General features: G+C 41.6%; 1 long non-coding RNA gene across 5 annotated transcripts; it reads left to right on the top strand.

The window, feature by feature from the left end:
* The first annotated feature begins 49,652 nt into the window (after positions 1-49,652).
* On the top strand, positions 49,653-119,598 carry LOC120888013 (uncharacterized). Of its 5 annotated transcripts, XR_013430944.1 has the most exons (6): positions 76,948-77,139; positions 85,218-87,038; positions 100,427-100,526; positions 110,832-110,925; positions 116,514-116,736; positions 118,263-119,598. It is a non-coding gene; the product is annotated as an uncharacterized LOC120888013 (long non-coding RNA). The 5 variants fall into 5 exon arrangements; XR_013430941.1 differs by lacking the exon at positions 110,832-110,925 and having other exon boundaries at positions 76,951-77,139; XR_013430945.1 differs by lacking the exons at positions 76,948-77,139; positions 85,218-87,038; positions 110,832-110,925 and adding an exon at positions 49,653-49,852.
* The last annotated feature ends 24,581 nt before the right edge of the window (positions 119,599-144,179 follow it).

The following is a 144,179-nucleotide window of genomic DNA, read 5'->3' as shown; positions in this document are numbered from 1 at the left end:
AAGCATCTCAACGTCAGATTGCCCATCCCACAATGAACTGAGATAGTGCATAGGAGTGTTCAGTGCATTCCTAACAGGTAATCAACCCCCCCAGTAATTAGAAGATTCTCTGAGCCTTACCTGCATGCTACAGCCCTCCACCTATCCCACCCTCTTGGTTTGCTGATCCCCCAGAACCTGACAGAAGTCACTGACTGCACGGGGAGGAAAGAGTTAAGCCTGACTCTATTCACCACAGATCCACAGGCACTAAATAAGGCTCCAGCTTTCAGGCTTTAAATATGGGCTGAAGCTAACTATAAACAGCTGTTGGAAGATAATAGCCTTCCACTGGTAAAATAAGGCCAGCCCCCCCTCCCTCACAATAAAACCTTTCTTGCAAAGAGCTTTCAGAACTGATAGATAGATCTCAGTCTGGCCACAATCAGGATTCACAGATGGGGGCAGGGGGAAGAATTGGCATGCTTCTCAGATCAGACTGACATGGAGATAGCAATTCTATTTCCATTTCCCAAAGCCCAAACACTTGGGTGCCTCTTATCTGCAGCTCATTCCCCTGGCTTTCTTAGGGAGGGGAAACAATGCTGGCCCCTGATGCTCCCTTCCTGTGCTGGCATTGACTCTAATAACTGGAAAAAAAAAAAAAAAAGAGAGAGAGAGGCCCTTTAGCCAAGATCTATGTGTCACCCTTGATACTGTAGCTCTTCATTCAACTTGTCCTCTCTTCCCATTTTAGGAAATTAAGTATGAATCAAAGCTCAGCAATGTGATTCCATGTGGGATTCAGGCACCTTTAGGTTAATTTCAGAATTTAAAAAAGGTGATATTCATGTTAGTTACTTCCACTAGGCTAGAGACAGATGCGTGTGCTTGATTTGGGGAATTGATTATGAAAAACTTTCCTTCTTCCAGAAAGTACTCAGAATTTATTAAAAATACATCTGGTGTCAGGCACATAGTAGGTGGTGGGTAATTTTGTTTTCTTTCAAGCATGTTGAACATGTATTCATGTAAGCGAGGAAGTCAAGTTGGCTGCAAATGAATTTGCTTTCAAAGAATGGTTAAAACATTTAGAGTGTTCAGGATGACAGTGTTCTGCCTCCCTCTCTTTTCTTATTCCTCTCTCTCTCCCTTTCTCCCTCCCTTCCTCCTCCCCTTCCTTCCTTCTCTCCCCTTCCTTCCTTCCTCCCTCCCTTCCTCCTCCACTTTTCTTCCTTCCCTCCCCTTCCCTCCCTCCCTTCCTTCCTTCCTTCCTTCCTTCCTTCCTTCCTTTTTTCCTTCTTTCTTTCCTTCCTTCTTTCCTTCCTTCCTTCCTTCCTTCCTTCCTTCCTTCCTTCCTTCCTTCCTTCCTTCCTTCCTTCCTTCCTTCCTTCCTTCCTCCTTTCCCTCCCTATTTCCCTCCCTTCCTATCTCAGGGAAGTTTGAAGAAACACAGACAAATTAAGTAACTCACAGAGTCAATCAGCAAGTTAGTGGCAGAATTGGAGGATGTTCCAACTCTGTGATTCCTGGACCAGTAATTTTAATCAGCCCACGTTAAAAAAAAAAAATCACAAGACTAAAGTAAAGGTCTCTGAATTTTGGGCAAACAACATTCATAAGGGATGTTTGGAGGGAGACGTGCTTGGGAGTTTAATATTGTTTACATCTATGGTCTCAGGAGAAGCAGGAATGCCTGTTGATATCTGTCTCCAGATAATTCATAAATCTTAGAGCCTGATAAGATAAGTGCTTAATGTAAGTGGATGGATAACTTTATGGACTTGTCCTTGTCCACTGCTTGGAAGGCATTCATTACACCCATGAAAGTGCAATAATAATAATAATACAAACCCATGGTTAACCTTATTAAATATCCCGAAACAGAAACAGCCTCTGAGGGAGGTGCTTTGGCGATTCCCATTTTATAGATGAGAAAACTGAATTCAGAAAGATTGTAATATTTGCTCATTGTTACTCAGCTAGGAAGTTCCAGAGTCCAGTTTCCAAACCTTGTTTCTAAACCAGTGCTTGACCTCTTGATCTCTGTGATGCCTTATCAGAAAATAATAACTAAGCAAAAAAAAAAAAAAAACAAAAAAAACATTGCTCTCTTGTGAATCATGCAACACAGTATCAAATTTTTTTCTTTTTACCTTTATCCAGTCAAAATTACCATCCTGAGAAAGAAATTTACCATTACCATTTCACATGGATGACATCGGAGCCTCTGGTAAGCATATGATTTATGTAAGATGCAATTCATAAGATATGGAGATTTCTTAAAACCACGCTGTTATGGTTGGATATGAGGTGTTTCCCCCAAGCTTCTCAGTTAACACAGAAATATTCAGACATGCAATTATTAGATTACGGATGCTATAGCCTAATGAGTCCATCCTAGTTTGAATAGATTAACTAGGTGGTAACCATAGGCAGGAGGAGGTACATCACGAGAATGTGCCCTGGAAGAGTTTATTTTCCTTGTGGTCCCTTTCCCTCTCTCTCTGCTCCCTGACTGCCTTGAGCGGAGCAGCGACTGTCCACCATGCCCTTCTGCCACGATGCTCTGCCTCATCCTCTGGCCCGGAGCAGTGGTGTTGGCTGACCATGGACTGACCCTCTGAAATCATGAGCCAAAATAAACTTTTCCTCCTCTAAGTCAGTCTTGTCAGATATTTTGGTCACAGCCATAAAAAGCTGACTAACACAGAAATTGGCACCAGAGTGGGGGCTATAGCTGTGACTAACCTGACCACGTGTTTCAGAAGCTTCTGGAACTGATTTGCAGGAGGAGTTTGGAGAAGTTTGGAAATGCAGGCAAGAGAAGCTGTGGACTTCTGTCAGCAGAGCTTACTGAGTGAATCCAGGGGGAGCTCAGAAGTCCAAAAGCTACACCGATTCAGAGGGAAATGAGAACTCTGTCGGGAATCGCAGTAGAGGACACCGTGGCACATTCTGGCAAAGAAATTATCTACATTTTGCCCATGTCCTGGGTTTTGTATGAGGCTGAATTTTTAAAATGATGAAATAATGAATCTGGTAGAGGAAATCTCAAGGCAGCACAGCATTCAGACAGTGACGTGGGTTTTGCTGGCAAACCTTAACCAAGTTCACTGTGAGAATCAGGAGCAGAAAGCAGAAATAAAGGATCCAAAAGCTTGTAGTGTGGCCAGAAGAGTGCCTGTAAAATAGGGGCCAAGAAAGTTGTGGGATTTAAAGAGATTTCCACCAGAAAGGAGAAATCAAGTACTTTGCACAGAGACAATAGGAAAGATGGCTTGATGGCATTTCAGGAATTTGCATGACTGCACCCCTTGCAGACTCCAGGGTTTAGAGCAGAAAACTGAGAGGAGATCATGAGGGCACCCTACTTGCACAGGGGGCCCCAGGGAGTTGTTTCACTGGGTCCTGCTGCTTGTACTTCAAAGGCCACTCAGCCATGACCCCAGAAGTCCCATGTACTGCTTGAGCTGGAAGTAGACCTTGACCCCATCCATGTGGTACTGGTTCTTGAGGAATGCAGGATGTTGGAGTTAGGGGGTCATAGAGGATTCTACAGAGATTTCATAAGAAGGCCTAAAGACCAGGCAAAGTGTAGCCAGGTCAGAACCATCATAGATGTCCCCAAGAGGGTGATATATGAAGCTGTGAAGGTAAAGCCAAAGAGGGAAAGGAGACACCAGTAATTAAGAGATGCCAGTGGCATAGATTGTCTGCGAAGGTAAGCTGCTAACTGCAGAAAGAACTAGGCTAAGATAGTGGTCATGAATACTGCAACTGGGAAGACCAAGGGGGCAGGACTTCCCAAGCCCTTTGGAGACCACAACTCTCCACCATGTGCCCCAGATGCCAGACATGGAGCCACAAGACTTGTTTGTTCAACTGGGATTCTCTCCTGTTTTGGTCCCATTCTGTGCCTCTATTCCTCTGTTTTGGAAAGGGGATATCTATTCTGTGCCATTGTACATTGGATACATGTAACTTGCTTTTGAGTTTTACAGGGGCTCACATTCAAAATATCCCTTGAGTCTTTGAGGGGACTTTGAAGTTGTACTTTGGGGCAGTGTTGGAACTGTTAAGACCATGGTAATTTCTAGAGATGAGCTAAGTGCATTTTGCACTGTGACATGGATATGAGGTTTGGGGGGGTCAGCGGTGGAATGCTACCGTTTGGATATGATGTATTCCTAAAAGCTCCCATATGAATGCAGGAACATTCAGAGGTGCAGCAATTAGCTTAGGAGTACCCTAATCATTCCATTCTAGTTTGAATGGACTATCTGGGTGGAAGGTAGGCAGGTAGGACATGGTTGGAGGAGGTGGGTCCCTGGGAGAATGACCTGAAAGAATGTGGTTCCTTGTCCCTCACTCTCTGCTCCCTGGCTGCCACGAGCAGAGCAGTTCTTCTCTGCCTGGTTGGTGTACCCCACCTTAGGCCCAAATCAATAGAGTTGGTTGGCCACAGACTGAAACTAAACTTTTCCTCTAAGTTGTTATTTTAAGGTATTTTGGTGACAGGTGACACAAAACTGACAAACACAAAAATCCATTGCTTCTTACAATACTGTCTCTGGATATTTCAAACCCACAAAGCCATATTTATACGATGGTTCTAGCCAACTAAAGGTTCATGAAGGTCAAGGTCACCTTTCAAAAACTAATGCAATATAACACTGACATTGAAATGAACAAAGAGTCCAAAGAACAGGGAACCAAATCCAGGCTTGGATTGAGCCAAGGACAGCAAATGTGTCTCAATATGCAGGACAGGTCAAGTTAATTAATTTAAGTTTCCCTGAGGGCTATGCTGAGAAGAGTCATGAATCGCTTCCTTCCTGGTCTTTCCGCAGTCCGCTAAGTTGGTTCCATGTTGGAATGATTGATGATGACTGAGATTGGATTCATAGGTTCGGTTTATCTCTCCAGATACGCTCTTCCATGTTCACTCTTCTCTGTTCCTGACCCCACAAAAGGGTCTACACAAGGAGTTTTCTTACCTTCTTGCTTCTAGTTGGGCTTAGCCAATGGGGAAACCATCACGGTATTGAAGGGAGAAAGGAAATTGAGGTTGTCCTGCTTCTCTCTCTGTGGGTGGTCATGGGATGACTTCAGTCCCTGGAAGGAAGTTCCCAGCTCCATCAGGAGACCCTCCACTCTCAGCTCTTTCTCTCTGCTTCCCAACTGCTGTTTCCCCTCTTGCTAACCCTGATTGCTACACTGTGCCTCTTGGGTTTCCTCCATGGGGCTATATCATTATTAAATATCCATTTTATTAAACTCTCCTCAAGTTGCCGATTGGAAAGATGCATAACTCTGACTTACAGAGTGACCATGTAACATGGGGACGTATTAGAAACATGGTCAAGGAAGAATGAAATCGGTCACATGTCTCCCCTGGAAAGGGAATCCCAAGGATGCTCCCCCTTCCCTTCCATTCCCTTCCATTATCTTCTCCTCTCTTCCTTTTCCTTTATTTTCCGTCTCTCCCTACTGTTCCTTCCCTTTCTCTCCCCTTGCTACCTCTTTTACTTTCTGCTTCTATTCATCCATCCATCCCTTCCTTCCTTCCTTCCTTTACTTTTTTTTATGTTTGTTTTTATAGACCCTTCTCTGATCAGTCTGACCTCCTGAAATTGAGCACAACGTAGTATAGTGGAGGGGGCCTAGAAGTTTGTATGAATAGCCAAATGAGACAAGCCTGTACTCACACCCCCCACCCCCTCTTACTTCTCTCCAGGCTTCAGGCTTGGCTGGGGTGATGAGACTCTTGAGGCTTCACGTTTCTACTCCATGAAACTGGAAACAAACACTACCTGTGTCACCATGTTATTGCTACAGTTTGGGTCTTAGCTCTCCCTTGTCCATGTGTTAAAGGCTTGGTCTGAGAGGTGGTGCCTTTGGGAGGTGTTAAACCCTTTAGGAGGTGGGGCCTTAGGTCTTTAGGGGTATGACCTCAAATGAATTCTGAGACCCTCGCTTCTTCCTGTCTTTTCCTTCTCTTTGTGAGCAGTTTGCTCTGCTCTGTTTTCCCCACGGTGGCCAGTCAGCATGCCTACTGCAAACTCAGTGCAATGGATCCACCTGACCTTTCACTGGAACCCCCCAAAAACTTCGAGTCACAATTTTCTCTTTATAAGTTAATTATCTCAAGTTTTTCATTATGGTGATGGAAAGCTGAGAAACATGATTATTGATCATGGAAAAGATAGCATCTATAAAATTGCCCTCTTTATCACCTTTGTCTAGTTTTCATGAATCCACAGAGTGTAAGTTTTTGAATAAGATGTTTTTTTTTTTTATCTGCCCAAATTCAGCAGGGTATCAGGAACTTCCTCCTTCCTTCCTTCCTTAATATGTGAATCCTGTTGCTTCTTCTCAAACTTTAAGGCTTTGATTCAATGACTCTTATCTCTAGGAGTCCTGAAAGACTCATAGAACTGGAAGGATTTAACCAGTAGCCTTTTATGCCATAAAAACCTCAGCAATCCAGATCCCTGGAGACAGATTCTTAAATTAGATGTTGAGCTTCCTGAAGACAGGGATCGATATTATTTATTTCTCTATTCCCAGTTCCTGATGTACAGTTTTTACACAGTAAGTGCTGAGAGAGTTAATGAGTTATACTGGGCTAATGTTTCCAGAGATCTAATTTTCCCACAATAAACACCAAAGCATCTTCTTATTTTTGTCATTTGGAATGAAAAATATTATGAAAGTAAGCAAACAGGAAAAATACAATGCCATCATTTCAAGTAGAATATACAGAACATTATTTTGATTAAAAAAAAATCTGAAAACATCTTTAGGAGCACAGGCTATGCCACTCTACTTAAATGAATTAATGTGTCAGGTTCAGTGTCATTTTGATCTGAACTGTCCCTGGATAGTTTTCTGTTTTAAATCCTCAACTTGTAGTTCTTTCATTGCCCACTTTCATATTCTCTCTGTTGCTGATTCTAATGTGCTGTGCACCTGGATATCAAGTCATTATAGACATTTGAATTCCATGTCATATGGGAGTGAAAAAAATTGGGTAAGGAAATGCAAAGATATAGGGGTCAGGTGAACACCACCTGCTATGACTGGTCAGAAGCTTTTGTTCTTTTCTTTTTAGTTTCTAGATATTTTAAAGACAATGTCGGCTTACTTTGCCACTGAAGGCCAAAGACTACTTTGCCACTTTTGAAAGAATGTCTGGACTTTTGACACTTTTGGAAAATTATCATATCTATATTGAAATCTCAAATCCTTGAATATGGATCCTCATAGTATTTAGAAATGAGGAAGTTCCTATGAATAGCTTCAGGTTGACTCCTGAGACCAGCCATCGTGGGGCACTGTCCTCCAGATACTCAAGGGATGGAAGTGGCAAGGGTCACTCTGAGAGAGGGAGGAAGGAAGCGTGTCAGAGAGTGAGTCCCTCATCCTCACTGTGTGTCACCAGCAACTAAAGTCCTTTTTGACCTTTTATTTGCTTAGGGTGCATGCTTAGAGATGACCAGCCACCTGGTAAAAGACTTCCCAAGCCGACCTGAGAATGAGAACAGGCAGGAGTATATTGTAAACATAAATGTCATGTAAATATTCCAGTGTTCCTCAGGGTGGTGTTGAAGATAAAGGTCCATGCCCAATGCTGGCAGTGAGTGTCAAAGGCTCAAGTCTCCACATGAATGTCATGTCTCCACATGAGATCTGGGGGAAGTATTTCTAGGACAACGAGAAGGAATTTAAACTACAATTTCCTCTGGACCTCAGGGTCAAACCTGAACACCTTCCATTAGGAAGTCTATGTACAGAATCAAAGGCAGTGAGCCTTGGTCCCCTCAAATCCTTCTACAGGGTTCTTATAACTGTCCCTGGACATTTAGCTGCAGAAAAGCATAATCTGCCCTATGATGATACTATGCTTCTTTTCATCAGAGTGGTTGCCAGGGGTCTTGGAACTACCTTCAGTTCTTAATTAATGATTGTCTGATGATTTGCTCTGATTGGATTTTCTTTTCCTTTCCTCTTTGCATATTCTGATCTTTCTGCTTGACTTTGGTATGTGAGAGTCATTTTCTAAATGTTAGTTCATTCAACTTATTTCTGGATGTGTGAAGCAGGAGTGTTGTAAACAACGAATGAGTGGGAAATAAATAGATAATGAAAAATGAATGAATCGTAGAACTGTACTGCACAAAGAATGAACCTTAATGTATGCAATGTATGCACATAAGAACTCATTTTGGAAATCAAGGGAATTCCAGGAAGGAAGACAGACTATGACAAGTAAGTGCAACTGTGCAGCAAATGTATAAAGCAGCTTCAGGAAGGGGACAGAAGGGAAAGGAATTGACCTAAGTAACTTTGGAAAGGAGTTGTCTGTAAGACTTAGGGTGAAATGAGCCAAAACGCATCAACACTGCACTCAAGTTGATACCTCATACAGGGGTTTGGTTTAACAATTCTGATACCCTTATGCATTCATACTGGAGTTAAGCACATGGATGGCAGATGGTAGAAGTCAGGTTTCATACTGTTGGAATGGAAATTTACAGATAAGAATATGAGGAGGCTATTAGAGACATCAGTATAAACTCATGGTTATCTTGATATAGTTATAGATGGAAACATTTGTAGATATGTGTTTGGGCATGGTTTTATATATATACACACACACACACACACACACACACACACACGTACGCGCGCGCGTGCGCGCGTACACATGCACACTCATACATGTATTTTTGTTTATTTGTTTGTTTTGCTCAGTCAACTGAGAATGACTCAAAGAAATGGTACTCCAGAACAATAATAATAGTAAGCACATCTGGTGCCAGATGCTGGTTGCTAATACTATTCTCCAATAAAAGAAACCAGGACTTCTTGAAGAAATAAAACCCTTAGGCTAGGGGCAGGAAATGTGCAAGATATGTCTTGGGCAGAAAGTAAAAGTGCCCAAACATAGAATAATTATTTGATCATATTAATAATGGGATTTTGCCAAAGGACTACAGGAGTCCATTGAAAGGGCTCCCAATGGCCAAAACTGGTTTGACTAATACATTTCACTAGTATTGGATAAAAACTCAAAGGATACATAAGTTCATTCTTATGTAAATTAATGATTGACTGAATTAATAAAAGGAGGAGAAGACACAAATCTCCATGTAAGAGAATTCCATATATAGTAACTTATCTGGATACTCTGTCCTCAAGGAGGAGAAACATAATTTGGGACTCCTTAAATTTGAAGTATGCATGGTGATTTCCTTCCAAGGACTACAGTATGAAAAGGGGAGGGGGAGAGTAATTTTTCAGTAGAAAATTACTATCTGAGCCAGATGTACAAGGTCAATAAACACAGTCATAAATTATATTAATAGTAGGTACCCTTGATGCCCTCTGATGGAATGATACATTACCTTTCTGGTTCTTCCTCTCTAACACATGACTCTCATCCAATCATGAGAAACACATCAAATTCCAATAGTGGGTCACCCAAAACACCTGACTGACTTCTCATACTTGTCAAGTTTTCAAAAACAAGGAAAACATGACAAATTTTCAAGAGGAACCTGAGGACCCAATCTAACTGAATGCTATGTGGTATCCTGAGTGGGATCCTGGAGCAGAAAAAGGTTAAAACCTAAGAAAATCCGAGCAAGCTCTGGACTTTAGTACATACTTATGTATGAATGATGGTTCATTATTTGTTACCACCATAGGATACTAAAGCAGGATTTTAATAATAGGAAGAATTATGGTGTCTACAGAAATACTGTGCTAGCTTCTTGACTTCTTAGTAAATTTAAAACTGCTCTGAAAGAAAGCCTCTTTCAAAAAATGAATGAACAAATTATTATCAATTTAGCTTTATAAATTATTGAGCTACAAATTATTGCTGGGGTTATTATCTAGGTATTGTTAAATTGGGGAACATGTTTTCTTTTGTTTGTTTTTGTTGTTTAGTGAATTTACTTAATCTCACAGAGGTTTCATGGCTGTGAAAAGTAATAATATATATAAAATGATGAGCATAGTGGCTAGAACCTAGCAGGTCCTCAATGATTATTTGGAATGATGGTGGGGATGATGATAATGATAATGAGTATTGGGTTTTGCTTTAAAAAACTTACATGTTGTTGCATATTATGATAGAAGTGTCTTTCCTGCAGTACTTTGAGGATGGCCTAGAAGGATATTGGGTGAAGAAGGCAGAGAAAGCCTTCTTTTGAGGAACCAGCATAATCAAAGCCTAGAAGCATTGAGAGGTCTCCTAGAGGGACTTCAGTTACCTGGGATCTGCTTTTGCCAAAGCACACCATGGAATCCTAATGGAGGGAGGAAAGCAGGGCTGGAGTGGTCAACCAACAGTGGTCAAGTCACAGGAGGCAATGGATTCTGCACAGCCAAGGGACCTGAGCTCTCTTCTACAGATGATGGCAGAGATGGGGGAAGCTTTGAAGATTTTCTTCAGTACAGAAAGGTAATCACGTTTGCATTTTGAAGTAGACTCACTCTGGCTACAGTGTGAAGTGGGATTGGAGTGTGACCAGATGGGATGCTGCAAGACCAGTGGTGACATTGAAGCTGTCTGAAAAGCATGACATTTTCTTGGGGGAAATTATAATCCTCTGACTTCCAAAGTCAACCATACTTGTGTGAAGTACCTGTCTAAATATTCTCTTTTTACGTGAATTAGCTATAAAAGTAAAAGCTAACGTTGGCACAGAAATGCATCTGTGAGGCAGAGGAAAACATTTCCTTTATAACCATTTTTTGTTCCAGTCTTCTTGCCGGGAGAGAAGAATGCAAGATAGAACTGAGAAATTGGTGAAATTTCAGGAGTTGCCATTTTGAAGCTCTCTCTCCCATAGATATGAAGCCATAGGGTTTTGTGGGTCCTGAGTTTTTAGTGTATCTTTTTACACATTTACCATGGCCCATCCCAAACTAAACTTTAGAAACTGGCAAAGATTCTGGTTGCTTAGCATGAGGGAAGGAACAGGAAGTCAAAGTTGGAGAATGAGCATCTGAGTTCTTGCCTCAGCAAGGCAAGAACTTGCCAGGGTGGGACTTTTTGTAGTCTCTTGACATTTTAGAACCTACTGTAAAATATTCTTAAATTAAAAATATGTCCCCACACTACCACTGTCTCCATCATCACCACCACTACTGTCATATCACCTAGACCAACATCACATCCTAACTCCCATTCCACAGCTGATGGCGAGTATAAATTGTAACCTTGTATACAAAACGCTTTGAACTTGTCATCAGTAGATCATAGCACATACATAAATGTCTCCAAAATTGCAATGTGGAAACATTGATTAAATTCAATATCTGGCACATTTGGTACCAATGAAACATTTGCTGAATGAAAATATGGCCTTTGACTAAGGTCTTTCACCCTGTATTATGTAGATGCATACTTTGTGATACAAAAGCCAGGCATCATATCCATGGATCCTTGCTTTCTGATATAGAATATAGCTTAAGGAGATGTAAGCAGACTTACACCATAAACATTGAAAGAGCTTTGGTTCTGATGTTATTAGGTAATTCCATCCATATCCCAAAACAGGTCCATAATCTCTTAGAATAGGGTTTGGCTCATTAATCATTAAATCCACTGTAAAACAAAGAGTTTTTCATGTGTATGTCTTTCCACCCATCCATCCATCCATCCATCCATTCATCTATTTTCTAGCCATCATGTATTCTATCACCTATCTCTCCATCATCTGTGTATCTATTTGTCATTATAAAGATGTTCCCTTTTTCCCAGTTATAGGTTCTATGTTGTCCTTTGTGCTTAAAGCTGAACTGTTCTTCCCATCACAGATTTCATGTGTTTTGCACATAATACCCTAAATTGCTAGGTGTTGATGCCTCTGTTCTTTCATTGCCAAACTGCCTGAGCCTCAGCCTTGAGCCAACTTTTCTTCTGTCAGGAAAGCCAGCTGCTTTTTCAGTAAGAATGTTTTCTTAAAAACAGAAACAAAACAAAACAAACAAAAATCCCAGATAAACAGACTTCCAAACAACTTAGAAAAAATAGTGTACACAGAGTACTTTGTCCAACTTCTCTCTTTCAGGCCCTGTGGACCACATGTTAACCCTCTCTGGCAGAAATTTATTAACCTCTGTGTCTTGGCATTTAGTACAAGGTCTGATATAAAAAACAAATATTCATGGAGTAAAATATTCCTCTTCATTACATCTTAGAACTAGTCTAGGACTCGGATGACTTGGTGCTTTGCTGGTTAGAGTGTAACCTCTAGATCAGTAGCATTGGCACCTATGAGTTTGTGAGCACTGAGAATCCCACGCCCAACCTTGAACCTATTAAATCACAATCTTTATTTTAAACAAACCTGGGAGATTCATTTGAGAATCACTGATCTTGTCCAAAGATAATGAAATTTAGTTGAAGATTGGAATAATCTAAAGAACTTTAAAAAATATTGATAACAGGATCCCATAGCTTCAGATTTATTTGATCTGGAGGTGTTGACTGGATATTGAGCGTTTTGAAAGCTTCCCATGTCAATCAAATAAGAGGCCAAGGTTGCAAACCATTGAGTCCAACTTTCTCATATAAAATAGATAAAATTTTTAACTTCTCCGAAGTTAGATGGATACCTCTGAGTCTTCAAGGGTGCTCTGTAGAGAGTGGGATCTGAGCAATTTTATTCCACTGCTTCTTCCTAAACCTCTTTTATTTTCCTCCTTCCCCAAAATGATCAATCTTCCTTTATAACATAGTCTCCTCCCACCTGACAGCCATGATGCAGGAGAGCACCCGTAGCGATGTTTAAGCTCTATGATTCTTCCCACCATGCAGTACTGATTACAGATAAAGTGTGGACTCGTGCTGAAGAATCACATTCTAACTATCGAAAGTCTTGGCTTCTAACAGTTGTTGTGGGGGCTACCTATTCTACCATGGGAATGGAGAGCAGAGAAATGCTGCAAGGAGATAGAAGAAACAATGTATCAAGCACATGGGAGGAAGCAGGGACAGAAAGTGGAGTCAGTCAATTGTCAGGCTTAGTTATGAGTTCAGTCCTGGTTTCCAAACCCTTCCTTGGCTCCATTGCAATTCCCATCCCATCCTTTCAAAAGCATCAATATTCCTGACATACCACCTGCATTTTCCCTTAAGCCTGCTCATGTTAGGTGTAGCCTAAAATTAGTAAAAGAAAAAAAAATATCTTAACTAATTCAGTTGCTTTATTTTCCCTGCCTACCTCTCATTAACACACCTGTCAGATCATCAATGAAACTCATAGTTAAGCAACGGACTTCTACGCCAGCCATCCAAAAATAAAGGGGGATCAGGAAGATGCACATGTGAAGGTCATTATTTTTTCAGTGTCATTGAGGGTACTGGGAAAATGCTCATGCTTAAGGCTCTGAGCTGGATCTCTCCGTAAGTGGTTATTGCTGAGTTCTCTCAACATTGTCACCATGCTATGGAACCTGGTGCTTGGAGTGGTTAACTAGTTATCCTTAGACTGTAACTAGAAAGTGGCAGGGTTTGGACTCAAGCCACCTTAGTTCCACTTGAATGTGTGCTTGGGAACTTGCAAGGGTGGCTGAAGGGAAGGTGTGGCATGAAGTAGAGCTAGCAAGGTGAGCCGTGACCAGCAAGGAACGACATTCTTTGTCACAAGTGGACTGGTTATGGATTGCATTAATCAAAGGATACCTTAAAGAACATCCTCCTTGCTTTCTTTGGAGGACATGTTGGCTTGTAAATATTTTGGAGGTCAACTGGAAGATTGTATCTGTGGCTTTTATTCCCTGACAGTGGACCATGTTGTCTTCCTAATTGCAATCTCAATATGGTCCTTGTCTGGAGCCATCTGCAATCTGTATCAATGAAACAGCACCCTTGTGATGGGTGCTCTCCAATGCATTTGTGGAAATATTTGAGCAAAAAGCTTGCAAAATGTGAGAGTTATAACTAAATGGCTTTGTGTGGTTATATTGCTTCAGCTGCCTGGGTTTCGGCAGACTTTCTGGACAGACATTGGGAGCTAAAGGAATGTCCACTCGCCATCCAATAGCCCACAGAATCTTTGTAGAAGGAAGTGGCTATGACTTTTCTGCTTTTGTAAACCTGGGCCTTGCACTCAGTATGTAGGTGTTACAGGTAAGGTCAGGATCCATGAAAAGTTATTTTAGTATTTATATCCTAATCTAGTATTTGTAGGCAAGAGGGCAAATTGTGTGTTGGTTTTGTGAATTCACCAGGAATTCACTAAGCGACTGACTCATGAATCTGAAATCTCACATTCAGGAATAGGCAGACCTGTCTTCATTTGGATCAAAGAGAGCCTCAGGCACGAGCTTTCTCTTGTATTGCATATTCCTTGTGGACCAAAACTGGTCAACTAACACTCCTTGAGTCCCACTTCATATCAGGTTATGTGTTATGTGCTTTCAAGCCTTCAGAAGTCTTGCACATACTGAATTTCCTCTCCATAATACCTTCCATTCCCTTCTACCCTGTAAATACAGTTCATCTGCAAAACACATCCACTTCTTTGTCCTGAAGCCCTTCCCACACCTCCCTTACTTATGCACTACTGGTTTCTACATTAATCTTGAAGGACAGCCGTGTTTCTGCAGGGGATCCCTCTCTGGATCTGGACTGGGCTCCTTGAACAGAGAGCCTGTTTTGCTTCCTAGATGCTCAGCTTCTTGCTCTGTGCTCTGAACAGGCAGTTTCACACTCAATGAAGTCATATGATTTTGCCTGTGAAGATTGTTCGCTTGCTTTCCCAGCCTCAGTTTGAAAGCATAGATGGCAAGGTCCATGGAGAAAAACCTCTCTTACCTTCAGGTCCCATCAAGAGTTTGGGCAGATGTAGACTTAGAAATGAATATCGCCTTGCCAAGATGTATATCTATATTTTCATTTTCTAACTGTGAATGTACTCACAAAATTTCGGGTCAGACATATGTAAGGATACCCCTCATGGTACTGCTTAGATTAGCTAGTACCTGGAGACGATCATTCCTTCCAGAGGTCTGGGTGTGTAGCCTCCAGAATGTGCATCTACACTGTGATCTCTAGCCAAGCACAATTCACCAGGGTTGCATATATCTTTATGTAAATATATGAAAAATTATTCTTGCAGTTAAGCATAGTACTGAAGTGTATGTAAAATTATTCCTTTTACGAGCATCGAAAAGCATAGATGGTAGTTGGATACATATTTTCAGGCTGGAATATTCATGATCGCAAAATTGCATACTTCTCAGTCTGCAGTTTCTTTTAAAGGTTTTAATTCATTTAATCCTCACAATACCTCTAATGATTAGTTCTCCTTTACAGAAGAGGGAAAAGGAGGCCAAGAAAGGCTGACTGGATCAGATTCACACAGCTGGAAAGCGGTGGAGCTGGGATTTAGTGTCATGTGAGAAATTGTTAAATATGTAAATGAGGGGGGGCCTCCTCTTAGATGCCATGGATCCAAACTTCTGAGGATGGGGCCCCCGCAATCTTCCAGGTGGCCACTTTGAGAAGACTGCTCTCAGGCTCTATTACAGAACCCTATTAGCAGTTGAGAGACTGAGCTTGGGGAGGGAGGAGGAAGACACTCCCTTTAACTCTGTTACTTATTGAACTCGGAATGGTTAGACCCACCTCTGCTGTATCACTTTCAGTTTGACTGGTTTTAAAGGTCAACAGAAATCACTAGGTTGGGGGGTCATGGACCATTTTTATGGGCTTAGTAAAGACAATAATAAAACAAGATTAATCAATACACGGTATTTTTTTTTTTTTAAAAAAAGGAATCTCATTCCCAAATGTGCCATTTATTAGAAAAGGCTTTGAGAGGTTCCCCACCAGAGAGCTGGACTTTGTGTCTGCCACGCAAAAGCTTCTCTTGGCAAAACAAATGACTCTTTCATCACCAGAGGAGCTGCCCCTCCCTTCCTTAGATTGGTAGCATCCATCACCGCCTGCCCAGACCTGGTGGCTTTTCAGCCCTGAGCCCCGGTGTGATCATTGGCATAATTTCCCCTTGATGATGTGGAGGTTAACGAGGTGCAGGGAGCTTTAGGCCATCCACCTTCATTTGCGACTCAGGACAGAAACGGGGAGCGCACAGGGACTCCGGGAGGAGTGGGAAAATCCACAGGAAACAGGAATGTGAAGTCCTAGGTGCGAGGCTGAGAGCAGAGGCGGGAGAAGACTGCTCACGGCTGGCCACCGATGGCCTCTCCAGAGTCAGAAGGAAGCCCCCTACTCTCTAGCCTTGAGAGGGGTCATGGTATGTCCCAGCATATGCTGACTCTATATCATGGCTGCTCTTCCTGGAGATCAAAACAAAACAAGACAAACGAACAAAAAGACAAACCAAAGCAAAAACAATACCCCCAACTAAACAACAAACCCAAACATTTTTTAAAAAATACTTTATTAGTTGTTGATGGCCCTTTATTTATTTATATGTGGTGCTGAGAATCGAACCCAGTGCCTCACACAGGCTAGACAAGTACTCTACCACTGAGCCACAACCCCAGCACCCCACCCCCAAATTGTTTTATTGGAAAAAAAAAATCTGCATACCTGAAAGACCATCTACTTTCTCAGAAGTTCCAAATGCAAATAGAAGTAAATTAGAAAATTTAAGGCTTTTATGAGATACAGCCCTACAGAAACATGCTTAGTGATAGCTAACCCAGAGTTAGATACACTAATGTGACTCTGCAATCTTTATATTTTTAACTTTTCTTTTAAAAGTTGAAAAAAGTGACTTTTTGGTCACTTCTAACAAAGCCATCATGCTCTTTTGTATTTATTGTAATGTAACCTGGAAAATTATAGGGAAAACAAAAGCCATGTCTTCAGACTGAATTGTTGAAATTAGTAATGCATTCATTTATTCATTCATTCATTCAATGGACATCGACTGGTTTTGTTTGCCAGGTCCTGAGGCAGGTTTAGGGTTGGGGACACAGAGATCAAATGAACATTGTGTTCACTGTAAAAGGCCTTGTAAACAAACAGTAATTAATGATGCTCAAAAAGGGGACAATGGCAAAGGCAAGTTTTTGGTATTCTGACAACAGCAGGGTGAATGTTTCCACCAGCCAAAGAGAGATCTGGAAACTCAGGAGGGTGGGGCAGCCACCAGAGACTAGTGGCCAGGTTGGGCCCTAGACCTAGATGAGCAATCCTGGTGGTCACTCATCAGCTCTGCAACCTAGCACACTATCTCTCTGGTTTCTTTATCTATAAATGGAGGCAATCATAACTCCAAGCTTGCAGGATTAGTGCGTAACCCACAAGACATGATGCTCCTAATGTAGAGGAAAAGGTGAAATCAGACGCTGAAGGAATAAGAACTGACAGGTTGCAGGTGACTGACGGGTCAAAGGGGGGATGGGGCAGGAGGAAAGCGGAGGAGGCCACCAGGAGCCACTGAGTGACAGCTCGTCAGAAATAGATTTCCTTGCCCTTTTTCTTTTGGGGGGTGTGTGGGTACGAATATGATTAAGTTTCCAGTGAGCCGTGATACAGTGGATGGATCTGTGTCTCTTAAAAAAGGTATGTTCACGTTCTGACATCAGTACCTGTGCATGTGACGTTGCCTGGAAATAGGATCTTTGCAGATATAATTAGTTAAGATGAAGTCATTAGAGTGGGCACAAAGTCCAGTGACTGATGTCCTTATAAAAAGAGGTGACACATAGGGAAGAAGGCCATGAGACGACAGAGGCAGGCATTGGAGCAGCACAGCTGTGAGCCAAGGACGCCACACATCGTCAGCACCACCCAGGATCCTTGAAAGAGGCACAGAATAGACTCCTCTTCAAAGCCTTCAGGGTTAGGGTTAGGATTGGGTGTCTATCTCAGGATTTGATCCAGTTACAGGGAACAAAGGAGAGAGATGTCACAGCAAGAGAGGCAGAGAGTCCCCTGGTGACATGTTCATTCATGTCCAAGACTACACTGAGAGAACTGCCTCCCTCTGCCATGTGGCTGCAGGCTCCCAGCTCTGTGACACAGGTGGATATGCAGTTTCTGGAAGGGGTTGTCTGGGCTTTTTATGGTTTAGTGAAGAGGTGTCCAGAGGCCATCATGTTGGCTCATAAAAAATGTTCAGAAATCTATATTTATGCCTGGTAGCTTCCTGGTGAAAATAGCATATTGTCCTACAAGACAGATGCAGCCAGCCCCTTCCAGAGAGTACGGTTTTCCCTGGAAGGCCCTTTTGGAGGTGGATGTGCTGCCTTGCTGCCTGCTGATTTCATCCCTGGGCAAGAGCCTTGCTGAGTGAGCATCGGGTCTGGAGCAAATTGCACCCCGGTTTCTACTGCCCCCTGTCCCCACTTCCCTCCCCTTGAACGACTCAGATTACAAGGCAACTCAAGCAAAGAACTCTAACATGAAACAGTGGTGTTCTCCATCCCTAAACGCAACTCATGGGGGGAGACCCCTTCACTTCTGGAATTCTCAGCTTTCTCTTCTATAACACGGGGTGAAGTGCCTCTGACCCGGATGCTCCGAAATTCCACTTTCAGGTCAAAAGAGAGATCTGCTTATGAACTGCTCTACAAAGGAGGGCACTCCACAATACATGAGCCCCTCTGGCCCTGATAAAACCACAGGCTTTGAATTCAGTAGATTCAGAATTAGGTCTTGAGGCCACTTCACCGTTCTGAGCCTCAATTTTCTCATCCATTCAAAGGAAACAATCCTGCCTATCATATGAATGTGCTCACGGGGTTATAAACATGCATACATGCAGCAGACAGGAGTCAAGGCATAACACTACCTAACAATGTAGAGATGAGTGTTGGGAAGCTGTGAAAGAGGAGAAGAAAAGCAATTCTGGGAGCTGCAGGAGCTGGTTTCAGAGGCAGGTGTGACACCCATCTGGGCATGCTCCCTTCTTGAAGGAGCTCTTTTATCCCCAGCAAACATAGCACCACCACCACTGGCCGTCTTCCACTGGGCCTTTCTTGCTGTCTCTATCACAACTATCCCTTCTTCTCCAGTGTTCTCACTGCCTCTCACAGAGGGCATTGCATGAGTAGGCTTTCTTTCCTCCATTCATGAAATGAAGTCACTGATGGGAGATGCCCTGGATGCCCCCTGTGGGATGACATGTCCACATGCTTCCTGGTGGAGGCCATCTATTGTACTTCTCTCTTTCCTTGGGATTTTATCTGTTCCTTTCATGCAATTTCTTATCACTTCCTTCTGAACACATCTGACCTCTGTGACAACTTCCCTGGCCCTTGCTGTACCCACGTGCTGGGACTGAGGATTCAGGGTGGGTGAGGTCTAAGTGTGGGGTCTCTCCATGTTCTCTCAGTGCCTTCCTTGCCTAGTGTCTGGCTCAGAGTATCCTTCCTTCTCTTCCTCCTTTCCACATAGACCATTCCAGCGGTCTCACATGGCCAGCACTATTCCAGGGGCTAAATTCAGAGGTAGCCAGATTGCCAGGACTGTGCCCTAAGGAGATCACTTTCCCTGGGGAAGACAGTTACCATACAAACTGAAACCAAATATACAACCAAGTAACTAGTTTTGACACGTTCCATGCAGAAAAATAAATAAAATCATCCCATAGATAGTGTTAGGAGAAGCTATTTTGGAAAAGGGAAGATGAGGGTCCATGGGTATGTTAGAGGGCTTGGCAAGGTGATTATAGATGGGCATCATGGGTGTGGTGTGGAAACCTGCCTCCTCTTCCTGAAGGCCAGAGTCTTCTTGTTCTCCTGTGTCTTTTACAATGCCTCATCACTACACTTGTCATTGAATTTAGGGTCCATGCAGATAATCCAGAATGAGCCCATCTGGAGATCTCTACTGACATCTGCCAGAGAGGTTTTACCAAATAAGGTCATGTTCACCAGTTCCACTGTTTGATTTGTGGACACAACTTTTTCAACATGTTATAACAAGCCAGGTCCAGGATATCCCCCAAGGTCAGTATATATTCACCCAGAGGAGCCCAGCTTTCTATGCATAAATTTTATCAGCATCTGACTTTGAATTCAATTAATTTTAGAGCATTTAGACTTCAGTATCCACCCATCTAAGTTTCTTCCCTGCTCTAAGACTTGTTCAGCCCCCTGGTCATTCTCCCATACATACCCAGCCAATGCTGGTATATAATACAAGAAAATCTGTCTCAGGGTGGGGGTGATTGGTGGTTGTGTTCCTCCTCTGGACCAGGCCTGTCAGCCACAGGATGAATATAAACTCTGCCCAGGATTTAGGGCAAGGGGAAGAAATGGTTCCCAGCTGGAAAAACAGCCATGTCTGTTGAGCTGGCCCAGTACACACTGGGAAAAGCTCAAGTCTCAGGGTCCCACCAGCCTTTGTTTTCTTTTGTGTTTTAACTGAAATTGCTTTAATTTTTCTGATTGAAACACATTCACGCAGACCCTCTCACACATGCATACATTGTAACATGCAAACAACCCACATGAGTACAAAGTAAAGTAGAAAGTACAAAAAATAAAATGGCAAATCCTCTTTGGCTTTTCATTTTATCAGATCCCATTTTTATAGGTAATTCATGTGTTCTCTTACACAGGTCCAAATAAGGACATAGGCAGTTGTACCCACAGCTGGAATCTGTTTTTTTTTTTTAACATGTTATAAATGTGTATATTTATATAAAAATATTTTTCCAGTATGGGAAAGTGCTCTCATACTTTCTTATGGTTCAGATTGATTTCCCCCAAAGTAGTATCTCTTAGAAAGGTTTTCTTTATTTGAAGCTACAAATACACCTCATTTTATCATTTACAAAGAACCTCATTCAGTGGACTTATCATGATTTTGGGTAATCATACCAACTAGTTTCTGTTGGGGAGCGTCACATACAGGTTTAACTTCCGACTTTCATCCTGTTGTTGTTTTCCTCTGTGGCTGTTCACATAGCAAAAATAAATAGAATACAATAAACATATATGATATAATTATTTATATATGTGATAAGGCAACCTATATTAATTACATAGCAACATATATAGCTGTATATGTAAAATATTTTATCTATTACAACTCGGGGTAACTATAATCCTTACTCTGTCAATAAGGAATCTGAATATTTAATCTCTGCTGAGAAGAAGAGGAAATTAAAGTTCATGGAGGTGAGGAGTCTTATTCAAAGTCAAGACAAGTCAGTTCCATATCCTTTACGTTGCACTCTACTCTGCATTATTTTACCTCTTCTTTGACAGTTTGGCACAGACCCCACCCCTTTGGTTCCAGCCCTTGCATCCTTTCTGGACACATTTTTTTTTCTTTTCTGAGTCAATTCTTTGTCCTTAAAGACCAGTGGGAATGCAAACATCCTCATGGCTGAGTAGGCGTGGAGGTCTGGCGTCAAGCCTGGCTGGCTTCTCCATGGACTGTGAACCCCACACCCTGGGGGCCTACGTGTGTCTGTACTACTTCCCGCACAGTCTTCCCCACCAGATATCACACTCAAAGGGAAAAGAAAAATAAACTTGGCCCAAATTTAGCCTGACTCGATTCCTGGGTGGGCCTCATACTTGTGTGGCTGAAGTCAATTCCTGACACAAGATAGAGTCTTCTGCTCGTTAGAATGGGCATATGAGGAGAGTGGTCCACGATGGCCTCTTGGCTATATTAAGGAGAATTTTGCAGCATTCAGTGTCAATGTGATATAAAACAGGCTGTGGATCCCGTGTCCTTGCTCCCTGTTACTTTGAGCTTGTTTCATAACCATCAACTGGAGTGGACCCTAACACAGATAGTGGAATGTCCCTTACCTGGAGTGCTCAGGACCAGAAATGTTTCAGATTTTCAATTTTTTTTTATTTTGGAATTTTTGCATACATATAATGAGATATCTCAGGGATGGATGGGATCTAAATATAAGTACAAAATTAATTTATGTTTTCTATGCACCTTTTAAATACAGACTGAAAGTAATTTTATGCACTATTTTTAGGAACTTTGTACATGAAATGAAATTTCATGATGAAGAATCTTTCACTTGTAGCATCATGTCGATGCTCAAAAATCTTCATTTTGGAGCATTTGGGTTTCAATTTTAGGGCTTCAGATGTTCAACCTGTACTTGAATTTTTTTTTTTTTTTCTTATTTTGAGAGTAAGTTGGAATGAGCGAGAAGACCTTCCAGGGCAATGGTTTCCAAACTTTCATTTTTTTTTTATTCATTTAGGAGCTTTGTAAAACCCTGATGGCCTGGCCACAACACAGAGAAATTACATCAGCGTATCTTGGGGCAGGATCTAGAAATGAGTATAAAACCCGCACCTGGGATTTCAGTGTCCTGCCTGCTCTCAGGGGCCAAAGGCAACACCTGCCTCATCGCCACCACCTAAGGCATCTCCACAGTCCTTGGCCCATCACATAAGCCAACAGGAGAGCCACGGCTGCCATCTTGGCGAAGCTCCTGGACTCTGAATTGACATCCCTACTCTGCTCTTCCTGAGAGCAAGGACAGAGGGCCATCAGGGCTTAGTTTTTTAGAAGCCTCTAAAAAAGAGAGATGTTGATATTCCTGAAATTCTGCCCTTCCTTCTGATCACAATCTTTGTATCAGCTCTGCCTTTTGGTTGTCTGTTTGCCTCAGAAGAGAGAGAGAGTGTCCTTGTCACAGAGTGTCCCTGAATGGGTGGCAGCATGGTACCTCCATGTAAGACTCAGAAACCTGTGGACCTCAGGCCGCACTAAACATACTCAAAAGTCGACTTTAGTTGGTGGCTTCAAGTTTGTGCAGTCTGGGCATTAAGATACCAAGTATGATCACAATTGTAGGAAAGCCTGTCAATTCACCTAACATCCCACTCGGGGAGATTCCCTAGATCTCCAAATCACTGAGAACCATCCTGCTCACACCTGCACTCCTGGGATCAGGAGCACTCTGCCCTGAGCTGGCCAGGGAAGAGGATCTCAAAGAGCACAGTGGGAAGTGGCTCCCTGCAGAACCTGGCACCACAGGGACATTCCAATCCTGCAGGCTGTCCTCACCCCACAGAGACCACAGAGGTCCTAGGACTGGTCTGTGTCTTTGAATATGAACCAATTAATTACCACTGACATAAACGAATAGCTGGAACCTCTTCGCCGGTGCCCTAATCAAATTTTCTCAATTTCACAGTCCACACCGTGTACACTAGACCCAATAATAGCTATGTATCGTCAGTAAATACCTTCACCTGAAAATAGCTTTTGCCATCAGCATACACAGTCCTCTGAAAATAGCCATGTGCCATCAGTATACATAGCCCCCTGAAAATAGCTATGTGTCATCACAACTTCCTCACAGCGTACACAAGCATTTCTCAAAATGTGATCCTGTTGGGTACAAACAATTCAATTGAGCCTAGAGCCTGGGTTTAAACATGCTGCCAAGGAATACCTGCATTCACACTTGAAAAATCTCTTTTCTAAGCCTTTCACAGAGTATGATGAGTGTGGCTAATCTGAATTCAGAAAGTAAAGGCTGGGAAAGGAAGCGGACTATGTCCCCCACGATATTGTGACTCTTCTCCCCATCTTGTTCAGGATGCCCAAGTCTCTGCCTGCTCCTCAAATCCTGGAGTGCCCACCCTCCCGTGAGGTCAGCAGCTTGGTCCTCTCCCAGTCAGCTCATCTGAAGCCACAGCAGAGACCTAAAGACAGCACCGGAGGACAACAGGGGCTGTAGGAGCCACACAGGGTGCTGCAGGTCAGGAGGTAGATATCTGCAAAGGCCATTTACATTAACCAGAAAGTTCTTCACTGTGGGAAAATTTTGTTATAAAAGACTAGGGGCTAATCCTTCTTCCCTATGGAAGTTCTCCGCCCCCAAAGTGAACATTCATATAATTATTTCTTCCTTGGGATGTTTGGGGCTGGGGACTTCACATTTAAGAAGAATCTGTAATTATAAGATAAAATTTTATTGTTTCCCTAATCACAATGCATATTAGCCCTTTAAAGTCTTTGTGAGATTCTGCAGTTAAAACAATACTTAATTTCATTTACTCAAGGATTTTCCATAATTATTTGACCAAGGAATGCTGCATCCATTTAAATTGTCTTCCAATCTGATTTATTAGCAGATCACAGGAACAGTATTTTCTGGAGGAAACTTTGAGATCCTGGGAGAAAGAGTCCTTCATTCATTGAATGAACAAAACTCTGAGTCTCAGCAAGCCCTATTCAAGGCACACAGGCAGAGATACCTCTTCTTATTGTGGGTATTCTTAGCCTCAGGGCATTAGCTGCCACATCAGGGAGCCTCAACTGGCCAAAAAGAGAGGTTTTCCCATGATTGGGGTGCAGCGGTCCTGGGTAAGCCTGAAGAAACCGATTCGTGCGTTTCTTCTGTCACAGTGCTGTCAGTGCTAATGGGATTAGGGGTGAGTGTGAGAAAAAGTTACTTAGTACTTCATGCGTGCTCTTCTACAGTTCTGGAAAATTGAGAAAATTTGATTAGGGCACCGGCGAAGAGGTGCCAGCTATTCGTTTATGTCAGTGGTAATTAATTGGTTCATATTCAAAGACACAGACCAGTTCTAGGACCTCTGTGGTCTCTGTGGGGTGAGGACAGCCTGCAGGATTGGAATGTCTCTGTGGTGCCAGGTTCTGCAGGGAGCCACTTCCCACTGTGCTCTTTGAGATCCTCTTCCCTGGCCAGCTCAGGGCAGAGTCCTCCTGATCCCAGGGCCTGCCCCCCTCTATGGCCACCAAAGCCTGGGGGTGGAGCCACATGTGATTTACAAAAATAAAAATCAATGTGGGTACACATGAGTGTAAGCAAATGTGTGTGTGTGTGAGAGAGAGAGAGAGAGAGAGAGAGAGAGAGAAGGTGTGTGTGTGTGTGTGTGTGTGTGTGTGCGCGCGTGCACATGGGCATGCTCCTGGGTCTGCAGCCTTCCAATAAATATTTGCAAATATTAAACATATGTGCCCACTAGGAACATAGAGGGGTCAAAACAGGTATCTCTCTTGTCCTGAAGGAGAAGCATCCTGGTAGAATGACAAAAATACTGTGTTTGAAACCAGATAGTCATGTCTGGCTTCATGATCAGCCTTGCTTCTCTATCTTGGCTGAACGACAGGACACTGACCCTTTCTCTCTGTGCTTTAAACTTCCTAAAACTGGGAATATATTCAGGTAAAGGATGGAAATAATTTAAGCCAATTTCCCAGAATGTAGCAGGTGTTTATTTAATGGTCCTACTTATCGTTATATCAATTGCTCTTTACTGTTAGCAGGAATGGGGACTCCTGGAGGACCTCCTCTAGATTAAGCAGTGAAGCTTTCTGTCAAAATGATAAGGAACTAGACTTGAGGACAGGTGGCATTTAGACAGTGTCTTCCAGGACAGGTGGTGTGTATGTGCTTGTCAGTACCCATACCCATGTTGTTTTATTACAGAAAAAGAGTCTCAACTAGCACTGACCAATGACTAACTCTGACTGGACATGGACAGAATGATGTGTGGAATTAAATAGGGAACTCCTCCCGACTTCTGTTTGTCACCATCCTTCCAGGTGACATTATCTTGAACTGCTTGAAGTGGAAGATTCCACTGGGCGAGAAGGAAAAAAATCAAAATCAGAGGCTCTTTCAAGAAAAATGATTACAACTAATTTGCAATTTTCACTAAATACCACGCACAGTTCACAAAACTGGGTGGCCGTTGGGCGAGAGCACCAGTGTGGCTTTCACAGGGGCTCCCCCAACTCACCTGGCCAAGGCTGAACATATCTCAGGCCACGTAAGTTCTTCCTGTTGGTCATCCCATTTAACATTTACGACTCGACAATCCACGCTCAATATTCCCATTGTATGATTCAGAAAAACTGAGGTTTGCAAAGGTTAAGAAACCCGCCTCACTGGGGTCCTAACCCACCAATACAGTTTGGCAGCTAAGCTTAGACTCATATTCCTGGTTCCAGTGTCAGAGGACACTGGAGAATTTTATAACCCATGAAGCCAGCAAGGGTGTGTACTGGAGAATAGGCATCCTGGGGTCCAAAAGCCTGTCTTCAATGCTGGTCCTGCCCCACCAGTGACGTGCCTCTCAGGGAGTTTCAGTGTCCTGCATCCTGCATCGAGGGTCTACCTTTAGCTCCAGAGTTCATAGGACGGGAAGTGAGAATGCACAGCCAGACCCAGGCTAGGGGATGGTCTCCCTTCTACCCTTTCCTTCTCTCTGACCAAAGCTCCCTATCCTTGAACATGAGGGTTCGGTTTTACTTTCTTTGGCTTCAGAGCAGCATTTGGGAGAAGTCAACAATCCAGAGACACGGAAGACAGCCAGGCGGAGGAAGACAAACAAAACTGACACCGAGCAAAAATGCAAAGGTATTCAAAATGCGAGCTCTAATTTTCACTCTGCCGTCTGAAGCCTGCCAGACACAGGGCTTTGAGAAAGCAAAAAAATAAATAAATCTGATTTGTACTGAAAGGGGCCAAAAATAACCTTGCTTTCTCTTGCAGAAGAAAACAGAAAGCTCTGCAGTGTTTTCCTTCCATTTGGATGTCCTTCTTTCCTGGCTGGGATAGGCAGGGTGAGCCTCGGGCTAAGGTCTGGAAGGAAACAATGGACCAAAACAGTCAGGGGCCATGAAGGAGATGGTGGAGACATGGCTGAGGAGTGACCAGTGCTATGTTTGGCTAGGAGCAGACAGGTTTGAGTAGCAGGCAGGCAGCCACTGGGAAAGGGGACTTCATTTGCATATGCTAATTACAAATCATTTCTAATCAGTAATGAGCTGTATTTTTTTTAGCATTCCAGAATATCTTATGTGTCCCCACTTCCCTTCCCCACGGCCCCTGCACTGTGTTGCCAAATCTGCCTCTCTGGACTCTGATTTCAGGCTATTTCTATCTTCCTCACATTTTCTAAAATACATCTCTTGATGTCCTTCTCTTTGGTGCTGCTCCATCAACCACAGAAACCATCTATATTAAATCCTGAGCTGCATTCTGTCTGTCTCTCTCCAACCCCAGCCATTTTTCCGAGTTTGCTGCCTGTTCCCCAGCCTCGTTTGGTTCATAAACTACTTTCACCTGCTCCTATCTGTGGTCCCAGATCCTCGTCCATCTGGGAAGGCAGAAGCCTTATCTCTCTGTCTTCATAATGTCCTCTTCATCTCCAAGTAGTTCCTTTTCCCTGAAGAAAGGACTCTTCTTAGAAATGCTCTCTCAGAGACTTGTCACTTTTACCCTGAAAACGGAGGACGATTCCCCCCACCTTAATGAAGAAAAGCCCAGGGTCCAGAGAGGAGAGAGAACCTACCCATGCTCATGAAGCTCCTAAGTCATGGGGCTGGATCTCCTCGTGATTGACGGCTGTCAAAACCACACGCAAGGTTCTCGCAGTTTCTGAAACCCCCCCGTGGTGAGCCATGCCTTCTGAAATAATCGAACAGAGATTCCAGGTGTTGCTGCAGCTGGAGGAAGTTGATGTTGTGACTCTGAACTTGTTCCACCCCTTAAGTTTCTCCACAATAGGGAGAATCTATTTTCAGCTCAGAAATCAAGCAGGGTGTGGCAGTTGCTGCCAAATTCATTTTTTTCCAAACACATACCCCATTGCCACACCCAGTGGAAAACCCTGCCAGGCCAAAGAGAACCCAGATGTTGAAAGTATAACCCAGGAGTGAGATGAGGCCTCCCAGTGCCTGGGTCTGGTTCTCAGAAGGAACTGAATCCACATTGGCAGTGCTTTGGCTGAGAAACACCATGTTGTAGGGCTGTGGGAACAGAGACCTGACTTGAACAACCTGGACCCAGTAGCAAGGGGCTTCACTCTCTCTAATGGGGGAGTCTCTCCTGGTTAGTTAGCATGCAGGTTAGTTGCAACACTGATCCCACAGGGACAGAGGATGGCCTGCAGACTTGCCCTGCCTCTTGCTCATGTTTTACCCAGCTCCATTCATGAGGAAAGGCTGGCCTGAGAACTGCCTATCTGTAGGCTCCTGGCACATGCCCTTGGCCTTCCTGCAGCATGGCTGGCCAGCATGGTTGTTCCAAACATTCTTTAAAGAGACTGGGAATTCCTGAGATAGGGAGCTCCTCCAGGGGATGTTCCCCAAGCGACAGGCCAACAGCATCAACATGTCCTGAGGACTCGTTAAAAATGCAGATTGTCAGGCCCTATCAGGCACCTACTGAGTCAAAAATGGGGGGATGGAGGAGGGAATGAATCGTGTCTTTAATACAACTTCCAGTGGATTCTGATGCATGTCTGGGATTCATTGTTGGAGAGATGAACAGGGCAGGAGTCATTCTGCTCTACCTCCCCCAACAGTAATCCACATTCTGTTCTACCTCAACCCCCTCCCACAATGCATTTTCAAGAGGTTCATACAATGTACTGCAGGTTTCAGCTTCGATAGCAATTTCAAGAGTCTCAGCGCAGCTGGTGGCCTCTGCCACCTGTGCTGTGAGTGGCTCAGCGGTTCATTGTGAAGTGGATTCCTGAAACCTTGCGTGGCCCATGCAATGTGTTTACCTCCATAGAAGCTGGATAAAACCAGAAAGGCAGTGATGTCTGCATGTGTGACAGAGGGAGCCTGGATAGAGTGACAAACAGGAAGCAAGCTGTGCTGGGTGAGGTTGGAGCTCCAGTGCAGGAGGCCAAGGAGCAAGGTGTGTACCAGCCCAAGGACCCAGCCTGGCTGGGTCACCATCATAAAGAGGAGAGGGGAGAGAGACCAGAGGGTGAGAGAGAAAGAGGAAGGGCAGAAGGGAAGAAAAAAAGAGAGGGACAATTTTACAAGGGAAGAGAGGAAGAGAGAGAGGGAAGAAATAGGGAGAAGTAGTACCTGGTTAAAATTTAGCTCCCCCGCCACCCCAATCTGCATGTTTGCGTCTTTCACTTGCCCTTGATGGATGTCTTGGAAAGAGTTTTGAAGCAAAGCCACTTGGTGATGCTGGTTCTTCCTGCCTAGGAGATTCCTCTTTGATGAAAGAGCCACTGTCTTCCTGCCAAGGAGTCGAGAACTTTTCTGCAATACACAGGCGTATTTTTACTGATTAAAGAACACTTTGGTAATCATTCCCTTGATAGCACAAAACCCAGATCCTAGAGGTTTGTGAATGGAACCAGTACCTTCTCAGGAGCAGAGTGGCCACACTGGACTCCTGAGGCCTCCCCATACTTAGAGTTCCCCTGGGAGTCTGGACCCCACACTGCCCCTGCTTGAGGTAGATGGAGGAGACCAGGGGACCCACCCCATCTGCCTTGCCAGCATGACTCACTTGACCAAAGGTTGTCTAGCAGGATGCACGTGAGAGCTTGCATCCTAGAGGGCTTCTAGAATATATCCCCATTGCCATAATTGGTTTGGAATCCATTTCTGTTCAATGAGTTGTTCAGAGGAATGGAGCATTCTCATTCTAAAAAGACCTCCTGAGGGAAGGGGAAATATTTTGTTTTATGCAGCTTTTTTACTGTTGTAACCAAAGTCCTGACAAGAGCAGCATCATCCTGACCTTGGAATTTGTTAGAAATGCAGATTCTTGGGCCCTATCTGGGACCTACTAAGTCAGAAATGGGATGATAGAGGAGAACACAAGTCTGGCTTTTTAACAATCCTTCCAGTGGATTCCGATGCATGTTCAAGAACCACTTTGGGAGAGAAGAACAGGTCAGGAGTTATTCTGCTCTACCTTCCCCAACATGAATCCAACAAGAGGAAAAGTTTATTTGGAGGCTCACAGTTTTAGAGGTCTCTGTCAATAGATGGCTGGCTCCATTGCTCCGGGCCAAAAATGTGGCAGAACATCAAGGTGGGAAGAGTGCCATGAAGAAAGTGACTCAGAACATGACCACTAAGTAGAAGAGAGAGATGCCACAGACAAAATATATACCCCAAAGGCATTCTCCCAGGGACCCACCCTATCCTCCAGACATACCCTACAGGCCTTCCAGTTAATCCCTATAAGGGGATTAATGCACTGATTATGTTAATGATGTCATAACCCAATCATTTCACCTCTAAGTTTTCTCGTATTGTCTCACACATGAGCTTTTGGAGGATGCCTAATATCCAAACCTCAAGACATTGTGGTCTGCTTCTAATGACTGGGATCACAGAAGCCATTATGGGACCAGCCGGCCACTGTGGTGGTGGAGGGGAAGGTTGGAGAGAGTTTAGCTCATTGAGAATGTTAGTAGACCCTAAACCAACCAACTCTGCACCTCTGCATTAGCAACCATGTGACTTTGGAACTACCAACTGAGCCCCATTCTCTCTGCCCCATGAGGTTGAAAGCACCCATCTCAGAGCATTATAGACCCTGAGTCAGGCATCAATATATCTGAGACACTTAGCACAGTTCCTGACACTAAAGAAAAGTGATGCCTGATGCTCGTAATCATAATGCTGATGACAACTATTCATCCCAGGAAGAGGGGAATGCAGTTAATTGCCTGCCACATTCATACTCTGGATATTCTGCTTCTCTTTAGGAAAATTTGAGGATATTTTAAATTTGGCTTGTTTGAGAATTTGTCCTTTCAAGGTTCAAAAATTATAAGAATATACATATTTTTTTTCTAGTGGATGTTGTCATGGGTTTGTTTCTGGGGCAGAGTCAGGTTAGGTGTTCAGCACATGAACTGCTTTGGAGCCACCCCCCCATCTGTCTCCTGCTTTCTCAATGAATGTGCAAAAGGCACTGGGACCGGTGCTTCACCTTTGTGGTCCCTGCTGGACTGGATTGGGTTGAGTACCATGATGGAATTTTCCCTTTTTTTCCATGCCATATTAATCAAACTTGCGAATGTTCCTTCAACATGAGCATGAAGCTTAGATCTGAACTTAGGTCTGGTTCTTTTTTTTTTTTTTCTTTTTCTTTTTTTTTTTTTGTTTTTTTTAGTTCTTGGCGGACACAACATCTTTGTTGGTATGTGTTGCTAAGGATCGAACCCGGGCCGCACGCATGCCAGGCGAGCGCGCTGCTGCTTGAGCCGCATCCCCAGCCCCTAGATCTGGTTCTAAGACAACTTCCCATCCGAGGTATTTGCTGGTTCCCTCTATCTTCCTCTATACTGGACTTCACCAAGGAGACTGGGATTCTAATGGCATTTTGTGGTTCCCTCGTCCCTCTTTTCTACACACTCTGGAACATTTAAGGTACATCGCAGGCATTTCATCAGGGCCTGGAAGGTGAGAGAGAACCTGAGGTTGTGGTTGCCTAAGACTTCGCTGGCCACAGCTGTCCATGTGTGTTTATGAGTGAGTCACATCTCACCTTGGGGTCCATCTGTTTCTGCACTTTTAAAAACGAGGCAGCTGAACTTTTGGTCTTCAAGACTCTCAGCTTTGAGATTGCCAGAGAAACCTGTTCCTCATGAAGGCACATCTTAATTTATTTATTTTCACATAAAGAGGTTTCTCTCAGGGTGAAGGTTCTCAATGTTTGAATAAAATAAGTTCTCCTCAAGTATGCCACATGTATTTATAGTACTCCATTGTCTTCTCATCTGGATGAAAAGTCCCCCAATTTTACATAGTCAAGTTTGCATCGATCTTTTATTTTCACCAGAGAGCTCAAGGTTATGATGTTCTCTTGTCTCTGAAAGAAAACAAGGCCAGACAGAGTAGAATCTATGAATGAGGCTCAGCGTTTCCCTTGGAGGAACAGGAGGAAGTTGCTTCATATTAGAAAGATTTATAAAAGGCTTTTTCATAAGCGCTTCACAAAGCAGATTGGAACAGAAACATAATCTAGTTAAAACTAGTAAATTGCCGATACAGGGGGAACGTTGAATTGGGTTTAAGGAACCAAATGTAATCTATAACATTGTCCTCAGAAACAATGACGGACAGTTCTCTAGGAGGCCTTATTCCTTCTCTGCTGAGCACCAGGAGTAGGGACTGTGATGTGGTGGAAGTCTCTGTGGTCCCCAGATCTAGCTCTATGGCTGCCATGTTTAGGATTCTGTCAAAGGAAACCTCAAAACTCTCACCTCCATTCCCTTTGAAACTTTCTGGAACATTCTCTCTCATTGTCAATTTAGATTACTTGAATGCTATTCTCTATCTGGTATGTTTCTTCTAGAAAGCTTCCCTTGACCGGCCTCCTGTTCCAGGTTAGGAGTGCCTCTTGTGTCCCCACAGTTGGCTGAACTTGTATTCCTGGACTCTCTTAGAATCACCCCTTGACTTGTGTGAATCCCTCACAAGCTTGGAAACTCCATGTGGGAAGATGGCATCTTTCTTGCTTCCTGCCTCACATCTAGCATTTAATGAAATGTTGGCACTAAACTGCATGCTTTGCAGATGTTAAATAAATATTTCTCTAATGAATGAATGAGTTTCTACATTCAAACTTTCACTCTCTACTTAGAGTCCTGGACTAAATGGCCCTTCTCCTCTACAGATAGACTTAAGTGTACCTTTTCTCCTGAGATACCCCAAGTCATCTCCACCCATGTACCTCCACCAATTGACATAAAGCCTATTTTCCCCTCCTCTGAAGTCAAAATTGTGCACACTATAATGTAGGACTCAAGATCATGGATTTTAATGTGAAATTTTGAGTTCAAATTCAGGAATATCTCAAATATTACCTAGGGGATATTGGACAAATGACTTACCCTCTGAATTCTTGCCTCCTCACCCATAAAATGGAAATGCTATACCTGTTTCTCCAGGAGGAGATAAAATGGGCAATATTCATAAGTCCCTTGGCACAGATCCTGACCAACCCAATGTCTACTGAAAAGAAATGAAATTACCAACATCTTTAACGTAAACTGGAATTTTCCAAACCCTGCTGCTGAGGAGAAACCAGTGCTCTCAGAAAGCACAGAAAGTGTACAGTTTTCACAAAACCATGCTATTCAAACCGCCATTCTGAAGGCGGTCCTGCCACGGGTTGGCATATGCCCTTCTCAAAGCCCTTGCCAACTCATAAGGTAATGGCATTACAATGCCTTTGTCTCCACATGGGCAGACATTCTTCTGAGTCTCATGGCATTTAATTCAAGTGTGCCAACACTTCACATAATTTTTTCATCAAAGTAAGTGCCAAATAATATATTTATTGAATGAATAAATGAGAAGGATAGAAACACATCACACCTAAGATTGATAACCCTTCTCATTGCATGAGCTCTAATTATCATGTACCTTCATCTAATCTAGGATGCTTTTGCTTTAGAACCAATCTACATACTGGCTTCTTCTTTAGGAATCTACCTTAGATCCTCAACCATGCACTAAATCGAAGCCTACAAAACTGACACCCTATCTATGCCCTGCTATTGACCGCATCTTCACTACATCCACAATTTAGCAAATATTTCTAGAAAGCTGTGGTTTTGAGATCTGTACTGGGTATAATGAGTATAGTGACAAATTAAAAAGGTATGGACCTTGCTCTCACTGAGATTACTCTCCTTTTAGGGTAATGCTATATTTTCTGGGAGGTCTGTATGTTCTTACTGCCTCCTACCTGAGATAGGCTTCAGGCTACTCTGACAGTAGCTGCATCTCAAGTATATTCACTTCCTCAATTCCACTGTCATTTCAATGGATATTAATGCTGGACTGAGACCAAATTCGAGCCCTCCAGGCCTCCATGAACATAGGCACTCTCCATAGGTTACCTGAACTTGAAACCACTCAATCCCTTTCCCTTCCCCCTCTTTTCTGAAACTGGCAGCCAATACTTTTCATCCTAGACCCTCAGTCTCCTGTCACTTAAGAAATATATTTAAGTAAAGCATTTCCGTCAGCTTCTCAAATTTTTGACTTACATGTAGCTTTGTGACATACTAGACCAAAAGGGCTTTCTAGACTTAAACAATCTTCATGCCCCCATGCTACCCTAAAATAAAGTCTTCTTAAATTCAAATAGTGTAATGTTATCACTATAGCCAACCCCACCTGCAAAAAATGTAATGTGGTCCAACTGGTTATAAATTTTGCACTCATTTCCTCCATATTTACGAACATTCATAAAAAATTGAGAAATCTCATGAGCTATATGGATGGGTCACTGTATAATTGCCTACAAAGAGAGAAAAGCATTGAGGATATAGAAGTGAAAGAATAATATATAATTCATAATACGGAGATGAAAGGTGGGTGAATATGAAGTGGCTCTTCCCTTGAAAATGTTTAATCTTTTTTTTAATATCAACACACCTTATTATAAAGACAACATGGCCTATCCAAATACAATCAGTAAAATACTACCATCTTTTAATCAAAAAAGATTATGGAATTCTCAAATAGTCCCTAGGATAAAATGCTTTATGAATCTGGTTTAAATATCAGTTAAATACAGATTTCTTAATAGTTGAGCCATTATGTAATTAAATAATATTTGTAGAATGACAACTGCATGCTCCATAAGTGAAAGTTAGATTTAATGAGACATTTATTGGCACAAATGATTAATAATAAAACTCTCTGTGCTGAAGGTAATTTATACACATACGATGTGGCCAAGAAGAAAAGCTCATTTTAATGCTTACCTTGTGTCCCAGCTGCCTGCCTCTTATCCAATTCAAATCAATTCCTGGTTAAAAAACAGCAGCCTAAGACTTAAGGGTGATAATCGTCGGGAGGGACAATGAACAAAGGTACCCTTTTAAACATGTTGAGTTTATAAAAGATCTGTGCCAGGATTTGCAATTCACATTTTATGTTGCTAATAAATTGGTCCTTTCCCCCAATCATTTATACAAATGTCTCAGGGGATGAAAATAAAAGTAGTCTCTCTCTCTCTCTCTCTCTCTCTCTCTCTCTCTCTCTCTCTCTCTCTCTCTCTCTCTCCTCTCTTTCTTTCTCTTTTCTTCCCCCTCCCTTCTTCCTTCCTCCCATCCATCCATCCATCCATCCATCCATCCATCCATCCATCCATCCATCTTTTCTCTTCATCCTCTTTCTCTCTGTACATTTGAAAAGCAGATAATTTGGCAATCGTGTAGTCATTATCTCAAATGTGACAAATGTGTGAGAATATGATACACTAAGACCTTGTCAAGTAGTCAGCACAATGCTAGGAACTATTATTATGTACTATTTTAGAGGCAGGGGAAAATGTTGGTTTGTTTTGATCTTGTAACTGGAAGAACAGCCTGAGAGGTAATTGCCATCATGGTCTTTAAGGAAGCAATGATGCTCTTATGATTGAAAAGTAATATCGAGTAAAAGAGCAAAGTAAGTCACTTTTTTTTTTCTGGTACCAGGGATTGAGTTCAGGGGAACTCGACCACTGAGCCTTATTTTGTATTTTATTTAGAGACAGGGTCTCACTGAGTTGCTTAGTGTCTTGCTGTTACTGAGGTTGGCTTTGAACTTGTGATCCTCCTGTCTCAGCCTCCAGAGCTGCTGTGATTACAGGCGTGTGCCACCAAGCCCAGCTGGTAACTTTAAAGAAGGACCTCAGTTCTGTCCACAAGAGAAGAGCACTCCTGATCTGATCACCTTCTACAAATACCCCTCTTAATACTATCACATTAGCCAGTTTTTTAACCCCAAACCAAAGCGACTTCTTTCTATCTGTGTTTTACCCTCAGTGAGTCATTACATGCTGTACAGCCTGTTTCCTCCTCAGCAAAGTGGTGATACTGACATTTCTCTTTACCTTCTGGAACACTAGAATTCGGTGACTGAAGACTGTGTTCTCGTTGCCCATTGCCCAGACTCCAATGGAGTATACACCATAAAGTGCCTTACCTTTCATGTGCCACTTATTTCATGCAGGGAACATACCAATGATTAATATTGGAAGAATTAAGGGATGCATTTATTGAACTCTAAAGCCCATTTTAATTACTTCTATGATGTCGCCACAAGATGGAAAGAAGTATCCCGATTCTGGAGACAATGCACCCTTGTTAGAAACAGTACATTCAGAGCATCCAGTCTCTCTGACTTCAGTCCCTTCCAGAGAATTGCCACAATATCAGGACATGATAACTGGCTGTACCACCCTCTCTGAAGTGCGTCTATTATGAACAGCCACAGCCGAGAGTTAATAGTTGCCAAAATCACCATTTGCAAGTTGGAAGACAGACTCAATAAAAAGTGAGTCTGGATTTACCATGAGGACAGTGTTTCTTCTCCAAGTCCAAGGTTGGAGAAGATATTAAAGACGATTCAGAAACCTAGAAGACTGGCCAGAGTTATTGATTTAATAAGGGATACTGGTGAAGGAGGGCCTGGGGATTGTGGAAGTTAAATTAATAAATATTATTTGTTTGCATTTTTTACTAAAATTCTAATCAGGGTGTCATTGGGTAGAGGGGCTACAGATTTTTATTCATTCTACTTCATTTAAAATTTCAAATTTTCAGGCAATGGTGTCCAATGCTGACAAATCTGTGAAAACAGCATTTTCCCCATAATGCCAAATATCTCCAAGAGGCTTGAGAAAATATACTGTTGAGAATGGTTCTCACGGTGGATTTTTGGGGGTTTTGGTCGAATCTCCACTTCTTGGTAGCTGTATAACCTTGGGAGAAAAATCCTTAATACCTCCCAGCCTTGATTAATTCGCCTTTAAAATGGAGACAAGTATAAAGAGCTTCCACTTCGTTATTTATAAGGATAAAATAGATTCAGCTTCTATACTTCTAATCTAAGATCTTTGCTAAGACACCAATATTGGGGATACGTTCTCACTTGGTATGTCCTGACATCACCTCTTCTATGAAATTCTGGGTGCACCCACATGCGCACACGCAGGCATACACAATTTACCTGAACCAGTGGGGTTTTCCCAAGAACCAAAGTCACTTGCTTGCACAGGAAGAAATCCATTCCTTGTAGGGCATTGATTTGGGAGACCATTTTTTTAACCCCTGAAATGAAAGGGGATTCAGACACATATTCTCCAGTGAGCACTAATTTCAACATTCATCAGCCAAACTGCAGGTCGGTAGGCCCGACAGACCCAGCTCCTCATTGCCAGTAGAAAAGTAAAATGGATGATCTCATCAAGAAAGATCAGGGCGAATTGCACTGCATGAGCAGACAGGACATGCCCTCTGTGCTTACCTTCTCATGGCCCCAGCCTTTCAAAATGGGCCTGAAAAATACAGAGGAACATCCAGGTCATCACGTAGTACTGTTTCCTTTTCTGTCTGAGAACACAGCTGGACAGTGGTTCTCAGGCTCCCCGGTATGCCAGTGGAGCTGAGAGCTGAATTATAACTAATGGAACGTAGCAGAAACAGAAAACCTCCCCAGAACCAGCCAGTGCAGCCTTCAGTAGAATGAGAAGACCCTTCTGGAGTCTGTTGGCAAGGTGCAGAGCATCCAGTGAGGCCCCTGAGACCCAAGAGGACAGCAGAGCCACCAGGGACTCCATCTCAGCACTTTGGAAGATTATTCATCAAACACCCAACACCATTTTCCATGTGCAAGAAATAATATACGCTTAGTATATTAATGCAACTGGGGTTTGGGGCTTCTGGGCTACAGCATTCAGCTCTCCCAAAATGCAGCAGATAAACTTGGATCTCACCCAGTGATGACAGGTGATAGACAATTTAGCAAATTTCTCCCAGTGTTAAGTACACTTGCAAATGAAAACAGGGTTCACTGACAACTGCAGGTATGGGTCTTGAAATACAGAAGTGGAGTTCAGAACTCAAAAGCTCTGCCTGTGGAGGCATCTGTTCGGTGCACAAGACTCCCCAGGCCTCCTGGGGGCTGACAAAGCCTTGGCAGTCAGGAAACTTCCCCCGGCCAAGCCCCCTGCTGCCCTAATCACTGCTTCCAGAAAATGAGAGCACCTCCACAAGAGTATTTTTAGATCAGCCTAATTTCTAGAACAAACCACGTCCGAGTGCTCACCCTCCATGTGCACACAGTTACTGATGCCTCTGCTATTTAATTTCCATTATTAATATTTACCACAATATGATTAGTCTAGTTCTGAGGCTCTGGGTTAGAACTTATTATATAGTTCCCAAGCACCAAGCCCGTGAAGAAAATATTTTCATTCTGCCTCTTCTCAGCCATTCTTCCTATGGCACTCTCCTTTCCTTGAGTATGGGCCCTTTGCCGTGACACTTTGGGAGGTCTCTTCTCATGGAAGAATTCACTGATCACCCTTTAGCGGGCTGAAGCACATTTTCCTAAGATCTCATGTGACATTTGATGCTAACAAGTCACATAATTTTCAATGAGAGGATACTAGAAATATTTCAGCCAACTTCTTCCTGACTGCATACCTCTTAAGGGCAGGGATTGATCAGAATGGTTTTATTTCCCGTGACAAGGACACAGCTTGATGTATCCTTTTATTCACATTTTAAAAAGATTCACTGAGCACCTGCTATGCCCCAGGTATTGTGAAAGGCACAAGGTAGTCAGTGGAGAACAAAGAAGCCAAGCATCCTTGTTCTCAAGGAGCTAACAGTCTAAAGAGGGAGATAGTAATCAAAGATTTGCTCAAATAAACACATCGTCACAGATGGGTTCAGTGATCTGGAAGAGACAAGTGTGTTTTTGAGAAGGCATCTTACTGTTTTTCCAAAAATAGACCCTTAGACAAGGGCTTGAGTGCAAGCGATTATTTGGAAGAGCAATAGGAAGTATAGACAGGAGACAGGAAAGAAATAAAGATTATGGTCAAGAACAGATCAATGTTATGGGCCATTGAAGTTCAGCCCTGCTAGAGCCCTGGAGATGGTACAGAACAGGTCTGTGATTTACCCTACTTTGGGACAAAATCAAACCCCCATGCCTCCTTGGTTCAGGAGGGCTTATGACTGAATCTCTGAATTTCTACTTTGTCCTGTGTGGGTGGATCTTATTCCTAGAACCAGAGATACATCAAGGAGTGTGAGGTGCAGGGGATTGTCTGTGGTTTTCCTCTGGAATAGTCCGTGGGAAATGGACAATTGGTAGCATCTTCTTTGATGTAGACATCAAAAGTACTTCCTGGTCCCAGAACAGGGAGTCGGGGAAGTATGTGCTGATCACAGGCCTCTGTGCAGACAGCTCACTGATGAGATGCTCCACGGGGATGGACACACTAGGCAGAAATGTATTAAATTCATCAGGATGAATGTGGCCCATAGGGTACACACATGCAAAGCCATATAGGGAGGATGAGGATGAGAGGTTTGGGGGTGCACTAGGTCAGCCAAGGACAGCCTCCTGGCCCTTCTCTCAACCCCAAGAGCAATGGGAGTGGGGACAACAAAGTTCTTAAGCATAAAGTGGGTTATCTGTTATGATCTGTGTTTGGAAACAGTATTTTTAAGACCAATTTGGAGCAGCAAGTCAGTATTGCACTGAGAGACGAGGGAAGCTGCATTAGGAGGAAGGGGGTAGAAAGCAGGAATATCAAGAAGGTTAAGTATGGAGGATTGTTGGATGTGAAGGGCAAGAATGATTGCAAGGCTTCTGGTATGGAAATAGAGTCATTGGTGAATCAGCAAACCCTGAGTGAATGAGCAGAACTGGTAATCAAGGGTTCAGTTCAAGTCATGGTGAAAAACCCAGTTTTGAATCAGCCAATGGGAAATATGTCAAAGCAGGCAGTTTAGAATTACCTGTATGGAGTGCACCAAACAGGTCTTACCTGTAGAAATACATAAGTGAGTTTTCTATCCCCAAATGGCTTCAGGCATGTGAAGGAGGCCATGTGGATTCCTGACATAGTAAAGGAGCAGAGAAGGAGGACTTCTTCCAGTCTTCTTGGCTGTTTTCTGAGAACTCATGGTTTATCATTATTCTTTCTGAACCCACAATGGTAAACCATGAGTTCTCAGAAAACCCATCCCTATGGATCCTGTGGTATCTAGGGTGGGTCTCAGGCAAAGCTCAGATGCTAAGAGAGGCAAATGGATAGGTGAGTGGGTAGATGGATAGATGGATGAATGGATGGACAGATGGATGGATGGACAGATGGATCCTGAATGCTAGGGTCCAACATAAAGACTGTAAAAAGCAATAAGCAAGAAAAAGAGGACTGAAGGGGGAATGAGTGATTGATGACAGATTCCAGTGACCTTTGTAAGAATGTCTGTTTTTTTGTGCTATGTTATTACACTGAGAGCTGAATAAGATTAACAATGGAATAACTGCACAAGGAGGGATATCCAGACCTCTGGTTGAGCTTTCTTAATGTATGGGTGGATCTTTAAAGAAATTTTAAATTTATTCAGAATCAACTACCTTTGGTTGAATGATGCTGCAGCTCTGATAATCCTCATAATCTGGATATTAAATTTTTAACTCCAACCCAACATTCCCAGAAATCTTTTATTCATCCTAGAGGTGCTGATGTAACATAGCCAAGCCTATAAATGGAGCCATCTTGGCAAGTGGAGAAAGGAATGTGATGTATCTCCCGAGGCTGTCGGGATAGGACAGAAGAATGAACTGTTTATATAGATGTGAACATTTAAATATTTGCTTGTTTTGCATCCTGCTATTTTTTACCTACCTGTATTAAATAACTACACATTCACTTTTATTCATTCATTGATTTGTTCAATTAATATATATTTATTGAGCACCTACTAGGTACTGGTTCTGGGAATCCCATGGTGAGCAAGAGACACTATCCCTGCCTTGTAGGGATTTCCCTAGTGGAGGCCACAGATGCTCTGTATATACATAGAATTGTGATACTGCAGAGAAGGAAATGATACAGAGTCCCATGAGATGACAGAGGAGTAGAGGTAAAAAAGAAGAATGCTTAACAAGGGAGAGGAGCCTCTGCCAAGGCCAGCATGGGACACAAGTGTATGTGCCACTGAAGAATTAGGCAAAGTACTAGGGAGAGAGGAGCACAGAAGAGCAGCAAGAACTTGGCAGAGAGCCAGGCTGGAGCAATGCACAGGGGACAGACACACAAAATTCTCCCTATATGCTGAGAGATACCTAACCCCTAAGCCACATTCCCAGCCTCCCCACCTGCTTTTATTGAGACCAGGTCTTGCTAAGTTGCTTAGGGTCTCACTATGTTGCTAAGGTCTGCTTTGTACTTGCTGCCCTCCTGCCTCAGCCTCCTGAGTCACTGGGATTCCAGACGCATACAATCACACCCACCTAGACAATGTATTACAAATTTAAAAGCCTGTTCATTGACAATAGTTTAAGTAGATTTTATAGAGCAGGAAATAAAAGGCCAGAAAATTCTTGCATGAAACAAAAGACACCTTAAGGAAATTCCTAATCTCTGCATTCATTTATTTTGTCAACACCTATTTATTGTGTGTCTAGATGTGCTGGAAGCAGGACACCAAACCTAGCCTCAGCTTTCAGGGGACCTTGCAGAACAGAGAGGCTACGTGTCTTCTCCTGCTGCCCTTTGGTATGTATGAGCAGCAGGAGATATTCAGATGGATAGGATTGGAAGCTCATTCCTGCTAGCCACCATCATGGGGCCTGTTCTAATTTATGGGGCCATGCTAACTCTGCAAAATGGGAATCCCCATAATCCTTACCTAATATAATCTATGTGGAAGAGTGGGAAGGGGCCGCGACACCAACAGCAGGTTATCAACAAATGTTAATTAATATGAAAATAGAAAACTGGATTTTTATCAGAGATCACAGAAGATATAGCAGGGATGGGGGCTATAAGCTACATAAAGGTCTCCTGCTATGATATAAAGAAGATTGTTCTCAGGAGTTAACCTGCCCAAGAATGGAGTCAGCTGCTCTTGGGTTCAGAGATACCTCCATCTCTGCAAATATTCAAACTCAAATAAGAAAAAAATCTTCAATGTGGTTAATAGGGAGAGGGTTAGAGGGATATTAGCATTTTGTTGCAAGTTACTTGATCTTTAATATAGGAAAATTTTTGTCCCCAAGACTTCTCTTGCAGTAGGGGAAAAAAATAAAGAAAAAAGAAAAGAAAATAGCTCTTTCGGTCATCTGACGAAAGGGACTTGATCCTTGTGTGTCAATCCTGCCTTTTCTCCCCCGGTGACCTCCCCACCTCCTTACTGTGGCCATTATGGAAATGTGAGAAAATCCTGGGATCCATGATGAGATGTTTTCTCCCAGATCTTGTATTCCGGGGTCTTTAGATGACCCAATACTACTCAAGTCTAAAGTCTAGGCCAGAAATGGGCCATAACAGCTGCTTTGGGTGGGATTGGGTTTCGACCAGTGGCTGTGCCTGTAGCCCGGGGCAGGGGTCTACCTGCAGTGGAGTAGACCTTCGTGCTTCCTGTTGAGCTGAGGATTCAGGTCCATTTCCCTCCTGCTTCCTGAATCCCTCAGGCCCTGCTCATGAAGATGTAGACCATGATCCTAGATGCTGTGCAAGATAGCTCAGCTCTGCAGTAGAGCTGAAAGCCGGGACCCGTGTCACCCTTGGCCTCCTGGATGGCAGGGCTGGAGGTCTAAGTACTTCTTTGTTTTTCTTCTGGGAATTCTAGGGAAGACTGGTTCCTGAAGCTTTTCTGCTTAAAAATTTGCCAGATTTGTCCCTGAAGGACTGAGATGATAAAAATGTGATCCTTGACTTTCCTTTCTCTTTTCCAAGAGGGTGCCATGCTCCCCTGGTGGGACAGGAAGCCTGATGTTCTCTCAGAAGTCTGCCTCTGCCCTTCAGTGTCTGCCTTGCTGAACTCTCCAGGAAAAGGCACCTGAGCAGGGTGTACTTAGAATAACCAACTGATGGATGTCACTTCCAGAAATGTCAGAGCCATGGCATCACAAGCCACTGGCTTGGGGACATGAGTTTTGGAAGGACTTAGTAGTAGGGGGCATGCGAGGTGAAGGCCACTGCTTCTGTGGATTTTTTTTTTTTTTTTGGTTTTGTTTTGTTTCAAGTGAGTCTATTAAGGGTCCTTGGAAATTGAAAAATATATAGTATTTTCTTCTCTTGCATTTGGATAAAAATTAAGATCATACATTTATTACCTGTGTTAGTTAACTACTCTTGTTTTCTTCACCTATAAAATGGTGGGCTATCAGAAGAAATAAATAAAAGCAGCTCACTGAAAAATTTGATATATGGCATGTGCTTCCTACATAAATAGAAAGTTTAACTTATATTATTTTATCTAACTTGAACTAGGGAAGTGTGAAGATCTGTTTGGACTGCTCATTTAGTCATCCTTTCATTTATTCATGCATTAAGCATAATCTTGTATCTCCAAAGTCCTGAGTCCCAAACTGAGGATAATAGGTGAAAAACAATCTTCCTTGACCTGCCGGGACTTCTGGTCTACCATTTACTTGAGTTGTTTCTGGGGAAAAGTCTCAAGTGTCAGGCAAAGTTCAGAGATTTTATTTCCTCTTGTAGCTTTATGACTTTCAGACTGTTCCCTCAAAATTGCACTTAATTTTAACTTCATTAACTTCCTGTTCTGTCACAACAGTTGAACAAGGATTTCTCCATGAGCAGTATTCAAATCAGCTTTTAATGAGCTATTTAATTAAAGGCTAATTGAGGTGAATTCATTAAAGATTTCTAAATTATGCTTATCAGGGTAGCTATGTTTTAAGATAAGTTTTAAATATTTGTTTTATATTGCATTGTTTGATCATAAAAGTATGTATAAAATTACTTTAAAATTACTAATTAGAATGTGGGTGCATTTTTTTCTTCCTCCATACTTAAGTGGGACACTTACCAAATCAATTTAATATATGTTCTGTGTTGAGCTAAATGATAAAAGAATACTAGTGTCTATGGATGATGCTCTGAAAAATTGGTCCATGAAAAATTCCCAGGTAGGGTATTATTGGGCTGTCTTTGATCTGATGTTTCAACTGCAGTGTAAATTATTACTCATTAGATGCAAGGTTTGCACCAAGCCCTGATGACTCTTGGGTTTCCAGTTGACCTTGTAATAATAGATACTGCATCTTCCCTATGCCAGTGTCACTCAGGAAACAAATATGCAAAATACAATATGGCCTTTTTGACTATAACAAGGCAGCCAATGGGGATAAAAGTGTAGCTCAGAAATATGTGTCGTAAGTCTCCTGCATTACTGGTATAGTTCAGGACACTGAGGATACAGATTAATTAGGGCCCATGATTTAATGGGAGAAAAATGAGTCACTTATGCTCTTTAGTAGTCTCCTCTGGTCTGTGATTTTCATTACAAGGTTTTACTTACCCCTGGCCAATGAGGATCTGAAAACATTAAATGGAAAATTCTAGAAAGTAATGACTGATGTTTTAAATTGTACTCCTTCCTGAGTAGTATTACAAAATCTTGTGCCATCTCACACTGTCCCACTCCATAGTGTCTTGAAAGTGAATCATGCCTGTGTTCTGAGTATCCATGCTGTATATGCTACCCACCTGTTAGTTACCTAGCAGCTGTCTGGGTTATCTGCAGTTTTACAGTGCTTCTATTCAGATAACCTTTATGTAGTAGCCTAATTTTACATCACAATGCCCGCATCATTCACTTTATGCTGTTTCATCATGTAGGCATTGTATTATCATTTCACATCATCTCAAACAGAAGGTTGAGTACAGTGTTATAAAGTATTTTGAGAAAGAGAAAGAGGGAGAGGGCAGAGAATGCACTTTCACATAACTTTTATTAAAACACATTGTTTTAATTACTATTATTATTGTTAATCTCTTACTGTAAATAATTCATAAAGTAAGCTTTATCCTAGATATGTATAAGAAAAATATATTCTACATATTTCAGTCCTATTTGCAGTTTTCAGGCATCTGCTGAGAGTGTTAGAATGTTTCCCACGGATGTGGAAGGACTAGCATATCCTATGCCATGACATGTTTGTCCTTTAAGACCAGGACAAAACCTCATGAGATCCTCATCAGAATAGAGGTGTGCCAGCTTGACCTGGGCAGTCAGGAGCAGTCCTATGAGTGATGTGATTCTAAACCTTGACAGACAAGTAAGGATTACCCTATCAAAGAAGTAGAAAGTTTATGAGTGACAAGAGAATCAGCAAGAACAAATCAGATTAAGTGGAAGAACATGACCGAGTTGAGGTTTAATGTGAAGTTCTAAAGGCACAATACAGGGGCTGAGAAGAGAGATGGAATTAAAGAGGGAATTGGGACAGGTAGACCCTCAAGGGCAGGTTGACAATTGAAGCTTATAGTTGAACTCTAAGGGTTTTATAGAGTCACTGAAAACCTGTCCCCAACCCTCTAAACACACACACACACACACACACACACACACACAAACACACACACACACAGTTATACACACTTCACATACTTGGTTGAAGAACTTTAAGAAAAGGAAGTGCAAGCTTGGAATCCACATTTTATAGTCCTTAGTGTGGTGGGCAGTGTTGAAGGTAAATGTCAAGGCAAAAGTAAGAGGAAAGGAAATGAAGATTCTAGTTTAATTGGAAATTTTTGTACTCATTAGGCAAGAAGAAGAACAGCTAATGGATTGTTGTATATGGTAATAAACAAGAAGGAAAAGTGCCAAGAGAAAATTAAGAAATAGATGTCATAAGGTTATGGAACTTGGATTTAGAAAAGAAACAAGAAGGACATTGGATCAGATTCTGTCTTGGGTTTCTGGGTGGGTGATGGTTCCAGAAAGCAAGACAGATTCTTGGTCACTACATGCTTGGAGCACTCTATTCAATGCTTGTGCTTCATTTTAAGAGAGAGACAATGAGGAGCTTGGATCTTCAGGCACAGAAATAAGAAGACTGGTGAAGGTGCTGACATCATTTTCCACATGTATCTGCTAAAGGATATGGAGCTATTAAACAGGAAGCTGTAAATCTGTGAATGGCTGCCATATGCAAAGACACGAAGAAGTAGGTGAATGTGGCAAGATAAAGCTAATTTTTCTTTCTTATATTAAACCAAACCATGTGAATGGATTAATGGTAGAACAGAAAAAAAGTATTATGAAGCTATGAGCAACTCATTCTAGGGAAGATACAGGAGGAGGTTAGGGCACAATTTTTCTAGAGGAGATTCTTTTCAGGATAAGTTGGAGGGCGACTTCAGACTTACACACCACTATGGCTCCATCCATTGTTCTGATTGAACAGTTCTGTGAATCCCTGATGGCATTAATTAATCAATCATTTGGGCCTCTCTCACAAGAAATGACTCTCGTCTTGTGTGTATACACTTGAGGTGAATGGAGAAAAACCACATTATAAATATTGCACACAATGGCGCTTGACTAATGTTACAAGCCCAACTAATATCACTTTCCTTTCCAAAAGCATCTGCACAATTTACCTACTGAGATGTCCAAAGACAGAGTCTTGTTTAAGAAGTGAAAAGTCTTGAGACTTGAATGAGAAATATGAGATTTGAATATGAATGAGAAATACCAAGACCAGCATTCCTGGTAAAATACAGCCCAGTGGATGCCTTCCTTTTCTTGCCTTCCTCCCACTCAAATAATGAACGTGCAATCCCTATGTTTGAGAGTCGAGAGGGGAGAATGGAGCATTGATCACTTTACATGCCGGGAAGAGGCTCCCTGGCACACATGTCCATATTTCACGAGGGGAGGTCTCCTACAGAGGACAGATAATGGAGATGAGAGACCTCGTTTTATCAAAGTTAGAGAAAATAAAGACTTCTGACAATAACTACCAGGCTGAGTTCATTTATTCACTAGATTTCATTAACTTAAACTTTCATTCATTTCATTCAATCATTTATTCATTCACTTATTACAGAAATAGCATTCTGCTTCCACTCCATCCTGATATCTTCTCCTCCTCTCTGACCTCATTTCCATTACTTCTCTTGGCTGGACACTATAGCTGCTCCTAACTGGCCTCTTCCATCTATATTTTGCCACCAGAAACCCTTATCCATATTTCTCTCAAAGCAGTGGCATTAAAAAAAAATAACTAATGACTGGCTTATTACCCATCAATGGCTCTTGTACACTTAGATTGGAGGATGCAATCACACTGACTTTCACGGAGGACTATGGCTGAATTGTGTCCTCCTCAAACTCATATCTTAGAGACCTTAACTCCATAACCTCAGATGGTGACCTTATTTGGAGATACGGTATTTAAAGAGGTAATTAAGTTAAAGTGGGATCCTTAGGATAGGTCTCAATCTGATGTGACTGATGTCTTTATAAGTAGAGGGAATTTGGGTGCAGAAAGGAAGGCCAGAAGAAGCACAGAGAGAAGATGGTGTCCGTAAGCCAAAGAGAGAGGCCTCAGAAGAAAATAACCTCCATGACATCTTGACTTGGGTCTTCTAGGTTCCAGAACTGTGAGAGGATAAATTTCTGTTGTTGGAGCCACCTCGTCTGCAGTACTTTGTCATGGAAATCCTAGCAAACCAACACATCAAGTGCCCAGATCTGACTGTGACCAGGGGAGCTCCCAGACGCAGAAGTGCCCCAGCTCACTCAGCCGGCCCCCAGTCTTGTATGCAATGTCCTCTTTCCTTCCTTCCTTCCTTCCTTCCTTCCTTCCTTCCTTCCTTCCTTCCTTCCTTCCTTCCTTCCTTCCTTCTTTCTTTCTTTCTTTCTTTCTTTCTTTCTTTCTTTCTCTTTCTTTTCCTTTCTTTCGTACTGGGAATTGAACTCAGGGGCACTTGACCACTGAGCCCCATCCCCAGCCCTATTTTGGATTTTATCTAGAGACAGGGTCTCACTGAGTTGTCTGCACCTCACTTTTGGTGAGGCTGGCTTTGAACTCTTGATCCTCCTGCCTCAGCCTCCCAAGCTGCTGGAGTTATAGACATGTGCCACTATGGCTGGCTGCAATGTCATCTTTCTAGAAATGCTTTCTTGACCCCAATCTGAATGCACTCTTTTCCTCTGTGTTAAAATAATAATAATAATAATAATAATAATAATAATAATAATAATTGGTACTTTATAATTATACATAATAACTGAATTCATTGGGACATATTTGTATGTGAACATAGCATAATTTGGTCAATTTCATTTCTTTTTTTTTTCTAAAATATTTATTTTTTTTAGTTGTAGTTGGACACAATACCTTTATTCCATTCATTTATTTTTAGCTGAGGATCAAATCCAGCAACTTCATTTCTTAGTAGCTCTCCTTTCCTTCTTCTCCTCCCTCACCCTGGATCCCTTCTTATACTAGTCACCTTTCTAAAGGAAATACTAGTTTGTTGTTTGTTTAGTTTGTTTTTCAGGACTGGGGATTGAGCCCAGGGGCGCCTCTCCCTTTTTTTTTTTTAATTTTTTATTTTTTTTTGAGACAGAATCTCACTAAGTCGCCCAGGTTGGCCTTGAATTGTGATCCTCCTGCCTCAGTCTCCTGAGTAGCTGGGATTACAGGTGTGCACAACTATGCCCCGTTTTGCCTCCTCTAATTATCATCTCTCACAATGCCTGTTCATTTCCTTTCTTATCATCTCCACAATTATCTGTTAATTCCAATGTCCCCTGGGCACTTTAACCTCTGTGAGGCCACAGGCCATGACTGTCTTGTTTTTTTATTATACTCCATGGGGTTAGCACCCATGCCTGGCTCAGAGTAGACCTTCTCTTGATCTGTTGAAAAAACGAATGAATGAAGTACATACAGCTCAAGTGGCTCTCGTGTGGCAGTCATTAACCTGGCATGACACAGAGAGAGGTGGCCTGACAGAGTGGGACATCATCCTGCAGGTAGGGCTGACATCAGACGGGTCAACATGATGAATTATAATGAGTGATGACTTGGAGGAAGTTTCCCTGACTTCACAAACCAAGACATCTTTGTCTGTCTTCCTGGGCCAGAGCATTTCTGCAGCTGCTTGGTGAAGAGAACACCCTTATTGAATTATTTCTGATGAGCTGGAATCGAGTGAAATAGCATGGCTCTTAATAAGCCGCTTTTTTCACCGAGAAACAATTCAATTTAAGATTGGTGGGATTGTATTTGGGCACTACACACTCTCCTAGTGGCGAATCTGTAAGACTCTAATTCCCAGAGGTGTCGCAAATGGAGGCGGCGCAAAGCAGAGAATCTGTCTTGTTCTAGCCCTAGAAGAGCTAAGGAAGCAGAAGGCCAGGGAGGATTTACCACCTCGAGAGGCAGATTGATTAGGAAGAACTGCCAGGCAATTTCTATTTGCATTTCTGTGGGGGTCAGACTGGGAAAAGGGAGAGATGATTCTAAATGAGAACAGCCCAATCATTTTCTCCTAAAACTTGCTTCAATTTGTCTCTCTGCTCCCAGAAGTTACTACCTTTACCTAATCCACGAGGGGAGATAATCAGCACTTTGAGTTACGTCGGTTTTGCCCATTCCCTTGATAAAAATGGCAAAATTCGCCTCTGAAATCCTGGAGATCATTATGGTGTCATTTCCTGTCCCCTTAAATCAAAGCCATTTTATCTCCTTCAGTCTTCCCCGGGGCTCCAAGATATGGTATCTTTGCTTTCTCTTGCTTTCAATTATTCATATTCCTTGGCTGACAAAAACCCAAGGGGCACCATGTTGGGTGAGTTTTAGCTCAGACTCCGCCAACTGCTCACCAGAGCTGGGCCCTAATGACCATCATTCACCACCCAATGTAAAACTGCCACCAAAGGGAGAGCCACGGCACTATGAAAAAGCAATTTTGTCAGGGACACATATGGACACACATTCTCGCCCATGCAGGCCTTAATTGAAAAATAAAACAATTAGCTTTTAATACTTTTGAAGTAACAGAGGGAAGCACATTTATAGGATGACTGGGAAGAAAGAGCCATACGCGGCTTCTTTTTTTAATAACATTGAGCTGTGTTCACGGGTAAGCTTATTAAAACACCAAAGCAGGACATCGCAGGATGCTGGAACGCCAGTCAACTGTTTATTTGTGGACTGACCTTGCTTCTTAATCTACTTTCCACAGCCAAACGCAAACTGGAGAAGAGGAGGGAGGTACTTGTGTGTGCTTCATCTCTCCTGGGTGATGGCTTCACCAGGCTGTGCATTGAAGGATGTTTGAGATTGCCAAGGACAACACAAGGCATTCGGACCTAGCCGGTGAGTTGGGCAACCTGTCTTGGAGGTGGCTTACTGACATGGATTCACCTCCCCATCTCAAGAGGAAGCATCCCAGTGTTTCAGTCAATTTTTTTTTTCCTGCTGCTGTGACTAAAAGATGTGACCATAACAATTTTAGAAGAGGGAAAGTTATTTGGGGGCTCCCAGTATCAGAAGTCTCAGTCCATAGACAGCCTGCTCCATTCCTTGGGGCTTGAGGTGAGGCAGAACATCATGGTGAAGAGTGTGGTGCAGGGAAGCAGCTCAAATGATGAACAGGCAGCGGAGACTCCACTTGTTAGATACAAATTATATAGCCCAAAGGCATGTCCCCAGTGCCCCACCTCCTCCAGCCATACTCTCCCCACCTTCTGTAACCACTCAGTTAATCCCATCAGGGGATTAATTCACTGATGGGTTAAGACTTTCAGAACCCAATCATTTCTCCTCTGAACCTTCTTGCATTCTCTCACACAGGAGCCTTTGGGGGATACCTCATCCAAACTATAATACCCAGCTAGGTGTGGTGGTGTATACCTATAATCCCAGCACTTCAGGAGACTAGGGTGGAAGACTGCAAGTTCAAGGCCAGGCTCAGCAACTTAGCAAGACTCTAAGCAATTTAGTGAATGACCCTGTCCAAAAAAAAAAAAAAAAAAAGACTGGGGTTGTGACTTAGTGTTAATTACCCCAGGTTCAATACCCAGTACCAAAAAAGAAAAAAGTGTCCCAAAGTGCTCCAGATCAGACACATGAGCCTCCAGCCAGTCTAATCCAACAGAGACTCTTTATTTTCAGAATTTTCCTCCACATATAGGTGGTAGCATGAACAATACATCTTGACACAGATCTAATCAAATTCATGCAAGGTCCTCCAGCTCCTCAGCATGGTTCATACAAATCTCCAAGAAGTGGTCCCCAGTTCCTGTCTTCTTTCCCAGTCACCCACCTGCAGGTGACCACACCCACCTGCTTTATAAAACTCCATGACTTAGTACAAACAACGGCCCCTATGCTTTGTTTTGTTTTCTTCCTCTCCTGGGTAACTGTTACTCATCCCTATAGGTTCTACTTTGAAATGTAAACCAAGGAGACAGACTCATGCACCCTCCTGCAGGCAATGATTAATGGCTACACAAGTAACAGAAATGCTGGGAGAAGCAGGGAGCCCGGTGGGTGGTTTTATCATCTTTCACCCAATCTGCTGGGCTCATAGATGATGTGCTCAAAGCACAACCTGGAGAAGTCCACTTTACTACCATCTTATTTAAAAAAAAATGAAATGGATAAAAATAGTAATTAACTAAAACATGATTTGAAGAAAAAGGTAAACAACTCAAGTCTTACCTCCCAGAAAACAAAGATTTCACCTCTCTAGGTTTGTCCATATGGACAGTTATTTTTGCACAAATATGCTTACAGGTCCCATAAAATCAGACATCTGAAATCAGACATCTGGCTTTTTTTCACTTTTAAACTCATTTTTTAAAAAATTATTGTTTTAATTAGTTATACATAGTATAACTAATATAGCCTATGCATAAATGCATACAGTAGAATGTATTTATGCACTTTGATATATCATACAGAGATGGGATATAATTTCTCATTTTTCTGAGTGTACATGTTGAAGAATCATATGGTCATATAGTCACATATATACATACAGTAATAATGTCTGTCTCATTCTACTAACCTTCCTATCCCCACATCCCCTCCCCTCCCCTCCCTTCTCTCCGCTCTACCTAATCTAAGGTAATGCTATTCTTCCCTAGTGCCCCCTGCCTTATTGTGAATTAGCATCTGCATATTAAAGAAAACATTCGGCCTTTGGTTTTGTGGGATTGGCTTATTTTGCTTAGAATGATGTTCTCCAACTCCATTCCTATCATTGTTCCTTTTTGTTGTTTATTTCGTCTATTTATTCAAAGTGTTTAAAGCAGAGGCTTGTAGTGGTTATATTTATTCTGTACATTAAATTAGAGGTTGGTGTATATAGGGAATCAGGGAGAAACTGGCTTTCCTTTTTAACCACTGGGTGATGTTGCATAATGATGTGGTGGCTGATGAAGTTTGTGGAGTCATCCTGACATTCAGGCCAGACACTGCTGTTGGTTTAGTGAAACACAAATAGCTCTACACACAGTTTGCTGTCTGATGATAGGCAAGCTAGACCCCATCTGGCTTTGGTTCATCTGTACATCAGGATGGAGCTGGATGAAATGCAGACTCAATTACAACTTCAAGTTTTTTTTTTCCTTGCCTCCCCCCAATCTACCACTGACATGTGCTTAAATTTTCTTTTTTTTTTAATTTTTATTTTTTTTATTGGTTGTTCACAACATTACAAAGCTCTTGACATATCATATTTCATACATTAGATTGAAGTGGGTTATGAACTCCCAATTTTACCCCAAATGCAGATTGCAGAATCACGTCGGTTACACATCCACAATTTTACATGGTTTTTCTTTTCATCATCTGTCCTACTTTTAACACCCAATCAGTATCAATTGTTAGATAGGGTAACAATCAGAGAAGGTTTTGATGTTCTACCGAGTTCCTATATTGAAGAAATGAGTAGTTGCGTCAAGGAGAATGGGATGCTTTAAGAAATGTGTGTATATCTCTAAAAAATATTCCTCTAAGCATTATGGCATCTTTGAGTTATTGTAAAGATACTTAAATATCTCATAAGGGATTGGACTTGATAACCCCAGAGGACAATTTTGCAACCTCAGATCTCATGGAAATAATGCTCCTTTCCCACTAGGGGAAGATGTGCCACAGGAGGAATGGCAACAATTAACTTTTAATTGTGCCTGGTCATCTCCAGCTTTTACCCTAAGGGGAGATAGGGGCTCACTGCCTCTCCCATGAAGCTTAGGCAGAGCCCAGGGAGCACAATCACTGTGGGCTTGTTTCTCCGCATAAATGCAGAGAGAGCCGTGCTCAGAGGTGAGTCCATACATTGGTGCCACTCTCTGGGATTTATGTGCCAGCCACCTGCCATGTAGACGACAGTGGGCCATTATGGTGCTAAAGTTCAGCCTCTGTCAGAGTCAAAGTAAAGAAAAGCAACTGTGTTTATATTTTAAATACATAATCAATCACAGCCCTGTGACCAGCCACTTTTCTATTAATGCCTTCATAGATCATCTGAAGCCCTCCTGCTTCTACATGATTCTTTTTTGTTTGGTTCTTTGTCTTTTACTTTACAGTTTCAATCTGGGGATATGTAGAACTGCTTCTCCCAACCAGTTTTCCCCTCTATATTCTCTTTTTAGGTTTCGGTGTTAGCAAGAGAAACATTCTCTATAAATAATGGAGATAGGGAACTGACTCATAAACACTCCAGCTACAAGGGATTTGTAAGCAGAGGAAAGATCAAACGGCTTCTGGGGAAGCAGCCCTGGGTCTGAACGCTGACTTTGCTATTTGGTATCTGCAGCGACAGGGTCAGTCGCCGCCTTTCTGAATCTCAGTTTCCTCAACTGTAAACAGGAACTCTGGTGGGCTGTAGGTGATGATCGTGCACCGTGGCCCATGTGCACAGGCCTGTAGGAAACTTCTTGAAATTACTTCTCATTCCCTTGGAGTGGAATCTTTGTAAATATTTTCTTTTAAGAGCATCATTGACTGACGGACATCCACAGGTAAGTGAACAGCAGCCAAAGAGGTGAACAGTGATACCAACATTGTGTAACAAACAACTTAAGTGGGCAATGAGCTGTGAAGAGAAAACCTAGGGCAGGAGTAAAGTAAGGGCCTTCCAATACAGAAGTCTGGGGTGGCTAGCTTTTCCTGCTTCTGAGATAATTTTAAAAATAGGTTCAAATTAGTAACCTCAGAGGACACTTTTAAGATCCAACCACTTACCTATTTAGAATGGGTTTCTGAGCTTACATTTGCAAAAGGTCTGTAAACATGAGCAGCATGTGTGGGATCCCAGTGTGGGAGAGCTGGAGGGTATTAGAAGATGTTTCTAACTCTCAAAATCTAAGTCTTTCCCATGGAGGATGACAATTTCTTGATCATAACATTGACCAAAAGCAAAACCTTTTATTATTATCCATATGTCCTAGATTCTTGTGGGAAAAAAAGAGAAAAGGTTCTACCACTTACCTAATGTACTATGAACCAGACATTGAATATTTATGTTATTCCACTTTCTGGATACCTAGGCTAGGAACAGGCACAGGGAATTATCAAATATCTGTCAAAAGAACAAATGAATGAATGACCCTCTAAAATGCTTTATGATATACATTTTTCAAATGAGAGGTACCAGTTCATAATGAGACGTACCTATTTTGATGGGTCTTAAAAATGCCTATGACTTTAGAACATCTTTGAAGACTTTTTGCCAGCTGATTCAAAAAAACTGAATTCCATTTCTTCCGAGTGGAGAGTTCTGAGCTGCAAAATCAGCAGTTTAGAGATTCCTGCTGTTTGTCAAAAGTTAGAATGTCAGCCATCAGCAAACAGGACAAGAGCACTAATGAGAATGTATGGTTTTTTTCATTATTAGGCCAATTTGCACAATGCAGTTGGAATTGGGCACTTCTGTAGAAGACACTAGGAGGGTTTTCATGTTATAGCTAACATAAATCTTCAATATTTTGTGTTTGAAAATAAACCTCAGAAAAAGGAAGCTTCTGGCAGGCGTAATGTTAATATCCTCATATAAGTAATTAAACAAACAAACAAACAAAAAAGTCACCTGGACGAGATGCTAAAGTGAATGAAATCCATGAGTCGATTTTCTGTTTGCTGCCACCAGGAGAGGATTTATTGAACTCCTGCTGATCTTCTCCTTCATGTGTAAGAACAGGGCCTCCTAGATTGATCTTTTCAGATGTTACTTTCAGAAAAGATCTCCTTCCTTTGGAGTCTACTCCATGGATAGTTCCAGAAATTACCCATGAGCAAATTTCAGGTTAGAACTCCCTAGACCTGAAGCCAGATTAGAAACAGATGCAGGGCATGTGGAACACAGCATCCTTCCCCTCTCCCAAGTTTAGCAAATACAGGAGTGAGCATGGTTCCATGTGCTGCTGAGCTGCTGAAGCAGGATGCTGCTGACTTACCCTGAAGGCATTTTATTTCTCCAAAGGCAGTTGATTTTGCATATACCACGGGGTTGAAAGCAAAATGAAGAAAGCAGAAGGCAACTGATGAAAAATGTAGTTTCATTGTTTTTCTACCGAAAGTGTATGCAGCAATTTGGGCACTTGATGGGAAAGTTGATACTGAATTGGAGAAAAAGTTTTATTTATTTATTTATTTATTTATTTATTTATTCATTCATTGGTCATACATGAATTTACTGAGCTATGCAAATGTACAGTTTCTAATTGGTATGTTGAGTGCCTTTCAAAGGTCAGTGGTAAAGTTGAGAGAAAGATCCCAGTGACTCTCTGTCTTGTTGAATTCCACCAGTCTGAATGATCCACCACAAAAAGTTTGAATTTTTCTTGCATATCCCAAAAAGGCATTTTGGACATTCAGCTGCTGTCCTCATTGACCCAGGAATCCTTAGCAGGAAATTAGAGAGGATTAAGAAGGGATTGCTTTTGTATGTGTGTGTGTGAGATGGAGGAGAGCTCCATTTGTTTGTATTATTTAATCCTTAGCAGGAAATTAAAGAGGATTAAGGGGTTTTGTTCTGTGCGTGTGTGTGTGTGTGTGTGTGTGTGTGTGTGTGTGCGCGTGCACACATGCATCCCTATGTGTTGAGAGGGAGAGCTAGCAGGGGACAGAGGAGAGGACTCTTTCATATTGTTTTTTCTCCTTTATTTTTCAATAAATATTAATGAATGCACTTACTGTATATGATGGAATTAAACACTGTGAGTACAGAAACAAACAAGAAAAAGTGTTTTTCCTTCTTGAGAGAATTCAGAGTCTATTTGGGATGTAATCCTTATAAATCACCATGAATATACATAGAATAATTAAAATAATAATTGCGTTTTTTTTCTTATACAGATATGGAATGATTAGTCAAGTAATTATCATTTCTTGGTATTAACAAAATATACTTTGTATTTGCCGAAGTCTATGTGAGATGACCCTGTGTGACAAAATGGATAGCGTGAGACACACGAGACACAGTCCTATAAATGAAAGTCTAGAGAAGAGAGATGATAGCATCATGCAGGTGTGGATGAAGGGATGTTGAATTTTGCTGAAAGAATGAAAGACGCTTCCTAGAGGAGGTAGCATTGGATCAGATCTTTTAAAAAAAATGAGGCAGGCATATGTTAATAAGATTGGAAGTGTTGGGACAGTTTTGGCCAGGGAGTCACATGGACCAAAGAAACACAGTGTTAGGAGTATGAAGTGTCAGGAAGTCAAGATAAGTTTGGTGTGATGGTATCAGTATCAAGAGGTATAGAAGAACAACAATGAGGTGAGGTAGTCTGAATTAATGATGTCAAGACATTTAATGAAAAATGTAGGAATATGGAGTTTTGTATTCCAGTAATGGGGATCTCAAAACATCCATCACCTGCTAATCACTCCATTTTCTAGAAATAACGGATTGAGAGCTGGAGTGGGCCATGAAGGTGATTAGAAGGCGATGTCAATAATCTTCAGGACTAATCTCTGCTCATCTTGGTAGCCTCCTTCAACTGATTGTGAGTTCATAAGGATGAGGACCTGCTAAATATATAAGTGAGCCAGTTGAGTTGATTTACGTTCCAAGAGTCGTGAAATTTGTTTAAAAATTACTCAAGAAGTTGCTTACATGTTTACTCAGGTGAATACACCAAGGTCCTTGTTAAGACAGACAGTTAAAACACACTTGAGATGGACGTGTCCGATGGATGGCAGTGTGGCTGCCTTTTAAAAATGTCATCAGCTGGGCTGGGGATGTGGCTCAAGCGGTAGCGCGCTCAACTGACATGCGTGCGGCCCGGGTTCGATCCTCAGCACCACATACCAACAAAGATGTTGTGTCGCCGAGAACTAAAAAAAAAATATTAAAAATTCTCTCTCTATCTCTCTCTCTCCTCTCTCACTCTCTCTTAAAAAAAAATGTCATCAGCTTTCTGATCCTGAAATGGTAACAGCCACAGGACCCTGTGCTCCCCAGTCCCTCTCTATGCCGGCAGTTTCTTGCCTTCCGGCCATGATGATAGGATTTATCAGGATCCCTTTCAAAGGATGGGGGATCAGAAGGAGATTGGACAGAACTGTAAAAATAGTGTCAGAGTTGATTGAATAGAAACCTCCAAATGAAACTGCTCTTGGAATATAAGGTCCAGAAGGGAACACACCCTGCTCAGGCACAGAAAATGGAGGAAATCGCTGGCATCTTTGTACCTGGAGCCACCTGGAAGGCCACTAGCAAAGTCCTTCCCCGGCTTGATTTTAGCTGCAGTGAGTTCAAAAGCAAAAGAGAGATTCACTGGAGCCTTTGGGAGCTTTGGGAGCCGCACTGGATCTCGCAGTCGAAATGTCATCCACAATTCAGAAAGCCAGGTCAGGAGGATGCAGAGGAGTTCCAATCTGCAGGGACCAAAGGCAGGAACAAAAACTGAGGTTGCATGAGTGGTTAGACCTTACGATGAATGCAGAAGGCTGGGCATCCTCGGCAACCATTTCAGGGGAAATCCATTATTCACTGGTTGGGCTCCATTCTTTCTTGGTAGTAGGTGTCAGGGAAAAACAGAGGATCTGAGTTGTTTTGTTTATTTGTCTTGCCTTCCAATTCCCCGCCCCCGCCCCTGCGTACACACATACATGCACACAAAACTCTCCATTCTCTGCATTGCCCTGGTCACTGTGAGTTCAAGGTTGGTCACCATCAAGGCTGATCATTATGGAACAGGAAACTTGCCCAAGTCACATTTCACTGCAATCATTACCCAGGTCCCCAGGAAAAGCAATCAATACTGACAGAGCAATCAGAAGAAGGCCACAGGGGGTCCAGTGCAACCAGGGGTAGAGGCAGAGTCCTGCCTAGATTGGACTCAGAGATTGACTCCTCTTGCCTCATGTGCTTTCCACCCCAATTCTCAGATGACAGGATTGCTAGACATTATACAAATCCACTGGACCACAGGACGTTATTCATGGACAAGACACTGGAAACACTCTGAAAAGATCCTTCCAGTTCTGAAAGGATCCCTGGGCACCTGAAGAGTCTATAAGTAATCAAATTGGAAATTTTCATCTGCTCTGCACATCTTCACTTTGAATTGAATTCTATCATATTTTGCGGTAATACATATTTATGTTATAATATTTGATTATGTGTGAAGAGCTCTTCACTTATAGCTAAGTATTCAATGAAGGATTTGTGTTTTCCTATTTCTTAAATATGTGACTACTTGTTCTTTGGACAGTCCTTCCATCATCACTGAAGAAGGAAGCTAGAAAAGATAATGTGTGTCCTCCAACATCATTTTGTAGCTTTGTAACTTTGTGAAAACAAAGCCATCTTTATTTGGAAAATGCCTATTAACTCTGATGCCTGACGTGAGGGTACAGATAAAATTTTTGCCAAGTGGAATACTTTGTCTATTCTAGATGACCTCCCTCTTCTCTCATGGGATGGGACAGGCAGCTCTTGATCAAGGACCAGTCAAGGTCAAGAGTTGGTGGTACAAAATTTGGGAAGCACGAATGGGATTGTAAAATGAATAATGTTGGGGTCTAGATTGAGGAATGCTCCTGAGTCAAGGGGGGATGCTGGGAGCAGAGGGCAAACAAAGACAAAATCAAAACGTAATGCCAAGATAAAAATATAGGGAAAATAAGTATATGAAGTGTATTCAATCAGTTGTCACGTATAGAGACAAAAAAAAAATAATAAGGGGGTTGTGGGTGTAGGCCTTCACGTAAATCAGTTATCCTTGACATTATCCCCCTATCAAACACATTGGTCCCCCATACTTTGAACAAAGTTCTGTGCTGAATGAGCAAATTATAGCAGTGAACAGAAAAGACTTCTCACTTCCCCAATAGCATCTGCATCCCAACAGCAGCGCATGGGGCAGCAGAATAAAGTGAGTATCCAGCTCACCAGCCAGGAGTGGGCAGGACAGGCTTCACGCCTGGGTTTTGCCTCTCGCTGGCTATGTGCCTTTGAGCAAATCCCTTAATCTCTCTGATTCTGTTTTCTCATCCAGACAGTGGGAGAAGCAGAGGGTGAGACATGAGCTACGCACACAGTGTGCACAGCACTGGCAGATTCTATCTGAGCTCACGGTCCACCAACATTCATAGACTTATTCTTGGTCCCTCATGGTGGTATGGTCCAAGGTGGGAGTGCTTTGGGGGCCGGACAGACATGGCCAATGGCTGATGGCTTTAGGAGGGCCATGGTTTAGCTTTCAAGGCCAGCCACCCACCTGCCCAGTAAGAGGAAAATGAACTCCAGGTCACAAAGGTATATTTGGGGCCCAGGACATCCAGAAAAACCTTCATTGCTTTCATTTCTAAACTGATAAAAATTTATTGAACAGGAATTGAATTGAACCGTTTTTAGTAATAGCTGTAAATTCACCAGTTGTAGGTTAGTGTCTCTTCTTCCTTCTGGTAAATGGGTTCCTACCCTTTGGGGTTCAACAGGAGATGATATCTGTAGGGGATGTAAGTACAACCAAATAGAGCAAAGATTCTGGGCCCATAAATTGTTGAAGATCCACAGAATTAAACTTTTCTTGGACAATTTCTTAAGGAAACACGAAGACACCCTTTACTGGGGTATCTTCTTTACTCGGCTTCTTATTATTCCATCCCCTTCATCAAAATATTAAGGGATTGACATGCACTAAGATGCCTGTGGGGTCATATATGTTCATTGACCCAGGGTTACTTATTCTAGTAGATGCACAGTTTTGCTGTTTTCGTAGTTGGAGAAAAACGTGTCACACACTCATAACACCCAGAGTACTTGCTTTAAGCATTAGTGTGGACGCTTTGAGGCCCATCTTTGGCAGCCGGTCTTGTCCTTCTCTCTAGCTTCCTGTCGATTTGACATTTTGTCACCTTAATGATATAAGAGAAAGTGGAAAAGTGACTCAGACATTTGAACCAGGTAAACTCGTTCTGATCTGGGGGTACCAGTAGGAGCAGCATTATCAGGTCTTGTGTGAGTCCCTATTAATCTTCTCTTTAGGTTACTTTGTGTATCTCATAAGCCTTCATCATGAATAGGGCCTTTATTACAAATGTTTTTTTTTTTCTAATTCTCAAATTAAAGAATTAACTATTCTCTTCAGGATTTGACCACACACTATATCTTTTTGAAAAACATTTCCCATCTGAATTCAACTAATTACTATTGCTTAGAAGACCTGCCATGTGTCAGACAGTGTTCTAGATACTAAAACGTGGTGTAGCCCAACCTCACAATAACCCTACCAAGGCAGATGATGGCAGAGATACTTGCTAATGAGAGCCTAACACCAATCCAAACAGACCTAAGAGGCAGCCTTAGGAAGCATTTCAATCCACGCTGACACATGGCTTCTTGTCTTCTGCTCCAAGTTTCTGCACACAGTTTTCTCGGAGCCTGCAAAAGTGTATGCACCCATCAGTTGCTTCTTCTTGGGTTTCTAATCTGCTCGGAGTTAATACTCCAGCCATGCTGCTCTTCGTTAGAAGCTGGGGCTGGAGCAAGTTACAGTCTCCGTTGCACTGAATGACGGGGCCAACTTTTGAACTTGCCATTAATAAACCAAGCTATTCACGTTTCTCTGTGGCATCACTTGACATTTAGGCTGAAGGTTTGTAATTCCAATAAACAGCTCAGGATGGGATGTGTGTGTGTGTGTGTGTGTGTGTGTATGTGTGGGTTTGACTGTCACACACAATTAAAAGCTAAGCCAAGGAGACTAGGCTTTCATTAAAACCATTCGCTTTCGCTTATTTAGTGTTTTGGGGGACCTGGAGAGAGTACAAATCAGGAATAGGTCTCTGGGGGACAGCTTTTTTACTGATGAACCGATGATACCGGTCTAACTATCGGACTGCAGGCAGCCCGATTGTTAGGTTAGGGGAGAAAAACAATAAAAAAAAAAAGAAAAAACAATGAATGTGGTCATTTGAAGAAATCAGACATGTGATTATTTTTTTCCTTGCTACAAAAGTACCCAGGAGATCTCCCAGCCCCTTTTTTGATTAATATTGCTTGTGGTGCTTGCACACTGTTCAACGTGGCATTACATTTATCAAAATTTGCCAGAGCAGAAAGGCATTGCCATGTAAGAAGAATGGTTGCAATGGGCCCCTGTGCCTCGTACAAAGTATCCAAGACCCGTGATGCATGAGGTGGGCACCCTTGGGTGGGGGGCTCAGGGCCTGGACTCTTGTTCTTCTTTCTCCAAGCCATGAAGTCCCATACACAGCTCATAGGATGCCTTCTCAACCTTCCACATGAGATGCCTGCATGGTGCACCATCTTTAAGAATTACAATCTCTTCTCATTTGTCACAGGTCTCCTGCCAAAGTCCAGACACAAAGGAAGCACTTTCTTAGCCATTTGTTCTCAAATGCAGACTGGAACTTTCTGCTGTGGATTCATCTGGGGAGTGAAGTTTTTAAAAAGTACACATTCCCTGGTTGCTATCCCCAGGGTCAAAAGAAAGCTACGGGTGATTCTGATGGTCACTTAGCACTGGGAGACATTATTTCTTAACGTCACATTTATTCTGCTTCTAGACACCCAACCTTTGTCAGGTAGGAATCCAAGGATCAGACCCTGGAAACCTGGATGTGACAGAAGTCTTTGCAGGATTCTCTTTATAAATACATCATCCTTGTCCTCACACCATCACCATTCCTGAATTGGATGATGGCCAATGCCACTAACTATAATTCAGGGTTGATTTAGAAGCTTGAAGAATGAATTCAACTTCTTTATTTGCAGTAAAATTTTTAGCAGATAATAGTGACCTTCATATTTCTCTGTGCCCCTTTCAGAATGGAAACAAATTCCATTCAGAAATCCAGCTTCTTTGACTCAGTCACAGAATTGGAAGGATTTCTCATTTGGTGTAAAATCAAACCTGTTTCTTTTTTTATATTGGATGCCAGGGAGCTCCTTGTCCTACTTAATTACCATAATATTTTTTTAACTCTTACAATTGCTGTTATCTAGTTTTCACTCTTTTTTTAAAAAATTCCTACTCAGCCAGAATCATTTAAATAAATGATTTGAGAACTTTAGGGAGTAAAAATTAAAATCTGAGGATTTGGAGAATGTAGCACAACTTTTGTGGGAAATGAAGTACAGACTTTCAAACATCCTACTTGAAGCAAGTGGTAAGAGGAGAGAGGCCTCCAGTCTTCCTTGTCTTCCCTTCTTTCACGAGCTGCAATGTGTTCCTTTCTTAAGCTCCTTCTCATGCCCTTCAAAAAAAAAATTGGTGCTTTTGGGCCAGTTCTTCCCCATCTCTCAGTCCACATCATAGATCTTCTCACACTGTGAATATTATTCATCAGGATGAGCTACGTTTCTAATATTTCCAAGTTCACACACATAAAACTTTAAAATTATATAGGTCTATAGATTTCTCTTATTACTTTTTATATTCAAATCCATTAATATGAAAAATTTCAAAGCCATTTTAGATTGGAAGTAATTCAGCCAGAGATGATTTGAATATGAAGTCTGATTTCAGTTGGTTTAGAAATATGGAGAGAGGGCTGCCTGTGGCTGTTCCCATTTCAAGAGCCTGGCTAAACTCATGGCCATAAAGTTTGCCTTCTGCCAGAATTGCCTCTCTATGAATCCAAAGTGCCCACCTCAGTCAGAGTTCAATGTGAATGCTAAAGCTCTTTTGACCTTTACCCAGATAACCTTTCAACACAAATAAAAAAATAAATGAATGAGAAAAAAACAAAAAAGAAAGAAAAGAAAGTTGAAAAAAAAAACTGGGGAAGGGAAATTTACAATTTTTAAAAGGAAGGAGACAGGAAGGTTTTATGTATTATAGGTTTTTAAACTTGCCCAAATCTGTATACCTGGTAATCCTATTTATAGGAATTAATTCCCATAAATAATTGCAGACATTCCAAAAAGAAGCGAAAAACACAAACCATGCGCAACATCTCACTGTTGTGGTATTTATGACATCGAAGTTTTAGAAAAATCTCCACATTCAGTGAAGTAGGGGTGACAATCCCGTTTAGCATGTGCCCATTGATTTAGGCTTAGAGGCCACCATGTCATTCAACAGGACAGAAGTGTCATGAGTGAATAATTTTTCATTCAGGTCGATAGTCATTAGTACTAGATCACCGATGGTTGAGCAGGGAAGGACGTTTTGCTTTAAATAATTTTCTTCCAGAAGTAAAAGTAGATGTGTCTGTAGCTCAGAAATTCATATTCTTCATTTAATTATATGAAACTTGAGGAAATCATTTGATTGGGTCTCAAGGAATGTGACCTGGCATGACAGCAAGGGGGTGAGCATTTCTTGAGTATTTGCTCTCTGGTGGTTGGTTACATCCATTTTGGAATGTTGTCCTCCCAGACACTCTAGAACATGTTTCTTCTTTGTTACCTTCTTGAGAATAAGGGCAGGGTCCCAGTCACATTCTAAAAATGATATATTTTTTCTGTATGCACAAATATACTACACAGGAATGTCAAGATACTCCAAGCCCCACCTGCATATTTCCGGGGGATCTTTGAATAAAGGCTGTCTACACCTGTGGGCAACACCAGGGGATTCATTCAGCTCACCTAGCATCTCTTGGCATCTTGGTTTCTGTGGTCAGGGATGTTGCTGCTCCTACTGAGCCCATAAAACCCCTGCTGGCCGGTGCTGAGGGTGCTGATCACTGGCCCTGAGGCCTCACTACTCACATCTATTGGAGACTCAGATCGTGAATCTGCCCAAGGTCTCCTGAAGATTTGAGGAAGCCAGGGCATTAGCCATTTCACCTCCTCCTTCCCTTTCACTCCTTCAATTCCACCCACCGTCTCTCCTCCCCTTTTCTTCTTCGTCTTCTCCTTCTCCCCCTCTCTTCCTTTTCCTTCTGAAAAAAATAGTATACAGAAAAGTGCAAGAACGTTTAGAGTCCAAGAATGTCTCACGCAAAGGAACAGTGGTGTGACCACCACGGAGATCAAGAAACAAAAACGTTCCAGCATGTTCTCCCGACCAGTCACTTGGCTCACAAGGTAACCACTGTTCTCGCATCTCACCGATGCGTTTGGCTTATTTTTGAATTTTTTTTATAAATAAAATTGCCTACCGTGTTAATCATTCTACTGTTGATGGACATGTTGATATTTCCAGTTTGGACCCGTCATGAATCAAGTCGGCATAAACATTCTTTCATTTGTTCCTGTCGTTAGGTTTTTGCTTGCAGTGAAAGCTCTCTGGAAGGCCCCTCCCCTTCATGAAGTGGCTCCCACCTCCCTCCTGCCTTCTCCTCCTACCCTCCCAAGTCACCGCTCAACTGCAGTCCTCATGGCTGTCCAGAGTGATTCACATGGCGAGGGTCTCATAAGGCACAGCCTTCAAGAATCTTCCACGAAAGCAACCTCCCCATTCCCCTCTCTACATTCCCCTTTTATTCTACCACAGTGGCCTGTGGGTGGGCTTCCCTTTCTCTCCTGTGGGTGCTGCCCTTCTCCAGCACTCAAAGAGACATTAGAACTGGGATAAACACAGTTTTGATTTAATCCAAGTCTCCTGGTCAGTCCCGAACATGATTCTGGTGAGAAAATGAGCTGTTCCCCCTTCCTGTTAAGGTCAGTGTAGTGGTGCAAGTCTCTGCTTTTACATAAAACAAGAATTTCAATAATAATAAAAACATTTAGATTATTAAATATCTACTGTATAAGGCACTGATAAGACTGAACATGCATGTATCATGGGTTTCCTCAGTTGCTTTAGGAATTGCATACCTTATGTCCACCTTGTAGAGGAGGAGCCTGACTTTAACCCATTAAGTCCCAAGTTTTTGATTCTGCAATCACAATAAATATTCAAATATTATTTCAAAGTTACCATAAGTGGTATATTTGTTGCTTAATTTAAGCTTTTGTAGGTGTTTCACATCTGGAATGAAGGGACAAAATTAAGAGTCTATGCCACCTTCCTGAAGTCCCTCAAGTAGGGAATGGGGGAACCAATAGTTACAGGTAGATTTTCATGGCTTCTGAGATTGTAGCCTTGCTTCCTTCTTCTTTTTTTTTTTTTGTACCAGGGATTGAACTCAGGAGCACTTGACCACTGAGCCACATCCCCAGCCCTATTTTGTATTTTACTTAGAAACAGGGTCTCACTGAGTTGCTTAGCACTTTGCTTTTGCTAAGGCTGGCTTTGAATTCATGATCCTCCTGCCTCAGCCTCCCAAGCCACTGGGATTACAGGTGTGTGCCACTATGCCTAGCTAGCCTTGCCTGCTTAATGCATTGTTTTCTCTTGAGGAATGTCTAATAAAATCATTTTTTTCAGTAATGATAATTAATAATGTGAGGAGAGATTCTATAGACTGAGAGGAAATCTTTATATACTTCTGATAAAGCATTAATCTCCAGGATATGTAAAGAATTAAAAAAAAACTTAACTCCAAAAAACCCCACAAATAACCCAATAAATAAGCAGGCTAAGGAACTGAACAGACACTTCACAGAAGATACACAAGTGATCAACAAATATATGAAAAAGTGTTCAACCTCTCTAGCAGTTAGAGAAATGCAAACCAAAACTACACTAAGATTTCATCTCCTGTCAGAATGGCAATCATCAAGAATATAGGCATCAATAAATGTTGGCAAGGATGTGGTGAAAAAGGTACATTGCTGATAGGACTGCAAATTGGTGCAACCACTATGGAAAGGAATATGGAGATTGATCAGAAAAATGAGAATGGAACCACCATTTGACCCAGCTATCCCACTTTTTGGTTTATGTCCAAAGGACTTAAAATCAGCATGCTATAGTGATGCAAACCCATCAATATTTATAGCACCTCCATTCACAATAGGTAGACAATGGGACCAATCTTGGTGTCTTTCAATAAATGAATGGATAAAGAAAATGTGCTATATATACTCAACGGAATATTACTCAGCTTTAAAGAAGAGTGAAATTATGGCATTTTCCAATAAGTAGTTGGAGTTGGAGAATATCATGCTAAGCAAAATAAACCAATCCCACAAAACCAAAGAACTTTTTCTCTAATATGTGGATGCTAATTCACACTACAGTGGGGGGTGGGAACTAAGGAAGAATAGCATTACCTTAGATTAGGTAAAGGAAAGTAATGGGAGGGGAGGGAAGGGGATATGGGAATAGGAAAGGCAGTAGCATGAAACAGACATTATCACTGTATGTATATATGTGACTATATTACTAATATGATTCTGCAACATGTACACTCAGAAAAATGAGAAATTATATCCATCTATGTATGACATATCAAAGTGCATAAATGCATTCTACTGTCATGTATAACTAATTAAAACAAATTTTAAAAAATTTTAAAAAAAGAAGAAATGTAATGAGGCCAAACATCCCCTTAGCTGCTGTGCAAGATCACACCATATAGGAGAGAATGGGGTGAAAGATGCTTGCATGAGGCTGTCATGTTTATTTTTCATAGTTCTGAGCTTTCTTTTCTGTACCTGATTTGTGCTGCACAAGAGATGACAGCATGCTTATTTGTGTTGGGGTTGAAGGAGACAGAGCTCCTATTAATGGGATCAGAGCACCTTTTCCACAAAGTCACGCCAACAGGCCAGGCCTGGGCTGACCCTGCAACACATGAAGTCAGGCTGCTAACAGGAAACACAGGGCAATTTCCAAATTGCTTTCAAGTCCACTGCCTTCCAATGTCAGGAAGGATCCTCATTACCATCTCAGGAACAGAGCTACCTACTGGGTATCGGTTCTTTCTCCTTCCTGCTGCTACAGGAGGTAGGGTGCAAGTCTTTCTTCTCTGGGATTGATGACTGCAATTTGTCTTTCTGGGGCTTCCACCATCAGCACCTGGGCCTGAGAAGCCCTCCTGATGTTTCTGAGTCAGCAGATTGCTTCTGGGCTGGCCATGCTTCAGCACCTTCCCGTTAAATACAGTATTGATTTTAGGGCCTTCTTACTTCTACACAGCCAAAGACCCTAAGTTGGCTGGGATAGGAAAATTAGGAGGAAGGATGTATTGAGAAGAGCTGCTCATGAGTTTGCACACAGCCTTGAACTATCTGATGCTACTGGTTTATTTTATTTATTTAGCAAATGCAATAAGAAAAGGATGCCTCTGGTATAACGGGACTCTGTGAGGACAGACCTAGGGATGCGTCAGTGAGTACGAGGATTACATTTGGGGAACCAGAAAAAGAAGTTGCATTGAGAAGGAACGAGAAGTGATTAAATTTGTGGGAAACGGGAAACATGGATCACATGAAGGAACAACAGAGGGTGAACCTGAGGAATCTCATTCCTGTCTCAGGACTCAGCTGCCTTCTTCCTTCTCTGAGATTCCACCATTTCTTACTTCATCAGCTGAGGTCATCTCTGTGCACCCCCATGTCTCTCTCTTTATTTTCCCTCCTAATTACTAGCAATTGTCTGACATCTTTTATTTTTCATTGTGGTAAAGTACATATAATATAAAACTTGCCATTTTAATCATTTTAATCTACACAATTTGGTGGCATTAAAGACACAATAGTTCGCAACCGTCACTACTATCAAATTCCATTACTTACAATTAGATTTCTAATATATCACTCCAAAGGCAGCCTTGAACCATTAATCAGTCACTTCCTTTCCCCTGTTTCCTTCCACTTCAAGCAACAGCTAATCTGGTTTCTGTCCTCCTTAGAGACTTACCTGTTATGGGCATTTCATAGGAACTAAAATGGTATCATATTCTGCTTTCCTTTTCTCACCATCCTCTCATCTTAATTTGCATTTTCTTGAAGATTCCAAGTCCTTTTCTGACTTGGGAACTTCTGGAATGCTCTTCCCTCAGTTTTCTGATTCCTTAGCCTCATTTAAAATATAACCACTGTTATTTTCTAGTTCTACCCACTGTTAATTTTCCTTCAAAACACTTTATTGCTAATTCTTTTTCTTTCTTTTTTTAATGCATGTCTTTGCAAGATTTATGGGAGACTCTGTTTGCCTTTCCAATATAGATAGTGCCTAGAACACAGTTGGGCACCTAGTATGTGCTGAATAGATTCCTTGTTGCAGGAATAAATCACAACTCATTTTTTGGTGGATGGATGACTAATTAGGCCATCAAAAATTCCATGTAGTATGTGGACACTAGGAGATCAAAGAGAAAGAGTTTTGGGGTGGGTTAATTAGCTGAAGAAGTAAAATGAGCATAAATTTCTAGGCAATGAAGTTGATTTTCCTCAGCGGAAGAAATTAAAAAAAAAAAAATTGTGGTGGCACAACAGTGTGGCTGGGCATAGTGGCACTTGCCTGAAATCTCAGCAGCTTGGGAGGCTGAGGTAGGAAGATCTCAAGTTCATAGCTAGCTTCAGCAACTTAGTAAGGCCCTAAGCAACTTAGTAAAATCCTGTCTCAGACCAATAAACAGATAAACAAACAAACAAACAAATAAATAAATGGCTGGGGATGTGGTTCGGTGGTTAACCACTCCTGGGTTTACTCCCCAGTACCAAAACAAACAAACAAACAAACAAAAAAATTCTAATGAAATGTCTGGTGTGAACATCCCTCCAAGTGGGCATGGGCCTTGAGTGACCACTTAGGAGGAGAAATGCAGACCCCTGGGCTGAGGAAGGGGGCTACATTTTACCAACTCAGACTTCTCAGAGCTGAATGCAGAGAGTTCAAGTGGTATTCCCTGACAGTGAACTTGTATGTTGTCCTTCATTAAACTTTTTCCTATAATTTAAACTAAAGGTGCTCACCCTTTATTTCATTTTTTCCCAGGGTACTAGGAAAGTGAATTTTCTCACTCAGTAATACTTGGGCAATATTATTATGAGGGGGGGTATGTGAAATATAGTCCACGTGGATTTGCTAATAAACATTTATTTGTTCATTTCAATGGCAGTGACGTGTGTGTGTGTGTTTGTATTTATGTTTTGGCAATTAGTTGCTTGCCTGCTGCAGCTCAGAGCAGCTGAAATAAAGCCATTTATAGAACTTTTCCAGCAATTTAGGTTCATGAAAAGACCAAACTTCCATAGGAAAACCTACAGCTCAGGAGCTTATGAGGCCTGTGCCCTGTTTTTCCCACCAGGCTTCTGGGGATTTTCATGCATGACAGAGTTGGGCTTCACAGGTCTCCCCTGGGCACTGTCCTAAGCCAGGCTGAACAGCTTCTCATTCAGCACCAGTCACTTCTTTTGGGAAATCTACCATCCTCCTTTCTCAGGTGGGCTTTGGAGCTCTGTCTGTGTTCTCCTGTGAAGCTGCATCCCCTTCACTGTGGGCTGAGAGTCCATTTGCCTGTATGCCTCATTCCCTGTTCCATGAGGTCTCTAGGGGGACTCCCTGTGCCTGCCACCTTGCCCTGCACCTTCGGATGGACTCAGCACCTCAGTCTGACCTTTGCATTGCATCAAGAACTTGGAAGATGTTTGAAGAATGATGAATCCACCAATCACTCAATAAGTAACCACTAATTAAATAAAGCGGCTTGAGTTTCTGGGAAGGAACCCATGTCACACCTAATGGTGATGGAGGTAATGATCAGCAGAGTGGTTGAGAGATAGGACCACAGCAGCACCTAGGGTGGGACTGAGCCAGGAAGCAGAGAGGGCCAACAGCATAAATTTGGTTTCCTTACCACCTGATGGAAGAGCCTTCCCTCTGGTCTGGGGTGCAGCTAATCAGAAAGGCTGCATTTAAACCCTGCCCCAATCAAACAGTCGATTGGAACAGATAAGAGCAAAAACTCAGGATAAGGAGATAGTCTGGTTATGAATCTTGGTGGCCCTGCTGACTGGCTGGCTGGTCTGCACAAGGTCTTACCAGCTGAGTCCATTTACTCATCTATAAAATGGGGGAAGGGGAAATATGGCAGTTACCCCCCAGAGTCGAGCTAGAACTCAATGAGACAGTGAACACGGTCACCTAAAGTGCACATGACACAGGCCCTGGTTCCTACTTACAAGAACTGCTAGCCACCACTGCTACTATCACCATGTCTGTTCAGAGCCCTCCAAGGAACCACAAATTCCAGGATCCTGCCTCTGTACTGCCTCCTATGACGAGTCTCAACTTTTATCTCAGTAGGAAGAGAATCTCTTAATATTACCTTTTACTGGCTGCCATAAGAGATTTGCTGATAGTCATCCATCTGTATTTACGCCTAGGGCTGACTGCTTTAATTTGGTCTTTATGTCATTTTCAGGCTCATGTGATTATGTTCTTAGTTCTGCACCCCCCCCACACACACATAAAGTCCCTTGTGAATAGCACACAGTGAGAAGGAAGGAGTCCCTTACCTTCTTCCTATGAGCTATAGTAACAAGGACACTGAATCTTTCCTTTTTCTTTCCAATAGCAGCTACTGCCCTTTTGGTGTCTGTGAGACTTGTGCCCAGTAAAGGTTTGATTCATCATCAGTATTTTAAACTGGATGACCTCATATGGAAAGAACCCAAGTGGCCAGCTTACCAGATGGTGTCTTTGTGTGTGTGTGTGTGTGTGTGTGTGTGTGTGTGTGTGTATGTGTGTGTGTTGCCCATGTTGGGGCTTGGGAAAAAAGTGCTTGACTAGGCATTAAGATGCCATGGAGATGGACCAGCCTGGCTGTCCACTGGAAAGGAGAGAGGACTTGTCCAAAGCTCACACATCAACTTAGTAGCCCAGCCATGCTTCAAGTCTTTGGATCCATCATTCTCGATGCTATGAGAAGCTTGACAATTTCTATTGTAGTTCACACAGAGTGTCAGGAAAGGGAAAAGGATGAAAGATGCGCCTTCAAATGACAGCTCACCACTTATTGACTATTACCTTATGAAAGTCGTTAAGCTTTCTGAGTCTTGATGTTTTCATCTATAAAGGAATGATTCCTACTCTATGAGTTGAGAATTAAATGGCTTACTCTTAGATTTAATTAAGAAAATGTGTGTAATATGTTTGTTGAAATATTGTCATGCACCTAACTTTTACTGGGTGCTCCTAATACTACTAATGGTTTTATTATTGTTGTTGACATCATCATCATCATCATCACCATCACCTCCCATAGAGGTTCCTGGGGTCTCTGGTACAGGATGATTTGCGCTCTGCGTGGGTTTGAATTCAGCTTTGTCCCTCGATAACTGGAAGATCCTAGGCAAGTTATTACCTGGCTTTGCTTTCAGATTCCTCTTCTGTCCAGTGGAAACAAGGGCTCTTGCTTTGTTCTTAGAACTGTAACAAAGTTCAAGGAAAATCATAGCTATTAAATTACCCCCTGCTCTTCCAAACATTCTCCAGAAACAAATGCCTTTCAGGTAAATATTGAAATGCAACCCCCAGTGATGACAGCTCAGCCTTAGCCTTCTCTGATGCTGATAATGGATGAGGTGGTTGTATTGTGGGCAGCCAAAGAGCAAAATACAGGCCTATTGCACATGTTCAACTAACAAAACAGCATTCACAGGTGTGTTTTCATTGTCAGAAACAATGGAAAGGGAGAGAAATATTAATGCTACCCCCATAATAGCTACCATCCAGAGAGTTTGACAAAGGTGACTTATTATTAACATTGGTGTTATTGCTTCTGTGAGCGGAGGGCTCGCCTGCCTTCTGTCTCCCCTAGGGCACACTATGGACTGAAGTTCACCCCAGCTCAAGGCCCTCCATTATTGCTAATGGGGAAAACTGACTGGAGTGGGTGAACCACCATTTGATTATTCCATTTTTAAAGAAAGTGTCCCCCACAATCATATCAGGTGCCGTGTTCTCCCGCAGGGGCCCCTTCAATTCGCTTTTAAATGAAATACCTAGGCAAAGAAATTGCTTCTCTGAACACTCCCTTTTCTTTCTCCAGCATGGTGAAATAAATGGTTTAGGGTCTGGAGGCATAATTTACTGACTTCATTTAAATCAGACTAGAGGTGATGGTATTTACGCAGCTGGTTTTGTACTGTAGCCACTCGCCTACTCCTTGCCACATCACATATGTTGAACTCCAAGTCACCGAGTGCCAGGTTCCTTATTAGGAACCGTAGGTCTCTTCTAACCTCATTGGGCTGAACATTGCAAATAGAATGAAAGCAGAAATGGTCAGTTAGATTAAGTTGGAAAAATCAATGAAGCTGGACTCAGAACACTGGAATTCACACACCAAATGTGATTATAGGACTGAAGATTAATCACCAGACCCTCTAAGTTCATTCATTCTCCTTCATTCATTTACTCAAGCAATATTTATTGAACCAGGCATCTGTCAAGATATGGGGATATGGTAGTGAACCAGAAGAGCAAGGCCTCTGCTCTCGGGATCCTCCATGAAAGTGGGTTAAGCCCAACGGCATATACAAAGTCAATACGTATATAATAAAAGCTGTAAAACATGCTTCAAAAGAGATAAACTGGGGGCTAAGTGAAAAATGACACTGAACCTGACTTTAGATGAAGTGGACAACATAGCACTTTTAGAGGAAAGGGTATTTGGGTTGAGACCTGAAGGATGCTAATGAGTCAGACACAAGAAGCACTGTGAAAACCAGCATCTTGGTAGGAGGAAGGGCAGATAAAAAGACCTATATGTGATGAAGCTATTATAATTGAGGAATAGAGAGAAGTTCAGGATGCTGAGGTCTGGGGTGAAATTTTGAACACCCAGGAAAGATGTGGAGTAACTCAGCATTTGTAGACCATGCTAAGCTGAATGAAGTTCCAAAGTAAGTGACGGTCAAACATGGCTGTGTACTGGAACCAATAGGAGTCCTTTAAACAAAACCAGGTCCTTCCCCCCAGGGATTCTGATTTAATTTGGCCATCAGAATCGCCAATTCTCCAGGTATTCTAGAGTGCAGCCAAGATGGAGAACCCCTGTAGGGGATGGACAGAAGCAAAATGAAGTTTTGAAATAGGAAAGTGACCATGATCAGGATTCCATTAGAAACATCACTTAAATTTTCTCCTTTGGTAATTGTGCATCATAGACTGTTTCAGTCAACGTTTTCACTGCCATGACTAAAGGATCTGACCAGCACAACTGTAGAGGAGGAAAAGTTTATTTGAGGATTCATGGTTTCACAGGTCTTAGTCCACAGAAGGCTGGCTCCATTTCTCTGGTCTCAAGGTGTGTACTGGAACAGGACATCAAGGCTGGAAAGTGTGGTGGAGAGATGCTGCTCACATCATGATCAGAAATCAGAGAGAGAGAGAGAGAGAGAGAGAGAGAGAGAGAGAGAGAGAGAGAGAGAGTCCACTCACTGGATACAAAGCTGTGCCCCAGTTTTCACCTCCTTCAGCCACCAATTCCCACCTCCTCCAGTCACACCCTACCGTTTCAGTTACCACTCAGTTAATCCCTATCCAGGGTATTAAGTCACGGAATGGATTAAAACTCTTGAAAACCCAATCATTTCTTCTCTGAACCTCTTGCATTGTCTCACATGTGAAATTTTGGGGGACTCCTCACATCCAAACCATAATATAGACACACAATTATGAAGACATTTTTAAACAGGGTTCTCTAGAGGAAAAGAATCAATAGAAAGCATGATTATAAAAAGGGGATTTATTAGATTGGCTTACATGGTCAGAAACTGGATACTCGACAATGGAAGTCTGAAGGCTGGAGAGCTTGGGGAACCAGTAGCTGCACAGTCCAAGAGGCTGAAGCCGCAGAAAAGAGGGATCAACAGTGATACCCTAGTCTGAGACCAAAGGCTTCTAGAAACTCCCTGGAGAATCGCTGGTAGAGTCCACTTTGGAAGAGTGAAGGAGCAAGAGTCTGATATACTCAGGTGATCGCAGCAGCAATCAAGACCCTGTTCAAGAAGAATGGAGCTTGCATTTACTGCTATTTCCTTGTTCTTCCAACTTTTATTCCATCTGAGCCACCATCCTATTGGATGGTGCTGCCCACTCTTAGGGAGTATCTCCACTTCAGTTTGCTATTGCACATGCCAGTCATTCCTTGGCACACCCTCAATACACAGCAAGAAACCTCTTCATCATTGGCATCTCTTAATCCAATCAAGTTGACAATGCAATGAACCATTTCAATAGCATTTTGCAGTTTCAAAAACACTTGGATATTTCATCTTTCTGCATGTAGATTCTTGTGATTGGATATTATGGATCACAAATCATCCAAGGTATTTTTCCTAGCTGAAGTCACATGGATCGGTCTGAATATATCTTCCCATGTCAGTTAGGGGTCATACAAGGTAACAACATTGAATATATTCCCATTGACTTATAATGAAGCATGCAGATGCTCAGAGTAGAGATGACAAAGCCCTCTCTTAAATCTCCTAATGGGTGGGGCTCCCCCAGAGACAACTCACCACCCTCAGCAGAAGTGTGCTGTCCTAAAGGCAGCTCGCCTTGATTTATGTTCAGGAAGTTTCATCCCTTTTTAGCCTCAAAGGTACAGTCCCCACTCAAAGTTTCTGGGAAGAACCACTGAGAAAAATTGCTCTAGGAGGATTTTGTGCACTTTCAATCAGTGGTTCTCAGACTCAAATGTGCATTTGAATTACTTGGAGGGTTTCTTCAAACACATCTCTGGTCTCCACCTCCCAGAGTCTCTGATTCTGTAGGTCTAGGGTAGAGGCTGACAATGCACACTTATAACAAGTTCCTAGGTGACGTTGCTGCTCCTGGTGCTCATGCCATGCTTTGAGAATCACAGCTTTAAAGTGTAGATAATCACAAAGAACACTGGTTAAATCCAAGGAGGCCACGGGGTCAGGAGAGCACTGAGGATCTCTCTCTTTCTCCTGCCCTGGTGACCATGGTTCCCAAGCAACCAGTTTTATTGACTCTCAAGGTGGAAGAGTGTACCCTGGAACTTGTCATCCTCACCTGTGTCTTGCCCTCTTCAGGCCTCAGGGAGTCATACAAAAGCTTTGCAGAAACATCCCCACTTGATTTTTCAGACCTAGCAGAATAAAGAGTGTGATCCTGAATAACCCAAACCCAGGTGGACATCTTAGTTCTGACCTAGAACAGGCTGTGGGTCCTCAGAGAGCTTTGACCTTTCTAAACCTCAGTTCTGTTACCTGCAACATGGGATCAGCGGCAGCTCTAGACCCCCTGAGGTTATGGTGGGAAGCAGGAGTGGCATAGTTCTGAAATGGAGGGAGTGTTGAACATTTCTTACTTGCTTCTCTTTCTCCATCCCTTTCTATCTCTTAGTAAAGATATCTTAGTAAAGGTCATTTGCAGGACAATGTAAGAAAGTTTAGGGGTGACATGATTGGGTTATGAGAGTTTTAAATGAATTAGCCCATTAATATACTGATATGGATTAACTGGACATTAAAACTCTAAGCCAGTGGGGAGTGGCTTGGGGAGGCAGGTCACTGGGGGTGTGTCTTGGGGATTTACATTTTGTCCCTGTTGAATGACGCTCTCTCTTCTTCCTTGTGGTCTTACCCTGAGTGGCTTTCTTCTGCTATATCCTTCCGCCATGATGTTCTGTGTCACCACAGGCCCAAAGCCATGGAGTTAGCTGTCTGTGAGCTGAGATCTCTGGATCCATGAACCAAAATAAGATTTTCCTCCTCTGTATTATTCTAGTTATGTCTTTTAGTCATAAAGCTGAAAAATTTGACTAGAACAGTATCTATGAGATGCCAGCAGGAACTCTTCCCTCAGGAACAAGTAGAAATGCAGAATTATACCGATCTGAGAGGGCTTCCCCATGGGCTGTCGTTCTTCTGTGGATTCCAGAGCAGTGACTGCTGCCTCCCTCATCATCCCTCCCCCTTACGTACCACCTTTTACTTCTCTCCCATTTCGTCCAGACCTGGTCTTCATTCAGTTCTTCTAACACATGATGCTCTGGGAAGGGACATTTGATGAGGACCTGGGTGAGTGGGATTTTGCTAGGTGGTCCTGGAGTGGGGAGAGTTCATATTCAGACCAAACCTCACGTGTAAAGAAGTAAAGTTGAGTGTGTCTGCATAAATAAAGAATGGGAAAACATGACATGTGGCAGGAATAGAGGGTACCTGGGGCAGAGGTGGGAAGTAAAATTGGGCATATATTGGGATGAAATTGTCAAAAGCCCTAAATCACCAGAACTTGTTCTTAAGTTGACGGTTCAGGGGTTAAAATCTCAAATGCCATCAGGGACAAGACATAGAAATTCATTAAGGAAAAAACCTACAAACAAACAAACAAACAAAAAACAGGGCTAAAATAAGACAGAAGGAGGTGTTAATAGGGGCTAGTAAATGTAACACAAAATTTTCAGTTTGAAAATTAATTATGATAAGTGTTGGAGCGTGTAGCTCAGTGGTGGAGTGCTTGTCTAACATACCTGAGGTCCTAGATGCAATCCCCAGGACACATGTACACACATGTGCATACCCATAACCACACACACAAATTAAATACGCCAAGGACTTTTTCTAAATTGTATTTGACTAATGGATAGTGAAGTGCCTCAGTCAGAACAGTCTTGAATTCAGTTTGCTAACATGTGCTTGTTTGATAATTTCCTATTGAACTGAATTGTTGAAGACTAAAACAATGAATTGATGTTTTAAAATTTTAAAAATTTTAAAATTCACTACAAACAAGAAATAAAATGTATGCTGCATAATTAGGTGCCTGTTGCCTGAATTGCTCCTAAATTTCTGAAATTTTGATAGCTACAAATGGAGTCACGCTTGAGTTTTAAGCTACTACTTTTGTTTTTAATTTTTCCCATGGTTTTGTTCAAAGGTGATAATTACTAATTTCCCTTTCGAAGGGCTTCAGAGAAGTGGAGATACAGGTTCTGAGGGATGTCTGGGGTCAAGTTCAACACAGTCATCACTCACTAAGGACGTGTAGTCTGGCTTCAGCAACATGGCAGAAGGCCAGGGAAAAAAAGATGGTAGGGAGGTATCCTGTGGACATTTGAGACCTGGAGAGCCCAGAGTCCACAATCTTGCTTTAGGATTTGCAGGCCTTTATCGTATTGTCTGCTCTAATTCCCTAGGTGTCAGCCTCATTTTCAAAGGGCGTAGTCTCAGCTGTGCTTTAGGGATTAGGAGAGTCTCTGAAGTCTCCCCCTTGGGCTCAGCCATATGGTCAGCACAGCAGCCTGAAGAACAGTGAGAGGCGGAGCAGCAGTCCAGACGGTGGGGAGGCAAAGAGCAAGACCAGAGATTGGAATGTGTCAGCTGACTCAGGACCGAGCAGAAGACAGAGGTATGTCCCGTCTGCCTCAAGTAGAAAATCAAACTCAAAGACTTATGCTAAAAAGGGAATTCCTTATCTCACATCGTTGAAAACTCTGGATGACAGAGACAAAAATTGTGAGAACTAGAGAAAAATGAAAAGGTGAGGCCCTGTTAGAAGAGGGGGAACCAACTGCTACTTTGCATGGTCCTAGTGACCCAATTTTTTGAGAAAGTCATCCTGGGTGTTGCCATCTTTGTTGAGGACACCCTTGGGTCCTGCTAAGTTGACTGACTTCTGAATAGCCATGGTGCTTGCATCCTAGGGCAGGGCTGGCCATCACCCAACTCTACTCTATCCTAAGATGATGCAGGACCTGTGTTAATCAACCCTCCTTCCATACCTCCAGGTTGTTACTGGGGTCAGAGGTGGATGGCAGGCCCTCCCTTTCCCTTCTGAGTCATGGAACTGGACAGAGGGAGCACCTATTGCACCTCAGCTGTGTGATGTACCAAGTAGTTTATGAGGGTTGGACGAGGCAAGACTCTGGGGAACTGGAAGCAAGTCGTGAGACACTTGTTCCGGGAGTTCAGGGAGGTTGTAGGAGACAGAAACAGTCCTGAGCCCTGGCTGCAAGCTCCCAGTGGGTGTTCTGTTGTCCCATTGAATTTCATGTACAAAACCTAACTTTGAAGATGAATACTGAATAATTTCAAGACAGTGGCTGTACAGCATTAAATTCCAAGTGCAGAGCCAGGTGTGACTGAACTGACTGCACCCAGGAGGTATCCCTGGTTACGGGATTCAGAGCAGCTCTCCCAGGAGCTCATTGCCCCCGGGGTCAGTTTCCCATCACCACGAAGTTCCACTCCCCCATGTTGGATTAATTCCCACATAATACATGGTGGTAGGATGGCTGCTAGCCTGAGGGGGCTCACATCGTCCCAGGTTCCACTTCAGAAGGAAAGAGGACACACAGCTCACACCTTTTCAACCTGAAGAATCATGGGGAAAAAAAAAATTCTGGAACTCAGTAGAATCCCATACCCTTTCCTTTTTTTTTTTTTTTTTTTTTTTGATTGACAAAGTATCTGCACATATTTATGAGGCACAATGTGATGTTTGGATTCATGTATTCATGTATATATTAGGCAGTGATCCACCTAGGGTAATAAGCATATCCATCATCTTAAAGTTTTATCATTTCTTTAAGGTGAGTACGTTCATAGCCCTCTTTCCAACTCTTTTGCATCTCACTCTTGAACCAATCACTGACCAGCCTCTAGGCCTGAGATCACCCCTGACTCCAGAGAAGAGATGGAGGCAGCTTTGACAAAAGCTCATAGATTTGACTTTTCACACCAGGGGAGGAGAGGGGTGGTATCAAAAGAAAGTTGGCCCTTTAAAGCCGGGAATGCATTAATTTGGAGGTTAAAAGTGTTTGGCTTAAAGTGTGGAGTAAAGTGCTTGCCTCACATGCACTTGGTCCTGGCTTCAATCCCCAGCCGCCACAGTAAATAAATAAATAAGTAAATTAACAAATAAATAAAGTGAAATAAATCTAACAAATTCTAGAAGTTTCCACTATTTCTAAGGAGGTGGGTGGGATCAAATGGTTAAAAAAAAAAAATCCTAAAATAAACCCGAAGTCCTAAAATATCTGAAAACTAAGAAAAAAACCGTTGTGCTTGGGAGAGACAGGGTGACTTGTGATGTTCAAGATAAAGAGGGTAGAGATTGCCAAAGGAGGACATAGGAGATTGAAACAACTGTTGAAAGATAACAGGCTATTCCTAGTCCACGTTGTGTTGAATTCCTGGGGGTAATTCCAGTATGAACTAAATCCTTGCATGGCAGGCTTCATCCGCCAAGGTCAGTGGCGTCCACAGGTCTATTCATAGTCGAACACTGAAAACAACGTTTTCCAATGGGACTGGGAAGAGAAAAGCAAGGTCTCGCCAAGACAGTGTGTGAATAATAGCCGGAGAAGTAAGACTGTTCTTTTGTGAATAAAGTGCTAAGGAACATGCAAACCAATTGCAGTCTGTATGTGTCCAAATGCGCTGTTCTGCACTGAGGTTTAGTTTTTGTTTTTTTTTTTCCTGAGTTATTTTATTCAAGGTCTTCACATACTAATATGTTCCAAAAGTGGGTGATTAGGGGAGAAAGAAGCATTCAGGCAAAGCCAAGTTGATTTGTTTGTATATTTTTGGAAATAACTCTATTATTTGTGTTTCCTTTTTTTTTATTGTCCTTTATTATTGTGTTTCTTCTCTCCCTTCTCTCTTTCTGTCTCCCTCTCTACCTCCTCCATTCCTACCCCATCCTATTTTTAGGTCTTTGTTTAGAGTATTTTCTTTCTCTTTCTTTCTTCTACATAGGATGAATAAATCCAAGGTTGAGCCCTGCAGCCCTTAGCAAGCCCAGGAGGATTTGAATTTCAGCCCATTTCTTGGTAGCTGTGTAACTTTGAGCACTTGGCTTAATGGCCACTGAACTCCTGTTCCCCACTTGTATAGAAGAGATCAGAAGGCCCCTGTTTCCAATGGTTGTTCTGAGGATTAAACTAGATTTCATTTACAAAATTGTGAGCACACTGCCTTTCACAAAAGAACTGAATTCACACACTGCATTATCCTGTATGCAATTACTCCTGCTCTCTATTTTGAAAATTATTTTGATGAAGAAACTCTTTTGAGCAACTATCTTTTTAGATACACAGTATTTTGCTCTCAGCATGGACTCTTTGAAGTATCTCCCTTATGGCTAAGGAAGGAATCTATGTGAGATCAAGTTAGGCCACTGCTTCTCAAGTCTGACTCCACAGAGTTGACCAGGCCATGCCTACTATTGACCAGGAATTAGAGTTCAAATGTCTCTGAGGCTAATGCTATTTTGTGGGGGAGAAAAAAACCTAGATGTTCCATGATGTATCTGGCTGGATTGTTTTCTTTTCCTTTAAAACTCTTCAAAAAGACCGAACTGCTTTAGATTATGAAAACAGGTGTAGAGACTCTTATTTATTATAATCCTAGTATATGCTAGGAAATATTCAGCACAGTATTCTTTCCTTTATTTTAACTTTTATTTTGTCTTATGTCTCCACATTCCTGGGAATTGTGCATAACCCTTCAAGAATGTATAAAGAGATTCCTTTCCTAGGTAAGAAGTTGCCTCTTGAAGTGATTCTTATCCAAAGTTACTGAGCCAGAAAGGGATCTCTGGAACTGGAGTCTTCGGATCTCTTTCTGCCAAGTCCTTGCTTTTCTTACTTCAATCATCACACTTGGTGTCTATGCCATCATCATTATTATTATTATAATATTTTGTCATTGTTGTTGTTGGAGGTGATGATTCATGCAGATACAATGAACCAGTACCTCATTTTTCACCCTGATGTTGATAGACGTTCCTCCAAGAAATTAAATGTTGCCATACCAACTAGCTGAACTGACAAGAAAAATACGCTGTCATGTCAATGTAAATAGTGTGAAAAAAAAAACCCACAAAGAAAGTAGGGGTGAGAGAAGTGGATTTTCGTTTATCAAGTTATGTAAGAGGCTTGCAATAATGTGGTCTTTTATGAACATAGAAAAAGATGAAAGAATATTAGCATAACACTTTTCCTTCTCAAAGACAGAAATCCTTTCCATGTTGTTTCAATTACTTGTTATATATATATATATATATATATATATATATATATATATATATATATATATATATATAATGAGCACATGGTATTTCTCTTCTGGCTGCTGTCCATGCCTACCCTGTGCTCTGAAACCAGAGTAACCCACCTGTATCCAGTGCATTCAGAATCAAATCAATGGATCTTCGGGTCTTCCAGGACACATCCAAGTGCATATGCAGGAAAGATGGATTTTATTTGTCCCTTCTACAGTCCAGGATGGTCTGACTTCTTGCTTTTTTTTTTCCCTCATGACTCCTCTTAGGAACTAAAGTCTGTATTGGATTCTGTAGTCTGATATGTGAAGCTCCTTTTGACAGGGCAATCACCAACTTTTAGATCTCTTTGGTCATACCCGGTTATAAGCTTAATGCAGTCTGTACCCTGAAACACTGCTTTTGTGAAACTGTGTTGCTGTGTTATAGATGCCCAGGTCAAGGTTTGGCTGGACTATCCATTCTGTCCTCCCCCCACCCCCCCGAGACTCCTGAGGGAGAATATGATCACAATCTCGATTGACGAAATGTTTGTGAACAGCCCAAGGATCTGTGCAGATATTTCTAAAAGTGTTTTCATGTCAGTTAAACCAAAATCACAGCCGCAGCAGATGGCTTGGTCCTGATGAAGCACAGTAAACATTGTGTGTGTGTGTGTGTGTGTGTGTGTGTGTGTGTGTGTGTGTGTGAATGTGTGTGCATGCACCCTGCTTCAGGTAATTTTTATTCCTTGAAAATCTAAAGAGCTACAAGATAGCTCCAAACAATCATTTTAGTTTCTTGACTATTTTATATCATTATATATCAATGATAGAATTTCTTTGTGGTTGCAAATATTAACTTCTCTCTCAATAGAACAATAGGAAGGCTCTGCAACTTTTTATAAGTTAAAGAGGATTCATGTTTTCTTTCCATTTCTCTTTTGTTGTTGTCATATTTCTCAGTCTTGCACGTCCATGTGTGTTGAAATGAAGTTTGTCATGCTCAACGGGTAGCGGCCTGATCAATCATAGGCACAAGACAAGAGTCTAATGTTTAGAAATGAAGTCGTCCTACATCCACTTTGAAAAGCTGGGTTTTCATTCCTTTTCTATGTAGCTATTTCGAAATGAGTTTGGGACATTGATTCTGCAGCTCATTGTTTTAAAACAGGGATTCTCAAATAGATGATCAAATCCTTCAGAATAAGAGTAAAATTTGTTGTTTTTCCCCCTATAATGCCAGCAGGAGTTTGAATCATTTTTATTTGGGATATCAATAGAAAAGCCCACCCTGAAGGTCATAGAAATTGGTGAACACTGTAAGCTGCATAGGAAAATTGTAAGTAAATGATGAAATTAAAAGGTGCCCAGTATAAGATAGAGACTCTCAGGCAGTAAAGAGTTCCAATGTAGAAAGTGATGAGCGAGTGATATCAGATGGTTCAGCAAGTTCCAGAAAAAATGATGGCTGAGAAGAGGCCATTAGTTTTGGTGAGCAAAGGGTCATTTGTGATCTTTGAAAAAGGAATTTCAAGGTTGTAATAGAAACCAATAAACAATTGCAAGTGATTGCAGAATGATTACATACCATCTGCACTCGCGGTTTTGCTGCAATCCTGGTAGTGTGTTTCAGGACGAGAAATAATGACATTAGATTAGTATGGTTACTTAGCATGTCAAGGGCAGTGGTATATATTGATCTGTTTATGAACCTAAATAGAAAGTGTACCATGGGGATGGAAAAGACACCATGGTCAGACTCACTGACATGTGTATGTATTTAAGAATACAGTTTTGAACCTAAAGGCTCCAAACAACATTAATAAATTCCTGTATAATGAATTGTACACACACAGATGCTCAGTTGGTTTACTGCTTTATTGTTCCATGTGTGCCTCTAGCAGAGCAGGTGCTGAAGCACACAGGCTCTGGTGAAAGCCTGCCTCACTCAGAGCACCTACTCTACTCTGTCGAAGCTAGGTGACCTTGGGCAGGGCTTTTAACATCTCTAAACCTCTGCATCTGTGAAATGAAATTGCAGTTGTCCTAATGGGCTGTGGCAAGATCTTAAAGGAGATAATCTAGGCAAAGTGCATATCGGATACATCCATTTATCTGCTATGTATTTAGCGCCCAGAATTAGCACCTTGCCTTGTGCCCAAATTCCCAGGATATCCAAATCTGGCTGAGGAAGGGAGGTACTCAAGTAGGAACGACTATGATATTAGTTATTTTGAGGTTCTGAGAATTGGGTCCATTTACATAGAAAGATGACACATATCTAGGCTTTTTTACACTACATTTATTTTTTATTCCCTTATCAGAATTTTTGTTGTAGGATCTATTTTGTGCCTCTGTGATAGGCATGAACTAAGGTTTGTGGTAAGGAGTCTCTGCACACCTCCCAAGGGGAGCTTACTTCCAAGGTGCGTGAAACAAATGATTCTTGTGCCTCAGTTTCCTCTGAATTAAGAGTGACAGTAAGAGCTTCTTTACAGGATTGTTATACGGACTAATTGTTTAACATGTGGTGTGCTCGGCAAAGTGCCTAGTCATAGTGAGTATTTCTCTAAAAAAATCTGTTTATTGTTATTATAGTTATTATTCCTGCTATTATTTTAAATGACCAGTGCAAAACATGGCAAGCTCTGGTGAATGTGCATTCATGAAATATGAAGCAAATAAATAGGTAGAAACCATTAATTCCAGAGTGAACCTTTGAGAACCATTTCAAAGATGATGGTATCATTGGACTGGGATTTTAACGATGGGTTGAATTGCCTTAGTAGAAAAGGATGTTTCAAGGTTAGCATTAGCAAGAACAAAAGCATAAAAGATGAAAGAGAAGACCAGATTTGAAAGATGGAGAGAACTTTGAAGGAGGCATGCAATGATTTTATCATCTTATAAATCCATGGTGCCTGTTATAGTGTCTGATATGTAACTTTTGGAGAGGGCAGATGGATGAATGGATTGACAGATGAAGAAATGGAGGTAAAGAAGGGTGGATGGAGGGATTGGATGGATGTGACGGATTTTAACATGGCCCCAGCCTTCTTTCGGTTGTGATCCTTGGGGGCAAGTTTGAGATGACTATTTCTTACCTAAGACTGGGTTAAACACCCGCTTCCAACCTCTGCAATCCGCCCAGAAAAGTCAAATCTAATCGATGAGCAAACTTGATCTTATAACCCTCAAAAGGCAACTGCGTGAAGAGCACCTTTGAATTTGTGGTAACACTATAGACCTCAAGATTCCCATAATGAATCTGGGCTGTCAAATTTTAGAGGCTGCCGGAACGGATAGCAGAAGAGAAACCTTACTTGCAAAGATACTTTCCATAGTGTGTTTTCTACTTTCAACGAGTCAGCCAAGAGCCAGCCTGGTGATATAAACAATGAACTCACATCCCTTCCTATGGTGTTGCTTACGACCTTAACCTGCCACCTCCACTTAAAAAGGCCATCAAGCAAAGAGCCCTTGTTTGGATACATTCTGCAGCCTAAACACTTGGGAATGCCTCCCACAGTGGACAGTGCTAAATGCTGCAGCTAGGTGCATGTTTCTCCCTTCTTGTTTCTTTCCCCTTTTGGTTTTTTTTTTTTTTTGTATTTTAAACTGCCTTTTGGAAGTTTGCTGCCAAGTTTAAAAAAAAATCAATAAGCCCAAACATTACAGCAGAAAGTTTAATATAGCTCACCTTCCTGGAACAGGCTGCAGGGAAAGCGAGAAGCATCACGTTAAAACGGTGCTGAGCTCAGATCTCGAAAGATGTTTGGGGTGGAAGGGACTTGCTCAGCAAGATTGGAATACCTTTAGATGCAAATGAGATGGTCCCTGTAGGACCAGGCTTGGCCTGAGAGGCATATTGAGATATTTGTGGGGGAAATGTTACTCCAATAAGCTCTGATGGTCATACTGGGAGCACAGAGGCTGCTCAGAGGGCACGAAGAACATAGCTGCTCCCTTGGTGAGCTGCTCTGGGAAACTGAAGGCACAGCTGGTGGCCTGAGTCCTGGGGATACCTTCTTTGCCAAAGAGAAGAGCAATTGCAATATTTATTATACACCACCTCACCTCTTGGGTAACAGAGCATGTTTGAATTCTGGTTTTCTTTTCTTATTCTTCCTCCTTCTCATCTTCTTCCTCCTCTTCTTTTTCCTCCTCCATTGCTCTTCCTCCTCTTCTTCTCCTTCTTCTTCTTCTTCTTTGGTTTTGGGGATGGAACCCAGGACTTCACACATGCTAAGCACGGGTTCCACCACTAAGCTACACCCCGACCTTCTTTATTTTCTCTTTCGAAGTGCACAAGTTTGGAAGGCCAAATGCATCATTCACTGGTCAAGCCCAAGTTCCTGGAAGGCTGTTGTGATCATTTTTTTCTACTGTGTGCTGGAGATATAGGGATAAGCAAACCCAGACCTGGTTCTGTCTTTATAGGGCTTCTGATGTGATCAGGAAGAAAGACAGTTGACCAATCACTGGGAAATGACGATCAGGACAAATGCCACAGACGAGATGGATTACCTACAGCCAGTGCTTGTTGAAGATCTACTCCAAGCCTCTTCACAGGGAGTGTCTTCTTCAAATCTCACCGCAGCACTTTATGTGTTCACCTGGACTGTACATCATTAAAAGAGAGAGCACATCACAGCCACTTCAGAAGAAAGGGAATTTTGAATAGGCAATGAAACATTTTAGATTTTAAAGACATCACAGACCCTGTGACCTTCTCAGCTCTGTGTTCCTTGTGGCAACCGTCTTGTCTCTGTAGCACGTGATGGCTTATTCATTGCTGATAGTGCCCAGAGACCTGAGATTGCAACACACTGTGATAACGTCACATGTGGCCCCTGCCTTTTTGTTTCTCCTAGCCTGATGGAAGTGCTCTTCTCAGCGGAGCAAAGGAAGTGGACAAAAATCAGGCAAACAAACTCTTGTTATTCTAATTGACGCATGGGTCTCCATTAAATAAAAACGAAAGAAATGTGAATGCAATGCTAAAACCAGAATGTTAAAAAAAAATTCCAATCACTCAGCCCATAATTGATTATTAATTTTCACTAAAAGGGTATGTGGATATCTTATTTACTCTACATCCAGATATTTACTTAGCTGGAAAGAAGAGACACTTTGTAAATAGAAGACTCCATCACTATGCTCATTAGTTGCCCCAGAACTCTGAGCAATTGGCATTTAATAAATCATATTATAAATCATCTTCTGAAAGTTAATTAAGTGGTAAAACATTTACTGAAAGTTAAAAGTTACCATGAATTTAATTATAACCTTGTGGCCACTATTTCCAGTTAATTATACACCCTCCTTATATACTTGATAAACCACAAAATGCACCCCGTTAATGATCAATTGGTATTAAATTAGCTGGAATTAGTTTTTATTAAATCCAAATTAGATTTTTATTTGCGATACAATAAAATAGTGCACCCAGCCCTTGCCACGATGATTTGGGATATTTCTGTAGAGAGTGATTACCAGATGTCTAATTGGGCAATTAATAGATACAGTTTCCAAATTAACATAATTGGGGGACCTAAAAAGAAAACAAAATGATTATTCAGCCAGCAGACCATCCTTTTTGAATCCTGCCATTCAGTCAGGGATGTCAACTAGCCCTTCATTTCTTTTGAAAATCTGCTCTTCTCTGGGCTGAATTCCCACCAAAAGGGTCATTGTGACCATGAAGCATGTGACATGCTCTTATGTGGAAACAGAAATGTCCAGGGCCACCCAGAATAGCTTCTTTGACCGTCTGTGCTGGTTCTGTAGGTAGGTATGGGAAGCCTGTGTGGGGTGTACGGAATCGTGGAGGTAACCAGCTAGGTAATGGGGTGTTTACACAGCTGATGAGAGTCCAAATGCACAAACTCATCACTTCCCAAAAACAATTTGCCAGATGATTTTAGTTGATATTCCAGTGCTTTTTCATTTTACCACTTCATGCACCAGAGAGGGATGGGGACTTAACCTCTCCATTTCTGCCATCAACTTAAATCCCTTTATAATTGCTTTCCCCACATGTTCAAAGCACAATCCTGGAGCGTGTCCTCTGCCATCTGTGTTCTCTGAAGGGATGGCCCCTCCCCTTCACATTAATCGCCTCTGTTCAGACCCACTCTATGCAGGGCCATCTCAGTAGCTCCACGCACTTAGGGAAGCAGGGCTTTGACCTCTGATCCTTACTGGTCCAATGGTCTTCTTTAAACTCAGGATACTATGCCAATGGACAGACAGCCACTGGTAAGTACTACTGAGGACAAAATGTATAAGCCTTATAAAATATATTTGAAAAAGAGACAGCGTTCCCACTAATGAATTATACAAACTTTGTAAAAAGGTTGTGAGTGCATCCACTTCCATTAGCACTCAAAGCCCTCATAACCTGCCCTATTATTTGCTCCCTCCCGGAGGCATTGGTGAAATTCTGCTCAGGATGGGCTATTACAGTTAAGTGCTGTTTTTGTTATTGCTTTTTCTTTTCTTATTTGCTTCCTAAACTCCATGTTGGTCTATCCTATCCTGCACTCACTCAGTGGACCTTTGGGGTTAATCACTCCTTTCTGTAGCAGCTCATGCATTCATTCGTTGAGGAAAAATATGGGAACTGCCTGTTAGGCACAAGGCTATATGGACATTGGGTTTCGATGGTGGACAAGTCTGATAATGGTCCAGGTTCTCACGGTTGTCATTTGAGACACAGACTAAAAAGAAAAGAATATGCTAATGCCAAATTATCATAAGTACTCTATAAGGCAAATAAAAATGAGCCATATGGAAAATAATCAGAAAATCATTTTAATTAGTTGGCAATAAAGTTGTCTTTGAAGACAGGTTATTTAAATTGAAGCTCAAGAGGAAGGGAGAGTATTTTGTTCAGGAAGAACTACATCAAAACGGGCCCTCTGCTGAGAAGGAGCCGGAAGGTTGGAGAAATGGTGAAGGGAACAGGAAAGTGGAGCCATGTGATTGTGGTACGATGAATAAACGGGGTATGTGATCTGAGTGGACCATTGGGAGGTTATAGAAAGTGGCACTTTAAAACAGGTGATTGAGGACCCCAATAAGGAGGTGGGACAGTTGGAAAACTTGGAAGTTAAGCAGCAGAATGACCTGATCTGATTGGGCTTTCAGATCATCAATCTCATTGATTGATGGAGAGGCTGAGAGAGGAGGAAGCTCACAGGAGGCTGCTGAAGTTCTCCAGACAAGAGAGATGGTGGCCTGGAGGGACGGGCAGGCAGCAGAAGTGACAGAGAAGATCACTGGAGATAAGGATGGATTGGCCATGGGGCTGGGCTAGAGAAAACTCAGGAAGGTTCCTAGGTTTTTGGCTTGAGCAATTGAGCTTCCTTGTTCATCTGGCAAGTATTTCTCGAGCATTTATAGATATCACAGATATTACAAAGGTGGAGCAGACAGTTCAGAGGTGCGCATTCTCATGGAGGTCACTTCCTGTGAAAGGAGTTGATAGACTAAATGCAGAGAATTCCTTCTCTCTCCAGTCATTCAGAATTTGATTTGAGGTGTATACAACATTCATCAGCTACAATTATACACACAATTTGCTTTGACAGTGATTGTGACTTGTTCTTATTTAATATTAATTCAGTCTCCTCCAAATTTACTTTGCTTCTCACTGCTATGCCAGGAAGAATGTCAGGTACTTCCTTGATGCTGTCAGGTCACACATGATTAGCAGGTCCAGGGTCACTTCTGTGGGTGGGACTGGGGTGGGTCAATTAAACATTTTCCACTTTGGAAAGTTGTTGAAGCCACGAACCGTGGGCCTCCTCCATGATTTGTCATGAAAGACCTTTACCCTGGGTTCCATGTTTTGTTTTAAACATAGTTTCCTCTTAATTATTATAATACTTAGATCCATTATATAAAACAAGGGAGATAAAGAAAACTTTTAAAAATCATCATTCATGACTTCACTCCAATTTTATAATTCTACATTTAGTGTATATTCATATTTCAATGAAATTTTGTTACTGTAAAATCTTATTTTGAATCTAACACTAATAAAGATTTGGTTTTTAAACTCTCTTCATAAATACAACTTGAATTTTCTGGACACATAAGCTTGTATGTGTTGCTATTATCAGAGTAGTTTCAACAAAGTGTTTTCTGTATGAACTTCTTGTGTTATTAAGAATTATTTCATTGTTATTTGAAATAACAAATAACAATCGAAATAGCAGAAATGGGTCAAATTGGAATTTAAAAAATTTTAGTTATACATAGACACAATATCATTATTTTGTTTATTTATTTTTTAATGTGGTGCTGAGGATCGAACCCAGTGCCTCACATGTGTGAGGCAAGTGCTCTGCCACTGAGCCACAAACCCAGACCTTCAAATTGGAATTTTTAAGATAATCATGATACATATTGCTGAATTGTTCCTAAAAGAGTTGTGCTAATTATTATTCCCTAGAGTAACTCAGGAAAGAATGTTAAGCCAGAGTTTTTCAAATATCATTTAGTCCTCTCTCCCTCCTTTTAAATTGTTAATATGTGCTAATTAGATGAGTGAAAAATTGTATCATTTTAAAAAATACATTCTTTTTTATTTTATATTAGAAAATTTGAAACTCCACTCCTTACCCACAGGACTGCATAAGTGATTTCTAATTCCTCTTCCATGAATTTTTGTTTTGTTCATGCCTTTTGCTTGTCTAGTAAGGTCCCAGTTTAGTTTTATTTCCCTTATTTGTTTATATGAAATCTTTATATATGTAGCACCACAGGGGTCCCTTCTTATTTACTGGCTTTGTCTTTCCCTAGCTTTACCCTTATTGCAAAGAAGAGTCTTAAATGTCCTGACACATAGATTTCCACAAAAGGTGGTCATTGTTAGCAGGAGAAAGGTTTTATTTATCTGTCCATGATTGCATTTGAAAAAACAACAAAAGAACAACAACAAAAATAGTCCAAAAGTCAGAAGTCTATAACCCAGAGGACTGTAGAGAAACCAAGCAGAAAGTAAGGTCCACCATTCTGTATTATTCTGCGCTTCCAGGATGGGATCATGTAGAACAAGGTAATGTTACAAAGGGTGGTTTCTCTAGCACTGACGCCAACACTACTGCATCTGGGGTTCAGGTTAGAACTCAAAGTAGAAAAGGGAGGAAAGATTGTGGCCTTGCACAGGGGGTCCTAGGAACTTTTCTACCATGCTCAGCCACCCAGGCTGTTGCACCCAAGGTCCCTGATGGCTCGGCTACTGCTCTAGATAAAGGTAGACTTTGGCGGCAACCAAGTGGAGCTGTTTCTGCAGGAATGTGGAATGTTGGACCTAGGGGATCATGGAGGCTTCCACTAAGATTTCCAAGGAAAGCCTAGGAGGCCAGGCAAAGGGTAGGGGAGTCCCTCAAGAAGGCAGCTTCTGATGGGGCAATGCATGGAGATTTGCCCTAGTGGAGATGAGGTTCTGGGCTACAGGAAACTCAAACGAGCACAAGTTTGTCCTTCAGCTCTTGAGACACGTATCAGGTTCTTATTGAAGCTTTCCACAGCTTCCTAACTGGATCTTGCCCTATTGTTCATGCATTTCTCACGCAGGTCAAGAGCTTACCTGTCTGTCTGTGGTTGCGTTTTCAGCCCGGAGATACACCTTATTCAGATTTCATCTACATTATGGCAATGGCTTGGTGATTGGCTTCTTTCTTTGTAGGTTTCTCTTTGTCTCTGTCCTCCTAACTCTTCCACTAGAAAAAGCTTTTAAAGGCATAAATCAGATGTTGCCAGTCTCCTGCTCCTTATTTATCTTTATGATGAATATTGATTCCCATTGCCCATGCAAAGCGTTCTAGCATATCTTAGCTTCAGCAGATCCCCGGACTTTAAGCACATGCTACCTGATCCCGCTACTCTCCTCTTAGCTCATCTAACCCCTGTTGCCATTCGGAGCTGATCACTGTTGCTGGGATTTTCGGGGTACATCTTACCATTCCCTCTGTTGCCTTGTTATGGTTTGGACATGAGGTGGCCCCCTAAGCTCCTGTGTGAGTCAGTACAGCAATGTATGGAGGTGATAGGATTGGATTATGAGATCTGTAATCTAATCAATGGATCAATCCATTCGTTGGATTGATAATTTAAAGGGCCACTCTACTGGATAGTGCCTACCGGCAGGTAGGGTATGGCTGGAGAAAGTGGGAGTGTGCCTCCGGGGTTTATATTTTATCCCTGCTGAATGGAACTCTCTCTGCTTCCTGGCTATCATAAACTGAGCCACTTTCCTCCAGCACCCTGCCACCATGATGTTCTGCTACATGTCAGGCCTAGAGCTCTGGAAACCGTAAGCCAAAATAAACTTTTTCTCCCCTATGTTGTTCTTTTCCAATCTGTTGGTCACAGTGACAAAAAGCTGGCTGACATGTGCCTTAAGTAGCCTTCTTCCTTATTCTGCTTGCTCCAGTATTACCCAGAGCCCAAGCCCACAAGCCAGCTCCTTCAGCAGCCTGTCTTGGACATACCCTCTCCATCTCCCAAGGCACACGCTTCTTCAACACTCACTCAGCGCATCAGAAATAAAAATAAGCAAGCATGCATCCCACCCATTAGTGTGTCCTTTTAGTCTCTTAACAATACGCCAGTCATTTTCTGAGATTCAAGAACATTTCTTCCATACCAGGCACTGTGGATATAAGGATGAGCAAGACATTCCCGCCTTCAAGGAGGTGACACTTAGTGCAATCTTCTAAATTATGTGATCATCCCAAGTAGTTTAAAAATTCCTGAAGAAAAGAACACTATTGACCTCCTTTCCAGTCAATACATGTTCATGAAGAAGTGTTGCCCAAGCAATAGTGAAACCCCCAGAGTCTTGTGGTAGAAAATGTGACTCCTGGTGTCTAAATGCAAGGAGATATAGTAAAGTCCATAACATATTTTAAAGTCCTGAATATTAAAAGTGTTTATTTCTCCATCAGAAATAGAGCCAGTCTCTGTAGATCCATTCCACGTCTGTCACTAAGAGTCGAATGACTGTAGTCTTTGCTCAGAATAATGAGTGGTGATGCTGAGATTGCCATTATAATAAATGACAGCCAAAGCTATCCAGAGGCACTTTGAGAATACAGCTTTAATGCAGTGTTGTCTTAATCAAATACCTCTATATTGATTGCTTATGGCTTTTTTTTATGTGCTTGCATAACTGTCTCTAAGAAGAAGTGTTAGCTGTAGCAACTTTATTACACCTTTGTCCAGGTCAATTGTGATGGTTCTGATCCTGATAGAATCATTTTTAAAGGACCGGGAGCCACCCAAAAGTCCAATCGACAAATTTGACTGTGTATGTGCCTTGAAGATATGTAGATAATGTTTAAAGTGAAAAAAAAAAGATGAAAAATACCACTTGCAGATAATGTAAGAGAGAAGAAAGTGTCTTTATTTCTTGCATTTTCTAAATACATGTCTCCCTGCCTTTGATTCCCCTGTTCCCCCTACCTGGAATGCCCTCTGTGTGCTATTTTCCAGGGAGTTACATGACATTATCAGCTGGTGTCTTCCTGCTGATAGAACCACTTCTTTTGAGCTTTCTATAGCTCATACCCATTAGCTCAGGAACTCAAAGAAAAAGTCAGGTCTTATCCTTAACTGTTGCCCTGCAACAGGCTGTGTGTGTCTATCTAATGAATAAAGAGTTCATTCAAGTCAGCTAGACATCTAATAATTAAGTAGGAAAAGGAGGCATTATATAAACACCCTCCCACAGTAGTACATAACACAATTTTATAATAAACATTGGAAATAAAAATATTTAAAATCATTAACAAAAATAAGTGATGATGTCAAATGCTATGGAACGTATAGTAAAACTGGGATAGATGCTGTACAGCAGAAGCACAATGATACGCTTGGAATTTTATTTATGTTAGGGAAACAGTGTGGAAATGAATCAGTAAATCATGACATATCAATCCAACAGAACATTCTACAACAATTAAAGTGCTAGTTATAAAGACTAGTCTGACATTACATGTTATAAAACTGTGCATCTCAGAATCCGCAAGCGCTACAAAGTAAGCAGACACAATTTGACTTTGGATGGTCCACGATGAATGAATCTTTAATATGCTTTATTTTTATTAGTGTGCCCCTACTGGTTCAACAGCAGAAAAATCAATAAACTTCTTTTAAGGACCATATTATGAAGTTCCATATCAAAGTACAATATGATGTGTAGCAATTTCATATTTATACCATACCGTGACCAGACAGATTTTTTTTTTAAATTAACAATCTCCCTTTTCCTTCCCTCACAAAAATACTCTATGTGTTTGTAGATCCTTGTATGGTTTTTTTGTTGCATTTATGTAAAAAACAAAAAGTTACACATGGATTCCAGGTAAAGATGACAGATTGAAGACTTAAATATGTTTTCTCTTGCTCTCTAAATTCCATTAAAATGACAATCTAGGATTTCTCTAGGAGGCATAGATAAAAAAGAACAGAGAATAAAAGGAGAGGCAATATCAACAAAATCTTGGAAGCTGTAAAGCAAATGTGTGAATGGTAATGACTGAGAATTACCGAGAAAAATGAATCTTAAGCTTACAATGGGGAAAGCAGAAAGGAATTGGATTAAGATCACAGATCCCCAAATGGCTCAGGATTGACAAACCTGGGTCCCTCCGAAAGCCAAGGAGAGGACACTCCTTTTGAGAGTCAGGAACCCCATGGGATGCAAGAGAAGCAATTTGGTTTTCAGATTGCCTCCCCACTCTGCTAAGCAACTTTCTCTCTCGAATCCCAGCATGAAACTGGAGTCATACTCCCTCTAAAAGACAAAGCAAAATAGGGGATCATATTAAAGAATCATGCCCATTTCCATTTTGGAACCATCATCCAGGTGTCTGGAGTGGAGGATTTGAGGAGTGAAGTGAAGTCAGAGAGCAGACCAACTCCTTAGCGGATTATTGTAAGCTAGGGAAGTGATCCTTTGCAGTGGGCGTCGTCAGAGTTTCTTAAAAAATAGGAGGCTGAGGCAGGAGGATTGTGAGTTCAAAGCCAGCCTCAGCAATGGAGAGTCACAAAGCAACTCGGTGAGACCCTGTCTCTAAATAAAATACAAAATAGGGCTGGGGATGTGGCTCAGTGGTCGAGTGCCCCTGAGTTCAACCCCTGGTTCCCTCCCTGCTCCACCCTGCAAAATGGAAATCACAGTCTGGGATCTGGTTGGATCTCATTGGATAGGGGGGGTGGGTGTAGAGAGGAGTAACTTGAGAATGGTTCCCAGATTTCTCTTTCCTTCTCTCTCTCTTCCTTTCCCCTCCTGTTCTCTTTCTCATGATTTTAATTGTTCTAATGTTTTTTTTTTTGTGATAAATCTTGCTAGCTCAAATCTTTTTGGAAAGGATGTGAAGAAAACAAACATCCATCATCCCTTCTCTGCCTTTCCTCTATGAAACAGCAACGGTGGGGTTCAGTGAGGCGACTGGGAGAGAGAGCACAGGTAGCATTTGTGTGAGGTGCTGATAAAGCAGGTGGCATAGGCTTTGATGGACTGAGTATTGAATGTTGAATACCATTATTTCCTGTACAAATGAGCCATTCCTACTATGTGCCAACTAGAGAATAGGTTCTGTTTCTTTGCTGCTCACATCATCCTGCAATAACAATTCACTCTGGCTCCAAATCTGTCCCCGGCCCATTTTATTTTTCCTCCACTGGATTGGTGATGCTGATTTGATGATGTTTCTGAGAAGCAGGGCACACAGAGAGGGAAAGATCAAGAGAACATTGGCTTTGCCTTGTGTGGGCAACCTCTAAGCAACACTTCCTAGTATATGACCATAGAATGAAGCACATTTTAATGTCGTGTAATCTTTTTTAAAAAGCAATGTCTTCTATTTATTTATCTGTAAATGAAGAAGAATCCATAAAGATAGTGACCTCGAATATGGCTGCATATTTCATTTTGACTCAGTTTATCCATTGCAAAGTGAAAATATGTCTCATGACTGGTCATTGTTAGGGACAGCTTGCTACTAGTGGTCACTTCCTAGAAACCACATGCAGTTGAGCCTTAAAAAAATAGACAGAATTTTTTTTTTCCCCACAATGGCCAGAGAACAACTGCAGAATAGATGCATGGCTAATGCTGCCACATCTTTTTATAGGAGAGCAGCTGGTGGCTCAATGGCTCTCTTTCTTAAAAAGAGAAAAGTGCCTCTTGCTCTGAAGTTTCCGCAGGAAGCTGCCTCTTCATCATCCAGTCATGTCACATATTTTATAGTGCTAAACTTTGCCGTAGGAGTTGAGAAACAAAAATGAAAGAAAATTGATGCACTCTATGAATCGGTGCCAGTGAACAGAAAGTAATGGGTGGGCATAAAACTCAGCAGCTATGGAGGATAAGGGGCACGAAGTTCCCATTGACTTTGGGAACTTGAACATTAGAACCATTTCAGATGCCTGGAGGCACGGCAGCAATCAGCGGTGTGTTTATCAGTGGTGGCGAGATCTGATCCTGGATTCTTGGTGCAATTTCCGGGGGATGAAGTGTGTAGGAGAATGAACTCAGACGAGAAGACTTTGGCTCTGAAGGAAGGCCATCAATGACAGGACCGATTCCTTAGAAACCAGAAACAAGAGTCAGCTGTGCTTTCCACGTGGTCAAAGGCATGAGCGTGACAAAAGGCACCTGCCCTAAATACAGAAGAGGAGAATTAGCTCTGCTCCATGATTTCAAGAGGGAAACAGTCCACCAGTGTGATTACTGGAGAAAGGATTAATGTCATTTATACACAAAGAGTGCCTACGAATAATGAAGAAAGAACCTCGTAAAGACATATAAAGACAAATAGTGAAGCTTACGCAAAAGGAAATGTGCCTGGTAATTATTTACAAAATTAATCATGATTAATAAAGATTGCTAAGTAGAACAATCAGAAGGAAATCATTTTGCATCTTTTATTTTAATGGAATATGGTACACGTTGCATTGGAAATACCAAACATTTACACGTTTACATTATGAACGTCAATGAGGTTTTATAAATTTATTTTAAGAAGAAATTTGTCAGGGGGGTATAAGTACATTCTTATTCAGTAACCAACATTCTGGGCATCTCTTCTGGGTATGATAATCCTGAAGTCAGGAAAATGTACAAGAATAGAGATGTTAATGTGTGTGTGTGTGTGTGTGTGTGTGTGTGTGTGTGTTTAAAGATCACTGTTGAAAAGAAGCCTTAATGTCCAACAGACTACAGGTTTAATAAATGGTGACATATCCGTTGCCTAGATGAATTGCTAAGTATTCTAATTATGACGACGACGAAACAACACGAGGAGCCTTTTAAATATCCAATTAGGTTTAAAATAAAAAATAATATTTAATGGGAATTGCACTATGATTATAATAGCTAACATTTATGTAGCAGACTTTATTGCCAGCCACTTTGTTAAGTACTTTGCATTGACTATCCCATTGAATCTTTGTAACAGCCTTGTGAGATTAGCATCCCATTTATAGATGAACAAACTGACCTGAAAGAATTGTTAATCATCTAAAGTGATAGAGCTAGGAAGCTGTCTCAGGTACCCTGTGCTCAGCTCTGGAATTCTTAACCTGTACTCTTCACCAGTCTCGCTGGTGAATTTTGGATGGTGACTATCCCCCAAAGGCCTATGTGTCAAAGGCTTGGTCCCCAGGCTGACACTACTGGGACTTGTGAGAGGTCCTTCAGTCACTGGGAATGTGCCATCAAAGGAGACTCCGTGACCCCAGCCTATCTTGTCTCTCTCTCTCTGTTTTCTGGCTCATAATGTGAACACTCTCTCCTAATTTGATGTGCCACCTTTGCCAGAGTCTCAAATCAACGGGGCTGCTCAATCTTGGACTTGAACCACCAGAACCCTGAGCTAAATAAACCTTTCTCTTCATAAGTTAACTGACTCAGGTATTTTGTTATAGGACTGTGAAACCAACTAATTTTACTTTCTATAAAAAGAGAAGAAATGGATAGCAACATGGAAAATAAAGAAAGTACAGTCTGAAGAGAGTTGTTATTTTTATTCCCTGGTTTTAGAAAATTTATTTTTTTATCTGAGGAATATTGACCCTCCCTGTGATTTAAATTGCAAATATTATTTCCAATTTGTTGTTTGAACTGTGACTACCTTTTACAGTAGAAATCTATACGTGCTTGCAATTTCTAACCCAGGTTCATATTATAGATTCCATATTGATCTGAAGTAGAAAAAGTACAAAACAATCTTCTTAAGTCCTTGAAAAGTAAGTGCCTCGTGGAGGTTATTGCAGCACAAGGAGCTCCTAAATTATCAAAAGTATCCTTTGAGTCTTCTATCACTTATAATATAGTTATAATCCAAAAAACACAGAGAAGGCAGAATTTCATCACCCCCATGACAATTTTGCATGAATGCCCTAAAAATATAGTAATTTATAATCTATATATTATTTTCATGTCTTTTAAATCATTAACATTTAAACACCTGGAGCTGACTTTCAGTGATTAACCTTTAAAAAATGAATAGTCTATTTACCCATGTGCTTCAAAGGTCTTGATACATAACAATAGCTCTTTTTATCTTTTACCGAAATGGTAAAAGACAGAACAGAAAAGGACAAAATAGAATGGAGAGGAAGGAAGGATCCATAAATGGAGACTGGACAGGAACTAGGGAAACATGTAACATAATATCGTCCACCAAGACGATTGTGGCAGAACAGAATTTTATTCTCTAACTCTCTGAATGCTTTTCCTAAGAGAGCAGAATTGGAAGAACTTCATCCTCAAGACATTTTAAGGAAGATACTATATAAAAGTAAAAGATATTTATTTTATATCTGCTGTGTCCTGAAATGAAGGACATGGGAAAGAATTATGGCTTTTTAAGCTGAACTAGGTTAAGATGAGGCCCAGCCACTTCTGATGGAGAAGATTTGGCCTGTTTGCCTGTCAAGGATTCCAGCAATGGTTTAATTATGGGAAAGACCTTCCAAGCCGGGGAAGGTGGGAAGGAAAGCAACCAATGATTCATTGAAACTTTGCTCATGTGAGTTATGGAGGAATATTATGCAGGTCAAACTGTTATAAGTGGAAAGCAGAAACACTGAATTGGAAAGAAGCAGACTTTGCAAACTCTGAAGTCTACAAATACCCCACATATGTGTGCCTGTATCTATATGAATATACATAACAGTATGTAAAATACATAGATATTGTGTGTTCCTCTTAAAACTCCAGAAGAAAGTTTTAACATTAGTTCTCAGAAGTCAGAGAAAAGAAGGAATAAAATTTTCAGGATACTATCATACGCTAAATATTGTGCATGCCTGATCTTCATCAGTCCTTCTAATTATCCCATGAAAATTATTGATTTTAAAGATAAGGAACGAAGGCTAATAGCTTTTCAAAGTTTACTCACAAGAAGTTCGGGGGCCAGGACCCATGGCTGAGTCCGCAGCCTTTTATTATTTTTTCCATGATACCGGCTGACTTTAAAATATATTGATGGCTTCCCACACGACTACAACGGATTTGTATCTCAAATCCATTAGTTCTCAACAAAGAGCCACAAGACACTGAAAAGCTGGACCAAGTTTTATTTTTCATTAAGTGGAGTTATGAGAATAAACAAGAAATATTGCTAACATAAAATACAATGCACCCTTCTGCTCAGAAATGAGTTAGGAATCCAAGGGAAAAAAAAAACCAAACCAAGTTGCAACTAATAAGTAGATATTTCTTTTGGCTGAAGCAACCACACAAAGATTTCTTACTATTCATGGGGTTACAGCAAAGCCTGGAGAACTCTTGGATCTTTTATTGGAACAGCAATTATCCTCTAACGGAAACAGAAAGATCTTTTTGTTTGTAAGATAAACCACCTGGGTTACCTTATCATGACTCTGTGAGAATCTTGGAAGTATTATCTTAATAGAATTGTGAAATAAAGATGCAATTTGAGGATGCTCCATTATGTTGTACAGTGTCCCTCTACGTTACTTAAAGTATTTTATGAACAGTAACTGAGTTATTTAATAATTGACAGAAATCCAGTCTCCATCTCTTCTCTGACAAATGACCTTATCAATTTATTTTAAAGTTTTAGACAGAGATTAAACTGATAAAAATGCTTTGAGCAGAAGACCTGATCTCTTGCCAAATGGTTCCAGATCCTTTTAAAGAAGAGACAGGAGGTACAAGTTTTGGATAGGATAAAAATGCTTCTGGAATGTAATTCTGGACTATAAAGTTTTGACTTAACCTCTTCAATCTCGTGTCCTCATCTTCTTTCTTTCATAATAAAAACCCTGATTTTCATCAGGAAAACATTATCCATTCATTTATATTTCCATAACACATTAGGCTTCATGAGGGTCTCAACTCCATCTGGATGGTGTTTGATTTTGTAAGAGCCACTGGCATAGTTTTAATCTTCAAAAGGAAGACAATCAATCCCAGATGTCTGGGAATCCTGTTTGGGGTTTGGGCTCAGGACATTGATGTGGGGCTCCTAGCTCTACCCTTTTCTCTGTGGCCAAGAAGCTCAAACAAGTCACTTAAGCGTTTGAATGGCAGTGTCTTCTCCTGCAGAGTTACATCAACGGTACGTGCGTGGATTCCATGAAATCTTAGAAGTAAAAGAGGTTCTGTTTGCAACTGCCAAGGAGAAGGGGCAGTTGCCCAAGAAGTCCTTCAGCAAACTTTATTTTTTGAAAAAGGAGTGACTTAACTCGAAACTTGACTTAAGTAATTTGGTTTGAATCTTCGTGGAGATGGGATTATTGTTCACTGGAGGTCACGTGGCCTAGCACCCGGCCAGACAAGACCTACTTTCTCAAATCACAGCTCTTGAATGAGGAGAAGCATTAACCAGTCAGTGAATCAGGAGATAACTATCAAATGCTCACAAGGCACACATGTGGAACAGATGGGAAATATGTGGCTACTTATTAATTGATTGCAAGTTATATGAGATCAGCTACTTGGTCCAAATGTCTCATCTCCATTTAGTTTCATAGTATCTAAAACAGTTTCTGGTATAATATAGATGTTTAATAAATATGGGTGACACAAATCATTCTTTGGATCACATGTATAGGAGCATAGTGGAGGGATAGGAGATGCACATGAACTTGAAGGACCACTAAATCCCAATCTGTGGACCTTGGAGGTCAGAGATAGGCAAAGCGTTCGGGGGAGCAGAGGGGCTTCCCAGAGTAGTTGGGAACTAGTGACCTTGGTAGCAGCAGTGATCTTTTCAGAAGTACAAAAGAATCAGGATGGCCTTCTTAGTGGGGAATGGCAGGTGCAGGCTAAGATGTGAGCGCAAGGATGGTGGGAAAGGGAGAGACGTCCAGAGATATGGACGGTCCATAGCATTCATGGGAGGGGCTTTGTCTTCCCCTGTTTTTTTTTTTTTTTTTTTTTTTATATTGATAGATGGCTTGAGCCATTTAGATTCCCCTCATCTCAGCAGTTCTGTGATGGCCTAGTTGCAGCACTCAACAGAGAAGGCCTGGATATGACAGCATCTCTGAGATTTTTGGAACATGAAAATTGCCATTTCAAACCCTTAAATTGTTTTCCGTCTCTCAGACTTGCATTTGCATTGATCATTGCAGCTCTGTCTCTTTTCTTTCAGGTAAGTCACTGCAAAGGGCTTTTAGATCCCAGAATGTTAAGCAAGCCCACTCAAGTTCCTGGAGAGGATGGAAATCCTGACCTACTCGAACACAGGGGAGGTAGGCCAACAGCAGGTTTTACAAAGTCGCCTAGCTGGGCATTCTGTAGCGTTGGCTGGGGTGGGGGTGATGTTTTCTTTATGCCTGTGTCAATTTACTTTAGAGAGATGGCTACTCCTCTTTTGACAGTGCATTGCTAGAGACAGAATTTTGCAATCAGAGCAGGCAGTTAGCTTGACTCAGATGGACAGTAAAACTCTAATATACTGGCTTCAGTACGACTCAACATAGATTTCATATTTTGAGATGCAATATTTTTATTTTATTTTATTTTATTTTTTTATTTAATACCAAATAAAAAAAAATACAGAGTGGGTATGATTCTTTCCTAATGTGTTTTCATTGCATAGAAAGACTGGGTCTCCAAGAAACAAGTGGGCATGGCCATTGTTCATGTCCTTGAAGGAGACTAAATATATGAGCAAAGCCCGCGAGAATTCTAAAAGGGACTGTTAAGTTCCATGAACAAATGTATTAGGCCAGAGTAGAGGTAAAAGCACTTTGTTCATTCAGATCCTCAGTGCATTTAGGGCCTGGGTATCTGAAGAAGGGCACACTCAGCTCACTGTCTGTGGAGGGAGGCAAGCCGTCCCACCCATTGCCACATGGCTACCACAAACTGAGTAGGGCAGATACCAAGCCAATCAGGGCAGTGCCCGCTCTGGCCCAGTGCAGTGCCCGCTCTGGCCCAGTGCAGTGGAAGGTCAGCGGGCACTGGGATTAGCAGCCTGCACTCTGCAGTCAGAGTCCTGAATTCAGATTCTGACTTGATCCTTCACTGGTTGGACCAATCATTTACTTCTCTGTGCTGTAGGCTCTTCATCTATTAACCGGGATAATAAGAGCATCTCCCTAAACAACAACGGCCCGATGATGTAATACACCTAAGTCACCATCTCATACTCTATTTCTATTTTTTTCTGGAGTTAAATAGTAATATATGATTTATTATATTTAATGTTTTCATTGTCTTTTTTCCCCCACAGGAATGTAAACTCTAGGAGGGGAGGCATTTCTTCTAATCATTAGCCAAGGGATGTTTTGTGTTATTCATATTATAGTCCCTGGCTTGCAATAGGGGTTAAATAAACTTTTTTTTTTGAACTACGAAAAGCATTTAGAGAGATGTTTAGTAAGTATAAGCATCTGTACACAAGTATTATCTTTTGAGGAGGGGAGGCAGTACCAGTGATTGAACCCAGGGATACTATTGACACTGAGCTACATCCCAGCTGTTCTTATTTATTTAATTTTTATTTGGGGGACATACAGTGTCTTGCCAAGTTTCTGAGGCTGGTCTCCAACATATGAACCTCTTGCCTCAGCCTCCGGAGTCCCTGGGATTACAGGTGTGTGGCACTGTGCCTAGATAAGTATTTTCTTTGCCCTTTCTCTCCGATCACTCCTATGTCCAGTAAATCTTGTGCATTCCAACGTGGTCTCTTACGTCTCTGAGGACAATTTGGAGCAGGCCACTTCAAGAGTGAGATACAGTGGTCCTGCTCTCTTCACTGTTGTGCTCTTTAGCTCACCCAATGGGGTAACCCTGTGAAATCACAGAAGCCTCATTGAGAGATTTACTTCTGGTTTATAAAACAGTAAAGTCAAGACATTGGTCTGACATAAGGTGAGAGTAAAAAAGAAAGCTACAACTATTTTCTTTTCCTATCGGAATATAGATCTTAGCCTAAAAGCATTGGGAGGGCATGAAGTCTACGATGATTTACAGTCTCTTGGCAGCAGGCATTTTGTTTCACCCTTGGGATAATAAAACAATGATAATATTACTAGCAATAAAATTGTACCTGGTACTTTTGAAGTACTCTTCTAAGCCCTTCAAGTGCATTATCACATTTAATCTCGAAAGTTGGAATTATGCCAAGGCCATTTTTAGATGAGGAAACCGAGGCTCCCCAAGAGGGTGATATGCCCTCTGCTGTTCTTCAAGTAAGTGCAGGGAGAGGGACCACCTCACAGGTGTTGCAGGTTGCACGTTCTGTATTTCACAGATTAAATCTATGCATGGTCCCGGTTCAAATGCCAAGTGAGTGATAGAAGGAAGGCAGGTAGATCGGTATTCACTGAACCCTGGCTTAGCAGGAGGGTGAGGTCCTGGGATAGGGAGAATTGATCATGTCTACAAAATGAAGAAGAGATTCCTGGCAGTAGTGACGTGGCAGGGTTTTCTTGGGCTAGAATGTGTATGGCACCCAGTTGAAGCAAGGGGCAGAATCCCTGGGCAAAGACATGAGATGAGAATCCTGCTGCTGTTTCCAGGGTTGCCCACCAGTTCCCTGTGCCTGGAAAATTCAATATACAAAAACAAAACAAGGGAAAAAAACCAAAAATTACAAAAAAATGAAACAAAACAAAATAAAACCCTAACCCCTCAAAACCAATACTTTGATCCAGCGATTTTTGAGGAGATGAACTGGCTCAGATTTTAATACTGAACGGAACACCTGGCCTTATTTCCGTCTGAAGCATCTAAACTTGTAGGGACACAGAAATCACCTCTGAAGCCACGGAAAAGCAGCAGCTTCTGGGGCTCATTAGTTTCGGGACTGAGCTCAGGAGAATGCATTTTGAACACTTGCTCCAGGTGCTTCGGACGCTATTCTGCTGGTCCTATTTTGAGGAATGTGGTTATTTAGGATGCAAAACCACAGAAGCCTTTAAAGAAAGGATAAAATTAAAAAAAATGTGGTCGCATCCACGTTTTCTAGTATCGCTTTTGTGAGGCATGAAGTTTAGCCTAGAAGAGAAAGCTGTTCTGTGGGGTTCTGTTCCAAAGCACCCAATAATCCAGGTGATCCAGGGCTGGGCTGAGGACGTGGGAGGCTTCCTAGAAGCAGATTCCTAGGCAGGCACGGGCGGCTGCTGATATCTGGGCTTCTTGCTTTGGTGGACTCTTGGCCCATTGGCTGGGGCAAGAAGATCAACACCTGCTGGAGGAGAAGCCTGTATATCACAACAGGAAGGAAACTCTCTGGAGCCAAAAAAGCCTGACATGAAAGCCGATTTCTGATTCAGTCTGAAATATTTTGAGTAGAGTTCTTCAATTCCCGTGACATTTTGGCTTTTAAATAAATGACTCTTTGGGGGTATTTTCATCGTCATGGATGTCCTTGATTAACTCAGCAGTCGCAATGCTTAAGCTGTGGCCCCTGCATCCCAATTGAAAGGGATGAAGCACTTTGTGTTCATTTATTCTGCGTTTACAGAGAGCCCGCCGCGGCAGGTAGGAAGAGCAGCAAGGGCAAACGTGATCCAGGCGCAGCGTGCTCTTTGGGGGTGCAAGTCATGGAACAAAGGAACGCAATTAATGATGTAGCCAGGTCCCAGGAGAGACGCAGGTGAAGGTCGGCAGCCTGCGGAGGTAGGAGAGATGGTTTCTGGCTGGGATGATGATCCAGGAGGCCGTGGGCCTTAGAAGAGGGAGAGGGCTGTGCACACAGAGATTGGATGGGAAAGAAATTTCAGGCTCCAAAATAGCTTGAGGGGTTGACTGCAGATAGCCCATTGGGGATTGAAAGCAAAGGACATAGGAGCTCACAGAAACTGAATCTTAGGGCTTCTAAGTGGATGAAAGATTGCAAACAACAACCAGTAAAACAAACTAGATTTACTGAGCATTTATCATATAGCAAGAATGTTCTAAGGGCTTGGAATGTATTGAATCTGAATGCTGCAGTGACCCTAGGGGGTGGCTCCTAAGCCTGCCAGACAGAAGGGCCTTGGATATTAGGCTAATGAGCTGGAATTTATTTCTCAGGCCAGTGATCTCAGACGGTTCTATGCTTCCCCAGTATTCCATGGAGAGGCCTCAGAGGGGATCTGGGGGGATAAGAAAGTGAATCCAGGAGGCGAAGGCCCCCAAAACTAACATCTAAACTAATAATAAATCTAAAACCAAAGAGGTTTGGCTCTCATCTGTCTTATTATCTAGGTTTCTGAGTAAGACTTTATTTGGAGAAAATGTTAGTTTTAAATTTTTTTAAAAAAAAAATTCGTAAATCACTTGGAGTAGTAAATTGTCCTGGTGAGAGTCAAATGCATAAACAGAAGATTAATCTTGGAATTTGTGTAGGTTTGTATATAGAGCAAAGTCCATTTAGAAGTTGTTTAAATAGTCTGGACAAGAGATAATGGAGCAGGTACTGGGCACTGGGAGTGGCTATGATGGATAAAGAGTAGGAAGAGATGGATCCTAGACGTAGGGCACCTGTAAGCTCCGGGTGACTTGAAAGCAGAGTACAAAGATCACAGAAGGGGACTGAGCACAGAATGGGTCTGATGTGAGCAGAGCAAGCAGGGCCCATGGGACAAGGTGAGGAGCTCAGGTCTGGCTGTAACCAGGTTCTGTCTTCTCACTTGCCTGCCTTTGTCTGGGTGGAAGGGTCAGCCTTCCCACTGGGAAACACTCTGCAGCTACTCTACACCCAGCACAGCATCTCCGATGAAGTAAGACCTTGATAAATCTGTACTGATCTAATTAGATTCTCCCATGACATCATCTCAAGTTCAAGTTTTAGACAAGGTGGAGACAGAAGGTGTCTTTGCTTTGACTTTAAGTAGATGGAGGAAATGAGACAAGCTTTCAGATAGCTCTTGTGGCATGGGTTCTGCAGGCAGGATGATGCAGGGGGAAAAAGGCAATGAGTTTTGCAGTGAGAAAGACCCGTGTTCAAATTCTGCCTTGTCCATTTCTAGCAGCACTGTTCTGGACAAATTTTCTAAAGTCTCTGCTTTTGCATTTGTTAAATGAGGATAATAATATCTATCATTCTGAAATGTTGTGATAATACGTCGTAGTGTGTGTAATGCCCCAGCACACTGCTTGGATATTCGATAGGAACTACCCCCCTCCATATTATGGTCAATAAATGATTACCTCCTAGACTCCTTTCTATATCTTAGGTCATACAGCTTAATACCCTTTAGGGTCTGTTTCTATACGTGCAAGGCTCTTAGGTAAATTAGTTAGGACATCTGCGATATTCTCGGAAGTGGCTGTGGAGGTGACAAATCCACTAGGGTAGGCTGTGAGGGTTTGTTTACTTCAGTCTAAGCTGGGAAAGGGTAACATTCATTCAATTAGAGATGAAAACACTCTGTCAGGTCCATGCCTCTCTATGCCTACAGGAGGTCAGAAATTCACAGAGAACGGAGGTCATTTCATGAAGCTCTTTCTCTTTTTCCTTTATCATTTTCTTTTAGGGTTATGAATACACTTCAAGTGTGATTTCTTTCCCCCCTGCATTTTTGTTTTCTGGAAGGGATAGATATGTGTATTTTGATTTTTTTTAAAAAAACTTTAGGTTCCTGATTTGAAAACAATAATTGCAAAGTACTTGGAGGTGAAGTCAAATACCATGGATTTAATACCAATGCCATTTATAATTTGCATAGACTACAAAAATCATCAATCTTGCATTGTTTTAAGTTCAATGAGTACACAGCGGTTGATGGCTTTGCCTGGGATAATCTTTTCCAAATGCTATTTTCAATTCAGATGGGGCTGCTGAATAATACTGATTTCCCTGGGAGGACAATGGTATGCTGCCCACGGAGGGGAGTCTCTGCTGTGGGGCTGAAAGGGATGCTGTGGAAGTAGACAGCACCTGGGATGTCACCAGGTGTTCCTGCTAAATGGCTGAGGGGGCAGGCATCCACTGAGCGCCTTGTGTTTTGGGTTTCTCCGGGCATAATCATGGCTTGGCACCCACCCAGGAGAGTCGGCAGGATGTGAGCATGTTCCTATTGTGTTTTGCTGAGGCTGGCTTATATGGGCGTGTAAGATGCCATTGTTACATATTCATAAATTTGGGAAGCTAATTGTGTATCTGTTGGTTGCTTTGAAACAGGCCACATTGGGAATATTTCTATCGTGGGCCCAGGAAGACCCTACTGATGGCCCCCACTGGTGATGGTTTGCTGGGATACCTTTGGTAATAGGGCTTACAGTCATGTTCTCTTTCCTCCCACCAAGGCGTAGTCCAAGGCACTGATACTGCTATGTTCTCAAATGGCCAAACTTAAGATTATGTCACAACTTACTTCAGTTTATTTTAGAAAACATTTTGAGTCTCCAGTAAGCTCCAGGCATTTCATATCAAAGATAAGTAATTCTACAAATTACTTATCTTTGTAAAACACCAATGATGGTCCCAAATAGTAGCCCTTTTAATGCAAAATTCACAATTAAGGAACCGGATCTCAAAGAGCTCGAGAACATGGCCCCTGAGTGACTTCATGGGCCATCAGTGGTCATGTAAGAATAAAACCCAGTTCTCCCTAAGCAGGTGACTTTGAGGACTGGTGAAAAATTTGAGGAGGGTTTTCTGTGAGATGTCTCTGAATGCGTGGATCTATCCAGATCTCCTTCTTGCACATTCTCGAAACTTCCATTTCCCTTGACTCTCAAAAAACAAAAACAAAAACAAAACAGGCTCTTCCTCAGCCTCTCACATAGGGGAAACCAAACCTCCCACTCGGCCTGCCTAGGACGTACATCGAGATTCTGCGATGGCCATTCTGATGAGTTATTTCTACATTCTGACGGATTTTTTCAGAATATGATATACCTCTGAAGAGCAATAACATCCCAGATGGCATCTTCAATGAGGTATCTGAATGGCCGTTAATTCCGAATCAATGTGATTACTCAGAGTGAGTTGTGTGTTTGTGGAGTGCGGCTGTGGGTGTTCCCAGCAGCCAGCTCACACATTTTTTAAAAAAGCAGAGATTCAGAGATTCTTTGAGGAAGCAGCTGCAGGGTGGGAAAAGAGTGAGCAGGATGGGAGGCAGAGAATAATGAATGTGAGTTATCTCGTGCTACATGGTATCCACTTACTCCCCAAAGTAGAAACCAGGAAACATTATTTATTCATTCATACACTTGATTCCTTTTTTTTTTTTTGGTCCAACATATATATATATATTTGAACATCAATGGCACCATATTACATGCTGAAGATGGAGCCGTAGAAAAAGCATTTGTGGTTCCTATCCCTCCTCTTGGGAGTTGCCAAATGGAATAGATCATGATCAAACTAACTATAACACAGACACTTATTAAATTTCAGTGGTCCTGAGTGCTCTAGGAGAGAAAAATGGTTGCAGAAAGCAAATAACAGGGGATCTCACGAAGGCCCAGGTGATCAGGTAGGGCTTCCTCAAGGAAATAATACTTAGCTGTGATTCCAAGGAGGAGGAGTGGGCTGATTTAGGGAAAGAAGAGTAAAGAACCCCAAGAACAGGAGGGCATGAGTCTGAGAAGCCTGTGGTGTGACCCAAGAGGCTGCATAAAATGTGGGAGGAGGAAAAGAGGTAAGAAGTCCTAGGGAAAGGCTGTGGTCAACCCTGCTTCATGGTAGAAAGTTAGTCCTAAATTCAAATAGTGAGGAGAGGCCTGTTAATGGCTTTTATTTTTTGGGGGGGGGGATATTTAGGTTCCTGTGGAAAACTGGAAGGGAAATGTAGAGGAAGGTGTGCAGAGATCCTGGATCCTGGAACTCACCCACATTGGTCACCAACATTTCTGTCTCTGCAGTTTGCCCTACTTTGCCATTCCAGAACATTCTATATGAGAGTGATATGTATAGACATGTACCAAGTAATAGGGGAATATAACATTTTGAGAGAAGAACTTCTAATGCTTAGTCAACCCCTGATTCCTTGCTTTTCCTCTAAGCTGCGTGTGTGACATGTAGGAGTGGGCATTCATTGTCATCCAGAGACAGCCCTCACCTGGTTTCTGCTATGCGTTTTGGGGAATCAATTAGTTATGCAAGTTAAAATAAAGAGATCTAGAACCGCTTGCTTGCTTATATGCTCTCCTCTTCAAAGATTTCAATGGGAGGCTGTTCTTGGAGAGAAGCAAAGTGGGGGTGGTGGAGGGCAGTAAGCATTCCTGGTCTGCGCAGTGCCTGGAATTGATCAAATCCTGCATTACTACAGACGACTGTGAGCCTAGGTCTTTGCTCGCCTCGGGGATTCAAGAAGGAAAGAATGTTTCTGATCCTCACTGTCTATTGGTCCAATTGATAATATGGGGTGCAATGAATGAGATTCAGTGATAAAGATGGCTTGAGGTCCTCCGGAAGTACACAAGAGGAAGCCGGCAACTCAGCATTGGAAACTTTCTGGCAGAACTGATACCTGTGCTGAAGCTTAATTCACTAGCAAGAGTTGACCACAGAGAAAGTGGTCAGAGATTGGGGAAGGGAACCATGTTGGCCATAGGCAAAGATATCCAGGCAAGAGATCCCTGGTGTCCAGATCTCCACCGAAGCATGCAATCAAAGGCTTTGCATTTGTCTTTCTCAAAGAGCATCATTTTTAGAAGAGCAGCACATCTCATGGTCATATGCCTAGGCAACATATATTGGCAACAAGAGAGAACTGTGTGCGTTACTCAGAACTGCATGTGGTTCCCACCTCCTCCCCCGGCTGTGTGAACTTTGGCAGAGCACTTAATTTTGGGGGCTTCAGGTTTTTTTTTTCATCTGAAAAATTAGGCAGTAGAGTTTATGAGTATTCAGTTATTTGAGGTGCTCTACGCAAGTTACCCACAGCAAGAAGACCTATTGGGCGGAAGTTGCAAGAGGCAGAAGTTATTTGATACTGCTTATCCAGCTGTTAGTTACATTGGTGTATTTTCCATTTACATAAGTGCAGTCTTAGATTGAATATATCTTTGTAAGTGATTTAAGTGTCAGAATGAACCTTGAGGTGGTGCTTCATCCCTGAGAAGAAAAGCTGTTCTTGGGTGCCCTTCCACCTTGGGAACCTGAAGACAATCCCAGTTAATGGACCCACAGGTGCTCCTACCAGCAGAGCCATGAGTCCAAGTGGTCTGAGGACAAGAGAGATGAATTCATCGGCTCAACTAACAGCTTAGTTGTTAAACTGAAATCACAAAGCAGAGGCAGAGTGGTGGAGGTTAAAATATATATACATATGTATGTGTGTGTGTGTGTGTGTGTGTGTGTGTGTGTGTGTGTGTGTATATATTGCTTGGTGAATTGTTGAAATGCTGGATCAAACTCATCCTAAAGCCTATGAACCTCTGAATTTTTCAATTATTTGTTCTAAAAAAATCTCATATATTTCTAATCATTTGATATTGAATTTTGAGGTACTTAGGACATAAAGAACTAAAATAATAGATATATTTAAATAGCTATATTTTAAATAAATTTTAGCCATTTTTATGAGGTTCAGGAATCCTAAGAAGCTACTAGAATGAAGAATAATAATGTCAAAAAGTCTTACTTGATCTAAACTCCTAATTTACCAGTCAAGCAAATTTAGAGCTATGTTCAACTTCACCAGAATTCATCAAGCTCATACTTGAACCTAACTAGTCATCTTTTTTTTTAATTATTATTATTTTGCTACACTTACCTTGATTTTAGCACTAAAAACATTGTTTTGACTTCTCTATCTTAGCTGCTCTTACTAGATCTGAACTTTTAGAAGGCAGAGACATTTCCTTTATGTCACCATACCCCGGGTAACTACATAGTGTCTGTTGCATGAGTATTTGCTGAATATATGGAAGATAGATGAATAAGCTGCAATTCACATCGTTAGTGTTATAGCAAGATCCCTACGGACAGCTCCCTGGGAGACCTGGGGCGCAGCGCTGTAGTTCCAGGCTTCCTACGTGACACTCAGAGGCCATGATGCTCGGGGCCCCCTCTGCAGATCATTTCAGTTACCTGGCCTGCCAGGTACATAATGGAAAGTACAATCGGTAAGAGCTGAAAGTAAGTAAAAAAAAAAAAAAAAAAAAAAGCCTTTCCAACAGGCACAGTTCCACCAGAGATTTGTGCAGCAATTTTCAAAGTGAAATAGAAGGAGGAAATTGATGAGATAAAATATGGAATCAGAGGGAAAAGTTTTCCTTTGCATCCTAGGGACTCTCGAGGTTACTCTTATTGCGAAATGAATGTTCCCATTTTCTTGGAAGAGTCATATGGCACTGGGCATGTCACCAAGGTGCAATTTGATCAGCATTAAGTGATGCTGTTGAGTTTTGGGTCCAAGATAGAATTTTAACAGGAACAATAAAACAGTCGCCACGGACCTTTTCTCTCTTCAGGAAGTGAAATATTGATCCTGGAGTTGAAAATGTGGCTGTGGCCTCATCATTGAACAATTATCCAAGTTTCCAGTAATCAAAATGAGCTCAGAACAGTCGACGAATCTCAGCTGTTATAAACTCATTATTTAACTTTTTTATGTTTATTAAGTCTCAGATTTCTGATTATACTTTTTTTTTCTTTTGCATTTTAGCTTCTCTGAAATCAGAATGTTGTTGGTCTGACTGTCAGAAACAGTATTTTCAATGCCTGTTCATATGAATTAAGAGTTGCAGAATGAGATTGAGGTGAGGCTCCCACTTATAATAATATTGCATCCTTTTGGAAGATGCTGTCCTAGCAGTGGTCTTCATATGGAAAAAGAACAAACAGATATTAACAGCTCTGAGTTATAAAGTGACCCTGAAGATTGTTAATCCCAAAATAAATCACATTAATACATTATTCAATTTATATTAACTTTCAAACAAATGCACAAGGGTTATACATGACAATGTATGTCTAAATAAACCTAAAGGAGTTCGGTCAATGAGTTTTTTAAAAAAATGAACCTGGGGCTGGGGATGTGGCTCAAGCAGTAGCACGTTCACCTGGCATGCACGCGGCACTGGGTTTGATCCTCAGCACCACACACAAATAAAGATGTTGTGTCTGCCGAAAACTAAAAAATAAATATTAAAAAAAACAAATTCTCTCTCTCTCTTTTAAAAAAATTAACATGATAAGATATTAAATATGTCAATGTTTGAATGGCAGAAAATTTTTCTTTTTAGTATTTCATGAATAATGTTATACCTTAAAACTGATAGTTCCTTGATACAATTAAATAAATGATGTTATGGCCATAAGTGTGAGAATTCAAGTTTATAAAATGCATTCCCAATAATTATGCAAAACCAATTTAATGGAAGTACCTAAAACCCCTTTTGGCAAGCAACCATTAATATGCAATATTAAGAAAGAGAAATATTTTTTTAAAACTTTCATTTCCATTGAAAAGAGAAATGCAAATGATACTGGAGGAAAGTGGACATTACCTACGTTTCATTAAAGATATCAATAAGAAGTCACGGATGAGCCGATTGCAAAGTATTTTCTGAGACGTTCTTGGGACCATGCATTTCTTCTCCCCAATCAGACACAGTTCTGGTCTCATGTAGGATTTTCCCAGATCCCAAATTTGCCAGGGAAACAATTTCTATTGTTTGCCAAATACCTCTGCCTGGTAATGGGATGCGCCACGCTGGTGCTTGGAGAAGGGAATCTGGTTCTTTGGCTGCTGAGGAAAAGGACGGATGCTCAGTTGAAAAGTGGACACTGTTGAGAAGAGAAAGGAGGGACCTGTCTACTGGTAGAGACTTACAGATGTCCATGACAGTGGCCCTGACTGTAAAATCTCAGGTTGAGTAAGCCGCTCTGTTTATTTGGGGTGTGATAACAACAACAAAAAATTTGCTAATGTACTTGGGTGGTGTTTTGGAGTGAAGTGAGGTTTTCTCCCGTGTCACCCTTGGGGGCAACCCACACAGACACAGTGCTGATTTCTGTGATGCTCCCAGTGTTGAGCAAGAACAGTGTGATGCTCAGGAGCATCCCAAGCCTGGACCGCCCTTCCCTCTCTTCTCACACTTTTGAGCCCCTTCCCCTTTTCAGAAGCAGTTGCAGCCCACATCTTCCTGAACTGCTCTTCCTGACCTCCCTGTCCACGTGGCTCACTGTCTCCTGAGAGCCTCCTGCCAGCTTCCTTGCATAGACATCACCATCCGGCATCATCATAGCACAGACTGTCACAGGCCGTCCCTCTGCTGTGTCGGGAGCTGGCAGGATCCTCAGGGACGATGTAGTTGAAGCCGCTTGTTTTACAAATGAGAGACAAAAGAGTCTCAGCCAGGTTCAGCCAGCAGGTGAGGATGCTCAGGTACCAAGAAGCGGATCAGAAACTGGACTTAGGATCCCCGATCCACCTCCCAAGCAAGAGTTCCTCTGCTTCATTTCCTGAGGTCCTCTTCAGAACATTCTGCTGCTTTCCACTTAGCTACACGGTATGTTTCTCAAAGCGGAAAAGAAGCCTCTGCTTCATTTCGCCTTCCAGGATGCTTGCCATGATTTCAAATACGGAGTGGGTCCCCATCAAATATTCATTGAAACTAGCTGGAGACTGTAAAAAAAAAATCCGCACTGCATTTCTCTCCAAGGAGGCAGGGGAGGACACTTATTGATTGTGTGATGTCCATCACCAATGATTTCATTTACATGTGGCCCCGGTGAGGGCGATCCTCACAGAATTCCTATGAAGATTGAATCAAATAACAGGGGGGAAAAGTCCACCTGAGGATCTGACACATATTGGTCCAACAATAAATGTTGTAATGGGGACAAAAAGAAACAATGCCACTAGAGTGTGGTCTTCTGGGATTGAGAGATGCTGCTGTGGTTTGTATATATTTTGAGTGTGTCCTACAGAGTTTCTTGTGCAGGAAGCTTGGTCTTCAGTGTGGCCATGTGGAGGTAGTGGAACCTTCTTTTTTTTTTTGGTATCAGAGATTGAACTCAGGGGCACTCGACCACTGAGCCACGCTCCCCAGCCCTATTTTGCATTTTATTTAGAGACAGGGTCTCACTGAGTTGCTTAGCACGTTGCCTTTGCTGAGACTGGCTTTGAGCTCGTGATCCTCCTGCCTCAGCCTCCTCCGAGTCACTGTGATTACAGACATGCACCATTGCACCTGGCAAGAGGTACAGGAACCTTTAACAGGCAGAGCCTAGTGGGAAGTCTTTAGGTCATCAGAGTCTTGGCCCTCAGGCAGGATTGAAGTAACTCTCCTGAGACCCTAGTTAGCTCTTCTAAGAGGCTATAAAAGAAAACCCTTCTCTGATGACTTTTAATCCTGAATGTGAACTATTCTCCTGCATACTCCTACCAGGATGCCATGCACCTTGTGATATAGCCAAGGAGGCCCTAACCCAAACTGAGCAGATGTTGGTGCCATGCTTTTGAATTTCCAAGACAATGAGCTAAATAAAACCTCTTTCCTTTATAAAGGAAAGATATATTTTGTTATAGCAATGAAACATGTACAGAGATAAGTGCTACAATTTAGATAAGTGTCTCTAAAAGGCCTGCATGTTTTGTCTACAGCCAGGGGCACTAATAAGAAGAGATGAAACGTTTCAGAAGTGGGGCCTAGTTAGACATCTTCTGGCAACATGGGGACATGTCCTCAAAAGGACACTGGACCTGATTCTATGTTTCCCTTTGCTGCTTGGCTACCATGAGCAGTGAAATTTCTAATCCCATGCTCTCCTACCATGCCATTCTGCCTCACTACAGGTCCAAAGTCAATAAGACCAAGAAATCATGGACAAAACCATTGAAACTATGGGCCAAAATAAACCTTTTCTCTTTATAAATTGATAATCTCAAGTGTTTCACTACAGTAATGGAAATCTCACTAATATGACAAGTATCCTCCCTTATTTGGTAAAATAATTTTACCAAATTTTTTTTAATTATGTAAAATGTTTTATGCACTCATGGTAAGTTACTCTAATAAAATGAGGAGATTACCACATACATGTCACCTAGTTGCTCCCAATAGTAGTATCTTACATAATCATTGTGTATGGTCAAAACAAGGAAATTGGTATCAGTACGACACAAACACCAGTCTACAGACTTGACTCAGAATCCACCATTTTTACATGTGCTCATTTTGTCTTTGTGTGTAATGGGTAAATTTTAAACCTAAGCATTTTAGTTCAACCATTTGCAGAGCATATGGAAAAAACAAAAGTTCAGCCAGGTGTGGTGGTGCACACCTGTAATCCCAGTGGTGGGGAGGTTGGGGCAGTAGGATCACGAGTTCAAAGCCAGCATCGGCAAAAATCGAGGTGATGAGCTTTCACCTAAACAGCTCGGTGAAAGCCTGTCTCTAAATAAAAAAAAAAAAAAATACAAAATAGGGCTGGGATGTGTCTCAGTGGTTGAATGTCCCTGAGTTCAATCCCTGCTATCCTAAAAAGAAAAGTTCAGAATTAAAGAAGCGATTTCCTTACTTGTGCCATGTTCTCGTTGGCTTCCTTCTTTTTGTCCATCGCAACTGAAGTGTCCTTAGTCCAAAAAGTGGCAACTAGCCAGAAGACAAACAAATACAGAATAATGAAACCTAACCTCCATACAACCTGGGTGCCGAGCCACAGCTTGAAAATGAGACAGCTGTCGGGTATTGCTGATGGCATCTGGCATCATTCATTTCCTTATTCCATTGATGGCATCTGACTTTATATTTCTCTTTGAATTGTGATCAAAATGCTAATGTAGCAAAACAGAACGTACTTGGGCCTTGGAGATCAGACAAACTGTAGTGGAGTGGAATCATGATCCCTCTACTGAATCCTAACTCTGCCATTTACCTGCGCTGCAACCAATCGCCTTTTCTTGGTTTCAGTCTACCTGTGAAATGGGCGTGCAAAGTACATCTCCCTGGAAAGAGGCACAATATCTGGCAAGCAGTAGGTGCTCAATGATTGGGGATTGCAATTCTGTTTATCATTAACATTCTTCTGTGGCTTTTCCAGTCTACCTACCCCTACTCATAATATACTGAATGTTTCTGGTTTTTTTTTTTTTTTTAAATCATAGGCTACCCCACAGTTGCTAAATGCTTACTCACATATTTCTTATTTGCTTCTCTTCATAACCTTGTGAGACTTCCAGAGATGATTCTCCTGAGGTCACACAGGTAGGAAGTGACAGGCCAGATCTAATCTCCTGTGTAATAATTTCATACACTGTGTTCCTCCGACTCCAGCCAGACATCTCCCAGGTGCCGAAGGGGTTGTCAAAATTCTTCTGAGGAAGAGAGATGAAATAGCTCTAGATAATTTAGGGGCAAAGGAAAGGAAGCTTTCAAGTTTATAACACCACCAAACTTGGAACGTGAGTCCCTCTCCTTCACGGGGGTGGGCACCCAGGAGTGTTTGACAATAATATTGAGTTTTGGTTTGGTTTATTGGTTTCCTGTGGCAAAGGGAGAATATTTTTATCCTTTTTTCCCGTTCTCTGCCAAGTCACTTGTTTGGTCACCCATTAACTCAGGATATACGAGGTAGTTCTCTTTTTTTTTGCTCCAACCCAGAGTATTATAAGTGAGAAGGTACCCAGATAATAGATCCCATTTTAGTTTCTTGTAAGAACCTATGATTCTGGGGTAATTAGTCAACAGCTCAGCAAATGGACCAACAGGAAACACACATAATTATAATTTCTCCTAGTTAGAGACCGGAAACTACGTGTGTCCCATTGGAAAGGGAATATAAAACATCTACCACAAACATCTTGCCCCAGTAGCTATTTTTTTCTACTGGGGGGAAACTTCTCTACATCTCCTGGTACAGAAACACAGGAAGACAGGGCTACTTCATCTTCATCATTGGCCACCAGGTAGCCTTGTCTCTGCTCGTGAAAGTGGGGTCTCTACACGGTTGTGTTGAAATGGAGTCTGGTGTGGAATGTGCTCTGGTGTGAGGGGAGACACTGCAGGGTACAGGCTGGGGACAAGCTGTAGTGGAGTGGAATCCTGATTCCTCTATTGTAGGACTTTCATAGTCCCGAGGCTGCTTGGGAGTCTCATTTATAAAGGGTGAGCTCTAATATATTCTTCAGAGTGTGATCGTCAGGATTCAATAAAACGATGTATGTTAAAATGATAGTCTGACATAGAGAGGTGCTCCGTAATGGTCACCCTCATCTCTTTCATTCTGCAATGTTTTTATTCATTTCCTACAGGCTAGTAGCAAAAAGTATATATATATGACTTTTATGTCTTAAAAAGCCAATGCAATCTTCCCTGATTACCTACTTAACCCATTTTAGCATCTCTCATGGCCACAGACCTCTTGGAAGAGAGGCTCAAGATCTCTTTGCCTGGAGAGCAGAGCCACCATCTTGGGAGGACGTTTGATGCTTCTGTCCGGTTCCTGTGCCATAAGCCCTTGCTGTATACCTTCACGGCATGGATGGGAGCAATGTCCCAAACTACTTTGTCAGTTGCATGGAGGATCGCCTCCCCCGTCACAAGGCTGTGGAGCTTAAACTGGTAATTATCACATGCAGATTTTCCAAAAGGTTCGTTTGTCTCCAACACTGGCTGAGTGGCTGCCATTTGGAGTGGCCTTTGAGTGAGATTTAAATTGTGGCTGATGTGGTTAAGCACCCAAACTGGAGAAAAGTTGTTAATAATGACATAGTACTCCACCATAAGGGTGGGGCACATAAGCCAGGGCTGCAGACCTCAGAATGCAAATCCCTTCTTTTCCTGGTTGAAGTTCATCACCCTTTCATACCCAGCACAGGTATCTCCCTGTCCAAGGCTCCCTCCAACCCCTTTCCTCAGTGCAAGATGGAGGAACTGCTCCAGATCCATACACAGGTAGCAACCACAGGTCTCTCTGTGCTCTGTGTCAATTCCTCATGTATGTGTGATTTCCTCATTTCCATCAGTTGGGTATCAGATTGAGGTCAAGAGTCATTATCCTTGGTGCCTTTCCCAGTACTTGTAACTAGTGGCAAGTGTTCAAAGGTGTTTAGAAAGGAAAGAAAGGAATAAGAAAATGGAAGATGGGAATGTGTGAAAGTCCTCATAATTTATCTCCTAAAAGCATGTCTTTTTCTTTATCTGTGACCTGAGACCTTAACATTACCAACACCCAGTTTTCTCTATGCCCCAGGCAGGCTGGTCCTCACATGTCCTAGAAGAAAAGCTGTATGCTTTTCTTCAGACACAGTGGATCAGGAACCTGTACTCCCACAGTCTTCTCTAACTTCTATCTTGTACCTTGGTTAGAATTAAAATTGAGTGTGTACGGAGAAGAATAAAACAATAGTAACTCAACTCTCCCAAGCAAAAGAAATATGCCTGCTGGCTGTGTAAGGTTGTCATGGTTCCGCCTTTCTTTATGCCCACAGAGACCCAGTATCCTACCTTTCTGCTCCATCAGATCTTCAGGGTCACTTTATGATCCATGATTATTATTGGCACTGCAGCTGAGAAGGTTAAATCTCAGGCTGAGAGAAGGAAGAAAGGCAAGAGCAAAAATGTGGCGTCTTCCCCTGCTGGGTTGGTGCTCTTTCAGCACAAGCAAGACTGTATCACATTCCCACGCACCACTTTGGCTGGAGTATATGTTCAAGGCAACCCTTCGCTAAAAGAGAGGTTGAAAAATTCAGCCTTTCTTTCTTTTTTAGAATCATTATTTTTTTTCCTTGTCTGAAGGGAGTATGAGGGCCTAAATGTTTTTATGCCTCACCCGCCAAGTTGGTCTGTTGAGATCCTAACCCAAGATAATGATACTGGGTGGCAGGACGTTTAAAAGATGATTAGACCAAAAATGTGATGCCTTCTTGAATGGAATTAGTGTCCTTATGAAAGAGACCCCAAAGAGATCACCCAGCCCCTCCACTTAACGAGGACACAGTGAGAAGTCACCGTCTGTGAGTAGGCAGGTCTTGGCCGGGCACTGAGTCTGCTGGTGACTTGATCTTGAACTTCTCAGCCTTTAAAACTAGGAGAAGAGAAGTCTCTCTTATTTATGAGCCACTCAGACTGTTGTATTTTGTTTTCAGAGTCAGCCTGGACAGAGACAGAAGGCAATGCACCCCTCCAATCAAAATGTGGGCTCTGATATCAAAGGGTTCAGAAAGAATGGGTGTTGAGGTGAGCAGCTTTCAGAAGAAAAAAAAACAAAACAAAACAAAGACTCTATAAAGACTCAAGCCCCTAAATGCCTTATCTGCTGGCAACGATATTTCAGATGTCTATCTCAGGAAGAGAGAAGGAAGCGGGGAAAGATGCCTCATTCTCAGCTTCATGGAAACCACCCAGAGAAATCAACCAGTGGGAGAGAAGCAAACATGTATTAATTTCGCACTGGCCCCAGGCACAGCTACGCATTTTATCTTATTTAGTTCTCACGACCACCTTCCCCCAGGAGGTAGCTCTCCTTGCTTCTATTTTGTTTACGGAGGCTCTAGTTCAGAGAGGTTAACTGACTTGCACAAGTCTGCAGAGCTAGTAAAGGATGAAGCTTATTATAAATGAGCTCCTGCTCTTAATGCTAACTCCAGACGCGACAGTAGAAGAGGCAAGAAGGCCCATGACAACATCCCTGATTCGAAGGACAAAATGCCCTTGAATTTCGGTTTCGACATTTGGTGTAGAATATTAAATGCTCATAGCCCCTTTAATGTGCAGGCATTTGTCTGATAGACAACATTTTCTGCATATATGAATTTTGAGGGTATTCTGAATCTCACCCAAGAGCTCTATATTGGCAGTGGAGGGGAGAGAGGAGGGCTCACTGCAAAACTTCAAAGTCTGCATGTGAGTGGCCTGCTGCCCCTCAATTCGTGAGGATTTCTCCTGTGCTGCCACAGTGCTCCTGGTTATTGGTGTGAGCCTCGGGCCACCCGGGGCTGCCTGGTTGCACAGGGCATTAAGAGAGACGGCATTGGAGCTGTAGAAGGAAGCGGTCAAGCAATTCCTTAGGGATCAAAGGGAACCCAGAAGCTCCTGTGACCAGCATCGCTCATGTGCAGAATGCTCCCTAATTCCTTGATAAGCCTGCATGCAGCCTTTGGAGAAAGACGTTGAGATTGGGGGCTCGCTGTTTTCCAAGGCAAAGCGTTCCGGGGATAGATATCTTCTTTCAAAATCAAGCAAGTACTGGGCACAGTGGCACATGCCTGTAATCCCAGTGGCTCAGGAGGCTGAGGCAGGAGGATCATGAGTTCAAAGCCAACCTCAGCAACTTGGTGAGGCTCTAAGAAACTCATTAGATCCTGTCTCTAAATAAAATGTAAGAAAGAGCTGGGGATGTGACTCAGTGGTTAAGCACCCCTGGATTCAATCCCCAGTACCCAAAATAAATAGATAAATAAATAAAATCATGCAAACCCCCAACTCCGAGGCTTCTGATTTTAACTGCCAGGAATCATTGGCTGTCTCTGTTCTTTCATACATTCTTCTTTTATGTACATTATTTTTAATAATCCTAACATTGTGCCTATGAAGGTTGTCCTCCCTCTTCTTTGGTACCTGAATAGAGGCAGGCAATGTAGGACTCTCCAGAAATCTCCTGGGTAAAAATGGTCAGCCCAGCCACCTAGCCTCAAAGCCAATGTTCTCTCCCTTTGTCCTGGTTCTTACCCTTTGGTGCATACCCGACTGATTCTGGCTGTCTGAAAGTGAATGGTGCCATCATTCTTTCCACATAGAACATAACTTTCAGTCCATTCATCATTGAATTGACCCTTGAGGACACAGCTCCACTTTTCCCCCTGGTCCCCCTGATCTCGGCTGTGAGAACTGGCTGTGGTCAGCATGACATGGGATTGACACTCCTTGCCTTTGAAGATACACTTGTCCCTTCTGCTCAGCTTGTTCTTCAGTTCACTTCAATCAAAATGCCCCGCAGCAGCTGGGTCACTTAAATTAATCCATCGTACTTGTGGACTCAATTGAAAAACCCCAATTAGATTCCCAGCCTTGTTTTCCTAGAGCTCCATCTCATGCCATTGCTCCCGAACTCTCAGGACTTGACGTGCACTCCTGTCCGTAGGAACCTTGCTCCCAGCTGCTCATCCTTCAAAACTGTTGCCACTCTGTCTTTTAGGCTTCTGCTTCCCGGGAGGCAACATGATATACAGAGAGCGGATTAGCTTTAATGCTGAGTTATCTACACTGCATAACAAACCTGAGTGGCATAAAACAGTAGTCATTTATTTTGCTTCCGGATCCACCACTTAGGCACTGCATGAGTTTGTCTCTGTCCCGCGTGAACTCAGTGGGGCAACTTTAACTAGGGACTGGGAGGATCCACTTCCAGGAGTGCTCAATCACATGGTGGCAAGTTTGTTCTGTTAGCTGAGAACCCAGATGAGACAGTTGGCTGCCTGGTGTCCCCCAACACGTGTTTCTTCATGCGTGTGGGCTTTTTGGATTCCTCGCAGCTTTGTGTCAAGACAAAGTGTCCCAGAGAACCTCCTAACCTAGCACAGGGAGTGGCACAGTGTCACTCCACCACACCTCACCATCCCTTCTCAGCAGCGCAAGCTGGCTTCCTCCTCACTACTGAACTGTCCCTCTCTCCTGAGATTCTTGTTGTTATTCAGCTCATGTCACCTGAATATATTAGTTGATATAAAAGGATAAGTCCATTCTCTCCAGCTTCTTCCAAGTTGTTTTTTTTTAAGTTTCAAACAGGTCAGAACTCTGGGGCACATCCTTGGAGGCTTCTCCTCAGACTGACCAACCGACATCCACCCGGCGAAAATTATTCAGCCCATCACGAATCCCGTTAACCTCTTGGAGTCTTTGTGCTTTTCTTAATTGCTCTCTTCTGAAAATATCATCCTTGACAAAATAATGACGAATGAGCAAGCAAAAACTATAGAGATGAGCAAATCCAGTGCTGATTCTACGACAAGGTATTCGAACCATAATTTCAATATGTAGGTTAAGAATTTATTTTCTAGATAATCAAATTAGGCGAGGTTAGCTGGCCTAGTTTCCCAGACAAAAAGATGGAAAACCCTGAACCCACAAAACCTTGTTAGAAATCATATTGAATCCTTGTTTTTGAAAAATATTTTTACTTGGAAATGCAATTGGGTCCCCAGTTGCCTTTATGAAGGTTTGATGATAGGCCTATGGGATAGGCCACCTCATCTTACCCACCTGGACACGATCACTAAGGAGAACCCTCTTATGAAATGTTTGCGGAAGGTCTTTTCCTTCGTCAGTTAATATCTAGATATTATATCATTTGATACTCAAAGTACTTAAAGTGGTTGGAAATCTTCAAGGAAATATTTTATATATTCGAATAAAACTGTTAATTATTGCTTTCTGTTGTGAAGGCATGAACCAGGGAGAAGATAAAAGCATCTTTCAAATTTAATGTCCCAATTAATTAATTTTTACTTATAAAACTGGAGACTTTGCCAAGGCTTCTGCAAGCATTATAAAAGATGGATGTCATAAAGATAAGAATTTAACTGGGTCAGGCCCAACCATCAGATTATTCTTAATTAGGAATGAATCTCTCTATAATTTCTATAAAATTGGCTGAATAACAGACGCCACACTGAATTACTAATGTAATTTAAGAGGTATATGATTTAAAAATGGGATGTTCCTTTCTCACTTGTTTCATCAATGGGGCTTTCTGCCCTGATTCATTCAGCAGGTTGTTGTTTATTTTCCAAGTTCAGAAAAATGTCATCTTTAATTATAGATGGGGGCCAGGGCATGTATCTCCCCCCGTGTCTACTCTCAGGATCCAGTGTAAAATACTGGCCTGGGTAGGAAAACATGTGCTTATGTCAAAAGAGGCATCATTTCCCAAAGGTCACATTTGAAACTTGTTCGGTGAATCAGCCTGGAACTTGGGGGCTGTGTGCTATGGTTTTCAAGGATCATAAAGGTCAGTCCCTGCCAGCAATTGTAGACATTGTTGAGGAAAGTGGCTTTTCTTGAGGAAAAGAGAGAGATCATGGTGTTGAAGAGACTTAATGTACATCGTGTCTCAACAATCATAAATGTAACGTGGAGAATACATGCCTACTAAGAACACGTGTGCAGTATGATTGTATGTATAAAGTTCATTTATGTGAAGTTCAACATAAGATAGTACTGAGATGTAATGATAAATGTGAAAATTGGGGTTTACTAGGGGTTGGCTGTTGGTTGGGAACAGGTATAAGGGAACTTGCTGGAGTGATGGAAATGTTTTAGGACTTGATCTAATAATCATGATGAGATGCATACACACATGATTTTGCATATTGATGTATAAAATGTTAGTTTTGTGTATTTGATCTAGGCGAATTGTATACCAACACAGTGGTACCCATGTTCAAAGAAGTATCATGACAATAAAAAGTATACATGTCAAGTGACTCTAGATATAGTGGTTCAGATCTCTAATCTTAGAACAAGTATCTATCAGATTCTGTTTGTCAAAAGGTTTTCCATAGACTTATGCAACAGAATCAGTTGGAATATGTCAGCCTTCAGTTTCCTGGACTTACTTTAGTCTGGAAAAAAAAATCAGTGGAGATGAGATGGGAAAATATTCTTTTTCTGTAAACTTCCCATTCAATCCTTGCATCTCTCAAAAGAACATCCTTGATGAAATGTATTTAAAAGGAGTGATCCATGGACCCAATATCTCAGCATTTCCAGTTAACACAGGTGCGTTCATTAGAATTATTAAGAGGGTTTCAGGGAGCCTCAATTAAAAACCAGTGCACAAGGAGTTGTGGACCCTCTTATGAGCAAGTACCATGAGTCTTCATTTATACTCTCGCCTGTTTTTTTTTTTTTTAAACTGTGATGGGACACATTAATATTATTTCATATTTTAAAAAAACACCAAGGTTGAGCTGGATAAATCCTCACCCATGGGTCACACCTAGTGAGATACCAGCCACCAAAATATGGATGACTCCATGGCTAGTATCTTGAGCCATGATGCGTCTCCAAGAGGTTTTAGGTGTTCCAGGCAAACAAAATAAAATCTGAGCTTGGTGTTGAGACCATATGCTAGAGCAGGATCTGCCTGTGAGAACTGGCTGTGGCCAGGATGACATGGGACGGACACTCCCTGCACTTCAAGATGTACTTGTCCTTTCTGCAAGCTCTCTAAGCCCCATTTTTAATCTCTGAGAGAGAGGTGAACCTTCCTACCTCCCGGGGGATCAAACACCTTTTCCTGAGTAAATAGCTTTGTTATATGCCTACTGAGCTTAGCGTTTCATCTTTAGGAGAATAAACATTAATAACTGCTCTTTCCGTTAGTATTTTTTGAGTGCTATGTGCCAAGGCTATGTGACAGCACTTCTACCCTGGTCTCATACATGTGCACAGCGCAGTCAGGGATTCCCAGCCAGCGAGCTGGAGACACACAAAGGACAATGTGGGTTGGGAAGGCACAGAGCAAGAAGGACCTCAGGTTAGCAAGGACATATACTGAGGCGTGGAGAAAGAGTGGGGGTAGGGCAGATAAAGGGGAGCTAAGAGAGGTAAGAAAAGAAAGCCAAATGAAGTCCCCTCAAAGGATTTCAGAGTAGATAAGGTATGAGAATATTTGGATGAACATTGGATTTCAAAGGGAAAGATTTCTTCATCACACGAACGGCGAGACTGAGGTCAATGGCAGAGGGTCCTGAATGCCAGGTTTTCAGGTTGGCATTTACTTGTGGGTTATGTAGAAATAATGAAGATCACTGAGTAGGAGCCTGAAGAAAATGATCACAAGTACTTAAGAAGGTTACTCCGAGGCCACGAGGAGGATATGAGTCCAACCATTGTCCACCAACTGGCCTTTATTTGAATATATGGACTGATCATTTATCAGCATCTTCTCCTCTTTTTCTTACTCTCTTTCCCTCTAAATTTCTGAGACAGGACTTTTCTTTTTTTTTACAGGAGACTGATCTTTTGAGAGCAAAAGTTTTGTAGCTCTAGAATAAATCCTACTTCACAGATAGCAGATTCAGCCTTTCAGCTACGGATTGAATTGATATATCACATGCAATTCCACTCCACGCATTGCTATTTATGTCTTTTACTTCTTTTGTTGTATTCTCTCAAAGCTATATGTTATTCCGTTTGGACATGTAGGTAGGTGAGGTGGAGCTCATTTAACAATTCATAAGTAAGCTTAGTTATTCTTGGGTTCATTTTAGTATAAACTGGCAAATATCTAAAAGGAGCAATGGAAAAACCACCTTTGATTTTTTTTTTTTTTTGAGTTAGCTGTGGCACATTTAATTTTGCCAAAGCTTTAGGTCAAATTTAGAATCTCTTACACTGCTGAATTGTAATGTGGCACCCAAAGAGTGTGACAGGCCACACAGAGCTAGGGTAGAAGAGCGAGTGTGTCTCAGAAAGAATTATTTTCCATGCTAAAGGAGTGACCTATGCAAAATTCATAATTGTAAAATTTGACCTTATGAATCATGTACCATAATGGCTACTGGGAACATGAGATCTTCCTTATGTCGGCCTCTGTCCTTCTCTGTCTGAACAGCTTTCTCTCTTTCTTTTTGTTCTTTTTTACTTTTTTTCTCAGTGAAATATATTTTCATTTTCACTGTACTATTTTTCTGTTCTTAAGTGCAAATGAACATTTTGTTCAATTGTACGTTGAATACAGTTTGACTTCAACATGGACAAATTTCTGCTTCTCATTGTTTTTTTTACAAGAACTCTCTTCATTTCTGGAAATCACCTTATAAACAACACAGAAAAATTACACCGGCAGAACTCAAATGTTTATTTCTCATGATCACATTTCTCCAGGCTGAAGAGGGATGGATGTCTACAGCCCTTGTCCAATCAGAACAAGCTATGGAGCCCACCATTAGAAACAAGGTTTGTGCCAGGCACATAGGTAAGTATCTCTCTCCAGTGCTGTGCTGGATTTGACACATTTTTTTTTTATGCCATCACCCAGAGCTTTAAAATGCAAGAATCCAAGCCTCAGACCCTTGAAATAACTTGCGCCAGGAGGTATTTGGGGGTTCAGCTGGGTAAAGTGAAAAGCAGAACAGAAAAGGGAGACTGTGAAGCTGGCAGAAGCTAAAAACTGCGCTATGAAACTGAATGAAACGTCCAAGGCAGCAACAAGATCCAACAAATGCAAATACGGCCAAGCAGATAGAGTGGAGGAGAACTGAATGGAATAACCAAATCCATTATAGAAAACTGAACATGGGAAATAATAACTTCAGCAATAACCTTAAGCATTATCTCTAGGACATGTCTGTCAGGTGCCAATCAATGAACTAAGTTTGGGGGCATGATAAGGAAAAAAAACCCAAAAACACGAATATATTCTCTACCCTGCTGGAGTTTAGAGCCCAGAGGGATACAAGGCTGGAAAATATCTGTCAGTAAATTTTAAACATTTAATGGTGGCTTTAGATAGCTCCAGAGAAAACAAAAGCCAGTGGTGATAAGCCTGTCGACAAATGCTTGGTGATTTGGTCTAGGGGCAGCTCCATCTCTCTTTCCCATATTTTGTCCCAATCCACCACTGATGAGTTCAAAACTCACATCTTACTTCTGGGAACCTGCTAGGCATCTGCCCGCACTGTCTTGTGATATTTGACCTCTGCTCCTTTGAAACGGGCTTTTGCCAAATCTCTGGTTTCAGTTTCAGGACACGCAGCTTCACAAGGAGTGGACAGCTGAGCTCAGAATCAAATTTAGCTCTTTAGCATCTATGTCCCCATGAGCCTCTCCCAGAACTTTGAGCAGAAAGAAAATTCACCTTTACACGTCTATCTCAGTTCCAGACACTTTGCAGATGTCATAGCTTTCTCCCATCCAAGTGTCCACCTCACCATTCATGACGTTTCTTTTATAATAAATAAATAGATAGATAAATAAATAAATGTTAAATTATCACATTCAGGGAAACTTTTTTTTCCTTCCATTTTAGAAAAATAAACAGTTTGGGTGAACTTGGCCACCAGGGCTGCAAATAAGTAGATGCTCAACTACAATTAAGCCTCCCCAGAAAGAGACATTTGGCTTTTGAGTCAGGAGAGTAATTTAGCTTTGGGATTTCCCGAAATGCTTTATACCAATGTTGCAGTGTGAGTCATTTCAATAAGGCCTTCTCGGTAGTGCCTGGAAGTCTTGCTTTGATATTTGCCATAGAAGACCCAAGTGACTCTGAAGAGAAATAGGTCTTTCTGCTCTCACACCTCGTCCTTAAACTCTTTTCAGTTGTTATATTTTATCATCGTGGACTTTAGAAACAGAGGGGACAATGTGTGCAGATGGATGGGAACAATTTTTGAGGACAGGTTTTGGCAACAGTTCTTTGGGCTGGAAGGATTTACTTGAGTATTGTAAAAATCATTTCATTATTTTGATTTCGGAATGACAAATTTCTGCACTGACCCTTACCAGCTGTGTGGGATTAGATAAGCAACTCCGTGTCTCCAAGGCTCACATGACATAAAATGCATTTAAGACAGACACCATGACTTTGCATGTGTTGAATTATTAGAGATAAAACAAAGGGGCATGTGTTGGGGAAAATATTACACATCCCAACTTTTTCAGCTGTCAGTATTAATCATGCATATCCCCAAATCTCTATTTTCTCCAACTCAGTACGTTGCTGGTTAGAGCATGCATTGATAGGTTGAGGGAGGGATCTTTTTCTGAGACCACCCTTTTTAGAAAGAATGTTCACATTCTCCCAATAAGTGTGTTAGGTGAGTATGTAAACATTCTAGAAATGAGCTTCTGGTACGAAGTCAAGATGTTTAATTGTAAACCCCAATTCTATCACTTTGTGCACAATATAGTTTCAATCACCCGACCATATTGGGTCTCCATTTCATGAAAATAAAAACACAGGCACTTCAAGGAGCAGGGAAATGGACAAGAGAAAGCACAAGGTTTTGCGGAATTTTGCTTTTAAGAATTCAAATAACACAAGCTTCATGCATTTATTTCTTCAGGAGACTGATTCTCAGAAAAATATATGGATCTAGTAAAAAAAAAACATTACAGGAAAGAAAAAAAACAATCCCAAACAGATGCATCATATGCTATTTTTCATAAAGAATAAATTGGTAGATTGGTATATTGACATAGCGGGATGTTTTCTGTTTCTTTTATAAAATGAAAATGGTTTTAAGTGCATAAGTAGATGGCCTTGGTCAAACACATATGTCTGTGTTTTCATTTAAATGTAAATGTTGCCCCAAGCCACAGGAAGAGGCAGACCCACTCCAGACTTTCCAGAGAAATCCCAGCAAGAGTGAGCTTTTCAAATTGAAATTCTTTCTTAAATTATTTTTCGAGTCTCTCAAGATCATCTTGGTAATTAATTTCCTTTATATTTTAAACATCTTTTTCTTTTCCCGCGAAGGGGAAGAAACAAACAAGGGAGGAAGATCTCTGATTGTCAAGACAAAACAATGTGCTGCTAGCTTGGGAGACATTTGTGCAACTTACAGAGAGATATAAATATATTAGTTTGGGGATTGTTACTTTCAGAGCAAATATTACATTGTCACAAATATCATACCCTCAAGCCAAGGTATGTATTAATGGCTTCATTATTAAAATTTGGTTACTGTTTCAGAACCGTAAATCCATCAGTTATGATAATTCTATAAAATGAAACCACAAATATTAATAAAAGTTTTCAGTTCAGTAGAGCATCAACAATAACCAGATATGATAATTCTGGAAAGTTATAAAACAATACGTTCAAAGTACAAGAAAACGTTCCTTGATTCAAAACTTTTGAGTTTTTTAAGAACCAGACTGGATGATAAATTTCTCTCACTCCACTCCCCACCAAAATGCCTCATTGCTCACGGTGGTCCTCAGGATAAAGCCCATGTTTTCCGATCCATGCTTTCGAGAGCCTGTCTCAATCCATTTTACCTTTGGCACACGGTTTCCCTGAAATTTCCCTTCAGCAGCTCTGTAGCCTTTGACACACAAGCATCCTTAAAGCATCCCTTTTAGGACAGCACCTTATTTTCCAATTTGTGCCAGGGCTGCTTATCAGGGTGCCCTGGACACTCATATTCTAAATGTTCATGTGTCTTCGGAGTCAATACGTTTTCTGGTTCAGAATAGATGCTCGTTGCCTATCTGCTGAGTGCATGTTTTCTCTCCTTTAAGGGGGGATTACTGGCAAGCCCTTCCTTTAAATGCCTTTTGTCAAATAACCAAAGTCCGTTTGGGTTGGGTTTTAAGCTGTTTATTTTCGTGTACATAATAGATTCTTGGTTTTGTTTTATTTTATTATTTTTGACCTACTAGGGACTGAACTCAGGGCTTTGCACATGCTAGGCATGGAGCTATACCTTAGCCCAGTAAGTTCTCAAAGATATTATCTATGATGAAGAAATTTATAATAATAATAATAATGATAATAATAATAATAATAATAATTTAATACTACTACTAATAAACTTGCTCTGGTTTCTACAGAAGAGTCATGGGTTTTACATCTCTAAGTTAGTCAGAAAGGGTTTTAAAATTAAAAAAAAAAAAAACATGAAAGCTTATTTAAGAAATTTGACCAAGAGCAAATCTGGAGAACAGGGAGGGTTTCTTTATGGCAAGAGGTTGTGTCTGGGTTTAATGGAGTGCCTGGCTCTGCAGGCAGGTATTAAGCAGCCAGAGTGTTTAGGAGTTGGCTGGAGTCCTTGAGGTTCAAGGTTCTCGATCGCAGTGCATGTCTCACAGATTGGTTGAGATTGCACTAGATCTACAGAAGGGAAGAGAGCCCGATTTTCTTCTCTAAATGGTGGAGGAGTCAGTGTTTCTGCCTTTGATGTCTGTCCTGTCTCCAGTCATTCTCTTCTTAGCCTCATTTGCCACGATTATGCTGGGAGCCACAGCAAAGCCACCCAACCCATATGCCCTGGCTTCCTTGTGAGTATTGTGAAGCACACTATTAAAGCAAAAAGAAAATCGAATCTTATTAACAGGATTAACTTCTGAATAACAATTCTCAAAATCCATTAGAAATAGAAGTGACGGTGTCAGCAATAAGGTGCTGAGAAATCATTTCATTAAAACTGCTTTATTTTTAAAAAGCTGATTACTTGTGGATTCTGCAGGCTTTTAGCAGGAAAACTTGGCAGAGGGGATACTCCATGGTGGGCCACCATCTCTTATAGTTTACTGGAGACTGTTTCATAAAACCCCATGTACTGTACTCTGTCTATTTCACCCCGGCAAGTTGATTTATCTTCTGAAGGAAACACATATAAAGGCCATGCACAGAAGAAGAGGAAATTAATACCATAAACCTGTCATGAAACATTTCAAGTTAAAATAAGATCTGGCCGGGTGGGGCGGTGCACGCCTGTAATCCCAGCAGCTCCGGAGGCTGAGACAGGAGGATTGCGAGTTCAAAGCCTGCCTCAGCATTGGCAAGGCACTTAGCAACTCAGTGAGACCCTGTCTATAAATAAAATACAAAATAGGGCTGGGGATGGGGCTCAGTGGTTGAGTGCCCCTAAGTTCAATCCCCAGTTCCAAAAAAGAAAAAAGAAAGAAAGACATGTGATGGAAATGGAGTCTTTTCCAGAGCATGAAAACTGGGTAGCCCACGGTGACCAAACCATGTCAAACAGCTCCACCTTCTTCAAAATAAAATGCCCACATCTCCCAGAGGAAGAGAAACCTACTTCTGTTAGTTCGTTTCTATGATTTCCAACATTCCTAGTGAATTTGAAGCAATCCATTTGTTCATTCATTTCTTTTTTTACCTAACAAACGTTTTAACACATGGAGGAAGCTGAAGGAAGTACCAGGGAACCAGACAAAGTCTTCAGCCCCAAGGAACAGAGGTGTTCTTCACAGACATGGGGACTCACCGGACAACCATGTGATAGGAGAGAGACCTCCATTGGGCGTGTGTGGCTCCTGAGTGGCTGCTGAGGTGTTAGGTGCCATGTCTCCTTTGGTGAGATGTCAGTCTGGTGGAAAATGTTGGTTACTTGGCTCACAGGTACAAGTTTAGAGAGATTTTGGTCAAGTGTTTCCAAACTGACTTTGGTGCTCATGTTGGATTTGGGATCAGGAATATTCTGATCTCCACAGAGGGGTACAGCAACATAGCCCAGGACCCCTTTAGCACGAACAGGGGCTTCCCATTCAAAGGTGCACAGGGAGAGCCCAGCTATTAACGGGAATGGGCTTCACTCCTCCTTCAACCAAGCTGAGCCCTTGTCGGAAGGGAGGTCTGTATGAGTGCAAGGTCTGGAGATGTGACCTATTTTCTCTCATTTTGATTCCTAGACCTTTCTGAAGAACACAACCGTTCTAGTTTGTTTTGCGATTTTCAGTAATCCATTCCCGAATTCTGTGGGAAGAAATATTCCTTTTAAAAACATTTTTTTTCTTCAGGCATATATATGGCTTTTAATAATATTCTGACCTCTGACTTTCGATCATGGGATGTTTGTTGGTTCATTTGGTGATACTGTGTAGATTGTAACAGTTTTCTGCCTGTGTATATTTTTTGCTGATACTCATGGATATAAGGTCTCTTATTTCCAGTAGAATTTAATGGAACCTTTAGTAGTATCTTTGGAATATGAGCTAGAAAGGAAAGGCAGAATAAAATCTGTTTAACAATGAATCGTGTCTTGGATGTATTTCAGGGAATTATTAATTTTTTGGTTGTGAAAGTGTATTTCCAATTTGGCTTAGATGGTTTATAAGAGGACTACTATCTCTATCTATAATAATTCTCTCTCATCCATTAATAAGCATCTATTAAGTGCTATCAATATTCCAGCAAAGTTATTTTCAGCAGGAATAGTCGAATCCTAATAGCAATTCTCACTTTCCAATTAACCAAATGGTCTGCAGATATTAGAGGGTGTGACCACTTATATTAAATGATGGCCCACTTTCTCTCTCTGATTCTCTCTTCCTTTCCTCTTTCTCTCTCTGAAACTCAGAGAAGAGTGGGGAATTGGACATAGAGTGTTTTTAATCTCACTCTTTGCCTTGCATTTCTGTGCGGTAAACGGAGTACCCTAACATTATTAAAAAGTTAAACTTTGGACTTGGTAGCTCTTTACTGCTGGTATTGACCCTGACCACCAACCCAGCTCACCAGAATTTGTGTATTAAGATCTGAGGCTCAAACCCAACTGACAGGGACATCACCCTGTGATCTGCTCCTGTTGCCCATGTGTCCACTCTTCTTGGTGAACATGGGAGAAAGGGAAGGAATCTAGGGAATGAACCCAGAAATCCTGGGTCCCAATCCCATCTTAACACCACCAGAAAAACTCAGAGTCTTAACAGTGTTTCTTTTGTCGGAATTTCTCTCTAAACTGATGCCTGCGATTTCCCCTGAATGGGGAGCAGCCCTCCAAGGCTGATAACACAGCCTACCTGGTATTAATTCCAGTTCCAGGCTTTTACTGGATGCGGATCACAGTAGCCCCTATGTTCCCGGCAGGCTCAGTGGACTCCGCTTTTGAAAATAAGAGATCAGAGAGCCCGAGGTGGCATGGCTTTGGGCCGCTGCGAGCAGGAATTAACTTCATGTGGCAAAGTGATTCTGACCTTACAAAATGGTTTGGGTGCCAACCGTTGCTCTCTTTTGAGCATTTCCCTTGAATTTGATCTTGCTTATTGGGTTTTGTGATGAAAGGCTTTTATTGATTAGTACTGAGCACTTGAAGTTAAGTGGCTCTGTGGAAAATAGGGAATTAGATGATCATTATTTTTTATCTTTTCTGAAAAGCCCAATTTCTAGTTAGACATCGGACTAAATAAAACCCAGGGTGTCTTCGTGCCAGAAAGTGAGTGGAGAAGCGAAACATGGGATCTCAAAAGCAGCCTTTCGTTGTGATTGGATTTAATTAAGGGCCTCACAGGAACCTGAGGGGAGGAAGCTAGTCTTACTGGAATGAGGTGGGCATTTTATGAACCAGTCTAGGAGGCAACTGGCAGGCCCTGTGGACCATCAAGGTTCTCCCCCAACTACACACTCTATCAAATCCCAGCAGGGACTTAAACTAATGCTATTTTCCACCTATTTTTCCCCCCCTGGGCACTCTGTGCAGGTATTAAGGACTTTCCCTAGCTCAAATCTTGCCCCATCGAGTCTTTACAACAATCTTAACTGAAGTCTACTGAGTGCCACCAGCAGGTGGATTGGTACACCCTACGACTGGGGTCCTGATCTTGCTGTGCTTGGTTAGCCTGCTTATCTTTTGCTCCCCAGTCACCGGATCATGCTCTAATGCCTTGCTGTGCAATGCCTATGCTGCTCATAATGGCCCTGACCATGTCAGTTTTAGAATTGTGAAGATTGGCTGCAACAGAGGCATTTTGCCTAGACTTCGGGATGGGTAGACCAGCTGACATTATGGATAAAATTGTCTGCTTGTGTTTCTGTGTGCAAGACTCTCCAGGTCCCTGACTCCCTGGAGCACACGGTTGAGAAGTGAACCATCAACCAAAGAGATCAATATACTAAGGAAAGTCTCATCATAATATTCTACAAAAAAAAAAAAAACCCAAAAAACCCACAGGGCCTTTTGACAGAGTCTCAGGGAGGCTTAGGAGACCTGTTAAGCAAAATCATGCTTCTTCAAAGTTCTTTGTCCCCATTGCAGAGTAAATGAGGAGTCAGGTCCTAGTAGATTGAGTGGTGTAGCCTAAATCAGCCCACCCAAACGACCAATTTGCCTTGTAAACTCTCGTTTTAAAATAATGTCATATAGAAATTTTCTTACTGATCTTCTCTTTCTCTGTTTGTGTTTATTTAAATATAGAAATTATTTTACAAGTGATCAAGAAAATTCAGAAACAGGAGCGTGTTTGGCATTCTCTCCCCGTTGCTTTGCATCTCTGGGCACATAATCAGCTCTCACCTGAGGAGAAACAATTTGTTTGGGTTTTGGTCGTGTGTGTTTTCTGACTTCTTTTCCCCTAGGTTTATGGGTCCGTTATAGCCTTACACAACAGTGGGATTCATTGCTATGTATTCTTACCTGCACATGATGGGACCATGTAATGTGGCTGATTCCGTTCCCGGTACTTCCCCCTTCCCTCCTTTCCCCCGTCCCCGCGTCCCCTCCCCCTACTCTACTGATCTCACTTTGATTTTCATGAGGCCTCCCCCCAATCTTTCTTGTATTTTTTTTTGCTCTCTGATATTTGCATATGAGGAAACACATAGCCAGCCCTTGACTTCCTCCGTTTGACTTATTTCCTTTAACATAAAGTCCTCAAGTTTCATTCATTTTACTGGAAATGACATCATTTCATTCTTCTTTGTGGTTGGATGAAACCCCACTGTGCAGACATACAACACCTTCTTTATACATTCATCTGCTGAGAGACAACTGGGCAGATTTTATGTTTTGACTAATGCCAACTGTGATGCTATAAATACGGCTGTACATGTATCACTATGCCAGGATGACTTTAATTCTTTAGGATAAATATGGAGGCATGGTACAATTGAATCATGTGGTAGTTCCAATCCTAATGTTTTGAGGAACCCCATACTGATTTCCACAGTGGGGAAAAAGAACACCTTTATACTGTTGATGGGATTATAAATTAGTACGACCAATATGGAAACCAATAACTCTTCAATAAAAATGATGAGAGGCCATCATTTTGGACTGAACTTGGGCACTAGGTCCCAAGAGACCAGATCAAACCAAAATGGATTCACTCATGCTAAATACCACATAATAAAACTGACACTTCAAGTAATCATGTGGAAGCCAGTACAAACCATTTTTTTCCTGAACACAGAAAATTCTAGTCTATCTGAGTGAATATAATAAGGATTCCTCTGCTTTATCACTTACCCCCAAATATAACCTATGTTAGTCAGCTTTCCATTACTATGACAAAATACCTGAGATAAATAAATTTATAAAGTAGAGAGATTTAAATGGGCTCAATTTCAGAGGTTTCAGTCCATAATTACTGGGCTCCATCATTTGTTGCCTATAATGGCACATGGTGGCAGAAGTGTTGTGTTCACTTCATGGCAGCTGTGATGGAGAGAGAGAGAGAGAGAGAGAGAGAGAGAGAGAGATATTTCAAGTTATATTCTAGTAATATATAAGAGAGATTGGAAAGGTGAAAAGGATTCAAAACTATTCCAAGATGAGTTGGATCTAAAAATATACCAAGAACAGACAATTATTATGTTGTTGAAATAATCTGAGGCTACTAAAGGAGCTGGAAAGTTTGCCAGTTAGTTTTATGAAGGTAGCCTAACTTTAATTCCAGAGCTGATACAGATAATTCAAAAACTAAAACAATATGTAGAATAGACAGAAATATGATATAAGATATAAATATGACAACAATCTATTATAAGCATGTATAGTAAGGAATTGAGTAAGAACTATTGTATTGCATTCCCACATTTTAAAGATATATTTGCAAAGTTCAATCAAAAGAAACAGTTATATGCAATAAAGAATATTTACTTAGATAACAACAAATGTATTCTAAAAAGAAAAATGTTCAGATGATTTCATAATTAAATCAAGTACTACACAACAGTATCTGTCATCACCATTATTACCTTCTCTGTCCTGAATGTTTGAGCATTTGCAATATGACAAGAAAATTAAGTGACTATTATAAATATTCGAGAATGAGAGACATAAAAAGCTGTCATTAAATGTAATTTAAAATAAAATAGAATAAAAAATAGCTAATAGAATTGTTGAGTAAGTTTTGTAATGTGATAAGTGCAAAAAATAAAGAGTAGCTTTTGCTGTTTTGAAATTAAAATTCGAACAATCCATGTTTTAGTGTCATAGAAAAAGAAGTAAAAGTAAGTTGCAATAGAAAGCAGAGAAACTTTATTTAAAAAATTGTTTTGTTTTATTGAAGGAGAAAATGTGATTGGAATTAATGGGAGTAAAACCTTGATCCTAATGAAAAAATTAAACACCATGAAGCTATTTTTTTCCAAAGATAAATGAAAACAAAAATTAATGATCAAGTAACATTTATTCCAGGAATTCAAAGGTAGAACCATATCAGCAATCTGTTTTCATAATCCATTTTTATCAAAAATTGCTACAGAAATAATGTCAAATATATTTTTACTTATAAAATTCAGTGGCAACATTTTTTCTTTTTTCTCTTGTAATCCATACAACTTAAACTTTACTTGGAAAAAATGTTTTAAAATATACAAAATATATGACAAAGAATAACCATGTGAGAAGATTTGATGAAAGAGTTGTGATTCCTTTTAAAGACCATAAATGTCTCACCAGATATTGTAGGAAACTACAGGTACATCTGAAAGAAGAAAACACATTCACAATCAAGAACATAGAAGTTAAAAGTTAAGTAAAATCAATTTCTGACAAAAGAATCCCCAAACAAATCAGTAGACGATTGTTAGCATTGGCAAATCAAATTTCATCATGAGTAGTGGATACTTAATATCTATATCAAACTGCTAAATCCACAAATTAAGATGAAAAAGACAAATAGCCTAACAGAAAAATGGACCATGAATACAAAAATACAAGTTACAGAAGTGAAAATCAAAATGTTTAGCTAATTCCCAAGTAGTGAATTGAAATGCAAATTTCACTAACAATAAAACATCACTTTACATCCATCCATCAGAGAGGAACATCGTTCTAGGAGCCCTTTGGTATATAGAATGTTTACTTTAGGTATTCCTGGTGGAAATGCAAAGAAGTACCAATTCTTTCTGAAAGCAATCTGACAGGAACCATTAAACTGTAAAAGCATTTACCCTTTGACATAGAAATCTGACTTCTGGGACTCTGGAGCCAGGAAATCAAATCGCCCACATTTGAGGCTAGTGATGGGTGTAGGATGGGTAAGAGAATACCCTTTGGATAAAGAATAAATGGATACATTGTATTCACCACATGGAATGTAAAAGTTATTCAAATGAGTGAATATAGTAAAGCTTAACAAAGTGTATATAATAACCAGTACTGTAAAACACGTTACCACTATAGGGAAAAAGAAATGTTCCTGTAAGTTTATTAGCAGTGAAAGAATATGGAAAAAAAAACATCATAAGATGTAGGTTGATAAATAATGTGCCTTGGTGGTGGTGGTGGTGGTGGGTCCCACATATGGAGTATGGAAATGACTGAGGAAGAGAATAATGTATGTGTGTAAAGGTCCAGAGATGCTGTGTTCACCGAGTCCTATTATTAAGCACAAGAAATCTAATATTCTCACTGACTTGAATGGAGAGACTCAGGCAAAATCTTTAGGATCAACCCCCCCCATCAGGTATGCAGAATTTCCCCTACAACTATAACACTATCCTCTCCAAGTATTTATGCAATATTTTTGCATTTCATTCCTGGGAATCACTTTAGAATACCACTTGCTAAAGACTGAAAATGACTTTTCTTAGAATCTAAGTTTCAAAAAGGATGAATTGGTCAATATTTGTTCCTTGTAAGTGATTAATGAAATAGAGTGGCTTAAGATTTTTGATGAATTGCAGGAGGCATAGAAGAGTCCAGCAGCAATGGCTTGCTTATGGGTTGAGCTTGCAAGCTGAGGGCTCTCAGAGAAGGAGACTCAAGTCCTGGGCAAGGTGGCTGTCAGAATCCCTGCCCCATACTCCTGATACAGATCACCAGGGGGACCGAAGGGTAGAGCTGGGACAAGACTGGATGAGATATTGTGGATGAACTCTTACAGCCTCCCTTTATAATTCAGACATGAATTAGGGAATAGCTTGAGTCCCTGAGTGTGACGAAAACAAAGTCAACATGACACCTTGCATTTCAGTGCAAACAAAAATAAATAAGAATAGTAATGGCATTTGGAGTCAAAGACCTGGGTCCCAATTTAACCCTTTCCATGAGCTTGTAAATTGCTCAGCTCCTTTGAAGCTCATTCACATCTGTGCATAAATGGACACAGAAACCCGACCGTGAGGTCATCCTCAACAGTAAATGGGAACCTACGCTAACACTCAGGGCTCGGGGCCCAATGTCTCGTGTTATTCTCTTGCATGAAATGAAGTGTCTTGGGGTGGGAGAGATGTCCGGGCCTCAAATGCCAAGAATGAATGAAAAAGCTCCGTATTCAATGACTTCTCCCAGGAGCGCCATTGGAAAAGCTTCCAATGCCAATGGACACTTAAGTGGCAAACAAAATGCTTTGTCAAGCCTCACCAAAGATGCTGGTAAGGAAGTTATTAATTAATCACCAACCAGCCATAAGGTGTTAGGGAGCCTGCTAAGTTTAAATATGCTTTATTATCTGACATCCAACATATGGCACATGGTTATGAGGTGGATGACACTAGTTTTAAAGGTCATCGTTACCCAAATGAGCAGATCTGAAACGGGGAAATTAGTTAATGCTCTCATCTGCTGATTTAGTGTGAACACATCCAAGAGAGCCGAGGCACTCCAGATGGCAGGCAGCAAAAATAGCTAAGAAAGATGATGCGTGTTAACTGTTTCTTAATGACACCAGTGGTTCACCGGAGGAGGAGGAGGCGGGAGGAAGAGAGGGACGGGATCCTTTGTCAAGTACTGAAAGAACTCATGGGCAAAGCAAAGATCGCTTTATCTGGTTCTTAGGAAATTAAATCCCACCAGCAATAAATGGAGACAACTGTTTTCATTCATAGTGTTAGGATTGCTATGGATGGCTATTACCACTCATTGTTTGGGTTAATATTTAATAAGCAATTCCATATGCCAGGCACTGCTTTGTGCATAGCATTCTTGGTTTTAGTTATTTCTCTTAACAATTCATTGAAGCAGTTAGGGTTAAGAATGCTGTCTGGGGATCCAGACTTCATGGATTCCAATTATATCGGTGAGACTTTTGGTAAGTTACTTCTCCCCGGCACTTTGTCCATAAAGCAAAGTGGGTGTTACTACCTGCCTAACAGGTAACTGGAAGGCTCACATGAGATAGCCCAAAGAAAGAAAGTACTTGGAAGGATGTCTGGGACATAGTAAGTGCTCAATAAATGTTAGTGTTCATGGTAACTTCCCCTTTTTGCCATATAAGGAAAAAGAAGATTACAGATATTAAGAATGGTGCCTAAGGTTGTCCAACTCAATGGAAGTCAGATCCAAGTCTGACTTCTGGGCCTATGTTACTCAGCCTCCTGGCAGGAGATCTGTCTGCATAAAAGTGCAGGAGTCAACCCCCTCGACTGTGGGCAGAGTCTTCTCTCCAAGCTAGGAATGTAAGCGTTCATTTTCAGAGCACTGCAGGGACAGAGCAGGGACGTTGAGGAGCTAAACGAGACCAGGCAGGCACAAGTTATTTTGCCTTCTATTAACAAACAAAGGACTAAAACCATTGAGACCTGGGTGAGATAGTGAAGATGTACTTTGGAAAAGTCATCTCACATCATTAAACCATAATACAAGTCGGATGTCCCTAGTCTGAAAATCCAAAGCCCCAAATGCTCCCAAATCCAAAACATTTTGAGCAGTGACATAGCACGAGTGGAAAAATTCCACAGCTGACCTCAAATGACAGATCCTAGTCAAAATAAAGGAGCAACTGAAAAATGTTGTGAGAGTTATTTGTGTGTAAGTTATAAATGAATCATGGAAGAATTTTGTATTTAAACTTGGGTCCTACCCTTAAAGTATTTCATTATATGTGCAAATATTCAAAAATTTAAGAAAAATTATAATTCAAAATGCCTCTTTGGTCTCAAGCATCTCGGATAAGGGATATTCAACTCATGTTGACAAATAATATTTGGCCTGTTCTTCTACTACTGTGCCAGGTATCCTGTTAAATGGATTTCTGCACTGATATTTTTTTTATCCTCACGGAAATCCAAGTTTGAATCGACATCATCCCTATTTCATGCATACGAGAATTACAGCACGGGCAAGATAAATAACAACCCCAGAGTTGTATTTAGGACGCAGAAGAGCCGGGGTGAGAACTCCAGTTGTTGGAATCTGGAACCTCTCTCTGCTGGCTTAGCCTGGTGATTTAAGGCATCTCTCAAACCTGGGCATCCATCACAGTCCTTTGGAGGGCTCCTTAGACCAAATATTGTTAGAATCCACTCCCAGACTTTCTGATTTAGTAGTCTGAATCTGTGGGGCCCGAGGATTTGCATTTCCATCAACTTCCTGTGTGATTCTGATGCTGCTGGTCTGCGGCCCACACTTTGAGAAGCATTGATTCATAAGACTTCAGAAACCCAGGGCCACCACTTGGTATTTGGGCAACAATGAGCAAAAGACATGCTGAGCAAGAGGAATAAGACATGATAGTCTTGTTCACCATATAAACAATCATTAAAGGATGCAGCTAATGAGGCCCGTTTCCTAGAACTGTACCATGCTATGATCTGTGTCCTCCACAGACCCATATATGGGAAACCATTCCCAATGCAACAATTGGAGAGGTGGGACTGGTAGGTGGTGATGAATTCCTCAGAAATGGATTAATGTCACCATTATGGGAGGGGGGGTTCATAATAATATAACAGTGAGTTTAACCCTCTCTTGTTCTGTCTGTAAACTCTCACCCCCACCATGGAATGAGGCACCAAGAAGGCTTTGCCATGTGCCAGAACTTGATCTTGAAATTTCCATCTTCCAGAACTGTGGGGAATAATACTTATACTTGTGTTATAAGTAGCCAGCGTGTGTGATATTGTGGTATAGCAATGCGATATGGACTAAGACGAGCTGTTATGGAGATTAAATAAAATACCATGCGTAAGAGATACCTCCTAAGAAGCCAGGATCTCAATAACAGCTCTCAGATGGTGGTAAGTAAATAAACTGATCATGAAACTATTAAGTCTCCCCTGTGTGAAAAGTGTGTGAAGATAAGAGAGGAGAGGAGAGAGAGAGAGAGAGAGAAAGGGCCATATACTCACACATCAAGTGGCACAAATGAAAACAAAATGTGGCCCCGCTTAGCCAGCACCCGACAGAGCACAGAAGACAACATGGAAAGCGAGCACAGACCTTCAGCTGGAGAAATCCTAAGGTTTGATGGAGACAGAAAAATCATAGCTGGCTAAAATTTCTAGGCACGTCATTTTCTTTCTTATTTTTTTAATCTGGTATTCTCCAGCCAGCTGCAGGCTGCACATTGCTATTCTCATACAGCAGATGGACAGACAGGTCTGGGAAGATGAGGCAGGTTGCCTGAAGTCTCACCTTGTCGGAGGTCTGCAAGTGACAGGGGTACTGGTGGGGTGAGCAGGATAGCTTTTTTCCTTGTACTTAGATCCCAGGGAGTGAGCCTGTCATTTGCCCCATGATTCCCTTGTCTGCCAACTTCAAATTCACAACCACTCACTTCACAGCACCTCCTGAAGTGGAGGAGATGTCAATGCATATATAACACCAAGCTGGGACTTCTAGGCAAAAGCAAGAAGAGTCCAAGGGCATCTGGATGGGAAGCTGTCAGGAGCCCTGGGTGAACCAATGCACCCTGATAAGCCCTACTCTGGATAGGCATTGGACCACTTGTAGCCCCCACTCTGTAGAGCATGGGAATGCTCCAGTGGTTGGGCTGAGTGAGAGTGTGAGGAGGAATGTGATTATCTCCAAATCCATGCAGAACACACTTGTCCCTCTGAGATGCTCAGTCCATATTTTTATTCTGTGAATGATACTCTGGGCAGGAGCAAGGTGAGTCTGGTCCTCACCTAGATAGGAGCAGCTCATTCCAGTGCCCAATCTGATCATAAACATATCCAACAGTCATTGTAGGGGTGCACAGCAGGTGATTCATAAGACATCTTTTTATCAACAGTGACACCTATCCTTCATGAATGCTATACCTCTAGTAACTGCATCAAAATTTATTTCTGAAATTAGAAATACCTGAGAAGGGCTTAAGGTAAGTAGGGATGGCTTTCCAAAAAAAATCTTTTAAACATACTTGCACACACAATATCACACATGTAAGTACAAATACTCTATAAACACCCTTTAGATCTTTCCTCAGTATGCATAGACTTTAATTGTGTAAGTATTTCTAATAAACCTTCTTATCTGAATTCCAACCTCTTGAATCTAATTAGACGGTGCCTCTTACCCTTTGGCACGATGAGAGCAGGAAAGTGATAAATCAAGCTACCTTCCAGTCTAAAGAAGGGCCTAAATACAAACACAAAAATCTCTGTTCTCTAAAACAATCACACAGATGACCAACTCTAGAGTTTTGAGCAAGTCACAGAGTGGTGCAAGGGAACTGGTATTAGTATTGGCCAAAGAGAAAATTGGCAGATTGAGGAACAAGGTGTATGCCAGCCTGGCTGAGATGGTAACCTCAGGACTTTGGAACGGCATCTCTAACTCAGAATGTAGGTCTAGTTCCACGAGGTGAGACTTGGCATGGAAAGACATCACAAAGGGAGATGAATCCCTAGGAAGCAGAGGTGCAGAGTGCCTCCATGCATAATAAACCTTAGTATCTCAGATTAGGAGGGGTTTACAACAGGTCACTTAATGCCTCCCTGGGCAGAAGAACACAAATCAATCCACAGCTCCGCACGGATGACTCCTGAAGAATGCCCATTGTACTTGGACTGATCTAACTTAGTTATGTCTAAAAAAAAAAAAGCAGGCGGAGTGGGGGCACGGCTTCCTTGGGGTTGCTCAAGCCTCTGGATTCCTGGGGCCTCTGCTGTGTGTTGGAATTCCTGTGTCCAGGATGTGCATCTCTATTCCCTGCTGTGAGTGAAGGACACAGAACATTTCATTTGTTTTTTTTTTTTTATGGTTGTTTGCAACATGGACAGTCCTGAATTCTGGCAAAAAACAGACTGTCCAGACCCCCTTGGGATGGAGCACGGGATTGAGAGGTGAAAAGAGACAGACAGCTGCTCAGCACAGGAAGTGCAGTTCTAACCCAGGTCTGGGGCCCGTCCTCTTAGAATGGCTAGCCTCTGGTTTCAGCAAGTGAGAGATCTCTGGTCTCCAGGCAAGAAGCTGGGCTTCCCAAAGAGGAACTCATTCTCCTGGTCTGCTCTGTCCCCACACCCCCTCCTTCCTGTTTTGTCACAGAAATCAAAAACTATGCAGATGATCCTGTTTTCCTGCAGCACTTTGGCTACTGGAAAGCTTCAAAGAAAATCTGGGCAGCTGTTAGCATTTCATAAGGCTTTGGGAAGACTCCCATGCTGACTGTGGCTTTGGTCTCAGGACTTTTTTCCTTATCAGGTAACAGACTCATTTACTCAACTGAATAGATACACATTGGGAACGAGACTGGCTGGATCCCTTTGACCATCTCTGTATCGAGAGTGATTTGTCCAGGAGTGTCCATGTGACGAAGTTGGGGTTCCATCTCCAAGAACTGGTAGAGAAATGCAGACTTTCCTGTCCATCAAACCATCTCATCTTCCGTAAATGATGGAAGAGTGAAATACCCAGAGAAACAGGGATGGAAAACCTGCAGAGAGAGTTCCCACAGTGCTCAGGAGGGCATCCTGGTCCACCTCAAGGTCAATGCTGCCATTCTTCACTGCTATTTGTATTCTGCAAACAGCAATTAATTCCTCCTTGATCCTCAGGCAATTTTAATCTCGATTTCTCTATTACCTGCCATGAGGGTGCTGGGATGGGATCCCAGATCCATGATATTTTTTCCTGACTTTCAAATTTGCAGCCTGTAATTCCCCTTCACCTTAATTCCTTCAATTATTTGCTCTTTTCCTTTTGTGCGACATATAATTTCATAAATGGCCTCAGATTCTTTGTGAAGAGAGGCCAAGGGTAAACATGTACATCCTATCCAATAACTTCCAATGGCTCTTCCCTCTGCCACAGCTGTTGACAATGGTAGCCTGTGACATCAAGAAAAGGTTAACTTGATTTCCGGATCTTCCGTCTCAAAAAAATAAAGAGGTATGTGCTACATTAAATAATTATTTCAGTTTAAAAGAGTGGCCATAAGCCGTTTCCCATGGGAAAAGTATTTCAGTTATCTGGAAAATCCACTTATGTGAAAAAGTATGCTCCCTGATTCGGCCAGACACAAACAATATTACCATAATTAAAATATATACATATACATATGTGTATACATGCATTTATATGTGCATAAATATATAGATAATAGTTATATATGTGTCTATACATATATATGTGTGTGTCTATATATATGTGTGTGTGTGTGTGTGTGTGTGTATTGTATATATATATGGTATAGACACAAATATAAATAAAAGAAAATTCACAGGACATTCGAAAGTGACTTAATGGCTGTTATTTTTATACTGCTATCTTTTACGGAAACAATTCTCCAGGCTACAGAGACTTCCTAAAGCACAACAATGTTTCATCCTAGTGTCTAATTTACTGGAGACCATTGTGCATGATGATTTTGCGTGTAAGTCTCTGTGTATTTTGCCTCATCAAAGGAATACCTCTGTGCAGTGTCTTATTTGATAGAACCAAGGAAGTGATAATAGGACCAGGTTCTTTGGCGATCCACAGCTTTAAATACAAAAACCTTCTTGATTTTTATATTAAATCACATTCTTTTATGAAGAAGTCATTAGAAGTATACTTACTCTGAATGTTTATGCTGCAACTGAGCCAACCCACTAACGGGCACACCGTGATTCCATTGTCACTCCCCCCGAGTTACTGCTGAGACTGGCGATGGGAGGTTTAATAGAGCTGAAGAAGAAAGCAGGGTGACGATGTGTGTACTTGTGCAATGGATGATCTGGTTTTGCCATAAACCTTAAGGTGGAGTTATCTCCTCCCTCAGAAGAGGATCCCAAAAAAAACCCATCCTTAATCCAGAGTGGAGGGAATGACCCCTACCCAGCAATACGTACACCAATAACGCCATCAGCCTTGTAGGGAGGGCATGGGGTGGAAATGGAGGGCTCAGGTGAACAAAGCAGAAAATTTTCTTTGAACCCTTGAATAATAGGCACAGAGAGCAGTAGACAGAGGACCTTGGAAGGAAGCAGAAGTGGAAGAACTTAC

Source organism: Ictidomys tridecemlineatus, chromosome 15, assembly GCF_052094955.1.
Source record: "Ictidomys tridecemlineatus isolate mIctTri1 chromosome 15, mIctTri1.hap1, whole genome shotgun sequence".
Taxonomy (NCBI): domain Eukaryota; kingdom Metazoa; phylum Chordata; class Mammalia; order Rodentia; family Sciuridae; genus Ictidomys; species Ictidomys tridecemlineatus.
The sequence above is the reverse complement of the archived record's forward strand: the minus strand, read 5'-3'. Positions and strand labels throughout refer to the sequence as shown.